Source organism: Schistocerca americana, chromosome 7 (assembly GCF_021461395.2).
Source record: "Schistocerca americana isolate TAMUIC-IGC-003095 chromosome 7, iqSchAmer2.1, whole genome shotgun sequence".
NCBI lineage: Eukaryota > Metazoa > Arthropoda > Insecta > Orthoptera > Acrididae > Schistocerca > Schistocerca americana.
In genome coordinates, this window is record NC_060125.1 from 455094322 (window position 1) to 455238500 (window position 144179).

General features: G+C 42.5%; 2 protein-coding genes across 2 annotated transcripts in view; both read right to left on the minus strand.

The window, feature by feature from the left end:
• Positions 1-23557: 23557 nt before the first annotated feature.
• Positions 23558-79283, minus strand: LOC124623002 (myrosinase 1-like). Its single transcript, XM_047148792.1, has 4 exons — positions 79130-79283; positions 55337-55497; positions 43851-43973; positions 23558-23770 (listed from the first exon to the last, which is right to left on the minus strand). Exons 1-4 carry the CDS (start codon positions 79281-79283, stop codon positions 23558-23560), a joined length of 651 nt encoding a protein of 216 aa, XP_047004748.1.
• Positions 79284-104225: 24942 nt separating this feature from the next.
• LOC124623003 (myrosinase 1-like) overlaps positions 104226-144179 on the minus strand; it is a 57949-nt gene continuing 17995 nt past the window's right edge. The window contains exons 5-11 of the mRNA XM_047148793.1: positions 134818-135001; positions 131717-131811; positions 128733-128877; positions 127034-127182; positions 117465-117599; positions 113578-113684; positions 104226-104352 (exon numbers count right to left, since the gene is read on the minus strand). Coding sequence (XP_047004749.1) covers positions 104226-104352; positions 113578-113684; positions 117465-117599; positions 127034-127182; positions 128733-128877; positions 131717-131811; positions 134818-135001 — 942 coding nt within the window. The remainder of the gene's footprint in view (positions 104353-113577; positions 113685-117464; positions 117600-127033; positions 127183-128732; positions 128878-131716; positions 131812-134817; positions 135002-144179) is intronic.

The following is a 144179-nucleotide window of genomic DNA, read 5'->3' on the forward strand; positions in this document are numbered from 1 at the left end:
TTTCACTCACACACTCGCTCAGAATCGACAACGATACTTCAGGTATACATGCCGACGTTGCAAGCTGAGGACGAAGAGATAGAGAAAACATATGACGATACAGAACGGGCAATATAGTACGAACAGGGAGATGAAAATCTAATAGTCATGGGGGACTGGAACGCAGTTGTAGGGGAAGGAGTAGAAGAAAGGTTACATGAGGATATGGTCATAGGACAAGGAATGACAGAGGAGAAAGACTAATTGAGTACTGTAACAAATTTCAGCTGGTAATAGCGAATACTCTGTTCAAGAATCTCAAGAGGAGGAGGTATACTTGGAAAAGGCCGGGTGATACGGGAAGATTTCAATTAGATTACATCGTAGTCAGACAGAGATTCCGAAACCAGATACTGGATTGTGAGGCATACCGGGGAGCAGATATAGACTCAGATCACAATGTAGCAGTGATGAAGAGTAGGTTACAGTTTAAGGATAAGAATCAGTACGCAAAGAAGTGGAATACGGAAGTACTAAAGAATGATGAGACACGCTTGAAGTTCTCTAAGGCTTTAGACGCACCAACAATAAATAGCTCAAAAGGCAGTAAAGTTGAAGAGTGATGGGTGTCTCTAAAAAAGGCAGCCATAGAAGTTGGAAAGAAAAACATAGGTACAAAGAAGATAACTGCGAAGAAACCATGAGTGTCAGAAGAAATACTTCATTTGATTTACGAAAGAAGAATTACAAAAATGTTCAGAGAAATTCATGAGTACAGAAATACAAGTCGCTGAGGAATGAAAAAAATAGGAAGTGCAGGGAAGCTAAGACGAAATGGCTGCATGAAAAATGTGAAGAAATAGAAAAAGAAATGATTGCCAGAAGAACTGACTCAGCATATAGCAAAGTGAAAACAGCCTTCGGTGTAATTAAAAGCAAGGGTGGTAACATTAACAGTCCAATGGGAATTCTCCTATTGAATGCAGAGGAGAAAGCAGATAGGTGGAAAGGATACATTGAAGGACTCTTTGAGGGGGTAGATTTGTCTGATGTGATAGAAGAAGAAACAGGAGTCAACATACAAGCGACGGGGGATCCAGCATTAGAAACAGAATTTAAGAGGGCTTTAGAGGACTTAAGATCAAATAAGGCAAAAGGGATGGATAACAATCCATTATAATTTCTAAAATCATTTAAGTAAGTGACAATAAAATGATTATTTACGTTGGTGTAGATAATGTATGAGTCTGGTGACATACCATCTGACATTCGGAAAAATATCATCTGCACAATTCCTAAGACTGCAAGAGCTGACAACTGCGAGAACTATTCCACAATAAGCTTAACAGCTCATGCATCCAAGTTGTTGACAAGAAAAATGCACAGAAGAATCAAAAAGAAATTTGAGGATGTGTTAGATGGCGATTAGTTCGGCTTTAGCAAACGTAAAGGGTCGAGAGAGGCAATTCTGATCTTGCGATTGATAATGGAAGCAAGAGTAAAGAAAATTCGAGACACGTTCATAGGATCTGTTGACCTGGAAAAAGGATTCGAAAATGTAAAATGGTGCAAGATGTTCTAAATTATGAGAAAAATTGGGGTAAGCTATAGGGAGTGATGGGTAACATACAATATGTGCAAGAGTCTAGAAGGAATGATAAGAACGAAGGGCTCGGATTAAAAAGACAGAAGCAATGATGGAAATAATAGAAACGTTAAGGATTGGCATTAGAATTCAAGGTGAAAGGATATCAATGATATGATTCACTGATGACATTGCTATCCTGAGTGCAAGTGAAATGGAATTACGTGATTTGCTTAATGGAATGAACAGTCTAATGAGTACAGAACATGGATTGAGAGTAAATCGAAGAGAGACGAAGGTAATGAGAAGTAGCAGAAATTTAAACAGCTAGAGACTTAACATCAGGATTGATGATCATGAAGTTAAGAAATTCCACTACCTTAGCAGCAAAATAGTCAGTGACGGACAGAACAAGGAGAACATCAAAAGCAGACTAGCACTGGCGAAAAGTTCATTCCTGGGCAAGAGACGTCCATCAGAATGAAATGTAGGCCTTAATTTGAGGAAGAATTTTCTAAGAATGTACGTTTGGAGCACAGCATTGTATGTTAGTGAAACTTGGACTGTGGGAAAACCGGAACAGAGGAGAGTAGAAGCATTTGAGATGTGGTGCTGCAGACTAATTTTGAAGATTAGGTGGACTAATAGGGTAAGGAATGAGGAGGTCCTGCACAGAATCAGAGAGGAAATGAATATGTGGAAAACACTGACAAGAAGAAGGGGCAAGAAGATAGAACATCTGTTAAGACATCAGGGACTAACTTTTAACTTACATGATACTAGAGGGAGCTGTAGAGGGCAGACACTGCAGAGGAAGAGAGAGATTTTAACACATCCAGCAAATAATTGAGGACATAGGTTGTAAGATGGAGAGATTGGCACAGGAGAGAAATTCGTGGTGGGCCGCCTCAACCTGTCAGAAGACCGATGGAAAACAAAAAAAAAAAAAGGATTTCGCAAACAGCTGGTAAACGCTAGTTCACCGACATATAGGCGCTCAACTGAGGTTTCCTGTCACACTGGTTCACACTGGTGTCTAGGAATGAGTGAATCTGCATCTTTGTATTTGCATCTTTGTACAGGGACAATTCTGAAGTTCCCAATAAAGGTACAGGTGGCACGGTGGCACCATGATTTTGCCGAACTGGGTGTCTTAGAGGGACCTTTGCCCTTATTCAGGTATGTCTCAATGCAAAGTTGCACCATCTCGCCCCTTATCGCTGAACTCCGTCCCCTCCTTCCCCCCACCGCGCCCTCCTCAGCGCATTACGACGTGTCCCAGCCCCGCACCCTCACACCACAGGACACAGAAGGGCGCGAGACAGTAGGGTTGAAAAAGCTTGAACACACTTTTCAGCTTCGGATTCCAATCGATCTTCGTCGAATGCTTTAGAGTGGTTCCATTCTGTTCACTAGAGAAAAATTTTCGTCTACAATTACTAGGTAGTGAACCGTGATTGTGTCATGCTGTCTCTAACAATTGATTCCACCGTTTGCTGTCCTCCCCAGAGGCAAATCAGATCGTTGTGAATCAATTGTTAAAGAGAGCAGAGATCAGTCACAGTTCAGTACTTTGTAATGGCTCCAGATCCGAATGGTATGAATAATTCAGCCAACATTGTCTTACCAAAAGCTTCTTAATTCCGTACAATAGCGGCTCTCATCTACTACAGTACAAACGCTGGTTCGTGCAATCCCATGTCGCACTTGCCAACTCAAAACGAAGCGGCATAATGGTCTGCAACGAAAGCTTAACTTTCACAAACCTGTACCCATCATTTGCAGTCCAGTACACACGCTGAGCCCCGCTATATTCACGCGCGCCCTACACATACGTGGCATGGTCGGAAAATAAGTGCACTAGATTCTTATATTTTTAGAAAGATCTTATTTGAAAAAAAATACGGAATATTGTTGACGCACTTGTTTGCTAGTCTTCCACCTAATCTCCATCCGTTCGGTGTGGTGTGATGAGTTGTGGCACACGTTTTTCTATACCCTACTCGAAGGACTGTCCCGTCAGCGATTTACCCCACATCAGAACATGTTTCCAAACCAGCTCGTGGATCGAAAATTTAAGTCGACTCATCTGTGCTTTGGCAACGGCCTTGCCGCAGTGGATAGACGGGTTCCCGTGAGATCACCGAAGTTAAGCATTTTTGGGCGTGGCCGGCACTTGGGTGGGTGACAATCCAACCGCCATGCGCTGTTGCCATTTTTCGGCGTGCACTCAGCCTCGTGATGCCAATTGAGGAGTTACTCGACCGAACAGTAGCGGCTTCGGTCAAGAATATCATCATAATGACCGGGAGAGCGGTGTGCTGACCCCATGCCCCTCCTATTGAGATATTCGCCATTTTTGACTTCATTAAAACAGCAAATACGAGTAGTTAATACTTTCAGCCAGAAGGCAGATACTTGTTTGTAAATAATGATTAATGTATAATGAGGCGTCGCATGGCGACTATAAAATAAATTAAATAAAATAAAATATTAATTATTTTATCTGTATGATTGTCTCTCCTATGAGTCGTCAGGTTTTAATTATTCGGTATCAGACGCTTGACAATGGCTTTTTCGTAAAGGCAATGCTACTCGTAGTTGACCGTGAAATAAAACTGAAATAATCGGACTTCGTAATTAAATCGTTTCCAAAGACTGCTGCGGTAGGTGCGGACTCATAATCTAAATCTCAATATTACAATAATTTGCCAGCCATGCCAAAACGTCGTACAGAGGTGATTGTCTACTAAACAAAAAAATTACACAGTTAGTTAAATCAGATATATTCAATGAATAAGCCTACAGTTCATAATCCTACTTACTTTTATAAATATAAATTCTTTTCAGAATCGAGTGCCTAGTATGGTTGCAACTCGCAGTAATTTTCTATAACATGAAATATGGCGGTGTGCCAGACAATAAACTAAAATACGTGCTTCTCGCACCACTTCAACCAGAGCTCTCTTTTCTTAGTCAAACATACGAGTAACGTAATTGTGCTTTTGTTTTATCAGCGACACAGCGCTGCAGTTGTGTGCCATAGGCTTTATTTATTTGTCACTGATTATTTATTTAATTAATATCTCGCGTTTCCGAGGAAACTCACGCTCGGCATGCAAATGTGCCTTTATATTGCCCCCTGAATTGCGAGGCGAAAGGACACACCTGCAGGCGAGCAATTCACCTAAAGGCACAAGAAAATCTAAGTTATCTACAACTATTTACATGACCTACATTATACACATTATATACAAACTTTGAATGACGCGGGTGCGCCGTAAAAGTTCTTATGTTGGCAGATAGAGTGCGCGCATGCGCAGAAGCGTCTGTGTGACTGCCGTTATGTCGTACAGTTAGATCACGCGGCACAGTATTGCAGTTCATATTGTTCGTGTGCGCGCGTTTCTCAGTCGTTGCACAAAGAAAATATTCAACCAAGACTACACATGAAGACTACATTCTACGACAGGTAACTTAGTTTTAAATTTACAATATTCGTTATAACACAATACAACTTAGATTGTTGAATGTTGTTAGTTACATAGTATTGTTTTGAAATACTTCAAAGAAAAATGTCCGTATTTTTCAGGTGCGTTGACCTATACACATCGTGTCGTTATTACAGTTCATATTCATCTGCTGCACAATAATTTTTTTTTTTTTTTTTTTTTTTACAGGTTGGTATCGTCGTGGTAAAGTTTTTTGATCACAGTAACATCGTTGTATAACAACGTGATTAATACATAAGCGTGTCCATTTCCCATTTCCATTATAGTCGTTGTGATGCAGTTCGTTGTAAGTAAAAGCATTGCTTATTACAGATCAGACGTGACCCGTCGAGTAATTGGTCCACGTGCAGTTCGTTTTTTACATTCCGTGGAAGCTTGGTTGCAGAACCTCGGACGGCACATAGCTGGCGTCGATCCTTGGACAGTCCAGGTAAGAGTGTCCGTCACATTTCGAGAACATTTCATTCCCTGAAGTTCCAACCAAAATTCTTCCACCCATCGTGTTGTTTTCTGGTCAGGCACTTTGTGTCCATTTAATCCAGTTAACATCTTGAAGTTAGGTACTGTAGTAATGTCACTAGACGATGCACGAATTATGGACTTCACATTTTCAGTTTTTTGCTGAATATAGCTCACCTAAATGTTCGTAGTTATTAATCGAGGAAATCGTTCATCGCGTTTACATAGGTACGATGCATAATGAATGGCATTAACCGTTTCCTTCACATAGGTTTCTGCGTAGTTGCAGAGTTAGTAATGTTCGTTAATGTCCGTGAACAGAGGTTCACTATGCAATGTCTTTTTGGCACTCGTTTTGTTCAAATTTTTACATGATACATCAGTTAAAAAAAAAAGTAATTATATATACACACGTCACATATTTTCTTAGTATAAACATAATACAGTTGCACATAAACATGTTTACATCGCTATAGGTTATTACATTGTGTCACATTTGATTACATGAATTGCAGATATTTACATCCTCTTTAGCGGTTTTGCTGGGATATTATCGATGTTTTTTGTGATGTCATCTGAAATTAAGATAGGTTAGACACAACATTCATTACATCAGTAGGCAAGACCAGGCGTTTTCGCTACTCAATAAATATTCAAAATAGTAAGAGAGAGAAAATGTTCGATTCCTCGCGTCTTGTGCGTGTGTGTAGAGTGTCTGTGTGGCCTTGACTACTGATAGATGCTTTTCGTGTTGAGAGATGTGCGTCTAATCTATTTCTCAAAGTAAAAGATCGCTTCACAGATGACGTCTGTCGGTTCGTCAGGTGTCATACCAAGTCAGTGGTACCTACAATAACAAATGTTCCGTGAAAAATTAATATATCATTCACTGCTACGTAATCATAAATTTTACTTTAATATTCAGTCTCCTCGGTGGAGCCGCGGCGTTGAAAGAAAAGTTCTTCTGTCTTCAACTGCGACTCTGGAACGCTGAAATGAAAATTTCTATACTACTTATTATCTGTGTTGTAGCAACAGAGTTTTTCGAGTTGCTTAGCAATATTTTGATGGGTATGTCTTTGACATTATTCAGCATGAAATGCTCTAAGATCTCGGTGTGCGTATAGCCCAATAATTTTGTTAGTTCTACGATGTTGTAACGGATACGCACCAGGGTGCGGTATGTTAACAACTATATAAGGTCCTTCATATAGCAGACGCCACTTAGCGTTGCGTCGTTTGAGTGCAACAGATTTATGATGAGTACGAAGTAGTACAAGCATTCCTACCTCGAATTTTTGTTTTCTTTTTATTATGTTTCTGTGATGTTTGTTTCGTATCTGTGCGTGATGTGTCAGCGTAGTCAATACTTCTTTTATTTTCTGTTCAGGTGTGATTTCCTTGTCTGACAACTTAGGTAATGGTTCTATCCACTGATCGTTCTGTTTGCAATTGAACATGATCTCGTTAGGTGTGTAATTTGTATCGTAAATATTTAAGTTATTGTGTACGTCTTCGAAAAGACTTAGGTAGGACACCCAATTAGTATGTTTTGATGAAATATAGGTCCTCATGAAACGGTTTAATTCTCGGAAAAGTCTCTCAGTCGCGTTACATTGTGGACTAAACCTCGAAATAAATATACTTTTAATGTTATTGTCCTTCAAGAAATTTCTCCATTTGTACCCAGAGTAGTACGCTGCATTATCTGATAGAATTGCTTTAGGTTTTCCCACGTGCGTCAGGTAATCACTTGAGAATCTTCGTATTATAGCACTTGCAGTGGCGGATTTTAAAGCATAAAGTTTAACATGTTTAGAAAATATATCGTAAAAAGCTAAGATATATTTGACGCCTCCAGAGCTTGCTGGATGCGGTCCACTGATGTCAGTACACAGAATTTCCAGGGGTTTACTAGGTAAAATAGAATGTAAATCTGTTTTTGTGGATAAATTCTGAGGTTTTGATTTTTGACATATGACACATGTTTTCAGTTCCCTGTAAATTTTTCTTCTCATATTGCTAAAATAACAGTATGTACTGAGCTTCGCTAAACACTTTTTTGTCCCATAATGACCCCATACTAAGTGTGTGTGCCAAATTAAATTACGTTCAGACTCTTTGGGAATGCATACACACCAGTTAGTAGCATTTGGATGTCGGCGGTAAAATAGCACATCATTGTGTAACTTGTAATACTTAGTCAAAGGATGATTGTGTTTTTCTACCAGTAATGTTATTATTTTATACCAGTGGGGATCAGATTTTTGTAATTCAGCCATGTTTCTGCACATATCAATATAATATTGGAGATACTGCTTGTCTTGCATTAAGAGAATCCTGTAGTCATTTATATTTTCTAAGTCACTGTTGGTATCATTCATACCTTGTGGAAGTCTAGACAAAGTGTCTGCAATGGTGTTGTCCTTACCTCTTATGTACTTGATTTCAAAAGAGTAGTTCTGAAGTGTAACTGCCCATCGTGATAGTCTAGGATGTACAAGTTTACAAGTTAACAAAAATGTCAGGGCCTGGTGATCGGTGTAAATTACTGTATGTTTTCCAAATAAATAATAATTGAATTTCTTGAATGCCCATACTATGGAAAGTGTTTCTAACTCAGTAGTGGAGTATGTACGCTCACATTCAGTTAGAGTGCGACTCGCAAACCCAATAATTCTTATCTGTTCCTCCTCTTTATTCTTTACAACTTGAAATAAGCAACAGCCCAAGCCAGTACGTGAAGCGTCACAAGTCATACAAAAATCTAAATTGAAATCTGGATGGCTCAATATGTTAGCATTCACTAAAGCATGTTTAATTGTATTAAAGTCATTCTGGCACTGTTCCGACCAGATCCAAACTTGATTCTTTCTGAGTAGATTTAGCAGATGTTTACTGTTCAAAAGTGGTTGTGGCAAAAAACGTCTGAAAAATGAACATAGCCCAAGGAATGATTTTAACTGCTTTTTAGTTCGAGGGCTAGGAAAGTTTCTGATAGCATCTAATTTACTGGGATCCGGACGTATGCCCTGTGAATTGATGATATGTCCTAAATACTTTATCTCACTGCAACCAAACTTTGATTTTCTAAGATTGGCTGTGACTCCAGCTTGTGCAAATTTTTCTAAAATTCTTTGAAGTGTGTCAACGTGTTCATTCCAGGATTGTGTAGCTATCAGTATATCATCTACATAGTGTGTGACTGTCTCAACTAAATCGTCGCCAAGCACGGTATCCAGGGCTGTAATGAATACCCCAGAGCTGACATTCAGTCCGAAGGGTAGAACACAAAACTGATAGGTTCGCCCCCCGAACATAAATGCAGTATATTTCCGAGAATCAGGAGTGATACCCACCTGCCAAAACGAATTAGCGAGATCTATTGTGGAAAAATATTTTGCATCTAGAAATTTCTGTAATTGCTCTTCTAAATTTTCAGGTTTTGTGTGAACCGGTAAAATTATTTCATTAATAGCTCGTGCGTCTAACACTAACCTAATGCTTCCATTTGATTTTTTGACAACAAGTAGAGGACTACAGTAAGGTGAGGTGGATGGTTCAATGACCTTCCAGTCTAACATTTGTTTTAATTCTTGCCACACAGCAGGTCGTTGAGATAACGGTACGTTATATGTCTTACGGTAGAAGATCTTGTGAGGCTTAACTTCAATCTTGTACACATACGTGTTGATAACACCTAATCGTTTCGTAAAAACTTGTAAATATTTGGATAACACTTCCTGTAGTTTTATACGTTCATGTACACTGAGAGTTGTAGCTTCACTTATCTTATGATCAAGCAATGTTTTCAAGTCCATTAGCTCTGCGTCAGATGAGTGTGTTTGCATGTCTTGAATGTCTTTGTCAAGTACTAACTGAACCTTGTACCCTGTACAGTGTTTGTCATGCTTTAGAGTTCTCCTGTCCAAATCAATAATAATTACCCTGCTTTTATCATTTAAAATACATTTACCTTTGGAGAAGTCTATAATGCAGTCCTTCTCGCTCATAATATCTATTCCTAATACGCAATTAGTCACAAGGTTTTGTACAACCAGGAATGGCCATTGTACGGTTCCATTACCTATTTTAACGTTTACAAAAACTTGCTTCGTAACCCTACATGACTTATTACCTAGTGCAGTAGTTATTTTACAGTTTTTGGCAGGAAACTCAGGCACAGGTTCGAATTCACACATCTTTTTATAAAAATTAAAAGATAAAACGCTCACAGCTGCACCTGTATCTAGGATAATAGTAGTTGGAATCCCACCTACTACACCAGTAGTGGATGCTAAAACAATTTCATTTGTGTTTAAACGACATTGTGTACTGTCTTGTAAAAGTTCATCTGATATATTGTTATTGTGGTTGTATCTTATAAATAAAACAGGTAGTTTTTGTTTAGAATTACTCGGCATATCATTATTCTGTTGTTCAAGTGTGGTGTCAAATAACTGATTAACATTGAAGCCGCCCCCCAAGGATTCTTCAGCCACGACCTGGGGCAAAGTAGTGACTGTTTCTAGTTTGTTGGATTAGCATTTGTACTAGGTACTGACACAGATTGAGGTTGTGCATCAGGTGTCATTTCTATTATATCCACATTCGGATATTGCCTATTATGATCTCCAAACTTTTGCGGTTGTTGTTGCTGTTGCGCAATATAACTTACCTGTCGGTCGTAAGGTATGCTCCAATTTTGACGTGGTAGCTGCTGTGGTAAAGCAGAGTTTGAATGAAAGTACTGATCGTTACGAGTCCAACCTTGATGCTGTCTTGGCTCGTAGTTATTATTATTTCTATTTCTGTTTGTGTTTTTGTTATTACCTTTGTATCCGTTGTTACCGTTGTAGTTATTACCACGGTGCCTTTTGTATGGATTGCCGCATGAAATGTTATTACTGTTGTAACTATTGTTTGTATTGGAATACGCGTGTTGATTTTGATTTCCGTACTGAGACGGCATGTGAGTTTGCTGTTTTTGTTGTACCGCGTATCCAACTGTGGGCGCGCCAGAATTGTGTTGGCAAGCCTGCATGTTTTGCATACCACTAGTGTAAACATTGTGGCTGCTGTTTTGCCGCGCGAAGCGCTGATCTTCAAGTAACATGTCAACCGAATCTAAAGCTGTTAAAAAATAATCTGAATCGTCATCCGGGATATGTAGGAGTTTTTCTTTAATGTTGAAAGGCAATTTGGCCTTCAACGCACGGAGTATATCTCGCGTTGCGACTGGTTCGTCTAAAAAGTGTCCCATGTTCAAGTATTTTTCAAAATATCTGCGTAAGTTACCATTTTTACTGTTAAAAGTTTCAGGTTCTAAAATTTGTCTTCTGAGTCGCTCCTGAACGGATTGCGACCAGAATTTGTTCAGAAAAGCACGCTCAAACTCATTGTACGTGGTACATACGTCAGCTTGACTGTATGCCCAGACAGCTGCATCGCCTTGGATGTAACCGACAATATATGAAATCTTTTTCCGGTCACTCCAAGTGCGTGGAAATGCGTTACTAAAAGATTTGAGAAAAATCACCGGATGAGTGGTTCGTTTTTCTGGGATAAAAATCTGAAATTGCCTGTGTTTCATTAAGCTTTCGTCTTCCTTTGCATTATGATATGGATTTGTCCCACTGTAATTAGTGCTATGTCCAGCTGGCGAGTAATTACGATAATGTTGCTGTGGTTTACCATGATAATAGCTTGTGTTTGTGTTTGCACATCGTGGTATGTGTTGTAGTCGTGGTGTGTTTTGTTCTTGTGTGTTTGTCGTGTGCTGTATGTGTGTGTCATACTCGAATGTATATTGGTTCCTGAACTGTGCATTTTGACTGATATTTTCGTTACATTCAGACTGTGGTCGATCGGTGAATTGTCCCATGGGTGCAGTGACGGATTGTACTGCGTCACTGATCAGCTGTTTGTTATTAGTAATGTATTGCGCTACGGAGTCGTGCACCATTGTTGGTAAATTTTCACGTAAGCATCTATCAAAATGTTTGTCTTTGTTGACTACCCAATCATGAAATTCTTTATTAATATTTTGAAAATGAGCTGTGGCATCAGATTGTAAGATGTCAGTCAGGTGTTGTTCAACATTGTCAAATTTATTCTGTACGTCAGTAATTCGTTTTTCAAGGTTGTCATGTACTGAAGGATATGTTTGAATTTGTTCAGTAAGAACTTCACACGTGACATTAAGGTTTTTTACTTGTGTCTGTAAAAGTGCTACGTCAGTTGTAGTCTTTTCTTGTCTCGTATTAAGCTGGGAAAATTTAGTACTGAGTTCAGTCATCTGTTTGGTCAGTGTGGCGTCTATAAGTTCCACACGCTTACATAAAGTGTCATTACCTGTCTTGAGTGCTATGAGATCAGATTTGATTCCGTCATTTTGTGTCTTTAACTGTTCATTTTGCGTCTGTAAGGTTGCCATGTTTTCGGCGTTTTGTTTCATTAGCATTTGTAACATGTCGGCAATGTTTACCGTTTGCAAGGTCTCTGCCCCCGCTGCGTCATTAGACGTGACGTCATGCATTAAACACTGGACTCGCATTCGGGAGGACGACGGTTCAATCCCGTCTCCGGCCATCCAGATTTAGGTTTTCCGTGATTTCCCTAAATCGTTTCAGGCAAATGCCGGGATGGTTCCTTTGAAAGAATGCCGGGATGGTTCCTTTGAAAGGGCACGGCCGATTTCCTTCCCAATCCTTCCCTAACCCGAGCTTGCGCTCCGTCTCTAATGACCTCGTTGTCGATGGGACGTTAAACACTAACCACCACCATCATGCATTAACATGGGCTCTGATTGAGACTTTGAAATTTTTGTGGTGGAAGGCCTATTGTCAAAATTTTCGTCAGCACTTGCCTCAATGTTTGATGAATCGTCACTACCGGTTGCTGTCGTAAAGTCATTTTCTAACATTTGTCTCTCGTCCGAGTCGGATTGCGTCTGAATAGTACGTCTTTGCTGTTCCATTTTTGCGTATTGTTTTCTAGTTATTACCATGCCACACGTGATATATGTTTCAAGAAAATATTTGACACTGATTTTAAAATAAAATGCAGTTGAGCATGAATCGCTCGTAGCAACAATGGCTGTCTGTTAATTTAAAAATATAAACTGAATTTGAGATTATTGGTAATGGCTGCTGGCCATGTTACATGATATCGTACAGAAGTCGGCCATATTGTACACTCGTGTATTGGTATTGTTGCATACGTTATTGTTTAGGGAAAAGTATTGAGAATGAAATTTATCACTGAAACTGTTATGCGGAAAAGAAACACTACAGAATTTTACTGAAAAGCTAATACACTGAATTATACGTCTGGTCAAGCCTGCTAATGCAAAGATGCTGCGTCTTACCTTATTTTGCTGGAAGCTTCTTTGCGTCTTCCCGCAAAAATTTTATAATTGGCAAATATCTTCTGATTTTTGTTATTTCTCATATAGTCAAGTCCAGGTCCAGAAAGTTGATTTTTCACATGAAACAAAGAGAACAATGTAACAAATGACAAAATAACAAGTCCGACACGCAGTCGCCAATATAAAATAAATAAAGTAAATAAAATAAAATAAAATATTAATTATTTTATCTGTATGATTGTCTCTCCTATGAGTCGTCAGGTTTTAATTATTCGGTATCAGACGCTTGACAATGGCTTTTTCGTAAAGGCAATGTTACTCGTAGTTGACCGTGAAATAAAACTGAAATAATCGGACTTCGTAATTAAATCGTTTCCAAAGACTGCTGCGGTAGGTGCGGACTCATAATCTAAATCTCAATATTACAATAATTTGCCAGCCATGCCAAAACGTCGTACAGAGGTGATTGTCTACTAAACAAAAAAATTACACAGTTAGTTAAATCAGATATATTCAATGAATAAGCCTACAGTTCATAATCCTACTTACTTTTATAAATATAAATTCTTTTCAGAATCGAGTGCCTAGTATGGTTGCAACTCGCAGTAATTTTCTATAACATGAAATATGGCGGTGTGCCAGACAATAAACTGAAATACGTGCTTCTCGCTCCACTTCAACCAGAGCTCTCTTTTCTTAATCAAACATACGAGTAACGTAATTGTGCTTTTGTTTTATCAGCGACACAGCGCTGCAGTTGTGTGCCATAGGCTTTATTTATTTGTCACTGATTATTTATTTAATTAATATCTCGCGTTTCCGAGGAAACTCACGCTCGGCATGCAAATGTGCCTTTATACGACGGTGGAATTTTCTAAATAATCTAATTCGTCGTCTTTAGGCGGCAAACAGAAAAATACCGATAGATATGCGATCCTTCACTATTTTGTTCGCTGGAGAACAAATGAAGCCTTGAGCACTAAAAAGACTTGTACTGTTTTTCTCAAGTAAGACGGACGCAGATCTGTGGCAGTCTGATATAATTTTTTACTAAATGTGTAGAAACGTGTTATGTCTAAGTTTGAGTGAAGTGTAAAGAACTGTTATAACTTATAGTGACGACGCACGGGTGACTCAAAAGGACAATGGCTATATAAAAGAGCGCTCAATGGACATGATACGGACATAAAAATCTACCGTCATTGTTGTATTAAGCTTAAGGTACGATATATGTTTTAGTTACAATGGATATTTGTTCTGGGAATACTGAATCATTTAGCAGTGCTCATTCCTATTATCTGCTCAGTATTATTTTCATTTTAATTATGCATTTTGCTAATATTACAGACACCAAGATCAGCAGTCCAATGTGCGTGTTACATTGATAAAAAGAAAACTGTTTTATCGTCTTCTTGCATCAGCTTTAATATCGAATTTCCCTTCTGTGTGATGTTACAGTTGTTTTTGCGCCCTTAAGAACTTTCTGGTCCCTTAGGAAATTGTTTTGTCATAACAATAACTTCACAACCGGGTATGATCGTATCTACGATCATGAAGTAATTAGAAAGACGATAACGCAATTTCTTAATCAATAGCACGCTAGTTGAGACTGCCTCAAGCCACGCGAAACTGCAAGTAGAAACTATTCACATCTCATAATGCAATATTTTATGACAATGGTCAATCCATGATTCTTACGCCAATTGCGATTGATAAAACAGTAAGCTAAATCTCAATTTCCAACTTTCCATTGAATAACAACATCACTTTTATTTTGTAACATCACACTTGGCGCCCGAACAGGGACTTGACCAAAAATTAGTTCAAATTCTTGGAAAATTTTCTATGTGCTTGTATTAATAAATGTTCTTTCGTTTCATGTACACATCATCTCTCTGTGAGTAAGACAGAAAATACGCGGGTCAATAACGCAGTTTAATTACCTAGAGAAAAGAAAAGAAAAGAGATGTGAATTTGCTGAGACAACATAGCGGTAATCAAGCCATCAAAAAGTAAGTCAGAATTTTGCATACGCAGTGTAGTGCTTCAGTAGCAACGTTGCTTTTCCAAGTCGATCCACATCCTTTCTATTTCCTTCCCGCTATAGAAAATCTGCTTTATTTTATCTTTCAAAGTATAATTCTTCGTAGTCTGATAATAGAAATTATTTCTCCCCATTGTTAGTATAGCTGTATTACATTTTCAACATGGTGGATATTGTGTGCAATTTGCAGTGAAGAGCATCTTCATTCATTTGTCTGAAACGTTTAGGTTCCATCTTGTCTTCTCGCCAGATAGAATTTAATTTGTTGCTCACGCGAGAGCGGTGCTCTTAGCGGACTCACCACGTCACTGACAAACGACGAAAGCCTTGCGTAGCACGTGGTTTACTGACGAAAATGGCAGATAGTTAACAGAGACAGGTGACAACAGGAGACGGGAGTGAAGACGTTAATAGTATTCCATACCCTTTACGATCGCGAACGGTAGGTTCCCGTGTGGAAACTGAACTAACCATGTCTGTAACAGGGGAAAGTGACCCTAAAGTCCGAATTCTTCCCGCTGCAGCTACAAATGACCTCGGTGCGTTAATGGAAATGCTGAAACAACAGTTTGACGCAGTAAATGAGACTATAAAAACACAAAATGAGACTGTTAACGCCCGATTAGATGCAGTAAAAACACAAAATGAGACTATAAAAACACAAAATGAGACTGTTAACGCCCGATTAGATGCTGTAAGCGAATCAGTAAAAACACAAATTGAGGCTGTTAACGTCCGATTAGATGCTGTAAGCGAATCATTAAAAACACAGCTAGGCACAATCAAAACAGATCTGCATAAAGAAATTACGGCTGAATTAAATACCCATTTGGGTGAGGTGCAAACTAAGATCAGTGATCAAATTCAGAAAATGCAGAAACATGTAAAAAGTGAAATAGCTGAAGTATCTGGAACATTAAACACAAAAATTCAGGCAGCTACCAAAGTCAGTATCTGACTTGAAGGTGTAGTGCAGGATCTGTCGATGCAGATAGACTCAATCAATATTGAAGAACAGGTTAAGAGCACCGTGAAAGCACACGCGGAGGCATTGTCGGAACACTACGGTGAATCGATAAAGGGTAAAGATATTTTTATCGAAAAGAAGGTCAGGGGGGAGCTTAGGGAGACTGTCAAGGATGTAACTTATGAAATCTTAGCTGCTCCTGGTAAGTCGGGATACACAGTGGTTTCTCGATTGGGACAGATTCGGAGGACACTTACACGGGATCTTCCCGAGTGGAAGCAGCAAGTAGTGGACGAAGTCAGAATGCTGAGAAACTGGGTAGAAAATCCGCACACGCATACGGAAACTATAGGGAACAACTCTTTAGACGGTGACGAATGTCAGTCAACTCCTTATCGTTCACCGCCTGATTACATGCAAAACAACAGTCCTGTTGAGCCCCGAGTAGGGAAAATAAATGATCTGCCCACAATCGTGAGTTTAATGCAAGAGGAAAGTGTGATTAAGCATCGCACTTTTCCTGTTTTTCATCCGCAGAAGCGAGAAATACACCCCATCGTGTTCCTAAAGAATTTTTCCGGCATATTTCCCAGGAGCTGAACAGACAGACAGCGTATTCAGTTCGTCACTGGCTTTATTTCTGGTGATGTAGCATTATGGGGAACGGAAATGGTAGACACGTGTAGGAATTATGAAGAGTTTGAGAAAATGTTCTTGGCAAAATTTTGGAGTAATGGGGTACAGCAAAGATTAAGGAAGGAGGTGTATGGTGCGGAAATTTTCAATGAGAAGCATGGAAGTCTCCGGCGATACTTCGAGAAGTATCTAGCAAAAATTAAATTCTGGGATTCTCCGATTTCTTCCAAGGACGTAATTATGATTCTCAAAAGCAAACTCCCTGCGTCTATTAGAGAGAAACTAGTAAATGTGTCCGAAGAAGACACAGTTGCATTCCTTTCTGTGCTGGATTCCTTAGATTTAATTAGCGAGGATGTGCGCTCCAAGGTTGGCAGCGGCAAATTCTTCCCTGGCAGCCAGCAGAATGCATCGCACGCGGACAACAATGCGCCGAAGGAGAGAGCGAGCTACTGCGACCGCTGTTGCCAACCTGCCAGCCGTTATGAAAACGCAAACGGCAATAACTTTAAATGGAAGCAGAAAACCAATTACAGTAATCAGCAGAGATACCACCCAATTTACAACCACCAGGTACAACATCAGTACGGAAACCCACCCTTTAATTCTGCGCCTGAGCAGCATGGAAATTCTCCACAAACTGGTGGTAATTTTTCAAATGGGCCAGTGTACAATGAAAGTTATAGGTCGAAAAATAGCAAGTGGCATGGGCAAGGCCGAGGCCACCCAGCACATCAGAACAACTTTTCACAGAATAGAGGACTGCGGAACAATTTTCAAACGGTACCAAATGCGAACTTTCCTTCACAAGGAAATGGTCCTGCAGGCAACCAAAAGATCGGGCGACAGCAGCCGTCTCAAGTATTTTATTCACAAGTGAATGCACCCAGTGGATTTTACCCCTCTACACCGGCATTTGTACCACATAACCAGCACCAATATGAAACGGAACAAACACTTAAGGCCATGAATGACAAACAGGTTAAACATCCTGCGGAAAATTAGAGGCAGCGCCTTTCAGCCTCCAAGAGGTCGCTGCGGATTTTGAATGGGGGCACTAACGAATACACTGATTCTGAGTATGTTAATGCGATACGGTACGACCATGAGACCGACTTACGAGATGACCTTGCACCTGACAAAGAAGCTCAAGACATTAACGACATTTATGATGAACAGGTCCAGGCTTCGATTAAGATTTCTATTGCCAACATTCCTTTCACAGCCGTTGTTGATACAGGAGCAAACATCAATGTCATGTCACCATGTTTCTTCAGACAGGTGTCTTCTGTTTCACAAGTTTTATCATTGCCGATTCAGGGCTGCTCCATATCGGGAGCGATTGGTCCATTGAAACAGAGAGTTAGTTTACAGACGCAGCCTCAACTGCAGATAGAATCTGTTTCGGTTTCTTGCTTCTTACGTACTGGAAATTTCCTTGTGTGAACTGTTAATGACAGATATTGTGTTGAACAGCGCACTGACTACATGGTAACGGCTACTACATGTAAACTTTAAAGTATTAAATGTTAAGTATGGAAAAATTGTTTATAGTAATGGACATTGAACTGATATTTCTTCAACAAGCTGAAGCAGGAAATAGGGGTTGCGCCAAGAATTTCAATTTAATTTTAAGTTAGTATTAAAAAAAAATGTGCTTGCGAGGCGATTGCCCGGAGCTATATAAATATGTAAAGGTGAGAAATGGAGAAGGATGCGTAAATAAGCACTTCTCTCAAGGTACAAGAAGATTTATAGATTTATATTTAGTAATATAAGTACTTGAAGTTCTGTTGTAAAAGCCCAAATTACCTGCCTAAAAAAAGGTACATGTTCAAACACTCCAGACAGTGGACAGGAGTAGAAGAAATAGCTTAAAGTTCAGTTAAAGCGTGCTGTTAAATGAAAAACGAGTGGTAACCCGCATGTGTTCACGCAAGGAGACAATAAGCTGTAGTAAACTAAGTTAGGTGAAATACAGTACAAATAGAGGCAAACCATGAAGCATCAATAATGTAGCGTAAGTACTCCACGAGGCCATTAATTGCTATGAAAGTAAACTATTTCCCTGTGATCTGAGCCCAATGTAAAGAGTATATGAGGAATGTTAGCTGACGAATTGATTTCAGTAGAATCAAGGTACTAAATAACCACACAGCAAGCCACCTGTATCATAAATAAGTCCAAGTAAAGATCTTCAGAAGATTTGTAGTGTAATCTAGCGACCATTCAATACCCTAATTGAAGGCTAATCTAAAGAACAAGCAATTCAGTGATATTTAAACTTAATACTGACTATAACCAGAGTAAGACGTAGAAGTAGCAAAGCATGCTGTAATGAAAGAGGTTGAAATTTATATATGTGCCTATGTTTATTATGATAATTTGATTTACATGCAGATTTTATTGCAAAAATGTCTCCTAAGACACTCCTCTTATGAAATCCATTTTCCTTGTGCCCGTTCCTTTTGATCCTGGTTCATTAACTCAGACCAAGGGTCGACTTGTAAAAGGCACGTGTGCTTCGAGGCAAAGCAGTGCTTATGAGAAATGAGACACGTAGCGTGATGAACTTCGCTAGCTTTGGTAATGTTTGTTATGGACCGGTTGCGTAAACCCAGTGAACTGTCGGTAATTCCATTCATGCGAAAAATAGTAGACACGCGTTACCCTATTTTTTTTTAACAGAGAACGATTGCTGAGTACATGAAGCGAAGAGGGAGACCTATTGTTATCCAGTCTGCCCTCAAATATATAAAAAAAAAAGATTCAGCGTTAAATGCATACTCGTTAAGTAGTAGATATGCAGCGTGGCAGTAGAAAATGATCTTGGGTGCACTAAAGAATAAATGCAACGAGTGTTGCGAAACCTGTAGTTTTCATAATGAGGAGATGAGCCCTTAAAAGAAAGTTTGAAAGAATATTTTTAGGTTCACTAGTGAAAGTAAACCTTGAGATATAAAGAGTCCATTCATAAAGCAGTTGTTCACTGGACTTAACAAAAGGAGTGACCATTAATTGTAAATATTAGCTCGTAAGTGATCTTTTGTAAATAGTAGAATATAAGTCTTTCTGAACCAATGGAGGAAACCTGCAAAATTGATTGTTTTGTAAATGAACTCTATCGGCGAAGGAACTAAGCATGAATGCTGTGTGAAGATGCACACTAAAGTGCGACGTGCATAATAAAAATAACTGTTCACTGTATATTAGTGGTAGTGTTGTACTGCAAGTGTAAAAAGAAGTCAAGGCTACGACAACAGGTGCAACGCAAAGTTCAGTGTTGTTCTAAGTGCAGCGACAGCTAAAACATTCGTCGTCACTTACCTGTGAGCCTCATGGGAGGCAGTTGACAAAGAAGTATGGAGGCAGCTTCAGTGTCTGGCTCCTCCGATGGAGAACGCGCGCGAGGTGTTTGTATCGATGCACTCGTGTGATGTGATACGAAGTTCCAAAAAAAAAAAAAAAAAAAAAAAAAAAAAAAAAAAAAAAAAAAAAAAAAAAGGGAGCAATCGACGACCAGCAGCTCTGTTATAGCCTGAGCGCGAACGGATACTGAGTATTGGAGTTCACGCAACACTGTGCAGCCGCTGTGAGTGGCTGACGTGTGGGTGACAAAACAATCCAAACTTTAAACTGCTAACCGCCATGACTTCCATCGCACATACTGGAGGAAAGACATTTGTACACTTGTGTGACTACATCTTCATATGTAAATTAAGCAATTTTCTTGAGTTGAAGTTAAGATGAGTGAGAAGTAGATTGTTAGATTACTCAGACCTTATAGCCATTAATACCGGCACTCCTGAACACTGCTAAAATGAATTATAATCCTGTCTCTTGATGGACAAAGAAAATGAATGTGCACTATAGGAAGACCCTAAACTCCAGACCAGTCCCGATCCTTAACAAATGTACCCAATAGGTTGTAAGTTATACTAATAATTTTCCACATCTTCTGTTTCATATTGTAAATAAAAACCCGGGAAGCCGCATGAATTCCTGGCACCACAGCGGAAAGGACAGATGTACTGCATGATGAACGCCGTAGACAGCTAACACAGAAAGTGAAAGCATCACGAAGTGTAGTGCTACGTTATTAAACTGTAATTGAACCACAATGAGTCAACAGATGCTCGAACATTGTCCACTCTAGTTTAGTGAAAATAAGCACTCACTGTACTCATGTATTAGTTGTTAAGCTCAAGAGAAAGTTATTTCTGAATTCTATCCCCTGAAGAGCGAAATGAACGTTCACTTATTGTTATAAGCAAATATGGACCAAACTTGAAAATGCACATAAATGTTAATCTTGGTATTATGGAATGAAGTGACTAATGAACAAAGAATGAAAAACTTTATTTTGAAAAATGATAAATATCTGATATATGTTTATAAATGTAATTTCAATTTAAGTACATAGTACGCCAGTAACATTATGTAAATGTCACACCAAAAATCACGAATATCTCATGAGGACATGAGGATCGAGGTAATCCTTCGGCATTCCCTCTCTCCTCATGGGAGGCAATGAGATTTTCGCTATTTTTGACTTCATTAAAACAGCAAATACGAGTAGTTAATACTTTCAGCCAGAAGGCAGATACTTGTTTGTAAATAATGATTAATGTATAATGAGGCGTCGCATGGCGACGGTGGAATTTTCTAAATAATGTAATTCGTCGTCTTTAGGCGGCAAACAGAAAAATACGGATAGATATGCGATCCTTCACTATTTTGTTCGCTGGAGAACAAATGAAGCCTTGAGCGCTAAAAACACTTGTACTGTTTTTCTCAAGTAAGACGGACGCAGATCTGTGGCAGTCTGATCTAATTTTTTACTAAATGTATAGAAACGTGCTATGTCAAAGTTTGAGTGAAGTGTAAAGAACTGTTACAACTTATAGTGACGACGCACGCGTGACTCAAAAGGACAATGGCTATATAAAAGAGCGCTCAATGGACATGATACGGACATAAAAATCTACCGTCATTGTTGTATTAAGCTTAAGGTACGATATATGTTTTAGTTACAATAAATATTTGTTCTGGGAATACTGAATCATTTAGCAGTGCTCATTCCTATTATCTGCTCAGTATTATTTTCATTTTAATTATGCATTTTGCTAATATTACAGACACCAAGATCAGCAGTCCAATGTGCGTGTTACAGTGATAAAAAGAAAACTGTTTTATCGTCTTCTTGCATCAGCTTTAATATCGAATTTCCCTTCTGTGTGATGTTACAGTTGTTTTTGCGCCCTTAAGAACTTTCTGGTCCCTTAGGAAATTGTTTTGTCATAACAATAACTTCACAACCGGGTATGATCGTATCTACGATCATGAAGTAATTAGAAAGACGATAACGCAATTTCTTAATCAATAGCACGCTAGTTGAGACTGCCTCAAGCCACGCGAAACTGCAAGTAGAAACTATTCACATCTCATAATGCAATATTTTATGACAATGGTCAATCCATGATTCTTACGCCAATTGCGATTGATAAAACAGTAAGCTAAATCTCAATTTCCAACTTTCCATTGAATAACAACATCACTTTTATTTTGTAACGTCACACTATCCGCATCCTCCTCTTAGGATGACACGGCGGTCGGATGGCCCCGGTAGGCCACTCGTGGCCTGAAGACGGAGTGCTTTTCATCTTTGCTTTCAGGGAGGTGACAATGTGATAACCTGAAGGCGCCAAATCAGGCTAATACAGAGCCGAGGGGGGGGGGGGGGGGGGGGGGATGTTCAAACATCCCAACCAAAACAGTCCAAGATCGCCTTGGTGGCTAAGGCTGTCTGAGGGCTGGCGTGGTCGTGCAACGGGCACTCTCCTCTCTCCACTCGTCCGCATTCCTCTCCTTTCGTTTTGAATGTTTCTTAAGGGTCTCATGATATCGTTATGCTTTGGTGGTGTCCTCCTGAGGTATAAATTCGAACAAAATTATGCCTTTTCGGTCCCAAAACACTGAGACCGTGATCTTTTGTCCGAAATCGTGGTTTTCACAGGCGACTTGGACGTCTGTCTTTTTGTCTCAGGCGTGTAATACGCCACCCATGTTTGATCACCGGTCCTCACTTTTCAATTCAAGACGCTCAAGACGCTTGTGTGCACAGTTTCCGGTAACCCAGCGTTTCTGCGAGTGTCTCACATTAGAGTGTTCTAGAGAGGTGTGGAAACGTCGCAGAAATATACTATCAAGAGGCAGTTTTCAAGAACAGTTCCGCCGATTGTTTCTTGCACCTATCGTCCAAAGGAAGGTTCAAATGGTTCATATGAATCTGAGCACTGTGGGACTTAACGTCTGAGATCATCAGTCCCCTAGAACTTAGAACTACTTAAACCTAATTAACCTAAGGACATCACACACATCCACGCTCGAAGCAGGATTCGAACGTGCGACCGTAGCGGTCGTGCGGTTCCAGACTGAAGCACCCAGAACCGCTCGGCCACACCGGCCGGCTCCATAGGAAGGTCTTCCACTTCTCTGTTCGTCCATTTGCTCTGCCTCCACTATACTTCCCACACCACTTAAACACAATCATTCTGTTCATAACACCTTCGCTGTAAACCGCTATGATTCGCGATAAAAATTCGGTAGGTGTTATTTCTTCCGCGAGTAGGAAGCTCGTCACGGCACGTGACTGGCACTTGACACGATATCTTACTGACATCTTTCACGCAACTGGACACTACAACTGAGCTTACGTACCATCCTGTTCGTACCATGTTCGCTTTGGTCTGCGGATTCCCATTTAACACCTATCGTTGCCAACCCTTAAAAAAAACTTTAGGAACATGCATCGTACATGCGACAAGTCCGAATCGTCAATTCTGGGTACACTGTGTGGTACGCCCTTCCCTAATGACTGCAGTACCAACGGCAGATTTTAAATTTGCGGGTAACCGGCACAGGAGGTAGTAATGCGGATGTAGAAGTGATACTTAAATTATTGGGTGAAACATTCAATCAAGAATTAATAGACTGCTTTGTAGCTTTAGGGGACAGCAGGAGTGATAAACAGAAAAGATGAGAATTCAGGCCCCCTTCTGTTGTTGTACTGACCGTTGATCATCCGCTTCTCCTCCTCTGTGAAGCTGGGCAGGCGTGACCTGGGTCGACCCTCGGCTCTGCTGTTGTTGTCCACACGTTCCCGCACCACGGCCGGGTAGTCAGCGTCCACGAAGATAGGGTTCGCGTACAGGCCCAGCTGTAGCAGATTAACAGTGTACCAGTTGCTCAGGACACGGCTATCGTATGACAGCATAGAGCGCAAAAGTGAACGCAAGGGTATGTAGTTTACATGGCTGTACATGGGTAGAATAGGGTTGTAAAAAGTCTTTTGATTTTCAATTTACTTTCGTAGAGGTGTAGGAGTTTTACAAAGAATATATTCATTTCTAACTATCTGCTAACAAATAAATTACTTATTTGTAGCTAATGTTCATATTTGCTAATCGTTGTCCTTGTTTAATGAATTTGGTGTTTTACGAGGTATTTCCCTTTCCAATGGTCTCGTGTACAGCACATTACTTTTCACGTTCACCAGGCATTCGCCAAAACCAAACCCTTCCGTCGCATCGCTGCAGCGTACAGCGTGACTCATCGCTCCATATCATTCGTTTCCAGTCCTCCACTGTCCAGTGGCGTCGCTTGCTTATCATTGACTGCTAAAATGTCTGACGGACTTCTTAAGTAATGGAAGCCAGTACGTTGTCCTCGATGGTGAGTGTTCATCGGAGGTGAGGGTATCATGTGGAGTGCTTCAGAGAAGTGTGGTAGGTCCGCTGTTGTTTTGTATCTACATAAATGATCTTTTGGATAGGGTGGACAGCAATGTGCGGCTGTTTGCTGATGATGCTGTGGTGTACGGGAAGGCGTCGTCGTTGAGTGACTTTAGGAGGATACAAGATGAGTTGGACAGGATTTGTGATTGGTGTAAAGAATGGCAGCTAACTCTAAATATAGATAAATGTAAATTAATGGAGATGAATAGGAAAAAGAATTGGGACAAGCATGCAATGGGAATTGTGGGGAAAGGTGGATAGTCGTCTTCGGTTCATCGGTAGAATTTTGGGAAGATGTGGTTCATCTGTAAAGGAGACCGCTTATAAAACACTAATACGACCTATTCTTGAGTCCTGCTCGAGCGCTGGGGATCCCTATCTGGTCAGATTGAAGGAGGACATAGAAGCAATTCAGAGGCGGGCTGCTAGATTTGTTACTGGGAGGTTTGGTCATCACGCGAGTGTTACGGAAATGCTTCAGGAACTCGGGTGGGAGTCTCTAGAGGAAAGGAGGCAGTCTTTTCGTGACTCGCTACTGTGGAAATTTAGAGAACCAGCATTTGAGGCTGACTGCAGTACAATTTTACTGCCGCCAACTTATATTTCGCGGAAAGACCACAAAGATAAGAGGGATTAGGGCTCGTACAGAGGCACATAGGCAGTCGTTTTTCCCTCGTTCTGTTTGGGAGTGGAACAAGGAGAGAAGATACTAGTTGTGGTACGAGGTACCCTCCGCCACGCACCTTATGGTGGATTGCGTAGTATGTACGTACATGTAGATGTAGATGTAGATTTGACTAACTATGCGCAGCCATTATGCAGGTTGGACTGCTGGTAGCAATTAAGAACACACAAATAGTTCCTTCCACTGTTTACACGCGATTTTGAACAATGCTTGACGATCCCTGACTGTCCATCAATACATGAGGTCTGCCTGGTTTTGATTTGTCTGTGGTTGCTCCTTCGCGTTAGCACTTCACAATCACATCGTCAACAGTCCCGTTGGGCAGATTTCGAAGGGCTAAAATGCCTGACGGTTTTCTTACTCGTGTGGCATTAAGTGATTAGTCCACATTCTAAATCACTGGCAACACCTGACCGACGCATTCGGTTGTTACTGCTTCTTTACCGACAATACAGTAAAGGGGTCGAGTCCCCCCACGCCCACACCGACGTCGTGACCATCACAAAAGATCTACTGTCACCTCTGTATTTGTTAGTTAATAATCGAGGACTTCACGGGATGTGGGGCCGTGATGTTATCCGTACGTCTGAGTAGGATTAACCACTAACATGACCGCATTGAGAAGATAGTGGATGAAAAGCGAACGAAAGGCAGCGGTTTCAAGGGCGGAGGAAAAAAAGTTCCAAGACAAGAACCAAGGGAAAAAAAGGAACCTCTGCGATAATCTGGTCGGGTAGTAAGAGCAGTAGTGGTGTCTTGCTATGTGCAATAGGTCATGCGAGAGTAATGGTTGTTAGTTTTAGGTATTGTGCAGTGTTCGGTACTGTTGTCATAGCTTAGGTCGTCAGAAAGATCGTCAGTTCTTTCGAGGAGGATACTGCGCGCATGCGACGTCTGCTGGGCCAGCTTCAGCGTCTGTACCTATAACATGACAAGATTGTTATATAAGTGGTCGATTCGTCATAAACTGATCACTGTGTAAGGGTTTTTGTTGGGTTTGTTTGTGTTTAGTGTACAATTCGGCTACCCTGCGTCGCCTGTTAGTCGGCTAGTTTACACTTGGCGTTTTCAGTTAATTTAGCTGTGCTGCAGCGGTAACTGAGTGGCCGACCAGTCTGCTTTTGGCAGGGCAACAGAGTGGACGCGTCCGTGTTTATCGCGTGCGTAGCTCGAGATCGCCTTGTTTACATTCTGACGGCCGTTGCTTAAGTGCCGCTTACCGTGTACGAACCATGCCGAACCGTTACCCTAACTCTACACTCCGATTTACTTTCTGCAACGATTATGCCCGACCCAAAGCACTCGACGTGGAGCGTTTTCTGTGAGAGGAAGTGAAGATCACGGCGACCGACATTATCGGCACACATTTGTCGACCGTGAGCAGTACGGTCTATGTTAAAATCATTAACGACACGGTGTGCGAACGCATCCTACGTGAGACCAAACAGGGGCTCCGCTTCTATCATACTGATGGCAATGTGTGGGCAGTAACCGTCGACCAAGCGGGCATAGGTATGCGCACGATAAGCATTTTCGAATTGCCATTCGAACTTCCTACTGAGGAAGTCCTCGCGGCATTCCTACCATACGACACAGTCCATGGCCACACAGCGGAGACGTGGACACAGTTTCGGACATATCCTGTCCTAAACAGGGTCCGAAAGGTCACCATTGATCTGGGAAGCCACGTCCCGTCCTACTTAAAGATCGGCGGATGCCGTGCAATAAGCATAAACGACGGCAAGCCTCGGACCTCTTCCGGGTGCGGCAAAGAAGGCCACCTTAGATTCGAATGCCTACAACGGCGTATTACGCAATTTTCAGCTGCCGAAGGACCACCCACGTCGCAACCTACCGTCCTTCCGGTGACCTACGCCGCTGCTCTAGCTTCTCCTACCGCTTCGCAGCGCCGCCCGGGCACCACCAACGACGCCACCAACGATCCCGACCAGATACTGACGGAGAGCGCCTCGGACGGCACGCCGCCTCGGCCGGCCATCGACGCCGCTCCGACGATGCCGACGCAACCGGACGCTGACCCTACCCTCGGCAAAACGATGAAGATCGACTCGCTCATCGTCCCTACGGCCGGTGTGGCCGTGCGGTTCTAGGCGCTTCAGACTGGAACCGCGTGACCGCTACGGTCTCAGGTTCGAATCCTGCCTCGGGCATGGCTGTGTGTGATGTCCTTAGGTTAGTTAGGTTTAAGTAGTTCTAAGTTCTAGGGGACTGATGACCACAGATGTTAAGTCCCATAGTACTCAGAGCCATTTGAGCCGTCCCTTCCATCGTCGGATACGGAGAGTCTCACAAGGAAACAACGTTCTCCGAAACGTCGCAAGCGAAGGCGCCGCACCGTTTCCGGCCAAGAGGAGACATTGCAAGTCGAGGATGACGCAACCGTCGACCAGCACGACGCCCCAGAACACGCTACTGCTGATGAAGACGTTATGAACGCAGAGACATCCACCGGTGTGCCTGCGCTCATCTCTCCGACGCCCCATGCGGACGCTGAACTAATTCATGAACATTTCACAGGCGACACTACACCACGCACCATTACATCATCTTCTGCAGGCAAAATTGACGATACACCGGTGCCCGCTTCCACGGCGTGGTACGCGGAGGAGGTCGAGGAGCATGATACGTTACAGGACCCTGCACCGTCGGGGCCGAACCGTTAACCATACTCTCCCCAGAATCCCCTACGGGCGAACTGTATAACGTTCCACTGCGACGCCCACGCCCTTGCGCTGATGGCAGAGTGAGCATCCTCCAGCCGTCCGCCACCAGGCCTACCGGATAGCAACCATCAACACCAACAACATGCGTTCCAGGGTGAAAATCCGCCTTATGCAGGAGATGGTCTGGGCTTCTGATATTGATTCCGCCCTTCTGCAGGAAGTTTACTTGGCCAGTCTCCCGGATAGCAATGACCATACTGCCCACGCCTCCGTGAGTGATCCATTGGGCCGCGGAGTGGCCATCTACGTCCGCCATGGGATTTCTGTGACCGACGCAGCCTTCCTTCCATCAGCTCGGGGCATGGCACTCACTGCCATGAGGACACCCATTATTAATGTCTACGCTCCCTCAGGCACCGGCCGACGACATGAAATGGCCCAGATTTATTCCGAGGAAATCGCCCCCATGTTTTTAGGACGATATGACCACTGCCTACTAGGAGGTGATTTTAACTGCGTTTTGCAACCCAAAGATCAGATTCCACACTATACTATGTTGTGTCTAGGCAAGACAGCCTAGACACAATGAGAGGAAGCCGAAAGGCACGCGCTTAAACTCACGCAGGCTGGCGTGAGGTCTGAAACAGGATACGTAATGAATGCTATAAAGAAAAGTACGTAGCTGCTGGAATACTTAACTTTAATCCACATTTGCAGAACATCGTTCTTGATGATACATTAATAGAATCTCAATATCTATTGAATACGGCGCCTTGCTAGGTCGTAGCAAATGTAGCTGAAGGCTATGCTAACTATCGTCTCGGCAAATGAGAGCGTATTTGTCAGTGTAGCGTCGCTAGCAAAGTCGGCTGTACAACTGGGGCGAGTGCCAGTACGTCTCTCTAGACCTGCCGAGTGGCGCTCGGTCTGCTATCACTGACAGTGGCGACACGCAGGTCCGACGTATACTAATGGACCGCGTCCGATTTAAAAGCTACCACCTAGCAAGTGTGGTGTCTGGCGGTGACACCACATACTACATGCCAGGAACTACGTATAGTGGTGCGGGACCTCCTGCTTCACGATACCTGGGAAGTTCAACACGGCGACCGTTCGGGTGATTCTTATCAGTCATTCCGCAAGCCGACTACACAGGCTATATGCCTCACAAACTCTTAGATCTGCGATACGGGGCGCCAGACGCTGGCCACTGGCCTTTTACGGCCATTGCGCTTACATCTGTACGGTCCTCCTTCCGCCGCAATTTGTATGGCGCAGGCGTGCGCCATGGAAACTAAACCAGGTGCATGACCTTCACATGTCGCTAACAAGTCACTGAGACGTGGACAGCCTGCGAACCACGCCTTCCACGCTACCGCTCCACATTGTGGATGGACTGCGCCAAACCAGCGATCCAGAGGACACTGATGAGATAAGGGAAGGATATGGACGACTGGCATCGCAACACTGTTGACTTCTATTATGCGATTCTCCGAAATCTGGACACTCGGCCGCCAACCTCAGACAACCAGTTGGAACGGGAAAGCACTAAGGCGAGGATAAAGGCGCTGGCACGCCGGAAATTGCAAGGGGTGGTGATACGGACGCGGCGCCACGATGACGCGGGTTTAGAAATTTCATCCATGCATCATCTAGTGTCCGACGAACTTCGACGTCGTCGGCACATCATCAGCACTCTGACCACGCCTCATGCCACGCAGGTGACCAATCAGAATGACATCGTCCACGCATTCGTCGAACACTACCGTCGTACTTATAGTAAAGAAGGTGCTGATACTGCAGCAGATGACTCCATTTTGCATTACGTCACGCGCACCCTCCCCCACACGGAAGCGGGTGCTTTGACAGTGGTGGTCACGCGAGACGAAGTCGACAACGCAATCGACAAGGGTGCAGTCAACAGATCGCTCGGCATTGACGGCTTACCAATTGAGTTTTACACTTCCTTCCGGGACCTCATGGCACCGCGGTGGACGACTACGTATCAAGAACTGATGACACCTTACCAAGCAATCCCACTCGCCTTTGCTGAGAGCATCGTCATTCCGGTCCACAAACCTGCCTGTGGTTCGATGGTCATCAGTCACAGACCACTCACCCTACTCAGTGCCGACTATAAGATTTTCGCTCCGAACAATACTCCCTCATATCCTCTTCCCGGAGCAAACGACGCCTGGGGGACAGTTTAACATACAGACTGCCACGGGGGAATGCCGCGACTTAATTGCGATGGCGGCAGCCTGAAGACTCAGCGCAACGGTTGTCGCTATAGACTTCGATAGCGCCTTCGATAAAGTGCGCAATCGTTTCCTGTTTTCGGTGGCGGCCCGAATGGGCATCCCCCCTGTGTTCCTCGACATCCTCCGGCGTCTTTATAACAGTGCCAGTTCACGTGCTCAAGTCAATGGACGTGTAGCAGGGCCAGTACCCATCTGCCGTTCCATACGGCAAGGGTGTCCCCTCTCTACCCTCCAACATGCCATTGCCCTTGAGCCCCTCATTGGAAGCTTGACAACCAAGCACTCTGGCCTCACCCTACGCCAACACACTTTTCGCTGTCGGGCACATGCTGATGACCTCTTCCTCCTCATTCGCTCCAGCTCTGAGATTCGAGCAGTCCTCGAATTGATTACCCGTTATGGGGCTGTCGCTGGAAGTGCCATGAATGTCGCCAAATCTTCTGCAATGCACATTGGACGAAGCCTCCATGAAGGTGAAGTGGCATCGCTGCTGCTTGTGAGGACTTCCCGGTACCTGGACATTACCTTCACCCCCACGGTCTCACACACAGCGGCAACGACTTTCCGTCGCCTGTTACACGTCATCCGCAACGACGTCCTCTAGAACCTCTTGCGCCGCCAGGACACACTTCAACGCGTTGAGTTTCTTAATCTTTATGTGGCATCAAAATTGGTCCTCATCGCGCACGTTCTCCCTCTGCCTACTGCAGTTGGGCGCAACCTTCAGGCGGCTGTTGGCTATTATCTCATGACTGGTTCCATGTTCAAAGTCCGTTACGAGAGACTTACCCTGCCCCCACGGGATGGTGGCCTCGGGCTCGTCAATGTCCGTATGCGAGCTGCAGAGTTGTGTATGAGCTACATGAGAAAACAGTGAACCGGCTGGGGCACATCTCTAACATGCAGCTTGCTTGAGATCCTCCTGCCTGCTTCCACCTCACCACCGGTATCTGTCGGCAATATCATGCCTCATTTGTCTCATATTTCGACCTTTCTGGTCGACTACAGTTACATACATACCAGTCTCCCAGATACGCGCCCATCCAGGACTAAGGATTTGTACAGCCTGCTACTGAGCTGTGTTCCCCGGAATGTGATGGAGACCAAACATCCGTCCACCAGTGGTCCATAGTGTGGACTACCGTCCAACAGCCCTTCCTCCCTACGAACGTCCGGGCACTGTGGCATCACATAGTCAACTGGAAATTAGCCAGGATACAGGGACTGCACAACATTGGCTTTTCAGAGTCCCCTCTTTGTCTACTTTTTCAAGCAAGTGGACACTGGTGACCATCGTCTGACATGCGCTTCTTCGCAAGATGTCTGGCGCTTCGTGCAGAAAATCATTGCCTGCTATCTCCGAGTGCCACCAGACACAATCACTACTGTTTCTACACCCGGAAAACAACATTTTCCCGCAGCCAAATCTAATGCTGTTACGTGGCTCAAAAGGTGGGCGGTCGCTTACCTCTTTCATGAAGGACATAAATCCCGCCTCGATTTCTGGACTTATTTACGAACAGCCCATGCAGCTAAGTTGGAGGGGGGGGGGGGGGGGGGAGGGTGCCTGGCCCAGAGGCCAAACGGTGTCTGAGTTTACGCCGACTATGAGACTATGATCGATTCTACCTCTGACCTCCACGGATGGGAGAGCGTGTTGCAGATTGCGAGGATTTTTTTCTTTTTTCTTTTCCTTTTTCTTCTCTTTTTCTTTACCCAGTATTTATATATTTTTTTCTCTGTCATTGCTGTGTCCCTCATATGATAATGGTGAATATTACAAAAACACAATGCAAATAAACAAACAACAACAACGCCTTCCATTTCTGTTGATTCCTGTGTCTCCCACTTACCTATGCCTTACAGGCTCGGTGGTGGTGAGGGGGCACTGGGGTTAGGCCTCGGGTTTCGACCCCTGCCCACTTTGCCCCCGAGCCCCCACCGGTCCACTATCCCTTTTAAAAAAAAGAAAAGAAAAAAGAGGTCAGCGCAAAAGAATGTCAGATCTAAGGGCTCTGGTTCGATTCCTGGCTGGGTCGGAGACTTGCTCCGCTCAGGGACTGGGTGTTTTATTGTTCTAATCATCATCATTTCATCCCCAGCGACGCTTAAGTCACCGAAATGGCGTCAAATCGAAAGACTTGCATCCAGCGAACGGTCTACCAGACGGGAGGCCCTAGTCACACGACATTCACATTTTACCAGTATTTGTCATGTTTGTGTGTTCCATAGATGGTTAACTGTTCCTTAGTAGTATTGTTTTTGGTCGTATGTGTTTCCACCTATGTCTGTGAGCGTAGCTACCCAGGTTACGGATGAAAAAGTTGTTTTAATGTTTCGTTTTCTTGTACAGTCGTATAGCAAGTTTATGGAATATCTCCGTGAGAGTTTCAAAGCGGTATTCTCTGTGAAGGTCTGCATTGCTTGGGTATCGTGGAACGTTGCTTATGATACGTAACACCTTGTTCTGTGTGATCTGCAGGCGCCGCAGGCGTGTTGGAGCTGCACATCCCCAAACTGGAGCTGCGTACATCATAAGTTGTCTAATTTTAAAAAATTGGTTCAAATGGCTCTGAGCATTATGGGACTTAACATCTAAGGTCATCAGTCCCTTAGAACGCAGAACTACTTAAACCTAACTAACCTGAGGACATGACACACATCCATGCCCAAGGCAGGTTTCGAACCTGCGACCGTAGCAATCGCGCGGTTCCGGACTAAAGCTCCTAGAGCCGCTCGGTCACCGCGGCCGGTTAAGTTGTCTAATTATGGCTGTGTACCTCGCAGTACAACAAAGTACACAATACAGTACTCCCCGTCTCCTTTTAAACTGGTGAGTCCGCCTACCATAGTACCTAGTAGTGAATTCAGCATTAGATAATGTATGTCATAGTGATAATAGTGGAAGTCCAATAAAGGACACAGCTTGTTTCAGAAATAAAACACACAGATCCAATTTATTACAGCATGCTTGTTATAATGATGGTCTACATAGACGTCTATACAACCCCGACAACTTTAAAATGTACGAGAAACGATATCTTTAAACTACGCAGGGTGGGCGAGAGGTTCTAAGCGCTTCAGTCCGGAACCACGCGGCTGCTACGTTCGAATCCTGCCTCGGGCATGCGTGTGTGATGCCTTTAGGTTAGTTAGGTTTAATTAGTTCTAATTATAGGGGACTGTTGACCTCGGATGTTAAGTCCCATAGTGCTTAGAGCCATTTGAACCATTTGTTGGGCTAGAAGTCCCTGTACCATCTAGTATCCAATGATAATTGATTTGATTTGTTTCAGCACAAGTACTTAGTTACATATTAAGTGTCCATTGCATCGGTATGCTCCCCGTCATGCTGCAAACCCTTTTCCATAGCCTCCACATTCTTCTTGACATATTTTTGAGCATGTTCGGCACTATAGTCCGAAATGACTTCTCAACAGAATTGCACAGTTCTTCGTATATAACTGAACGAAGTGCACACACATGAGCCTTAGCGATTCCCTATAACCAGTTGTCAGGTATGGTGCGGTCATGACTTATGGTGGCCATATCAAGGGAGTTGCTGTTGCAGACTAACTTCGACCTACCCATCGTACATTTACGAACTTGCGCACTGCGTGGGTGTAGTGAGAAGGCACCCCGTTTTTCCTCAACCATATGCGTTTTGTGAGGCCCGTTACCTTCCGTTGAGGCACTAACCATGCTTGTAGCACGTGTAAATAACTAGCGTTATTGACATTCCCTTCAAAAAAGTACCGTCCAGTCAGATGTTGCTATAACATCGCTACCCATACCATTATGTGAGGCGAGTACGTTCTAATTCGACTGTGCTTGAACGCACTCTTTGGCCCAGACGACAATTTATCTAGAACGTGAGCTGGGAAAAATGGCACATTCATCTGAAAACTTAAACTTGGCACGAATCACTGCGTTTGAAAATTCACTTAAAAAAGCACGGCATGCTAGAAGGCGTTCATTACGCTCTGAAGGCGATAACTCCTTTACGAACTTTGGTCGAAAATGTCTGACTTAAGGTCCTTTACATGTCGCCCCATACTGCTGTCCTCGGTATACCAAGTTCCGAAACACTTTTACGCGTCGACTTCGTAGGCGATTGTTCAATCGAAGCAGAGATTCCGGCACATATTTCTTCTCGTGTCTTCTTCGTTCCCCTTCGAGGCCTGTCTTTAACACAGTCAGAAGCAAAAGCATGTCTTTCCAAATCCGTTGCCTCATTATATTTTTCCTAAAATGCTCCTATAACCTGTCTCATTGTCTGCCCTGTGTGTTGTTCTTGCACCCACGCGCTTGTCACTTAGCGCTCCTCAGTAGTGTAACCATGGCAGCTCACATCGACCATGGCTACAAATTAAAACTCGACTGCGACTGTGAAAACATATAAACATGAATCCCAGTAACCGATTCCAACAACTGATGAAAAGTAATACAGCTACCAACCTGTTCAGTAACAGCTGATACTTAATAGGGGTTACAAGGATACGGGGACTTCTCGCCTGCCCTGAAATGGGTTAGCCAGAACTCCACGTACAAAATTTCAGACGTTGCTCTGGAATACACTCTAAGCTGCCATGAGGTTCTCACGGTCTCCGACGGCTCGTTACAGAGTTACTGCATTTCGATTGGTTTCTTGCCCCAGTGAGCTTGGTATCGGCATTGCACTGAAAACAGTGCACGCCAGTTCCATTTACGGAGGAGGCGTCAACTTCGTGATGCCTAAAGTGAGTGATACGTAGGCAGCTGGAGAATATTCATCTGTTTCGTTTCGAAAACCGCTTGCTGTAACTTTGTATTTGTGACTCCCAACAACGGTTTCTTTACACTCTCTGCTTTTAAACAATCCCAGGTTTATCCGCATTCTTGTTTTCTCTATACGTTTAAGATCTATTACTCCGGTTTCATAAAAATTGCATATGTTTGAGCATCATCTTAATGCAGGTCGCAGAAGTGTTTTATGATCAGTCTCTACTGCCAGTAAAAACTGTCAGCACAGATATTCTCCATGGTACTGGTTGTATGATTTCAGATTAGTGAGGAACAGGCCCTATAATTTCTACATGCCATTTTTTCTTTTTGTAGAGAAAATTTTTAAGATCAAAGATATAGTCACAGTCGCATCGCATATGTGGCCAATATTCTTGACAGGTCATTAGTAGTCTGTAGACGAGGACGAGCAACGCAAGGAAAACTGAAACTACCTCAAACTGGAACATGCGCTCCTGTGCTGCCAGCGTCTCCTCCCGGTCGTCCAGAGGTTCGTACCAGTTAGTGCTCAGTGTGATGCCGACCCTGCCTGCAAAAAACAAGAAACAGGACAGGTACAGTATACGACACCGAAATCAAACAGTAGCAGGAAGGAGGCTAGTCTGTGACTTTACTGGTATAAGCCTTAGTTCTCTATTTAAAAAGTTTTGCTTGGTACATACCTCGTGACTATGTAACCTCAAGTTCTCATTCGTGCATCCACTATCCACAATACGAAACTCTTGTAGAATTTCATACTTGTTACTGCCTACTTTTTCCGCTTCTATCAATAACTGAATTGACTTAAGTGTGGCATTGAACGATTTTTAACTGAATTTCCTTATGAATCTTCACGCATTGCTAAATTTGCACACTTTCATGGTAGATCAGAAACGGTAATCCAGTATGACTGGTCTGAACGTTGACACAGACCGTTCCGCGACCGAATGCGCATAATATTTTGATAATTCGTAACGATCTGGGGTACTTTGTCTTACTAAAACAGTTATGTTATCTCGATTAGCTGAAATTCATTTTTGTTAGTACAGTTATTACGAATTAGCGTTCCTTCTTCCATTTATATCTTATATTTACGTGTTGTGTTCAACACACTAATGAGTATTAATATAGTCTTCCACATGATTGAAAACAGTCTGACAAAGTTGGGATGGATTGTCAATTTCACACTTTTGCATAGTATGTTGGTAGCACTTCGTCGCCTAGCCGGTTATGCTGTGTAGCAGACTTTAAAGCTGTGCGGATCAGCATAACGAAAAGGCGAGGGGTCCTGCTCGTTTTCTCCACGACTGTACATACTTTGTAGCGTCACGTGTCCACAATGTCACCAGTGGCATGCAATCACACTAGCGTAATCATTGTCAGTTTATGTCTCATTTAGCAGTTGCTATGCTATGTATTTATTATTGAAGTTAAAATCTCCTGGGTTGCTGGGAAGCGCATGTTTCTTCTAAACGATCGATGATTGGACCTGTCTGCTGGCGTCTTCTTTAGGATCTTGTGGTGTCCACATTTGACTGCGTGTTAAGTCAACAGTGAAAACTACAACCTTAAGAAGATCAGAGTAGAGTTGTTTGAAAGTCGATCGTTTGGAAGAAATACGATGCGACCGAACAACCGAGAAGACTTTAACTTAAGGGAGAACGGCTTCAAAAGCTTGCACACCTTCATGTTTACTATTGTTAGCAAGTTTATTTTACGTATATTGAAGATTAAGAAACTTCAACTTTAAAATCTGTAAAACATTGTTTGCTACCCTTACGGCGAAGATTTTTATCCTTAATATACTAAAAATTATGACATCTTGCTCGTCTCAAAGGTTGAAAAATTCAACAAACAGATTATTAACTGCTGTATGACGTTTTCTTTTCAGTTAAATCTTCACAGCACAACAAATACAGTATGTACCTAAAACTAACATGAGAAGGAGAGATAGTCGCTAGTCGGACAGTAAATAGTGTGACAGAGTGTGGGTGACAAAGGCATCATCGTTACTAAAGTAGCTGTGTGACAAAGTCGATACCAAATTGATGACTTCTGTACATTATTATCCAGGTTAATGTGAACGTATATGCACAAAATGTGTAAGAGAGACCAAAGTAACAGTTTTATGCGATGGAAATGCATTCCGCGTAAATGGGGCGACGTTAGTGATTGCTCCCAGGGTACAAGTATCCTAGAAAGCAGACGTAGAAGCCCTGCAGTCGTCTAACTAATTTGACTCACATCTCGAGGACAACGACGTTTGCACATTGATCGAGCCTTTGTAAGGCATCGTTCAACGCCCATAACTTTGAAAAGTCAGAATGCTCTCGCTCAACAAAATTTACGAATAGCTTCATTTTCATTTTTGAATCTAATTATATATTAATAGATTGAATGAATCTTAATTTTGTAATAAATGCGCTTTAACATTAACTAAGTTCAATGGTCGAGCAATAACCCTTTGGCCAAGTATTCACGTTTTACGTCTTGAAATATGTGTTACAGTCATTTTACATGAGCTTATTTCAAAATATATCAATTAAAAATTCTTCCTAGGTTTGTATATACAGTGATATATTTTGCCGTTTGAAATTTTTCTCTGATTTGGATGATTGAATGTCACACGTTTCCGTGCTGTGAACGGGTACACACAATTCATGACTCGTGTTGTTTCTATGTATTTTTGTAATGATATATGTTTTAATACCTCTGTTGTGGTATGTTCTCTTACAGTGTGTATTTTAATAATTTTATTAGTGAAAATTAGACGCGCGGAGTGGCCGCGCGGTTTAAGGCGTCATGTCACGGACTGCGCGGCCCCTCCCGCCGGAGTTTCGAGTCCTCCCTCGGGCATGGGTGTGTGTGTGAGTGTGTGTGTTGTACTTAGCAAAGGTTAGTTTAAGTTAGTTTAAGTAGTGTATAAGTCTAGGGATTTACACACGTTTGAACATCAGTGAAATTGGCGAATATTTGTGTTGCGTTTAATAAGTCAGATGGGCTGTAGCATCCACCATTAGAAGTCTGTGCTCTTGCCAATTAGAAAACAACCAGTAAATTTTAATTGGAGGAAGTTTCAAACATTGCGGATAGTTTTGATATGACAGACTGTATCAGAAACTTCAGTTCTGACTTCAGTTCTGTAGCATTGTAGCCTCCGAAAGTCTTAGTTGAACCCATTTGATTTGCTCCTTCAGACATGTTACTGCGGTTCCTGTGGGTTTATGTGGCGAAAGTGCTTAGGTCGTCTAAGCACATTATATTTTTTAAGCTCGCTTCTTGGTAGAGGACGTGACTTTCAATAGTAAAAGCGACGTAATGAAAGTGACACAGGGGCAGGCTTTTTCCACTTCTAAAATGATTCATATTAGTTTATTAGCTATTTAGTGTGAATATTAAGGCTTGTTTTTGTAAACAATGCCGAAATTTACATTTACTACATATGGTCTTACAGTGACTCGATCTTCTAGGAGGTATCCATTGTCACAAAAACTGGTGTATCCTCATTTCGTTACAAACTGACAAGGTATTAGAATTAGATATGAGTAATAGATTTCTCGATAAAATCATCAACACTACTGAAGAAAGCCGGCCCGAGTGGACGAGCGGTTCTAGGCGCTACAGTCTGGAACAGCGCGACCGCTACGGTCGCAGGTTCGAATCCTGCCTCGCGAATGGATGTGTGTGATGTCCTTACGTTAGTTAGGTTTAAGTAGTTCTAAGTTCTAGGGGACTGATGACCTTAGAAGTTAAGTGCCATAGTGCTCAGAGCCATACTGATGAAAACAGAAACACATTTCTTTATTACATACACTAAATAAATGGTAGGTTGGATAATATACACTCCTGGAAATGGAAAAAAGAACACATTGACACCGGTGTGTCAGACCCACCATACTTGCTCCGGACACTGCGAGAGGGCTGTACAAGCAATGATCACACGCACGGCACAGCGGACACACCAGGAACCGCGGTGTTGGCCGTCGAATGGCGCTAGCTGCGCAGCATTTGTGCACCGCCGCCGTCAGTGTCGGCCAGTTTGCCGTGGCATACGGAGCTCCATCGCAGTCTTTAACACTGGTAGCATGCCGCGACAGCGTGGACGTGAACCGTATGTGCAGTTGACGGACTTTGAGCGAGGGCGTATAGTGGGCATGCGGGAGGCCGGGTGGACGTACCGCCGAATTGCTCAACACGTGGGGCGTGAGGTCTCCACAGTACATCGATGTTGTCGCCAGTGGTCGGCGGAAGGTGCACGTGCCCGTCGACCTGGGACCGGACCGCAGTGACGCACGGATGCACGCCAAGACCGTAGGATCCTACGCAGTGCCGTAGGGGACCGCACCGCCACTTCCCAGCAAATTAGGGACACTGTTGCTCCTGGGGTATCGGCGAGGACCATTCGCAACCGTCTCCATGAAGCTGGGCTACGGTCCCGCACGCCGTTAGGCCGTCTTCCGCTCACGCCCCAACATCGTGCAGCCCGCCTCCAGTGGTGTCGCGACAGGCGTGAATGGAGGGACGAATGGAGACGTGTCGTCTTCAGCGATGAGAGTCGCTTCTGCCTTGGTGTCAATGATGGTCGTATGCGTGTTTGGCGCCGTGCAGGTGAGCGCCACAATCAGGACTGCATACGACCGAGGCGCACAGGGCCAACACCCGGCATCATGGTGTGGGGAGCGATCTCCTACACTGGCCGTACACCACTGGTGATCGTCGAGGGGACACTGAATAGTGCACGGTACATCCAAACCGTCATCGAACCCATCGTTCTACCATTCCTAGACCGGCAAGGGAACTTGCTGTTCCAACAGGACAATGCACGTCCGCATGTATCCCGTGCCACCCAACGTGCTCTAGAAGGTGTAAGTCAACTACCCTGGCCAGCAAGATCTCCGGATCTGTCCCCCATTGAGCATGTTTGGGACTGGATGAAGCGTTGTCTCACGCGGTCTGCACGTCCAGCACGAACGCTGGTCCAACTGAGGCGCCAGGTGGAAATGGCATGGCAAGCCGTTCCACAGGACTACATCCAGCATCTCTACGATCGTCTCCATGGGAGAATATCAGCCTGCATTGCTGCGAAAGGTGGATATACACTGTACTAGTGCCGACATTGTGCATGCTCTGTTGCCTGTGTCTATGTGCCTGTGGTTCTGTCAGTGTGATCATGTGATGTATCTGACCCCAGGAATGTGTCAATAAAGTTTCCCCTTCCTGGGACAATGAATTCACGGTGTTCTTATTTCAATTTCCAGGAGTGTATTAGGGGCTTATCGTCGTTATGATATGCCTATCGATAACCTGTTCAGATTAAAGCTGTCTCCAGACTTGGGTCCGTAAAGTACGTTTTTAGGTGTGCTTTGATCCTGCATGTTCCATTACTTCTTTGCTACATCCTTTGTTGTGACTAGAAACCCATCAACGAATTTCCTTAGTTCTAATACAACCCATTCACCTCACTGAATATCGAGGCCAACCTCTATTTAGTTTTCATTGCAGTGGACCATCCTTTACACAAGACTGTTCCGTGATATTCAATTTTTGAAAGATTTTCGTGATAAAAATCCACATGTTACTGTCTTAATCGAAACTATTCACGTACTGTGTAAAGTAACCTCCACCACAGACTTCAGATTTGGACATAAAGTAGATCTAATGATGTTTTCTTTTTTCCACTCATATGATAATAACTTTCTCCAGACTTTTTAAAACTTACCTTGTACTTCTTGCTAGCTGGCTATATTTAAGTGGGTTTCAGTGCAAAGTCTGAACTCACCGTCGCACTTCGTATTAACTTTCTGAAATCTACTCTTCGTGACAATACTTTCGACTGTGAGCATTAGTACTGTGTTCAGTAGCCGTTCTATTTTAAATTTAAACCTTGCATACGTCTGTGCTCGCTTTGAGAACTGTCATGTCCGCTGCAAGGTTGGCCCCTATTTCACTTGAGAATGATTTGTAAGGCCGAAACTGGCCAATCGTGCGAAACGAATTACGTTTTAATTGAATAGAAGTCTAAACCGTTACAGTGTCCTTAAGTGAATTTTGTTAACGAGACATCTGGCGATTGACAATGTCAGGAGAAAGACACGCATTGCCAACAAAAAAGATTTGAACTTTTCAAACATCACGTCCTCGAGAGATACCGTGAGAAGGAGTAATCAGGTAATCAGGGCACGATTAAAGCCTAGTTCAAAATGTGTACTTGATGATTCACGATGTTTAAAGATTCTAATAAACAGTCAAGCAAGGAGACGCAATTGCGTCTGAAAAAAAATGGCCTCGAGCACTATTGGACTTTACATCTGAGGTCAGCAGTCCCCTAGACTTAGAACTACTTAAACCTAACTAACCTAAGGACATCACACACACCGATGTCCGAGGCAGGATTCGAACCGGCGACCGTAGTAGGCGCGCGATTCCGGACTAAAGCGCCTAGAACCGCTCGGTCACAACGACTAGCAGACTGCATCGCTCTAGGTTTCATCTCGTCTAGTCTAAAATTTCGGGAATACAACGCTCAAATTGTTATTAACATCATATACCGTCGTAACTATAATTCATCAGTAAACTGGTTTTATTGCCTTAACGTTTCCTATTGTTTCTGGTGTTGCTACTTTGTATCGTCGTCTTGATATTCCCTCGTTGAATCCAGCAGTGAACTTTGTAGGTCGATCTAACATAGATTTGTTACCTTAACTGTTCCGACCATGTCATTTTCACTGCGGTATAATTATGACTGCCACCCCAGTTGCTCCATGTTCCATGTTCCATATGTTTGTGGTCCTGTTGGTCCCAGTAATTCACGACAAGCATCTCTCCATTTGTCACTTAGTGACATTCAGTTCTTCAATGGTTTCCTTAGGTCATTTCTCACTGTCATAATTCAGAACTCGTAATAAGCACTGAAAGTCAGTTATCCTTTTCAGAAACGTCAGAAGCTTAACAATGAAACGGAGAAGAAAAGAGAAACCGAGACTATTCCATTTTGCTCTTCGTCGAGTACGTGTCACCCAGTGTCCTATACAGAAATAAACGTCACCTGGCTCTGCATTATTTCGTTTTAATCTATTGATTGCAGACTACTTGCAACATTACGCAGCTGATTTTCAAGCCTAGTAAGTTGTGCTCTTCATTACTGAAGTCTGTTTGCACTAGCGGAAAGTACTAGAATATTATTTATGCTAAAGATTGTGAGCAGTCACCAGATACATGAAGTACTGCGAATCTGCGACTCCCACCCCCATTCCGCTAAAAAGCTATGATCTTTTTTAACAACAGCTAGTAGACAGTTTGGTGAATAAGGTTGTCTGATTTTCATTCGTGTGTAGGAGAATTGATAGTAGTAATAATAATAATAATAATAATAATAATAATAATAATAATCGTTCAGTGTAGCTCAATGCCCTCATGTATAGCTCTCAGTTGGAAGCCATTTCTGCAACCTGCATATCCTTAAACTATGACCGTTATCCAGCTGCGGAAAGGGGACCTACAGAAAGTGGAATCAGCGCCAAGTATGGTTTCTCCATCATGGAGAGGTGAATACTGTTGTGTACGACTTTGTACACTACGGTAAGGTGAGGTTGGCTGCAGAGTGGTATGGCAACTCTTGTCGTAGGAAAGCTGGAAGGAGCAGAAATAATCAGAGATTAAGCTAACACAGTAAGCAAGCTTGCAAAGACTCATAACAAATATTCTGCGAGAAATAAGTGCAGGTATTACAACAGCAACACCTACAAGGCTCTCTGAAGTAAGTGCGAACAGTGCTGTCGTAGGAAACAGGCTCCAAGTGCAGGTGGGCTGAGAGACTGCCGCCGGCCGTCCTATATTACGCCGGATGAGGATGCTTCTAGTCCACAGCCACTGGAGGCGTGGCGCAGTGGTGCGCACCACTGGTCCTCCAGACGCGCGTCACCGCCATTGGCGTCTGATGGAAACTTACAACGCCGTTGCCTACATTAGGACGCCTGGTTTGTGGTATCAATACCTAATTCCAAAAATACTAGTTTAGAGTCAGAGTGAGAGAAAATCGTTGTCCGTCCACCAGGCCTGAAGAAGAAAGCGATAGAAAAAGCAACGCGGAGAACTTATCTCAAGATATTGTTTCTTCAAATTATGCTTATATTGCATCACCAACATTAACATCGCCTTAACACTTTCTTCTCGGTGATCAAAGTGATCGACACTGCACTGATGCGTAGTTTCTGCAGTAAATTCCTGCTCCTATTACACTAATTATCCTGCTGTTTCCTAAATTTCACTTTATTAACTTACGGTACATTTTCTTTACCATTATTTGCAATAAATTTCTTACCTGTTAGGTAATCTACTTACTGAAAACTGGTGTTCGGGGTCTGCTTCGGTTTGCCAATTGTCGTACACAAGGGTTATACGCAATCACAGTACTCGACACAGTTGCCCTCCGGGAACTCTGTTAAATCTAACCTTCTTCCTATGAACTATTCATGTTGGAAATACAAGTGCCATTGTAGCTCGCTTGAATTTTATCGGCATCACAAGAGAATGTGTAATATTGAGACACTCTTTCTTTACCTCAAAAATAAGGACATCTGTGTCCCTTCCCATCACACGCTGGCAGCATAATATCCCAGGAGGAATCTTTAGCTGTCAACTAGTTTGGAAATTTCTCTCTCCTGACATACAGATTTACGTTTTCCATGTGGTCCCTAAGCTGATTAAGGGATAGGTTGTTAGTTATAAAAGACGAAAACGATTTCTTTTCCCATCCTTGTCCAATCTGAGTTTGGGTTCTTCCTCAAAAAATTCCTATTGGATGTGAGGCGAAGCTCTAACATTCTTCAGAATCTAAACACAAACGTTTCTCCTTTCCGACCTCTTAAACAAAAAATTCATTTGATCTTCACTTGACAGTGTCTTTCTGTTAGTTCTCACTGATGAAAGACAGGGGACAGTACGCAAATTACAACGATAGTCGAAAATATTGTGATAGTGAGAAGACGTTATTGTCATTCACTTCATAAATGCATTACGGCGAATAAAATCGTACAAACCTTAATTACAGTGAAATTGTCCGTGCAAAGTGTCATTAAGAATAACGGAAATATCAGTATACAAAGTAACTCACCCTGTCACCGAAGTTGTCAAAGAGCACCGTGGCGTACTCGAGGAAGTAGTCCGCGAGGATGGGATTCGGCCAGCCACCTATGTACTGCAGAGCTTGCGGCAAGTCCCAGTGGAACATCGTCACCTGTAAGGTGGGAGACATTGGCTATGAACATCACATGTGATACATTTGCATGATGAAAATACCGAGGTCATCATTTACTTTATTTTATTCTATTCCGTAGAAAATTACGGAACATCAAGTGAATATCACTGTGCCACAGTGACTGGAAAGGATAACATGACTGTAAGAAAAGAATTTCAAATGATGTAATTTGTCAGGGAAACTGGAAAGAAAGGATGATTTAACGTTCGGAAGTTGTTTTAAGGACTACTTTCACTTCTATGAGTGGTTTACAAAGGCTTCAGAGGAAGTCGGGAAACGAGTGAACAGGAAAATAAATGTAGAAGCGGGAAATTGTAAGAGATGGAGAGTGAACACAGATTTCCAATAGAACTGTGGCTGAATGACTATTCAAGCAGTCGTACAATACAATGCAATATTCCAATCACTCATTAAAACAATTATTTTTAATTTTTTATTTTGGTAGTAGTGCTAAAAGTGTATTCCAGTGTGGTTATGTCTGCTCTTGGACTGTAAATAGTGAAACTGAAGCCGGCCGGAGTGGCCGTCCGGTTCTAGGTGCTACAGTCTGGAACCGAGCGACCGCTACGGTCGCAGGTTCGAATCCTGCCTCGGGCCTGGATCTGTGTGATGTCCTTAGGTTAGTTAGGTTTAATTAGTTCTAAGTTCTAGGCGATTGATGTCCTCAGAAGTTAAGTCACATAGTGCTCAAGCCATTTGAGCCATTTTAGTGAAACTGAAAATTACTTTTGAAACCTTTGTGCCTAGTTCATTCAATTACAGTTACAAGTATTTTCAATCATCTTATTATCAGTCGCACTATACCAATTGCCTTGACAATAATGATGTTGTAATTGGAGCGCAGTTAGGAGAGTATTTCTGTGTAAGCCGATATTAATACGTTTTATTGTTTTCGTGGGGCGTCAATAATGTTACGAGTCTTTGTTTCTAAGAAACTGGACAGCATGATGATAAGCTGTTTATGGGATACAAAATGCCCTCATAACACATGGAATTTTTGTTTCCCATCCCTCATAACACATGGAATTTTTGTTTCCCATCCCATAAAGGATACAAAACAGTTGGGTTTGATGAAAGAAAAAAGTTTTCAATGTTGCGTAAGAAGCAATGTCAATACAGATATTCGGAACAGTAACAGCAGGCATATGAAACAATTCTGTAAACGACATCAAGAAACAACGTAATTGTATCAGTGACCTGTAGACACCTAGATTAGGTTTTAATTAATTAGAGCAGATTTTATAACAATATTTGACACTATCATGTACATGTAAAGAAAAAGCAAAAATCTCAAGCAGAAACGTTTCTTTACATATAATATAACATTATCATCGTTTATTTGTATGTTGATGGTGATGGAGATGTTTTTACATGTATTTCATTTTTTAGGGAATAAGGTTTCCCGTCATTATTTCCATTATAACTGCGATGCATCATCAATGGTGACACCTTTATCAGAGTACCTTCAAATCATAGGGTCATTCCCCGTCAAATCAAAAAATGAAACCATCGTTTTGAACTTTACCCTCTTGGATTTAAACCAAGAAAAATTTGTTATTTCTCTGACGGAGCAGCAGCTCATTATAAAAATAGAAAGAACTTTATCAACCTGTGCCATCACAAAGATGATTTCCAAACTGAAGCTGAATGGCATTTTTCAGCCACCTCGCATGGGAAGGGAGCTAGTGATGGTATTGGTGGAACAGTTAAACGACTTGCAGCTCGAGCAAGTTTGCAACGGCCATACAGTGATCAAATAATGACACCAAAACAACTTTATATGTTTCCCAAGGATAACATAAAAGGAATGAACTTCAAATATGCTATTAAAGAAGATCACAAAAATGGAGAAATGGAACTTATGGAGAGATTTGAGAAATGCTGCAAAATTGTAGGGACACAAAAACTTCACACTTTTATTCCTGTTAGCAAGGACAAAATAGTAACAAAAGTGTATTCAAACTCTGATGATAGTAAAATTGAACTGGTGACAGTTTCAGACGGTGATACAATACCGTTCAAAGACATAAAAGGATATCTTGCTAGTGATTATAATGGACACTGGTGGTTAACCTGTGTACTTGAAAAAATCAGGAGAAGGATGAAATCACAGTTAGTTTCTTACATCCACATGGACCGTCACCATCTTTTACATTTCTGAGTCATCCAGACATTCTTTCCATAAATAGTAGGGAAGTAGTGGCAATCGTGAACCATCAAACTGCTACAGGGCGAACATATAAGTTATCCAGTGCATAAATGTTGATGTGCAACAGACTGATTAGTTTGAAGTATGAAGAAGTGCACTAATTGGATGCCTGTTTGTAAATAATAGTAATTACTAACAGAATTTAGGTCTGATCTCAGGTAAGCATCTTCCTGTATTTATTTTTTTTAAGTTTTCATTTTATATTTATTAATTACAGAAGCATAAATCATATGTTCTTTTGTCAATTACAAGTTATTTTTAATTTCCACATTTTACAACAACATACAGCTGGTGAGAAGTAGGCCTAATATCTAAAATAAATTAGTTTTTACAAATTTTAAAGCACCACCCTTAACGTAAAATTGCTTTTGATAGTGATCCCACGCTCATCCCAATTTGAAACTTTATGAATATGTAGATGTAAAGTGTATCTTTCACATATATTTTTTTGACAATTTAAAAAATACAGTTTTTCAAAATTCGATAAATTCAATAATATTGTTTTTATAAACAACGTGCATATATGTATTAAACTAATGATGTTTGGTTTCATATAAAAGCTCTTTAAAAGAGCTTTCCAATGAAGTAAATTTTATTTCTCTAGCTTAATTAGAACACGAGTTATAAAGAAAACAACATTGTTCCACGAGTCAAAAATCTGTCATTTTTTCAATTTTTGAAAGTCCATTACTCGGTAACTTTTTATCGAAAAAATGTGAAAAAATTAATTTGTGGTACTATTTATGATTACTACATGCATACTTAATTTCATTTAAATCCAAGAGGGTAAGGTTGTAGCACTTGTTGATTTGACATGGAATTGCCCCACAGTTTTATTCGCGATGTGAAGATAGTGTAAAAAATTTGTGAGAAGAACGAATCGGTCAAGAGCCGATATCCTAGGGAACTGACATAGATGTACGGAACTGAGTTCTAGACTGGAGGGAGTCAGGGGCGTAGCCAGTGACGACCCAAGGAAAACAAAATACATTTTTTTCCGCAGCGAGTGGTTCTACAGGCGTACTCTGTCCAACATAGATCCGACGATTCTTGCCATTTGTATTTACTGACAGAACAAACATCCCTTCATTGTTGTTGGTATATGTAGTGTAACTGTTCCTTCACATGCTAATATATGGGTCCGAGAAGAATTTATGACCAACTTCCTCGTCAGACTGAGCAGTAAATTCATAAGAGTGAAGAAATGTTTACACTAACGTCGATAAGTTCTATGAACGCTAGGATGGAGATTTACCTTGCACAATAATGCCAAGTGGAGCAGTGAATGGTCGATGCGTCATAATCGATCCCTTTACAGAACAGAGATAAAAGCGTTCTTACCAGCGGATATCGTTATCCAGTAACAAGTTGATGAGATTGTTGTAGTAGTCGATTCCCGGCTGTTTGATCACGTCCAGGTCTCCATTAGGCAGCATGCGAGGCCAAGAGATAGAGAAGCGGTATACTTTAGCTTGAAACAAACAGTGCAGTGTTACACTAGCATCTCTACTGCTAGAGAGGGTCAGCAGCACAATAGTTAGGATTCTGTGGAAGAACATTCAGCAGACATCTGTGAAAATTAACAGTAAAATGTTTTTGAAACGTAGGAAGTATACGTGTATCATTAATTAGACTTCGCAGTTCTCAAGCAGTGTCGATCGCTATGGATCTGACAAATGTCGAAATCTCAAGGGTTTATCCAACTTGAGGCGACTGACTAACAGACAGTATTTTATTCAGGTATGTCACGTTCTAACACCTGGAGGACGCATTACTTTCAATGGATGATCTATTTAGAAGAAGCTGAAAAATGGTATTATTTTTTGTAAATGTGTATTTTGTGACAGAGCTCCAGTGAAGCTTAAATTTCGGAACTGCAGGACCAATAAACAACTATCTTCCTGCACGCCTCTCGAGGAAAAAGATATACAATTCGAGTGCAACATCTGCAGTTTCTGGAGATATCATTTATCTGTGTTGACTGTTCTGCCAGCTGATTTTGGGAATCTGTTATGAGAGAATAAGGGCTCAATGAGGTTGGGCAGACCTGACGATAGTTTTGGTGATACATATCAGGAATCACATTTATGTCAGTATGAGTATAAGAAATTGAAAACGTATAGAAAAACCATTATTATTCGTATCGGGTATTTTTGATTATCAACAGTTCAGTTAAGTTATTCCCAGTCCATACTGGGAAACTGTCCTCACCTGTCGTGTGAAAACTATTTGTGAAAATGATGGTTGTAACATTACAGATGATGGTGAGGAAATTAACATGCGATTTTTACATGAAAATAATATCGTAGCCTCTACGAAGCATAAAAAATATACATTATCGTTGGAAACTTGACACGCACTGCTAAACGAAGGCCTCTGACATACTCCTGCGTGTATTACAGTGTTTTATACGCTTCCATGGTTCTGCATGTTTCATAACGTCATCCAACATACTTCCATTTCTTCGTCGTCCCAGCTTTTACGTATCCCTTGTAAGACAATACCTATCGACTTGCTCTACTGAACATCCGTTCGCCGGCTTATATGTCCAAAGTATCATTTTTACTATTGGCTTAACTTCACTTATGTTTATCCTACGAATTCCTATTGCTCGCTAAGCGGATTTCCTGTGTTTAGGACGCCTCTTTTGCAAACTACAGGTTTTTATTGCTCTGTATATTTCTCTTTTCTGTCGACTGAATATTTGTCTTCAGCTACAACAACAACAAATTCGCCTCATCTGGTTGTGATGTGCATTTGCGTTTAAACAGTTTTGTTTTCGACATGTTAATAATACAAGCACCCCCCACCACCACCCCCATGAAACATGGACCTTCCCGTTGGTGGGGGGGCTTGCGTGCCTCAGCGATACAGATAGCCGTACCTTAGGTGCAACCACAATGGAGGGGTATCTGTTGAGAGGCCACACCAACGTGTGGTTCCTGAAGAGGGGCAGCAGCCTTTTCAGTAGTTGCAGGGGCAACAGTCTGGATGATTGACTGATCTGGCCTTGTAACACTAACCAAAACGGTCTTGCTGCGCTGGTACTGCGAACGGCTGAAACCAAGGGGAAACTACAGCCGTAATTTTTCCCGAAGGTATGCCGCTTTACTGTATGGTTAAATGATGATGGCGTCCTCTCGGGTAAAATGTTGCGGAGGTAAAATAGTCCCCCATTTGGATATCCGGGCGGGGACTACTCAATAGGCCGTCGTTATCAGGAGAAAGAAAACTGGCGTTCTACGGATCGGAGCGTGGAATGTCAGGTCCCTTAATCGGGCAGGTAGGTTAGAAAATTTAAAAAGGGGAATGCATAAGTTAAAGTTAGATATAGTGGGAATTAGTGAAGTTCGGGGGCAGGAGGAACATGACTTTTGGTCAGGTGAATGCAGGGTTATAAATACAAAATCAAATAGGGGTAATGCAGGAGTAGGTTTAATTATGAATAAAACAATAGGGATGCGGGTAAGCTACTACAAACAGCATAGCGAACGCGTCGTTGGAACACGTGAGGCAATACTGACCCTACGACTTATCTTAGAAAATAGATTAAGGAAATGCAAACCTACGTTTCTAGCATTTGTAGATTTAGAGAAAACTTTTGACAACGATGACTGGAATACTCTCTTTCAAATTCTGAAGGTGGCAGGGGTAAAATACAGGGTCGAAAGGCTATTAACAATTTGTACAGAAATCAGATGGCAGTTATAAGAGTCGAGTGGCATGAAAGGGGAAGAGTGGTTGGGAAGGGAGTGAGACAGGGTTGTAGCCTCTCCTAGATGTTATTCAATCTGTAAAATTCGGAGTAGGTATTAAAATCCATGGAGAAGAAATGAAAAGTTTGAGGTTTGCCGATGACATTGTAATTCTGTCAGAGACAGCAAAGGACTTGGAAGAGCAGTTGAACGGAACAGACACTATCTTGGAAGGAGTATATAACATGAAAATCGCAAAAGCCAAACAAAGATAATGGAATGTAGTCGAATTGAATCGGTTGGTGCTGAGGGAATTAGATTAGGAAATGAGACACTTAAAGTAGTAAAGGAGTTTTGCTATTTGGGTAGCAAAATAACTGATGATGGTCGAAGTAGAGAGGATATAAAATATAGACTGGCAATGGCAAGGAAAGCGTTTCTGAAGAAGAGAAATTTGTTAACAACGAGTATAGATTTAAGTGTCAGTAAATCGTTTCTGAAAGTATTTGTATGGAGTGTAGCCATGTATGGAAGTGAAACATGGACGATGAATGCTTTGGACAAGAAGAGAATAGAAGCTTTCGAAATGTGGTGCTACAGAAGAGTGCTGAAGATTAGATGGGTAGATCACATAACTAATGAGGAGGTATTGAACAGAATTGGGAAGAAGAGGAGTTTGTGGCACAACTTGACTAGAAGAAGGGATCGGTTGGTAGGAGTTGTTCTGAGGCATCAAGGGATCACCAATTTAGTGTTGGAGGGCAGCGTGGAGGGTAAAAATCGTAGACGGAGACCAAGAGATGAATACACTAAATAGGTTCAGAAGGATGTAGGATGCAGTAGGTACTGGAAGATGAAGAACCTTGCACAGGATAGAGTATCATGGAGAGCTGCGTCAAACCAGTCTCAGGACTGAAGACCACACAGTAATACACTCCTTCCGTCTTACTACAGGTGATTTCGATGGTGCTTTCAAACTTTCACTACTGAGCTGTTCTATTTGTTGAACTACTTATAAATTAGGAGAAAAAATACTACGTTATTTGCAAAACGTGAACTCACAGTAGGGGCAGCGTGCTGGGATATAGCTATTCAAACAAAGCAGTTAGAGCCAATGTAACAGATGTCTCAACACGATGTGTGACATCACGCGAGTATGTTATGGTTGCATTACACCCTGCTGATAGTCCCAGTACTGAAACCATGACGTAGACAAACACATACGATGGTGTTCCATTGTCGTTGCTGCACTTTGGTTAGATGTTGATTACTCCTGCCGGCCGTAGTGGCCGTGCGGTTAAAGGCGCTGCAGTCTGGAACCGCAAGACCGCTACGGTCGCAGGTTCGAATCCTGCCTCGGGCATGGATGTTTGTGATGTCCTTAGGTTAGTTAGGTTTAACTAGTTCTAAGGTCTAGGGGACTAATGACCTCAGCAGTTGAGTCCCATTGTGCTCAGAGACATTTGATTACTCCTGATGAAGATACGCAACCCCTGTTCTTGGAACGTGAAAATGTAATGAAACTGCGACAAAAGTTGTCCGTAACAAATAAAGTTTAGCCGTAGCGCCTTTTCTTTATCTTTGGCGCTGGTCGTTAGTTAGCTCTTCCATTTGGCTTGACTTTGCAGTCGCAGTCGGTCGGTCAAGTGGTCGGTTTGCAGCGAGCACGGAGAATTACTTGAACGACCGGGAGAGTGCAGTACACCCGTGTGCGGAATGGCCGGCGGGCTGCAACGAAGCCTGGGACGGGGTCGCTGTCGGCTTGGTGTGGCACAGATTGGCGGTCCAGGTGTCCGCAGTGGACCCGTTGCTGTCCGATGGAAGCTTACACCTGGGTGCGGTCGTGTCCTGTCCTGTTGCATCGTACGATGTATTCGGCACTCTCGATGCTGCTGCCGACTGCACCCTACCCTGTGGGTTAGCTGTTTGCTGCTGTAAGTAGTGTCCGCAGCTCGTGGTCGTGCAGTAGCGTTCTCGCTTACCGCGCCCGGGTTCCCGGGTTCGATTCCCGGCGGGGTCAGGGATTTTCTCTGCCTCGTGATGACTGGGTGTTGCGTGATGTCCTTAGGTTAGTTAGGTTTAAGTAGTTCAAAGTTCTAGGGGACTGATGACCATAGATGTTAAGTCCCATAGTGCTCAGAGCCATTTTTTTTAGCTGTAAGTAGTGTGCCCCGAACTATTAAGCTGTCGTTGCTCCATTTGTTTTTAGATACCGTGCCGTGTTGTGAATACACTTACTTCTCAGCAGTGTACGAATTGCGCTCCTCCTATACCGACACATATACATCAACCAGTCGGTTGTGCCTGTTGATGAGGTTAGTGTTTACGGAAGTGCCTTTTAAGTGGTTTGGCTGTTAAGTGGAGGGGACGTACTCTTTAAACCGTTCTTCTGTGAAGCCAATACAAGTTGTAACCACCAGTAATTGTGCTGTTTCCTCCTAAAGTATCGAACGAGGTGGCGCAGCGCTTAGCACACTGGACTCGCATTCGGGAGGATGCCGGAACAAACAAGCGTCCGCCCATCCTCATTTAGGTTTTCCGTCATTTCCCCAAATCGGTTCAGGAAAATGCCAGGATGGTTCTTCTGAAATGGCACGGCCGACTTCCTTCCCCATCCTTCCCTAATCCGAAGTGACTCACGACCTCACTGTTGGTCCCCTCACCCAAAACCAACCAACCAACCAGCTCGTAAACTGAATTCGGAAATGCCATTATAACCACTGTAAGAGTCCGAAGCTGTCCGCTTCACCGTACAGTAAAGTTGGTGTTCCTTAGGCTAGTTTGGTTTTTAATTACCTAACGCTTCCGTGAACACCGGCCGGTGTGACCGAGCGGTTCTAGGAGGTTCAGTCTGGAACCGTGCGACCGTTACGGTCGCAGGTTCGAATCCTGCCTCGAGCATGGATGTGTGTGACGTCCTTAGGTTAGTTAGGTTTAAGTAGTTCTACGTTCTAGGGGACTAATGACCTCAGGTGTTAAGTCCCACGGTGCTCAGAGCCATTTGAACCGTTTCAGCTTCCGTGAATTATCTCGCGTAACTAAGTACTGATACGCTGCCTGCTTTTGATGTGCTTACGTGTGGAAAACAGAGTAGTTATTTCAGTAATCTTCACTTTTCGGTGTGACAGTTTAAAGACGGAATTATGGTGCCGATATGAACTCCAACAACTGCCACTGTTGAGCTTTATTTTTTTTAAAAATCCTTGCTTTCACTAGCTGGTTGCCTGTAAGTTTTACTGTCTTATATCAATCAAGGTTGGTGTCTCGAAAAATGACGTCACCCTTGGCCGTGAATTTATTTCTTTATTTATTTTGTATATATTGTAGAGTGAAGTCTATTTTTTCTGTGCCGTTTCGAGCGCTGCCTCAGTCGTTGTCGTCGTCCAGTGCAGTCAGGCGGGTCTATGCCCTCTGAAGGGTGCCACAGTGGAATAGCAGCACATGATTGATTTACTCGTACGTTGTTAAGTAAGTGCTTTGCCTTTAAATTATTGGCCTTAATTCATTCTAGTTTAAGTTAAAAGCTCCGGCCGGAGCTGTGATAAACTAACCTGTTGCCTAAGAGATTATCTCCTTAGTTATTCTGATTAAACAGATTTTTTTAAAATGGCATTTTGCCCCTTTTATAGAGGGGATGAGTGAATCTTTGATGGCTATTCTCATTATGATTCATGAAGTTATTGATATTGAACTTAAATTCTATGTTCAGTTTTGAAATATCACTCTACTTGCGATATCTCCCAATCCGTGTTCAAAAGGATTGCTACAAAAATACATACACACACACATATATATGCAACACTTGAACACTTGAGAACTCGCTTTTCATGCACTGTACTTTTTTAAAAAATTTTTGAGTTAAACGCCAGCTGTTGTAATCTGGATGTTGATGTTTTTACCAGTGTGCAGTACTGTCGTGTTATGGGGAATAAAGAATATTGTTATATTGGCTCCTCAATTGGGCTCGGACATTGCACTCCAGTATCCCTGTGCCCTGCTTTTAGCAATCTACAGTCTCAGCTACTTGAATTATAGTGTGACAGAGAAATGTTTGCTTAAACATAAACGAAGCCTCTAGGCAAGCTTGCAGGTTGCACTGTGGTATTCGACCTTGAGCGGCACCTGTCCATTGTCCTGAATACGTTGCTCGTATCAGTCGTGGCAAAAACAATGTCCTCTAAAGATGTGAGTGGATTATGTCAGAGGTAAGTCACTTTGGACGTGGGTAGTTTGTTGGTTTTCATGCGATAAATGCTTTCGTAAGCATGGTGAACGTATTTCGTGCTTCAAGAGGCACCATATCGAAGATTTACGCTGCGTACAGTGAAAGCAGAAAAACATCATCCATCAAGGCACAAAGCGGACGAAGTTATGTGTTGAGTGATTGTGAGAGACGATCATTGAAGGGGATTGTGACGAAAAAAATGAGGACGGCAGCTGCGAAAGACGCTATACCCCTAAATGTCGCACTTGAAAACTGCATTAAAAAAAAATACGCTAAGGAAACTCCATCAGTTCGGAATTGCAGGGCGAGCTGCGGAATGCTGGAATGCTGGAATGCTGTAGCTGCATACTTCGCACATACCAAAACCGTAAGTCTGATCTATGGAGAAATGGAAACGTTTTTTTGGAAGAGTGTTGTTGCACACACTTTTTAACGTACGGCCGAGTTTGCGGCCAATGAATGAAACGTGTCGGGGTTTGGTGATGATCTAGGTAGCCATATCGTGGTGTTCTATGGGTCTATTGGTCTTCTGCACTGCCGGCCGCTGTGGTCGAGCGGCTCTAGGCTCTTCAGTCCGGAACCGGGCAGCTGCTACGGTCGCAGGTTCGAATCCTGCCTCGGGCATGGATGTGTGTGATGCTCTTAGGTTAGTTAGGTTTACGTAGTTCTAAGTCTAATTGACTGAGGACCTCACATGTTAAGTCCCATAGTGCTTTAGAGCCATTTGAACCATCTTCTGCAATTATTGTCGCATTATTGTCAAGGATTGTCTGACCATTTTGGCTGATCAGGTCCAACCATGTTTGTTTGTTCTCCTACAATGTTTGTTCCCCAACAATGGTTGTTCTCCAATAGTGATAACTTCGTTCACATAGTTCGCATCATCCAGGTTTGGTTTTGCAAGCAGGACGATAAATTCTCGTACTTCTCCTAGCCACCACAGTCGCCACATCTTAATATTATTGATCCTTTGTATTTTACTTTGGAGAGAAGGCTGCGTAATGGCTACCCACGCATATGATTGTTACATGAACATGCCACTATTTTGCAGGAATAATGGTATAAGATTTTCTTGAAAACCAGACAGGACCAGAGCAGAGGGGACCTGTATTTATCCCTTCCGAGAGACCTGGAAGCAAATTTCAATGGTTTTTTCTGCATCGTATTATGCACAGTAATACCTTGTGCTTGTGTTTCCATATTGTTGTCCAACCACTGTACGTCTGTTGTGTGTACTCAACCCCAGGTCCTTGAGCGCCTGCACGTCCTCGGCATACTTGTGGTACGAGTCACAGGCCACGTCTCCATTGTCCCCATTGTTACCGAATTCTGGATGCTCGTGAAGCATGTGGTCCCAGATGCTTTCTCCTTTGCCTGTAAGGTAATAAGAAGTCTCACTACAGAGAGCAAGGATGTTTTTCTTCGTATAGCTAGCAAACCAGGCACTGCTTCACAATTGCTGAAAATAGATGGGAATTGGGTATACATCCTAATCTGGTTCTCCCTTCTCTCCCTATCACCTCCTCATTCGCTCTTTATCCATGTCTTCCTTCTCTCCCATCTCCTCATTGTCCACCCCCCCCCCCCCCTGCCCGCTCTGTAAGTTTCTTCCTGCCATCTTTATCTGACGTTGAGTTTCGTTTACTTTTATTGTAAATTCATATTCTGTAGTATTCTATGCATAGGCTGGTAAGTCACAAACAGTGCTTTTCTGTTTTCTGTGTAATCCGTCTTTGAGGAAGAAAACAAAACAACTTCTAGCCATGACTAATATGCATACAATTTCACTTTAAATTGATATAATGAGAAATAATTTTTATGGGACAATCAATTCGCCTGACTGCGAGAAATAAAACGCCGAATTTTCACAGCAGAGTACAGCACTGTACTTTCATTGTCACTGTCTGTTTTAACAGGAAACCTGTACGCCTTTATTTAAAGAATGTGTATATAGCTTACGCCGGTCTGAGTGTCTACCATGGAAAAATATGAAGTACACTGGTCAAGAACTTTTTAAGAATTGTGTTAACAATGTTTCCTCTTTATCTACTGCATATATACATTTTAATATTTAAAAAAATATATGGCCTATGACTGTCCGAATTTCATTAGACTATCGTCTAAAGGTATGAAGTAAATCGGACGAGGATTTTTCAGATTTTTGGTAACAACTTCTCCCCTTTGTTTGTTACATGTATATGCTATATATATTAAAAAATATAAACCCTATGACCGTCCGATTGTCCATTAGACTATCGTGTACAAATTTGGAGTAAACAGACGAAGTAATTTTTGAAATTTTTGGTAGCAAATTTTTACCTGTGACAGACTCCAATGTAAATGCGTACACGTATCGAATTTCCTCTTTTTAAATCACTAAACCATTGTGGCAGACGTATGGCATCGACAGACAATAAGTATGTGGATATGCTTCTGGCCTTTGGTGCAACTGATAATCGAGCTGGTGTTGCTGCCCTTGTGTATGCTGCTATATATCCTCGTCGACGCCATGCAGATAAAAATGTGTTTCGTCGTCTGGAGCTGCGCCTTCGGGAGTCTCCTTCCACCATCGCGAGACAGAGGACGTCCACAGACTCGCTGTACAACAACTAATGAGGAAGCTATTCTGGAGGTCATACACCAAGAACCTCGGCGAAGAACACGTAGCGTAGCAAGTCAGCTACGTGTCTCGCAATACACGATTATTAACGTGATGCATGAGCATGGACTGCACCCACATCATTATGCTTTCACGCAATGCCTGCATCCTGCAGATCGCCATCAGCGGATGCAATTCTGTGAATGGTTCCAATAATAACAGGAAGCCAACGATGACTCCCTGAACACCGTAATATGGTTGGTTGAAGCAGCATTCACTTATGAGGGTGTCTTCAATATGCACAATGCCCACCATTGGAGTGAGGTTAACCCGCACGTCACCCGCGACCGTGGATATCAAGCTCGGGTTTGGTATCAACGTCTGTGGTAGAACATTGAGCGACAGGTGTTTGGGCCCCTACATATTGCCTGACCGGTTGACTGTACGAAGGTATCATGCATTCCTCTCCAACTAAATGCCTGATGCACTGGAAGAAGTTACATGTCCGGCAGAGGATATTGTTCCAACATGTTGGTGCACCTCCACACTGTGGAGTTAATGTGCGACAGTATTTGGACAGAACATTTCCAGGGAAATGGCTCAGACATGGAGGTCCAGTTGTATGGTCACCGCGTTCACCTGACCAAAATCCCCTAGATTTCTTCCTGTGGAGACACCTGAAGGAGCACGTGTACTCTACTCCGGCCGACGAATGTGGAAGAATTGGTAGTGCGTGTTCATGCTGCTCTTGTTACTGTAAATACCGCTTTGCTGCGAAGGGTCCAGAGCTGTGTCATTCGGTGGGTTGCGCAATGTTTGAACGTTCACGGAGGTCGCTTTGAGCATCTGTTGTTCTGAGGACAACATATTCTGTTGTGAAGGTCGTGTGGTCATTAATATGGACACTGTTATTATCACTGGTTGCTAATGTGCGACATCTGAGCCCTCATATTACTTGTAATATAAATGACAGGTACACTACTAGCCATTAAAATTGCTACACCAGAAAGAAATCCAGATGATAGACGGGTATTTATTGGACAAATATATTATACTAGAACTGACATGTGATTACATTTTCACGCAATTTGGGTGCATAGATCCTTAGAAATCAGTACCCAGAACAACCACCTTTGGCCATAATAAAGGCCTTGATACGCCTGGGCATCAAACAGAGCTTGGATGGCGTGTACAGGTACAGATGCACATGCAGCTTCAACACGATACCACAGTTCATCAAGAGTAGTGTCTGGCGTACTGTGACGAGCCAGTTGCTCGGCCACTATTGACCAGAAGTTTTCAGTTGGTGAGAGATCTGGAGAATGTGCTGGCTAGGGCAGCAGTCGAACATTTTCTGTTTCCAGATAGGTCCGTACAGGACCTGCAACATGCGGTCGTGCACTATCCTTCTGAAATGTAGGGTTTCGCAGGATCGAATGAAGGGCGGAGCCACGGGTCGAAACACATCTGAAATGTAACGTCCACTGTTCAAAGTGCTGTCAAGGGAACAAGAGGTGACCGAGACGTGTAACCAATGGCACCGCATACCATCACGCTGGGTGATACGCCAGAATGGAGATGACGAATACACGCTTCCAATGTGCGTTCACCGCGATGTCGCCAAACACGGATGCGACCATGATGATGCTGTAAACAGAACCCGGATTCATCAGAAAAAATTACGTTTTGCCATTCGTGCACCCAGGTTCGTCGTTGAGTACACCATCGCAGGCGCTCCTGTCTGTGATGCAGCGTCAAGGGTAACCGCAGCCATGGTCTCCGAGCTGATAGTCCATGCTGCTGCAAACGTCGTCGAACTGTTCGTGCAGATAGTTGTTGTCTTGCAAACGTCCCCATCTGTTGACTCAGGGACCGAGATGTGGCTGCACGATTCGTTACAGCCATGCGGATGAGATGCCTGTCAACTCGACTGCTAGTCATACGAGTCCGTTGGGATCCAGAACGGCGTTCCGTATTACCCTCCTGAACCCACCGATTCCATATTCTGCCAACAGTCATTGGATCTCGACCAGCGCGAGCAGCAATGTCGCGATACGATAAACCGCTATCGCGATAGGCTACAATCCGACCTTTATCAAAGTCGGAAACATGATGGTACGCATTTCTCCTCCTTACACGAGGCATCACAACAACGTTTCACCAGGCAACGCCGGTCAACTGCTGTTTGTGTATGAGAAATCGGATGGAAACTTTCCTCATGTCAGGGCGTTGTAAGTGTCGCCACCGGCGCCAACCTTGTGTGAATGCTCTGAATAGCTAATCATTTGCATATCACAGCATCGTCTTCCTGTCGGTTAACTTTCGCGTCTGTAGCACATCATCTTCGTGGTGTATTAATTTTAATGGCCAGTAATGTAGATGTTGTGTTATTGTACTGCGCTATCGTCTTTAGCATCTCGAAACTGACATTGTTTATGTAGTTATTTTATCCTATGACAGATCATTTCTTTGAACTGTGTGTTTCTTATTTGTCTAGCGACGTATTTGTTATGTTCAGCTTTACAAAATTTTCAAAATTTATGATACATATGACCTAAAAAACTGAGTATATAACAGGATGAAATGTCAGAATGAAATTAGCAACTAAAAGGAAAAAAATGCGCCCTAACCCGCAGATCGAAACTTCGACCTCCTGCACGTTAACCGTCAACTCTGTCGACTGCACCAACAGTACAGCGCGATGAAGATGTGTTGACAGAGATAGTTACCATGTATATGGTTACAGTGTTGCCCGATTGCGACTCTTTCAACGCCCTTTTTCTGCTGGATGTACTCGCTGGGCGAAATTTTGTGAGAAACATTTTTTTATCGCTGGCATGTGAGGAGTCGCGCTGCGAAGCCCGCGTGTGCGAATTTCTCTTCACCCTGTATAATACACTCACATTCAGAAAACAACAGCCACCTTAAAAGACTGGACATAGGACGTTCACATTCACAGGACATGTACATTAATATGTTCTCCAGAATTTATTAGCATTCGAACTATGTCGGCCCGCGGGTTGAAGGTCAAGATCGAGACCACGGTGCGGCTCGACTAACCGGTAAACTGTATCTGAGGCTCTCTTGTAGTTATAACAGTGACTTGAGCAGACGTGCAGGATGCCTCGCAAACGTCTGCGCTAACCGTACCGTCAAACCAATGAATTTGAAAGAGGGCGCATTATTGGCATGAGAGAATGTGATGCATCCATACAGGAAATTGCTGCTCTTGTGCAACGAAGTGCTTAGAAAGTGCAACGGGTGTGTGCAGAGATGGGTCACGTCGCACTAGACAGACCCCCCACCCCCGAGAGCCGACCGGAGTGGCCGAGCGGTTCTAGGCGCTACAGTCTGGAACCGCGCGACCGCTACGGTCGCAGGTTCGAATCCTGCCTCGGGCATGTATGTGTGGGATGTCCTTAGGTTAGTTAGGTTTAAGTAGTTCTAAGTTATAGGAGACTGATGACCTCAGAAGTTAAGTCCCGTAGTGCTCAGAGCCATTTGAACCATTGTTTGAACCCCCGAAAAGGTCGACACCTCATGTGAATGGCATTGCAGGACAGACGTGCGACCTCCTCGGCTGTGGTGCAGCAGTGGAACGGTGTACAACATCGTACACTATCAGGGGTGACAGTCTGTCCTCATTTATTACGGCTTGGGTTACGTCTGCGTTGTCCACTTCTGTGGCTATCTTTGATGAATGTGCAAAAACATGCTACACGGCAGTGGTGGGTGGGACGACGTCACTAGGGACAGGAATGGCATCAGATAGTGTTTTCGGATGAATCCAGGTACTATTTGTTTGAAAATTATAGCCACTTTTTGTTTCGCCGCAGGCATCACAGTGACTGCATTTGCACAACACATACAGTCCATATCCGACCCGTCGTCATACCCTTTCTGCACAACACGCCAGACACCATTTTTCAGCAAGATAGTGCACGACCACATGTTGTTGTGTGGACGCGTGCCTTCTTGGGGTCTCAGGATGCCAGCCTTTTACCCTGGCCTGCCAGATCACCGTACTTGTCCCCAGTTGAAAATGTATGGGATATGGTGAAACGGCGGGTGAAGCGCTGTGGCCCAGTGCCAACCACCACAGACGAACTTTGGTACGGTACCAGGTGAATGCAGCATAGCTGGCTAAGCCACAGGACACCATTCGCACCTTACATGAGTCAATGTCACATGGAATAAGTTATCCGGGCCCGTGGCGGAATCTATGCCTAATAGGCACACGACACATGATGCGCCTGGATGACTGAAACACTAATCATTTCTGCAGAACATAGTAATGTACATTTCCTGTAAACGTGAACGTCCTTCCTCAATTCGTTCAAGGTTTTTTTCCCCTTAATGTGAGCGTATATATTTACTTATATAATACATACGTAAAAGCAATATATAGCCTATGTCCGTTCGACCGTTTATTAGGGCTTCGTGCAAAAATTTTAAGGAAATCGGTCATGTACTTTTCGAGATTTTTGGTAATAAGGTTAAACGATGACTTGCGTTAATATAATAATGTAGATAGGCCCCAAAGTAAGCAGTTAAAGTAATAGAAATTTTATTTACTACCAGTTCGATGCCACATATTATCAGGAATCAAAAAATGCAGCTACTGTAATGTGCCAAGTCAATACACATGAGAGAAAATACTGCCTTGTTAATAACTGAACTTTATTTGTTTGCTTTGCTGGTAGTATACGTAGACATGGATTCAGTTTGGGAATTGGTACCATGTGACTTCAATAGCTGCGATGTCGTATGATGAGTTATCTCATATCGACTAACAGAAACCGATATCTTAAACATTTTTTATAGAAGATTCGATATTTTCTAAATTGAAAATTCCGATTTGACACTTTATGGCATACAAAATTGAAACTGGTAGTTTGTGAAATACTTTGTTGGTTGAAACTGAACTTCTTCTAACATTTAGAAGCTGGCGTTAGAGCCTATGCAAAATTTATGTAGTACTTGTCAATCTTTTCTTTAGGCATCGATCTACATCGTGATCTTCATAAAATGATTCAAGTTTTCTTGCAAGTCTATTTTTCGTCACCAAAATTTCGTAACCATAATCCCAAAACCAATGAACATAAACGCACAGACAAACTGAATAAAATGCAGTATTTTTAGATTGTGACAATAGACCAAATGTATTGCTATTTGCAAACGATCTAAAACTGATTACAGAGAATGAAGACGATCTTCAAACTGCAGTCAATGTGTGGCAGCAAATAACCCCAGAAAAAACCCCAAAACGTCTCCAGATAAAATGAAATTTGTTGCCTATCACAAGTACAATCACTAAGATTAAAAATAGTCGTGGATAATAATACTAAAGGTAATTAAACTTTTTAAATATCTATGATGGAACTTCACATATGAATACAACCGTGATGGGGACCAAAAATTAAATAAATTTACTTTCATGTCTGGAACGATAGTAAATTATTTACAGATTGAAGTCAAGGAAGTTCGAAGTTCACGTTTTACAAACCCTTAATCATGGAAGTGAAATGTGGGTAGCAGCATGACACCAAAAGAGAAATGAGGTTTTTAAGATGAGTCGAAAGATGTACGAGATAGTAAAATAAATTAGTGTATAAGGAAAGGTGTAGGAATATATAACCTAAACTAAAAGCTCAAAGAAAGTAGTAGAAAAAAATGTTCAAATGTGTGTGAAATCTTATGGGACTTAACTGCTAAGGTTATCAATCCCTAAGCTTACACACTACTTAACCTAAATTATCCTAAGAACAAACACGCACCCATCCCAGAGGGAGGACTCGTACCTCCGCCAGGACCAGCCGCACTGTCCATGACTGCAGAGCCCTAGACCGCTCGGGTAATCCCGCGCGGGTGAAGGTAGTAGAAAATGGAAGGAATGTAGATTGTGTGGCTCTCAGTTATATTACATATGCATTGGAAGACGAAATTTAGGAAGAATATACAACAGAAGGAATATATAATAAACGGACTGTCTTGTACAACAAGTGATAAATGCGACTAGTAGTTAGTAGGCAAATAAGCAAAATCCACCACTTTCTTTTGGTGCCAAGAACTTGTAGTAACCTTTCGAACCCAGCTGATTCCAAGTATCACCAATAATTTTGACTAAAGTGTTTGTCTCTGAAACTGTCTAGTTGTTTACTTGCCATACCATCATGATGGTAATATGCACTAATGAAGTGGAAATGTTTCCATTCACTTCCAGTCTTGTACATCCATTTTAATAGATAATATGACTCAAAAGACAAATTTTTCCTGCTCTGCAATCCACAAACCATAGCACGCACTACAATTTTATAAAACTCATCTCTTCGAAGTAATTGAAGATAACAAATTTCTAAGAGAAAGAAAACTTAATACCGTGTCATTACTAAATTTTAATGAAGATAAGACTCTACTGTGTTGTGACCAGAGGAAGATACTTTTAAATATGTTTTTCAGGTGGGGATATTCAGCAGCGAATAATTGTTTAAATTTATTGTGAATCCATCAGCTGTCATTTGCTTTGTACCGAAACTAGTAGCGAACTGTGCAAAAGAAATGACAGGTGAAGGTTTCACCATGAATTTTAGCAATAAGAAACTACTCTAGTGTGGGTGTAACGGTGGGTTCTTTGATGGCTCTGGGACAACGCTCATGATACTAGATCACACGAAATACTGTGTGATTTTAGTGAGATGATGATGAGGTCCCATACTCCGAGGCGCAAAGGGGTCGATGCGGGAGACCCGCACCGCCGACTGGGCAAGGTCCAAGCGGAGGTGGTTTGCCATTGCCTTCCTCCGACCGATGACTTTATTACATAATTGAATTGAAGATTTACTGAACTTTGACACACTTCTTTGCCATAGGAGTACTGCGTAATGTACAAGTATCATTTACTAGCAAAGCATCACTTGATCCACATATCAACAACTGTTCTCTTGCTGTACAAAATGCAACCTTAACGACAATATATTTCGTCAGTAACTTCAACAGATCATTAGTACTACACTACGATATTGACTCCTTCAGATGGGGTCACGAACTGGCCAGAGCGCCGGCATGCTCGACACTACACTGCGGTGAAAAACTCATAGACAGTGATATGCACATATACAGAAGGGTATAGTATCGCCTACACAAGATATAAGTGTGCAGCTCATTGGTGGAGCTGTCGTTTGTACTCAGCTGATTGATGTGAAAAGGTGCTCTACTGGACTGTGAGTGCACGACGGGTATTAACAGACACTGAACGCGGAGTGGTAGTTGGCGCTAGACAGGTGGGGCACTCTGTTTCTTAAATAGTTACTGAATTCTGCATTCCGAGATCCACAGTATCAAGAGTGTGCCGAGCTTGCCAGGTTTCAGCCATTACATCTCACCACGTACAGTGTAGTGGCCGACGGCCTACACTTGACGAACAAGAGAAGCGACGTTTGCATATAGTTGTTAGTGCTAGCAGACAAGCAACATTGGGTGAAGTAACCGCAGAAATCAGTGTGGCACGCACGAAGAACGTATCCGTTAGGAAAGTACGGCGAAATTTGCCGTTAATGGTCTATGGTAGCAGTAGACAGGATCGAGTCCCTTTGGTAACAGCATCTCATCGCCTGCAGTGTCTCTCCCAGGGTTTCTTGACAATATGGTTAGGCCTTAGATGACTGGAAAACCGTAGCAAGGTCAGATGAGCCAAGATTTCAATTAGTAACACCAGGTAATATGATACGTCGGGTCTAGGGGTTTGCCGGCACTGTAGCTCAGGGTGTTCGGTCAGAAGGTTAGCTGCCCTTTGTAATAAAAAACTGAGTTAATGGATCAACGATGAACTTGAATGAGCGTCATGGAACGCCCGCCCCGAACAAGCAGAATGAACAATAACGAGCAAAATGATATTTTAAAAAAAGGGGGTAGCTTCTTCGGTTAGTAAGCACAACGTCCACAGTCGTGGGTTCGGAACCTACCACCACTTAAGATTTGATTAATTAATCAGCATTGGCGGCCGAATACTTCCGGTATAAGAACCATCATTCTGCCAATGGCCTCGTCAAATAGACGGAGGAGTGGACAGAGGATCAGGGAACTCTCCTATCCTTCGGTTGGGAAACTACCTCTAAAGGCGGAAGAATCAATAATAATCAACGGCAGAAGGATATAGAAGGCAACGGAAACCACTGCATTAAAGACACATAACGCATATCCACAGGTAATGTATCCTGAACTGAAAAAGTGTCATTATGCTCTCTCCATTGGCTAAAGATTCCAGAATATTCCAACGTTCGGATCTTCGAGAGGGGACTCCCAAGGGGGAAGTGACCATGAGAAAAAGATTAACTAGCCAACGAAAGGATAACGTTCTACGAGTTGGCGCGTGGAATGTCAGAAGGTTGAACGTGGTAGGGAAACTAGAAAATCTGAAACTGGAAATGCTAAGGCTCAGTATAAATGTAGTAGGAGGTCAGTGAAGTGACATGGGAAGAAGACAAGGATTTCTGGTCAGATGAATACAGGGTAATATTGCAGCAGCAGAAAATGGTATAATTGGAGCTATGAATAGGAAGGCAGGGCAAAAAGTGAGTTATTATGAGCAATTCAGTGATAGCGTTGTTCTCATCAGAATCTACAGAAAAACAACAGCGACAACAATAGCTCAGATATACGTGCCGACGTCACAAGCTGCAGAAGAAGAAGAGACAAAGTACATGAGGATATTGAAAGGGTAATGCAGTACGTAAAGGGAGATGAAAATCTAATAGTCAGGAAGGACTAGAATGTAGTTGTAGGGGAAGGATTACAAGAAATGGTTACGGGAGAATATGGGTCTGGGACAAGGAAGGAGAGAGGAGAAAGAATAACTGGGTTCTTAATAAATTTCAGCTAGTAAAACCGAACTCTCTGTTTAAGAAACAAAAGAGGAGGAGTTGTATTTCGAAAACGCCGGGTGGTACGGGAAGATTTAAGTTAGATTGCATCGCGGTCAGACACAGATTCCGAAATCCGAAATTGGATATTAAGGTGCACCCAGGACCACATATAATGATGAAGAGTAGGCTGAGGTTTAAGAGATTAGTCAGTAAGAATCAATATGCGAAGAAGTGGGATACAGGAGCATTAAGGAAAGACGAGATACGCTTGAAGTTCTCTAAGGCTATAGGTACAGCAATAAAGAATAGCTCAGTAGGTGGTACAGTTGAAGAGGAGTGGAAATCTCGATGACGGACAATCACAGAATTTGGAAAAAAAAACATAGGTACAAAGAAGGTAACTGCGTAGAAACCATGGGTAACAGAAGAAATACTCCATCTGATCGATGAAAGATGGAAGTACTAACATGTTCAGGGAAATTCAGGAATACAGAAACAAAAGTCACTCAGAAATGAGGCAAATAGGAAGTGCATGGAAGATAAGATGAAGTGGTTGCATGAAAAATGTGAAGAAATCGAAGAGGAAATGATAGTCGGAAGGATTGACTCAGCTTACAGGAAAGTCAAAATAACTTTTGATGAGATTAAAAACAAGGGTGGTAAGATTAAGAGTGCAACGGGAATTCCACTGTCAAATGCAGAGGAGAGAGTGGAAAGGTTGAAAGAGTACATTGAAGGCCTCTATGAGGGGGGAAGATTTGTCTGATGTGATAAAAGAACAAACCGGACTCGATTTAGATGAAACAGGAGATCGAGTATTAGAATTTAAAAGTGCTTTGGAGGACTTATGATCAAATAACGCTGAAAGGATTGATAAAGTTCAATCAGAATTTCTAATATCATTGGGAGAAGTGACAACAAAACGATTATTCACCTTGGTGTGTAGAATGTGTGAGTCTAGCTACATACCATCTAACTTTCGAAAAAATATCACCCACACAATTGCGAAGACTGCAAGAACTGACAAGTGTGATAAGTATCGCACAATCAGATTAACAGCTTATGCATCAAGGTTTCTGACAGGAATAATATGCAGAAGAATGGAAAAGAAAAATGAGGATGTGTTAGATGACGATAAGTTTGGCTTTAAAAAAGGTAAAGGCAGCAGACAGACAATTCTGACGTTGAGGTTGATAATGGAAGCAAGACTAAAGAAAAATAAAGACCGGTTCATAGGGTTTGTCCTGCCGGAAAATGCGTTCGACAATGGAAAATGGTGAAATATTTTCGAAGTTATGAGAAAACTAGTGGAAAGCTATAGGGAGAGACCGTGAATACACAATATGTACCGTAGCCAAGAGGGAATAATAAGAGTGGATGACCAAGAACGAAGTGGTCCGATTAAAAAGGGTGTAAGACAGTAATGTAGTCTTTTGCTTCTACTGTTCAATCTATACATCGAAGAAGCAATGACGGAAGTAAAAGAAAGGTTCAGGAGTAGGAATAATACTCAAAGTGAAAGGATATCAATGATACAATTCGCTGATGACATTGCTATCCTGAATGAAAGTGAAGTAGAATTACGTGATCTGCTGAATGAAATGAATCAGTCAAATGAGTACAGAATATGGACTGAGAGTAAATCTAAGAAAGATTAAAGTAGCAAAAATGACAACAACGAGAAACTTAACATGAGGATTAATTGTCAGGCAGTAGATGAAGTGAAGGAGTTCTACAATCTAGGCAGAAAAGTAACCAGTGACGGACGGAGCAAGGATGGCATCAAAAGCAGACTAGCACTGTCAAATAGAGCATTTCTGGAAAAGAGACGTCTATTAGTATCAAAAACAGGCCGTAATTTGAGGAAGAAAATTCTAGGATTTACGTTTGGAGCACAGCATTGTATGGTAGTGAGGCACTGACTGTGGGTAAACTGGAACAGAAGAGAATCGAATCGTTTGAGATGCGCTCCAACAGACGACTGTTGAAAATTAGGTGGATTGATAAGGTAAGAAATGAAGACGTTCTGCGTAGAATCGGAGAGGAAAGGAGTATGTGGAAAACACTGACAAGGAGAAAGTACAAGATGATAGGATATCTGTTAACACATTTGGGCTAGCAGAGATTGGAACAGATCCAGCAAATAATTGAGGGCGCTGGTTTGAAGTGCTGCTTTGAGATGAAAACGTTGCCACAGGAGAGGTATTCGACTTGGGCCACATAAAACCAGTTAGGAGACTGATGACTCAAAAAATATATATATAAAAAGAAGAGCGAATGGTAGTTTGACGCAGTCCTCATAAAGCAGTAGACCCAAGTCGTCAAGCCGGCCGGAGTGGCCGAGCGGTTCAAGGCGCTACAGTCTGGAACCGCACGACCGCTACGGTCGCAGGTTCGAATCCTGCCTCGGGCATGGATGTGTGTGATGTCCTTAGGTTAGTTAGGTTTAAGTAGTTCTAAGTTCTAGGGGACTTATGACCACAGCAGTCGAGTCCCATGGTGCTCAGAGCCATTTGAACCATTTTTTGAACCCAAGTTGTCAACAAGGATTTGTGCAACTAGTGGTGGTTCCATAATGATGTGGCTACGTTTACATGGAATGGACTGGTTCCTCTGTTCCAGCTGAACCGATCATTGACTGGAAATGGTTATGTTCGGTTACTTGGAGACCATTTTCCGCCGTTCATGGACTTAATGTTTCCAAACAACCTTGGAATTATTGTGGATGACGATGTGCTATGTCACAAGGGCGCAGATGTTCGCGACCAGTTTCAAGAACATTTTGGACATTTAGAACAAATTTTTTGACCACTCATCAAACATTCGTGGAACATAAAATCAAGGGGTCAGTTGGTTCACAAAATTCTGCACTGGCAACTATTTCGTAATTATGGACGACTGTAGAGGCAGCATGGCTGAATATTTCTGCAGGCCACTTTCAATGACTTGTTGAGTCCACACTACTTCCAGTTGCTGCACTATATCGGGTGAAAGGAGGTCCGCCTCTATTTTAGGAGGGATCCCTTTACTTCTGTCATCTCACTGCATATTCTGTTGCTATGTTGAGACGGACGAGTGGGCTTCTGGAGTGCCTCGCACTGGTCGCTGCGGATTGCAGCGAGCCCTCGCTGTACCACACAGTACCACAATACCACGTAGTTCCTATGGAGTATCGTAGGAGTTGTGCGACTAAGTCTATGATTTCTTGTGAAAGGTCACAGTTCATTGTAAATGACAGAAAAGCGTCGACCGAAACATAAGTGATATGTGTCGTTCCCCAAGAATGTGATCTCTGCTGTTCCTAATCTTTACAAACGAATTAGGAGAAAATCCAGGGATCCCTTCCAGATTGTTTGCAGATATGCTGCAGTTCAGCAAAGTCATCAGAACATCGTCAACGCTCTTGTTGAGTAGTTCAAGCCTCGCCCGATCACAGAAGTGAAGCAACCCCAGGCCCGCCAGATATTTGGATGGATGAACGTCTGAAGAACAGGGTGTTGTTAGCTTACGGACAGGTAAGTCGCCAAAATGACTGCCAGATGAAAGAATTGCACTATGCCGTTGAGCCACAAAGTAATAAGACGCCAGAAAAAAATCGCAATAAATAATTAGTGCAGAGTAATTAAATTTCGCTAATACATCTGTCCAGGTAACATATTTAAGGTCACAAGTTCAATTAAGGGCTACATCAGCCACTGCAAATGTGAAACTCTGGTGCATTAATAACCTGTGTAAGAGCCAGATTCTCGAATCCTTGGATGCAAACGAGCATGCATGTTTTGTAGTCAGTTTGTGGGTTTGAGTTTCATACCTGTTGCACTTGGTTGATCAATGTAGGTACGGTTAAAACCGGTTGTGGATGACGCTATAGGTGTCCTCCAATGATGTTCGAAGTGTGCTCGAACGGAAGGGTTTGGTGATCAAGCAGTTCAGTTTAACAGGTCGACTGTAGAGCATGTTGGGTGTTCATAGCGGTATGTGGGCGACCGTTATCCTGTTGGAAAAAGACGTCTTGGAATGCTGATCATGAATGGCAGCATAACAGGTCGAATCGCTAGAATGAAGTACAAATTTGCAGCCAGAGTGCGTGGGATAACCACGAGAGCGCTCCTGCTGTCATACGAAATCCCACCCCAGGCCATAACTCCACGCGTAGGTTCAGTGCGTCAAGCACGCAGGCAGGTTGGCTGTATACCCTCAATTGGCCTCCTTCTAACCAACACACTGCCATCACTGGCAGCATTGTAGAACCAGCTTTCATCAGAAAACACGAACTGTACCTTGTCCTCCAGTCAGCTCTCGCCTGACACCACTGAAGTCGCAAATCGCAGTGGTTTGGGGTCAGTGGAATGCATGATATAGCACGGCAAGTCGCAATTGGCCTTGAAGTAACCGATCTGTATAGAGGTTCCAACTACTCAAATTGCAGTTGCCGATGCAGTACGATGCACCAGAGCGATACGCCAAATACAGTGGTCTCCCCTCTCTGTATTGTCACGTGGTGTTCAGAGCCCAGTCTTCTTGCTACAGTACATTCTCGTGACCACCGCTGCTAGCAATCATACATATACTGTGGCTACATTACTGCCCAGTCTTTCTGCAATATCGCGGAAGGAACATCCAGCTTTTCGTTGCCCTAATACCCAACACCACTCAAACTCAAAGAGGTGTTGATAATGAGATCTTTGTAGCCTTAAAAACATTGTCGACTAATATCAATTCACCACCTCCAGTTTCGAAGGTAGCTAGCGCTCACGACCGTTACATCGTGTATTTCAAGCAAACCTGATTTCCATCCTCGTAGTAGTGCTGCTAGCTTCACTCTTGTGTGCCTGGCGCTAAATATGAAGAGTTGCCTTTCAGTTGTAGAAACACGCCTACCAACTTTCGTTCATGTCGCCAAACTCCTTCTTGGTGTTCCGAAATATCTCCGTCAATGAATTCTTACTACCAGAATCTCGAAACAAGTTGCAACATGACTCAGACAACTTCATGGTGTGAAAGGTAGCAATTGACTGTAAACAATGGCAAGTGTGATTACTAGAAGAAATCCACTAAATTTTGGTTACAAATTATATCACACTAATTAAAAGATTTCCTATTTAACTGAATAGATTAGTGGTGGTGGTGGTGGTGGTTAGTGTTTAACGTCCCGTCGACAACGAGGTCATTAGAGACGGAGCGCAAGCTCGGGTTAGGGAAGGATTGGGAAGGAAATCGGCCGTGCCCTTTCAAAGGAACCATCCCGGCATTTGCCTGAAACGATTTAGGGAAATCACGGAAAACCTAAATAAGGATGGCCGGAGACGGGATTGAACCGTCGTCCTCCCGAATGCGAGTCCAGTGTGCTAACCACTGCGCCACCTCGCTCGGTTAATAGATTAGTGTTATAATTAAGAACAGAAGTGGTTCGGGCGGTTAAATAGGAAATATTGTGGAGAAGGCGTACGAAAGACTGAATACTATTGACCGAAAACATACAAGATGTAACAATTGTACTAATGAGACTGCTTGCATTACACTTGTCCGTCCTCTTGTGGGGTATTGCTGCGCGTTGTGGGATCCTTACCGGATAGGGTTGACGAAGCAAACGAGAAAGATCAAGTGAAGCCAGCTTGTTTTGTATTCTCGCGAGAAAGGGAAAAGGGTGTTACGAATACGATATAAGATTTAGTGCAACAGTAATTAAAACAAAGACGTTTATGTTCGGACGAGATCTACTCACGAAACTGGACTCACCAACTTCCTCTTTCACAGGAAAATAGAAGATATGTAGAGTTCACAGGGAAGGATTTAAGTGTTCGCTTTTCCCACGTGCTGTTCGAGAGGCAACGGCAGAGAAATCGAAAGTGGTTCGGTGACTCCTCTGCTATGTTGTTGTTGTTGTTGTTGTTGTGGTCTTCAGTCCTGAGACTGGTTTGATGCAGCTCTCCATGCTACTCTATCCTGTGCAAGCTTCTTCACCTCCCAGTACTTACTGCAACCAACAACCTTCTGAATCTGCTTAGTGTATTCATCTCTTGGTCTCCCTCTCCAATTTTTACCCTCCACACTGCCCTCCAATGCTAAATTTGTGATCCCCTGATGCCTCAGCACATGTCCTATCAACCGGTCCCTTCTTCTTGTCAAGTTGTGCCACAAACTCCTCTTCTCCCCAATTCTATTCAATACCTCCTCGTTAGTTATGTGATCTACCCATCTAAATTTCAGCATTCTTCTGTAGCACCACATTTCGAAAGCTGCTATTCTCTTCTTGTCTAAACTATTTATCGTCCACGTTTCACCTCCATACATGGCTACACTCCAAACAAATACTTTAAGAAATGACTTCCTGACATTTAAATCTATACTCGATGTTAACAAATTTCTCTTCTTCAGAAACGCTTTCCTTGCCATTGCCAGTCTACATTTTATATCCTCTCTACTTCGACCATCATCAGTTACTTTGCTCCCCAAATAGTAAAACTCATTTACTACTTTAAGTGCCTCACTTCTTAATCACATCACTCAGGATCACCAGACTTAATTCGACTACATTCCATTATCCTCGTTTAGCTTTTGTTGATGTTCATCTTATATCCTCCTTTCAAGACACTGTCCATTCCGTTCAACTGCTCTTCCAAGTCCTTTGCTGTCTCTGACAGAATTACAATGTCATCGGCAAACCTCAAAGTTTTATTTCTTCTCCATGGATTTTAATACCTAGACCAAATTTTTCTTTTATTTCATTTACTGCTTGCTCAATATACAGATTGAATAAAATGTGGGAGAGGCTACAACCCTGTCTCACTCCCTTCCCACCCACTGCTTCCCTTTCGTGCCCCTCGACTCTTATAACTGCCATCTGGTTTCTGTAAATATTGTAAATAGTCTTTCGCGCCCTGCCACCTTTAGAATTTTAAAGAGAGTATTCCAATCAACATTTTCAAAAGCTTTCTCTAAGTCTACAAATGCTAGAAACATAGGTTTGCCTTTCCTTAATCTTTCTTCTATGATAAGTCGTAGGGCCAGAATTGCCTCACGTGTTCCAACACTTCTACGGAATCCAAACTGATCTACCACGAGGTCGGCTTCTACCAATTTTTCCATTCTTCTGTAGAGAATTCGCGTTAGTATTTTGCAGCTGTGACTTATTAAACTGATAGTTCGGTAATTTTCACATCTGTGAACACCTGCTTTCTTTGGGATTGGAATTATTATATTCTTCTTGAAGTCTGAGGGTATTTCGCCTGTGTCATACATCTTGCTCACCAGATGGTAGAGTTTTGTCAGGACTGGCTCTCCCAAGGCCGTCAGTAGTTCTAATGGAATGTTGTCCACTCCCGCGGCCTTGTTTCGACTCAGGTCTTTCAGTGCTCTGTCAAACGCTTCACGCAGTATCATATCTCCCATTTCATCTTCATCTACCTCCTCTTCCATTTCTATAATATTGTCCTGAAGTACATCGCCCTTGTATAGACCCTCTATATACTCCTTCCACATTTCTGCTTTCCCTTCTTTGCTTAGAACGGGGTTTCCATCTGAGCTCTTGATATTCATGCAAGTGGTTCTCTTTTCTCCAAAGGTCTCCTTAATTTTCCTGTAGGCAATATCTGTCTTACCCCTAGAGATATACACCTTTACATCCTTACATTTGTCCTCTAGCCATCCCTGCTTCGCCATTTTGCACTTCCTGTCGATCTCATTTTTGAGGCGTTTGTATTCCTTTTTGCCTGTTTCATTTACTGCATTTTTATATTTTCTCCTTTCATCAATGAACTTCAATATGTCTTCTGTTACCCAAGGATTTCTACTAGCCCTCGTCTTTTTACCTACTTGTTCCTCTGCTGCCTTCACTACTTCATCCCTCAGAGCTACCCATTCTTCTTCTACTGTATTTCTTTCCCCCATTCCTGTCAATTGTTCCCTTATGCTCTCCCTCAAACTCTGTAAAACCTCTGGTTTAGTCAGTTTATCCAGGTCCCATCTCCTTAAATTCCAACCTTTTTGCAGTTTCTTCAGTTTTAATCTACAGTTCATAACCAATAGATTGTGGTCAGAGTCCACATCTGCCCCTGGAAATGTCTTACAATTTAAAACCTGGTTCCTAAATCTCTGTCTTACCATTATATAATCTATCTGATACCTACTAGTATCTCCAGGATTTTTCCATGTATACAACCTTCTATTATGATTCTTGAACCAAGTGTTAGCTATGATTAAGTTATGCTCTGCGCAAAATTCTACCAGGCGGCTTCCTCTTTCATTTCTTAACCCCAATTCATATTCACCTACTATATTTCCTTCTCTCCCTTTTCCTACTCTCGAATTCCAGTCACCCATGACTATTAAACTTTCGTCTCCCTTCACTACCTGAATAATTTCTTTTATCTCATCATACATTTCATCAATTTCTTCATCCTTTGCAGAGCTAGTTGGCATATAAACTTGTACAACTGTAGTAGGCATGGGCTTCGTGTCTATCTTAGCCACAATAATGCGCTCACTTTGCTGTTTGTGGTAGCTAACTCGCATTCCTATTTTTTTATTCATTATTAAACCTACTCCAGCATTACTTCTATTTGATTTTGTATTTATAACCCTGTATTCACCTGACCAAAAGTCTTGTTCCTCCTGCCACCGAACTTCACTAATTGCCGTATCTAACTTTAACCTATCCATTTCCCTTTTTAAATTTTCTAACCTACCTGCCCGATTAAGGGATCTGACATTCCACGCTCCGATCCGTAGAACACCAGTTTACTTCATCCTGATAACGACGTCCTCTTGAGTAGTCCCCGCCCGGAGATCCGAATGGGGGACTATTTTACATCAGGAATATTTTACCCAAGAGGACGCCATCATCATTTAACCATACAGTAAAGCTGCATGCCCTCGGGAAAAATGTCGGCTGTAGTTTCCCCTTGCTTTCAGCCGTTCGCAGTACCAGCACAGCAAGGCCTTTTTGGTTAGTGTTATAAGGCCAGATGAGTCAATCATCCAGACTGGTGCCCCTTCAATTACTGGAAAGGTTGCTGTCCCTCTTCAGGAACCACACGTTTGTCTGGCCTCTCAACAGATACCCCTCTGTTGTGGTTGCACCTACGGTACGGCCATCTGTATCGCTGAGGCACGCAAGCCTCCCCACCAACGGCAAGGTCCATGGTTCATATGTATCTGCCAATCAGATAAATATGAATGGCACAGTAGTCATGTTCATGTTGATGTAGGTATAATAACGTCATTACGTCACTCTCTTCCCCTCCCTTCCCCTATTCCCGAAACAACCACCCTGTATATGCGCGTGCCATTACGTAAAACATTTTTTTTCATGTTTCTGGGGTATGAGTATTGGGTAGACCCCACTCATACTGACTCGAAAAATGTTGGGTAATTAGTAGTTATGAAAGACTAAGAAAACAGTAACGAAGTATGTGAAACTGATTTCAGTCAAAAGCAGGTGTTTTTAGGTGTAAGCAGGTGTTTATCGCTAGCCTAAATAGTATTAACGGAAGTTCATAATAAAATGAAAAGACGGGTGAAGACACAAATGTATCAGGTAACAGACAGGTGTGGAAGACAAAAATGCACTTTAATGAACATGAAATGGTGGGTGGAACGTGTGTTTAGGCCAACGGATGGTAAATGACCCAGTGAAGTTCTTCGTTCTTTTAATAATGCAGAATACGCTTTTGTCCACAAAACAGCATGGATATAAGAACAATCGCTCGTCCGGAAATCAGCTTGCTCTTTTCTCGCACGATATCCTGAAAACCACGGACGAGGGGCAAAAGTAGGAATCGGGTATTCTTAGATTTCAGAAAACAGTGCCACTCTTCAGACTCTTCAGAATACCGGATACGTGAATGGTTCGAAAGCTTTTTCAGCAACATAACCCAGTACTATAATCGACATAATCGTCTTGAGAGATACAGAAAGGGATTTAAGATAGTTCTCATTCATTGCCCCGTCTCAGTTGCACGTTTTTAATTAGATTACATGCTTCGATGTCTTTGGATCCTATTCAGATCTAAGTGTGTATCTACTCTGGTATGTGCTTCTGTGCAGACAGGACGGTCTGCTGACGCAACTAGTTAGATCTGAAGGTGATCCATAGTCTTCAAAACATGTAAACTAATTAAAAATATCCAACTGAGACGGGACAATAAATTAGAATCATCTCAAAAGACTCAGTATGTTGTGCCTGTATTTATCAGAGACGCGCGTGTTTATCAGACACCAAAGTACCGTCTTGAGTGCACAGGGAAACGTGATAACGTCGCTCTTTTTCTGTATATAAATAAACGATCTGTTGGATAGTGTGAGCATCAGTCTGTTTGCTGATAGCGCCGTTGTGTACGAGAAGGTGACACAACGAGGATAGAGGATCACTTTGGACAGAATTTCTATTTGATGTGATGAATGGCAGCTTGATCCAAATGTGGAAAAATTTAATTTACACAGATGAGTAGGAAAAGCAGTCCAGTAATGTTCGAATACAAAGCAGTATGTGCTTGTAGCTTGACACAGCCACATTGATCAAATATCTGTGTGCACTGAAGCCCCAAAAACACTGGTAGAGGCATGTGTATTCAAATACAGAAATACGTAAACAGGCAGAATACGGCTCTGGAGTCGACAACGCCTATATAAGAAAATAAGTGTTTGACGCAGTTGTTAGATAGGTTACTGCTGCTATAATGGCAGGTTATCAAGAATTATGTGAGTCTGAACGTGGTGTTATAATCGGCGCACAGCGTTGGGACACAGCATCCCCTAGGTAATGATGAAGTGGGGATTTTCCCGTACGACCATTTCACGAGTGTACCATGAATATCAGGAATCCGGTAAAACATCAAATTTCCGACATCACTGCGGCCTGAAAAAGATTCAGCAAGAACGGGACCAACGAGCCGAAAGCCCACTCGTGTGCCCTTGATGACTGCACGACACAAAGCTTTACGCCTCGCCTGTACCCGTCAACAACAACAGTGGCCTGTTGATGACTGGATATGTGTTGCCTGGTAGGACGAGTCTCATAATTCCATTGACCCTGCATGTCAGCAGGAGACTGTTCAAACCGGTGGAGGTTCTGGCGTACGTAGTTTGAGTGATATGGGACCCCTGATACGTCTAGATACTACTGTGACAGGCAACGCGTACGTAAGCATCCTGTCTGATCACCTGCTTCCATTCATGTCCATTGTGATTTCGACGGACTTGGGCGATTTCAGCAGAACAATGTGACACCCCACATGCTCAGAATTGCTACAGAGTGGCTCCAGGAACACTCTTCTTATGAGTTTAACCCCTTTCGCTGGCCATTAAACTCCCTAGAGACGAACATTATAGAGGATATCTGGGATGCCTTGTAACGTGCTGTTCTCGTACTCTTACTGATTTATGGACAGCGCTGTAGGATTCATGGCGTAAATTCCCTCCAGCACTACTTCAGACATTAGTAGATTCCACGGCACGTCGTGTTGCCGCATTTATGCGTGCTCCAGGGCGCCCTACTCGTTATTAGACAGGTGTACCAGATTCTTTGGCTCTTCAGTGTGTAATGATGAAGAGCGACATGAAATCCAACGACTACGTGACATCATTTTCAGGGTAAACGAATGGTCTTCAGTTTAGTTGCTGAACTCTAGGAAAGTATGGCTCATCTACAACCGTACCCGCGTGCAGTACACGTATGAGTCCCATTCTTCAACATTTTTCGAGTGTCTGGAATAGCTACTAACCCTCATTAGAAGAAGACATTGAAACAATTCAGAGGCGGGCTGCTACATTTTTTACCCTAGGTTCGATCAGCACACAAGCATTATGGAAATGCTCAATGAACTTTGAAGGGAATCCTATTGCCACCTAAAACCATCTTGAGCAAAACCGTCGAAGACGAGAGAAATGACGGCCTGATCTGGAGCAGACAGTCTTTTCTCCATCTCGATTCATTTGCGAGTGGAACAGGAAAGGGAATGACGACCAGTGGCACAATACACCTGCCGTTGAGCGGCCTGCAGAGTGTGTAAGAGTTAATGATGTAGCTGTAGAGCGAATTAAATTAAGACGGATTATGTTGACAAATATATATTCGTGTAGCTACAAGCACCAATACAATACGCCGGCCGCGGTGGCCGAGCTGTTCTAGGCGCTTCAGTCCGGAACCGCGCTGCTGCTACTGTCGCAGGTTCGAATCCTGCCTCGGGCATGGATGTGTGTGATGTCCTTACGTTAGTTAGGTTTAACTAGTTCTAAGTTCTAGGGGACTGATGACCTCAGATGTTAAGTCGCACAGTGCTCAGTGCCATTTGAACCATTTTGAACTAATATAAGGAAGTCTACAGGACACTTTTACCGGCATTAGATGTCAAATGCCGTGGCGTCCTAGACATCAAGCTCTGATGGCACCCCATGCGTAACGTATTCATCGTTCTGGTTGTAGCGAGCTCAGCATCAAAAATGGTTCAAATGGCTCTGAGCACTATGGGACTTAACATCTGTGGTCATCAGTCCCCTAGAACTTAGAACTACTTAAACCTAACTAACCTAAAGACATCACACACATCCATGCCCGAGGCAGGATTCGAACCTGCGACCGTAGCAGTCGCGCGGTTCCGGACTGAGCGCCTAGAACCGCTAGACCACCGCGGCCGGCGGCTCAGCATCGTAACAGTGGATACGACATGGAACCTCAACAGTTTCGGAACACCACGGCCAGACCAACAGATTGCGTCAACAGCAGTCCTGCGAAGCCAACAGGCGGCGTACACGCCGACAGTAGAGGTCACTGGCAAACAACACCTATTCATGCATCCGCCGTATTACGTGCCAAAAACCGACCAGCAGGTATCCGTCAGCGAGTCGGATAGAACGGCGCATACACCCGGGAGAGTTGTTCCCTGGCGCCTAGCAACCTGAAGCTCTCCACTATGCCACGGCCGACTTGGCTATCGTCTTCTGGAGAGAAAGCTGTCTCCTCAGCTAGGACTCAAAGTGATCAGCTATGTGCTCGTTGAGACTTCGTGTAATTGTATCGTTATTCTTCTAGCTGCAACATTGTGTGAGACTGGAAGTTTCTATGCTTGTCGCACTCAGATATTTCATTACTGTTGGCTCTTAGTACTTCTTCAGTAAAGCACACCGTAAGAAGTTGGAAGTGTTTTTCTTCTTGAGTGAAGCTTGGATTTGGATTTTGGGTTTTACACCTAAACTGAGAAACTTATCTTTCCGTTTTAATATAAGGTTATTATAACTTCAAGACTTTGTTCATTAAAGAGAGTGGGACTACAGAAGCTTAATTCACTATTTTTAACTAAAAGCTCCTAAGATTTTAAGATAGTGTTCAACGAATCGTTTGTAACTTTCTGAAGTACCACGAAAATGTTTTAGTCACTTGTGTACGCCAACGGCGTACAGATAACGATGTACGTGATGGTGGTGTTGATGGTGATGATGGAAGTGATCACGAAGGTCTCTGTTGTACTGTCTTTCCATGATCCTCATCTTCCCAATCGTCCTGAAATTCATAAAAGTCGCCAATAAAATAGAAAATTGTGTCGCTTACCATCCTCGTTCCAGGCACCTTCTATCTGGTATGAGGTAGTGGCGGTTCCCAGCAGGAAGCCTTCTGGGAACTGGTTGATCTCTCTACCAACTGCTGTCGCCAGTAGGCACGCAATTGCCAGCAGCTCCAAGCATAATGTCATAGGTGCCACCATGTTGGTATCTGTTGCTCTAACGGTACTCGTTGTCGGCTTATAAACTCTCGCACATGTCGGATAACACTCGAGTGCCACCAAATGATCGTATCTATGGGTCTATCACGTGTATGACTTCTTGATAAACGTGCTGCAATCTGATGATTACTTCCTGTATACTCACTCTCATGTGTGTTGTGACATTTTATGTCGAACTGGGAATACCATCAAACTGACTAATATATCCACAATAGAGAGGACCTAAAGGGTTCATCAACGTCAGTCAAGTATATCCACTAAGGTGATCTTGGTACGAAATGGCAAGCTGTGATTTATCGATTGGAAGGGACACATGGTCAAGTGATAAAACATCGACATAATTTAGGATGAAAGGGTGTCGCTGCACAAGTCTGAAAGCTTAAGTACTTTAACAACTGCGTATAGTTGTGAACACAAAAATTCATCGATAATTGTATCGCGTCATTCTTTCAGAATCATTTACCTTTTTGCAGACCCGTTCCTGACGGCAAGAACTCAGATAGAAGGCTGAAATGTTGGAACGGTAGTTTTTTTAATAGCGACGGAACCCAAGAGCGTTTATTACGCGCGACAGCACCGAAAGCATACGTGGCCCAGAAAATTTCGCAACAGAAACCACTGAGCTTATTGCAAATTCCCATGCAATTAACACTCTGTAATCGAGGAAAGATTTTGATGCAATCTATGGAGTCTTTTGTTGTTCTTGCCTGAATACATCCACTTCAGTGAAACAGGGTTTGACTCGCAAAGCATTTGCTGAAAGGTTTTTGTTTACATAAAATCCTGTTCTAATTTAACCAACAAAGAGTTATTAGTTAACTAAATGCTGCTACTTCCTGCAAATTCTCTTTCTCTACAGCTCCCTGTAGTGTTGTGGCAGTTATTACCCAATGTCTTAACAGACGTCCTGTCATCCTGACCCTTTCGTCACCAACTCTGCGGAGAACCTCCTCAGTCCTTACCTTGTCAGCGCACCTCATTTTCAACAATCTTCTGAGCATCACATCTCACATGTATCGTTTTTGTTTTCGTTTGGTCACAGTCTATGTCTCGCTACCGTAAAATGTTGTGCTCCAAACGAACATTCTCAGAAATTTCTTGCTCAAGTTAGGCCGTATGTTTGATACTAGGAGGCTTCTCTTGGCCTGGGACGCTTTTCTGCCAGTGCTAGTCTTCCTTTTATGTCGTCCTTGCTCCTTCCGTCATAGTTTATTTGCTACCTAGGTACTAGAATTCAGAAAGGTGAACATATCTTTTATATACAATTAAACCTGTTTTTACTAAATATGATGTGCTCCCACTATTATGCACTGATCTTTCTACAAGATGATGATTTTACACCTGGCATTTCATGGGGAGCCACTATTTTTCTTAACTTATGGCCAATTTTGAGTCGTCGTGCAATATATGCTAATGACATTAACTCAGTCACTTGACAAATGATATAAAATATCAAACCTAGGTCGTAATGAAATAAACAACGCAGTCAAATGGTGGTGTATTTATTTAAAAATTATTGCATGAATGTTGCTCAACAACATCAGTAACTATTAACAGATTATATTCATAGCAGGTAGACCGTTTCTTGACAACTTCAAGGGTTGACGCCAAGGCGAAGCGTTGCGGAAAACTGTCCAAGGCTAAACAATACCGTACCAGCTCATTCTGTGCCAGAAATAGTCACAACTGATGCTCTTCTGGAGCATCAAATTTCAGCTTTCGCTGCCTTTCGTGACATGGCAATCAGTGACTGTATCCTCCTTCCTCGGATGAAGAAACCATTACGTATCAGATAATTCCAGAAAGGCGATCGTTTCCTGAACAGCCAACATGAAGACTTGTACAGTCCTCTGCCAGGCCATTACAAAACACGTCGCACTGGAAAGCGGAGGATTAACATCATCACCAAATTCTTTAATCACGCCTTGATTATTTTCGAGCTGATAACTGAAACTTTACTACTGCTCCTGGTACTCTAATCACCAAATTAATCTGAGGCAATTGTGGTGTTGGCTTGGGACCACATCTGACGCCACAGAGATTGGAACAGTTGGGCGTCTCCCTTCGTGCCTTGTGAACTTTTTGTTGTAAGCCGGCATGACTGAAGTGGTCGAGGCACGCAACATCAGCTCATACAGCGCGACCAGATCGTTGCTGCCCGTCATATGGGACAAACCTCCTTCACCGCTTCACAGGCACTGAGCGTCTCACTTGTCACCTTGTAAAGGGCGTACCATGTGTTTCAAGATTCGGAAAAAGCCACAGCAGCTAATCATCTACAACTGGCAATGACGTGTGGAAGACAATGGCAACTGGCTGCTAAAGGGGATAGTAGCAGTACGTAGACTGTGCAACTTTCCGCACATCACTTACCACATCAGTGCCAGATAACAACAGCCGTACCAAGCAGAACAATCCACCTCTTTCGGCATACAGGACTTAATACCTGCACGTGGAATGATTATTACCATCTGCCACTGGTCAGTGAAATCAGTACAGGGGCAGGAACTCGCCATTATGCCCTCTAAAGAAGGAATAAGGTATTCTGCACTGGTGATTCGAAGTACATCTGGTACACGCTGATGGCAGGGTAAGGGCACCAAGAACACTTCAATCGTTGTCTGTCTGAGCAAGTACTGTTCTTTGATCGGAACTTATTTTTAAGGTTACACGTCTCTTTCTAAAGTGAGATGACAAAAGTCATGGGATAGCGAGATGCACATGTACAGATGGTGGTAGTAGTGCGTACACAAATTATAGAGGGACATTGTGTTGTTGGAGCTGTCATTCTACTCAACTGATTGATGTGAAAGGGTCTGAGACTTGATTATGGCCGTACGACGGGAATTAACAGATTTCGAACGCGGAATTTAAGTTGGAGCTAAACACATGGGGCATTCCATTTCCGAAATTGTTATTGAATTCAACATTCCGTGATCCACAGTGACAAGAGTGTGCTTAGAATATCAAATCTGAATCTCACTCCTCGCCAAGGACAACACAGTGGGGGGTGGCCCTGACAAACGATTGGAAGCAGCTGCATTTGCGAAGTGTTGTCGGTACTAACAAACAAGCAACGCTACGTAAAATAACGACAGAATTCAGTGTCGAACGTTAGACGAATGTATCCGTTAGGACAGTGCTGCTCAATTTGGTGTTAACAGGTTATGACAGGAGACGCCTTTGCTAACAACACGTCATCGTCTGCAGCGCCTCTCCTGACCATATCGGTTGGACCCTCGACGACTGCAAAACCATGTCTTGGTCAGATGAGTACCTATTTCAGTTGGTGAGAGCTGATGGTAGCGTTCGAGTGTGGGGCAGACTGCACAAAGCCGTGGACCTAAGTTTTCAACAAGGTGCTGCTCAAGCTGATGGTAGCTCCATAATGGTGTGGGCAGTGTTTAAACGGAATGACCTGAGTCCTCTAGTCCAGTTGTGCCGATAGTTGACTGGAAATGGTTGCATACGACTACCTGGAGATCATTTTTAGATGATAAACTTCACGTCCCCAAACGATGGAACTCCTAAGGCTGACGATGCGCCAAATCACGATGTCACAGTTAGCGATTGGTCTGAAAAACATGCTGGACAATTTGAGCGAATGATTTGACCACCGAGACCGCCCACCATGAATCCCATCGGACATTTGTGCCACATATTCTAGAGGCGATTTCGTGTACAAAGTCCTGCAGCAGCAACACTTTTGCAATTACGGACGGCTACTAGATAGCATGGCTCAGTATTCCTGCAAGTGTCTTCCAGCGACTTGTTGTGACTATGCCACGTCGCCTTGTTGCACTATGTCGAGCAGTAGGAGGTCTGACACGACATTAGGGGCATCCCATGACTTCTGCCACCGCAGTGTATGTAAAACATTAGTTATCAAATATGTCACATGGTTTTTTTGTCACCTCGATATCAATAACAGGTATAATTCCGAACATCTTGTACCTCGATACCGCAAATGTACTTGGGTACTGCGCACCATTTGCCAAGCGCATTGCATACTTAGTTTTTATGGTATTCAAGACAGTTAATTCTGATCTGCATGGAATCGACCTGTAAAATAAGTCTAGATAAAAACGTTATGTAATTCAGTTGTCAGCTAATTTATAGTTCTATGAACATATTTGACATCATGGAACTTCATAGTTCTCATTCCGATTTAACAAATGGTTACTGCTGACATGAGGAAACTGAAAATTGGCTATCTAGACATATTACAGTACTGAAAAATGGATTTGTTAAATATTTCATGTGCAGGAAAAGCTGTCTTCAATTTAGTTGGTTCGGTTTCTCAACTTCGTGTTTCGCGTCATTTCCCTGCTAGTTACCAACTGTTATAAAGAGTTTTATAACGTATGATCCTTATTTTAGTTCCTGTACAAGCACTCATGATTTTATTTTATTGCAACTTTGGATTCTTATCGTTTCCTTTTCCACAGTTTTTACTAATAAGCTCATGCACTGTGACATAATATGTCAAATCTTTCTCCGAAGCTTCTATACTATATTCTAATGTTACCCCTAATTTTAAACTTCAATAATTTTACTCTTGTTTTCTTATCACAAATACATCATTAGCTTTAGCTGAAATTTACTAGAAGATCATCTGACAATAGTAGACGAAAACTGATGGATATTTCGATGAATGATGCACAGATCTCTTCCAGTAGTTAATATCGGCGGTAAGACAATGCTATTGTGCTAAACCATAACATTCAAATTTACTAATGACTTATTCTGTAATAATTTACCATTCCACAAGAAATGTTAAGTAACTACGTGTTACTTTCTGCCATTTTAGAGGTAGAGCACTCCTTGAAATGCCAATACTTATTGAAGTTACGAGACGGAAATAATTTGAACGCGGTTTGACGGTAAAGAACCCCTCTTATTGTGCGAACACATAAACTACCAACATTTCCATAATTTTTATACTGATTAATCTCATGAGATGAGCCTACTAATTGCGAAATTAAATACGTAAACAAGATATATACAAATTTTACAACAACTTATTGTGCGTACACATATAAACACATAAACTACCAACATTTCCATAATTTTTATACCGATTAATCTCACGAGAGGAGCCTACTAATTGCGAAATTAAACACGAATCAAGTAAATTTAACTGTTACATTAAATCGACTGCAAGAGAAAGAACACTAAGTGGCTGGGAAGGCCATTTAATAAGGCCTGCTCGACATTGATAAAACACTTCTCAACAGATTAAACATTATGGTACCATGTGAATACAGTTATCGCATGACCGAAGAAGGGCGATGAAATACACGTGGACTATGCCCGTGAACTCAATCAAGGTCAGCTTGTGTGAGTTTACTTAAGTACAGCAAAACCTTAACTTTGTTGCGATCTAGCCTGCCGAAGCTGCTGTATGATTTTGACATAATTGTGAAACTGGAGACGTGTAGATGGAGGCCACCAGAACTGTAGATATTGCCTTTGCCTCTCTCAAAGACCATCCTACGGTGGCACGAAGACAATTGAATTGACACTGCCTGACGCGTAACAGGAAGGTGAAGTGAAGTGATCACCACCCTCCCAGCATCTGCTCTGCACGGTTTTTCTCGCTAATTCACGTCCGCCAATGATAAGAGCTTCCGCTAATAGTGTTGTTGTTAGTTCGCAGTGTTACTCCCACCGAGGAATGCACAAGACCTACCTTTCGACCAGGTGTCTGCCAGTCTGCTATGTTCTGAGAATTACGGACTTTAGATCTTCGGCATGAATGAACGGTTTTGGTCGGCCAATGATCGGTCATTTCACATAGAAAAATACAGCAAAATGGCTCTTTGTTTCTAAAGAGTTTTCAGAACATTTCTTTCTGTCTTTGGGTGCGAAATTCCTCCCGAACTCCCACGCCCGGGTTCCCGGGTTCGATTCCCGGCGGGGTCAGGGATTTTCTCTGCCTCGTGATGGCTGGGTGTTGTGTGATGTCCTTAGGTTAGTTAGGTTTAAGTAGTTCTAAGTTCTAGGGGACTGATGACCATAGCTGTTAAGTCCCATAGTGCTCAGAGCCATTTGAACCATTTTTTCCTCCCGAACAGTGGCCTCCGCAATTGTTGATTAACACGACATGTGGGAAATCTGTTAAAATGTTTTACTCCCTTTCAGACTGAGAGTCAAGACAGACATATGCAGAAATAGGTCCCTCTACTCCCACTTTCCACGAATTCGCTGAATATAAAACAAAGCTCAGTAGACAAACCGTGTTTTCTTAGGAGAAGAGCCGAACGGCAAAGACGGTCTCTCCTCTGCTGGGATGGATCGCTATGGTATGTTTGTAATGCAGGGCGAGCCTAGGCATATTGTTAATTAGCTGGCGAATGTTGGACCAAGCCGGAATACGTTCGCTGGGAGCTTACCTGCCCCCACCCCATTGTGCGTCCACATGCCTGGGAGGTTTAACTGCTCGCTATTCGAATACCGCTCTCGTCAATTCACCAAGACTGCGTTTCACAAGCAAAACACCACCTCTGTGTAAGCCAATATTGCTGATTCGAGAAGATAGAGGTGTCTGGCCTTACAGTCACTGATATTACTCTTATCAAATCGGAGAAACATTCGATCGATCTGATTACGAATTACCGAATTACTTACTGGATTTGAATATCAAAAAATAATTTAGAAGAGGCAGGCTAGGAAAGGCCTGAAGCTTCCCAATCTGTCATTGCTCTTTCAGTAGTAGGAACAGCGTTTTGCCATTATAGCAGAGAAACACCGTCAAATAAGCTCACAACCAGCTGAGGCGACGTGGTGTCCACCTCACTCGTTTTCGGGTAGGCCACTGACCGCTGACTCATTGCTTCCTTCTCTGGTGTTATGGCGTTGTACTTGTGGCGTACGGATTACAGTTCATGACATTTTTAGTTAATGCCTTTGATATTCATAAAAGAGGACAGAGGTTAGTTTGCCAGCTGATTTGCCCGCTCTATTTTAGCTGACATTGAGATGAACATGGTGCGTTTGTGAGATGTATGAATCTTTTATGGAGATGGCTTCAATGTGGTACTAGATAGACAGCCTCATCAAGGTTTTGCGGAATCAAGTATTACATCTGAAAGTCGGTTCTCCGCCATCATATCACAGTACTGATGTGTTGCTGGTATTGACAGCGGTTTAAAGTAAATGATTCAAATAATAACTGTGATAACTATTACTGCAAAACAGAACTGTTAAGACTATCTCATAGTTAATAAACTGTGACTAGTGGTCGTGCTGAGTTGTCGGAATGCGCACTGTAAGATAAAATCGTTTAAGAATGACTTGGTCCCTGCTGCTGTGGAGCTTCAGGAATCCTCAGCCACTTGATTCTTTACCCTTCACTAACAATGCCTATTCAGTTAAAAAGAAAAAAAAATTAAAAACATATTGTCTCTCTGATGGGTTTAGTTACCTCTGACTACCACAGCCCATAATATTTCAGGCATTTTTCATTTCTGGGTTAGAGAGTGCTGTGTTGACCCTTGCACAAGAAGATAACGTACTTCCTGTGTTCATTACGAATCTGATAAAACTGCATTTCTTGTACAGCAAATATCTCAGTTTTAAGATACGGACACTTGCACTTGCGCTTGCGCTAAGTGGCACCACCACTTAATATAGCCTTATGACTCTCCAGAGATAGGCGATTCCCCAGAGATCTCAAGTGCCCCACTGTTATTGACCACCCACAACATCAAAGAAAGCTTCCTGTTTTTAATACCACCCTCAAATCCGTCAGGTCAGTACCATACCCAAACTGTCACTGAAGAAGAATATGAAATAATCTGCAACTTGTTCTCAGTCACCTGTTATCAGTTTACTCTACCTTTTTGTTTTACTTTCAAGAACTTTTTCTATTTCAGTGCAATTATGTTGTCTGCAAGCATACCAACATTCAAATTTCGGCTAAAATTTCTGGTATTTTTCTATGCCGTTATCAGTTATCTTCAAACCTTACCGTAGCTTACGAAACTACGCATTTCAGAAAAGTGGTCCCATAGCTATATAACAACAATGCAGTATGCATTTTCCGTGTTGAAGGCGGGACAATGTCGTCCAAACGCATTACACTCTGGTGACAAAAATCACGTGATAGCGATATGCACATGTACAGATGGCGGTAGTGTCGCGTTCAAGTCGTATAAAAGGGCAGTGCATTGGCTCAGCTGTCACTTGTAATCAGATAATTCATGTGAAAATGTTACCCACATGATTATAGTCGAACTATGGAAACTAACAGACTTTGAACGGAGAACGGTAGTTGTGGCTAGACGAATGGTGCGTTTGATTTCGGAAACTGTTACGGAATTCAATATTCAGAAATCCACAGTGTCAAGAGTGTGCCAAGAAAACCCAATTTCAGATCTACCTGTCACCACGGACAACGCAGTAACCATCGGCTTCACTTAACGACCGAGAGCAGCGGCGTTTGCATTGAGGTGACAGTGTTAACTGACAAGCAACACTGAATGAAATCAATGTTGGTCATAGGACAAACCCATCTTTTAGGACAGTGCAGCGAAATCTGGAGTTGTTGGGGTATGGCAGCAGATGACTGACGCGAGTGCCTTTGCTAACAGTACGATATCTCTTGAAGCGCCTCTCTTGGACTCGCCACCATATTGGTTGGAACGTGGCCTGGTCACATGATCCCCGATTTCCGTTGGTAAGAACCGATGGTAAGGTATGAGTGTGGCGCAGACCCAATGAAACCATTGACCCAAATTGTCAAGAAGGCACTGTGCAAGCTACTGGTGGCTCCATACTGGTGTGGACTCTGTTTACATGTAATAGACTCGGTCCTCTGCTCCAACTCGATATATCATTGACTGGGAATGGCTATATTCGGTTAACTTGCGACGAAGGTTTGTGCATGCAGGGTGGAACAAAAAGATATGGTCAAAGTTTTACGCAACTTTCCTTCAACGTAGGGGAAGAAAAAATATGCACATGGCTCTGGAAACACTTTGTTTCCATATCGGAGCTCTGTTTCTACAACTCTACGACATATTAATCACAAGAAACAGGCAGGAAAAGAAACTATATCAGCACACTATGAAACATTTTTCTAAATGAAGTGTTCAATACACACTCCGTTTGCCACGAACAACGCATCAACTCGCCGTCACATTTAATCTTCGGTGCGCTGGTATGTCATTTGTGAATTGCGTATTATTACACCGCCTTCCACATCACGGGCACGAAGACTCTTTACAGCTTGTACCGGGATTCAGTAGACAGCGATTCTCAACTGGCCCCGCAAGGAAAAGTTTAGAGGGTATAGCTCCGGCGAGGTTGGAGGCCAAGGGATTGATTCACTTCTATTTTTTCATCTGTCAAAGAGTCTGTTAATTTAGAAGCCTCGGAACACTAACATTGAAATGAGGAAGAGTTCCATCGTGTACATCGTCTATGAAGGCCATGTTATCTCGCAATCGTGAAGGGCCATCTAGCAGAACAGATAGACTTTTATCTAAAAAAACATGATACGTTTCTACGTTGACACCGTGTGGAAGAACGCGAGGCCCCAGCAAAGAGTTTCCAGTGATTCTAGCCTAGACGTTAACAGAAAATCTTGGTTGATAACGTGATTGCACAATTTCTTGCGGATTCTCGACAGCCCATACACGCTGAAAATGTACGTTGAAACGAAGACTCATATGTGAACAGCACATTTTCACTAAAGTTAGAGCTGATACATTTTTGAACGTACCATTCGCATCTGCAGATAGTTCACGCTGTACATGAAACGGATACAGCAGGTTCGCATGTTACATGACTCCAAACAGTCATCTGGCCAACATTACTTGCTGTAGCTAATGGTTTATAATGACAGTAGATCTGTCGTCAGTTGCACGAAGAGGTTCCTTCTCCAGTTGAGATTCCCTTGTCCTTCTAGGCCTTCCTTACTCTAGAGTGGTAGGCTTAAACGTCGCCTACTTCTGAAAATGACGATCAGTTGCTTCAACCTTTCTCTTGCTTCAAACTTTCTCCTGTCGTGGTACTGTCTTCCTGGAAACCACTCCCGAAACCAATGTTAAGTACCACGGCTATTACCATCTGCTAGTTCCTACAGCGAATGGAAATCTGCCCACTCCACATTTGTGTACACTTCCATTCTGCTATCCTGCAAACCAACCCTTGATGTACTCTACAAACAATTAATGCTACGTACTTGCTCAGTCCACCATGAACTCTTCACAGCTAATGCTATGTGCTTGATGCTAGTAGAGCAATGAGGCTGGTCGCACGTCAATACAAGCAGTGTAACGAGGCGCATGTCAACATTATTTTCCTTGCATTGGAACAGCAAACACTGTTGGTGAACTTTTTGACTTCTCTGAATAAAAACAAATAGTAAGGTGAAAATCGCAAACTATGGCTGTGCTACAATGAAATGGTCTCATACTTAAAGAGGCTACAATACTGAAATTTTCAATTTTTTGTTTTCTAATCGATCATAATCTACGGAATTTCCTCTATCGAATGATATATAATACATACACACACACACACACACACACACACACACACACACACACACACACATATACAGGGTGAGACACCTAACATTACCGCTGGATATATTTGTAAACCACATCAAATACTGACGAATCGATTCCATAGACCGAACGTGAGGAGAGGTGCTAGTGTAATTGGTTAGTAGAACCCATAAAACATGCACGGAAGTATGTCTTTTAACACAAACTTGCGTTTTTTTAAATGGAACCCCGTTAGTTTTGTTAGCACATCTGAACATATAAACAAATACGTAATCAGTACCGTTTGTTGCATTGTAAAATGTTAATTACATCCGTAGATATTGTAACCTAAAGTTGACGCTTGAGTACCACTCCTCCGCTGTTCGATCGTGTGTATCGGAGAGCACCGAATTACATTGGGATCCAAAGGGAACGGTGATGGACCTTAGGTACAGAAGAGACTGGAACAGCACATTACGTCCGCATGCTAACACCTGTTTATTGGTCTTTTTCACTGACGCACATGACATTACCATGAGGGGTGAGGTACACGTACACACGTGGTTTACGTTTTCAATTACGGAGTGGAATAGAGTGTGTCCCGACATGTCAGGCCAATAGATGTTCAATGTGGTGGCCATCATTTGCTGCACACAATTGCAATCTCTGGCGTAATGAATGTCGTACACGCCGCAGTACATCTGATGTAATGTCGCCGCAGGCTGCCACAATACGTTGTTTCATATCCTCTGGGGTTGTAGGCACATCACGGTACACATTCTCCTTTAACGTACCCCACAGAAAGAAGTCGAGAAGTGTAAGATCAGGAGAACGGGCTGGGCAATTTATGCGTCCTCCACGTCCTATGAAACGCCCGTCGAACATCCTGTCAAGGGTCAGCCTAGTGTTAATTGCGGAATGTGCAGGTGCACCATCATGCTGACACCACATACGTAGACGCGTTTCCAGTGGGACATTTTCGAGCAACGTTGGCAGATCATTCAGTAGAAACGTGATGTATGTTGCAGCTGTTTGGGCCCCTGCAATGAAGTGTTTGTTACAACACGCAACTGAACGTCGGAGGTTTCAAGCGTCAACTTAAGGTTACAATATCTCTGAATGTAATTAACATTTTACAATGGAACAAACGGCACTGATTACGTATTTGTTCATATGTTCAGATGTGCTAACAAAACTAACGTGGTTCCATTTAAAAAAAACGTAGTTTTGTGTTAAAAAACATACTTCCTTGCACTTTTGTATAGTTTGTATTAAACAATTACACTAGCCCCTCTCCTCACGTTCGGTCTGTCGAATCTGTTCGTCAGTATTTGATGTGGTTTGCGAAATATATACAGGGTAACGTTAGGTGACTAACCCTATATATATATATATATATATATATATATATATATATATATATATAATTGCCTTATTTAAACGAGAAATTGTGTGGGTATGGCCATGTAGGTTCGAAAGTTGTCAGACTGAAAGCTGAGTTTTGGAATCCTCTTCCTGCGTGGGCAGTTAGTTAGGAAATAGGAATTCAAAAGCTTTCAAGGTAGTTCAGGAAGAGATATCACATGGAGGAAATGTAGCCATCACTAAGCAGGAGTGTAGGGGAAAGTCGGGAAAGACTACGCACTTCATATTTAACCGCTCATATGTAGTAGCCGGCCAGAGTGGCCGAGCGGTTCTAGGCGCTACAGTTGGAACAGCGCGACCTCTACGGTTGCAGGTTCGAATCTGGCTCGGGTATGGATGTGTGTGATGTCCTTAGGCTAGTTAGGTTTAACTAATTCTAAGTTCTAGGGGGCTGATGACCTCAGAAGTTAAGTCCCATAGTGCTCAGAGACATTTGAACCATATGTATTAAATGAGCAGGATAGAACACATTTTTCTTGTAACAAATTATTGTTGGTTTATTTAGGAACTACATATATAAGTTACGGCTGTTTAACATTTAATACAAACATCTGTCACAAGTACGTCCATTGAAGAAATGTTTTCACAGACCCATCCATAATCCTAATGAGTCAATCAACAGCATACTCTGGCCAGAATTTCTAGTACAGTGTCTGTGCCAATTAGTTTACTGCATTTAGGTATCTTTGATGCAGTGATAAAGTTCAGTGAGAAAAAGTTCTAAGTTATGATGTTCTGAAAAGAGTGCTACCGACTGTTGGTCGTTTCACAGTTAAATAAATTCTCATTAGAGAAAACTGTTAGTGATTTTAAAACAAGGGCAAGACAGCGCAGGCAAAGAGAAAAAAGGACTCTGAAAGATGTGATGAAAGAGAATACAGAAAACGCATCATATGCATATGGGATGCAATAACAACTTTAATGGATGTTTCCCGTAAGTTGTATTTTTTAAAACTAAACGGTACTTTTTCTTAGCTTCTACCTGCCAGAATCCGTTCAGCATTATAGGGTATACAAATTGGAGTATTGTGCAATTTTTAACAGAAGGTTTTTTTTATTTCGTTAATCTCAAAGATGTTATAGCCATACATACACAGAACATTGTAGTCAGTTTCTTATTTTCATGTCCACTTTTTAGAAAAATAATTATTACCTTTGAACTAGTCAATACCTTTGTAAATCACTGAATTAAAGTGTTCAGAAATGTATAATCTACTACTCATATGTTACTCAAACTTTTATTCCCAATAGTTTTCGAGAAAATGTCCCTTTTATAAGAATGAATTTTACGTTATTTAATACAAGGATTTCCCAACCTCTCCAGAGCCCCTTAAACTGCATGTGTGTGTCTGTGTTTTAATCCTAAATAATGCAAGTTGTGTACTTAAACGCTATCTGATAAAATGAGTCACCAAACTATCTGGAAGTGAGTAGCTGTTGCCATTAAGCTCAACCAAATTAATTAGAAAATAAAAATTGTAAATTAAAGAAATCGTCCTGAGACATTCTATATTCCGCAGTAGAGTAAACATTGCGATAGTGCGTGAAGTCAAAATGTGACTTCTAATTCCAGAATACAAAACTAACAGAAGAAAATGTTACATAAAACTGCAAAACGAATTTTCAAAGAATAACAACCGCAAATGTTTTCCAAAAATGCCCTGTGTTTCTGCGTAAGCAACTAACAAAATAAATTTTTTATGCGGGATAGCTCAAACCCAAATGTAACACTGCACTGTAAGAATGAAACTGTCTAACAGGAAATACAATTTAAAATCTGCTTTACCTAATCTCAACCCTCATATTAAATTTGAAACGTAACACTTAACTAAGAATGATCTTACTGCCACAAATTTTACCTTTGGTAATGAAAACTTGGTACTGCTCGAAAGGGACATACATGAAAAATGCAGCGCATCAGAAAGCCAACTAAAAGGAAAGAAAGCCTTGGGGAGTGGAAAAAAAGCGGGCCATGCTTTAGCTACAGACAGTGTTCCGCAAACTGCAACGCGGCAGCACACATTTTCAAAGCCACATTTTCGGGAGGGACGGTGGAGGATATGGCGTTTAGTGAATACTGTAAAGAGACTGGCGTTCAAAAACTATATTTAAACTTGCCAATTATTGAAAATACCAATTGTGACCATCTTTGCAAAAACTTACTTCTCATTACAAATATGACTCTATTGTGAAATTAGTTATTGAAATGGTGAAGCCGACCGCTGTAGAAGAGCGGTTCTAGGTGCTTCAGTCCGGACCCACGCTGCTGCTACGGTTCGAATCCTGTCCCAGGCATGGGTGTGTGTTTGTGGTGTCCTTAGGTTTGTTAGGTTTAAGTAAATCTAAGTCTAGGGGAGTGATGACCTCAGATGTTTAAGTCACATAGTGCTTAGAGCCATTTGAAATGGTAAAGAAGTGGTAAACGTATGGCTTCTGAGTGCAAGCCATGTGTATAGGTAACTATATTTGCTCATACAAAGTAACTGACTATAACTGACTAATCTCAACAAATAAAGAAAAATCCCACTACCCATGGTGCTTCGAGCCATTTTTCCAAACACGTCCAGACCTACGCGCAGAGCTGGAATGCAGCAACAACATTACTTATAAACCTTCACACTTCTCTAGTTTATCTTTACAAAATCGTATTTACGAAATGAAATATCCCGTATATCTTTCTTTGTGTTCTGCAATCTGTTTCGAGACCGCTCAGTAGTGTGAGCAACTCCCGACTCATTCACTTTCTTCCATTCATTATGTAGCTTAACGGCTGTGGCTGACCGCGTTACAAAGTTCTGTGATCCCACAATACGCTACTGGCAACATCAGTGTTACAGACAACCGAAGATCACAGTGCTTGTACTCAGAACCTCTGTGGCATAATGTATCGACTAATGAAAACTGCTGTTTGAAAAATGTGCAGAATGCATATATGAAGTACGACACATCAAACAAATTTATAGAACTCACATTAGATTGACTGCATACCAAAAATAAACTAGACAGCATATTGCCTAAGAATTAAAACTTACTGTACCTTCTTACCAAGAGATTATGGAGAGCACTATTAAATGAGCTCTAACACGAAAATGAAGCGTGTCTGGACTATGTGCCCATTTAACACATTTTTGTTTATGTGTGAAGAATATTTCCTGAAAAGAAACTTTGGTCATAACTTTTTATTACATCTTGTGTAATTTATTGCTACTATGATATACAAGTGACCGGCTGTCTACATCGAGCGCTAAAAGTGTGAACCCGGGCAAGTCGCTAGTTTGGAGCAATTATCTCTATATCTACTATGGTAGTGTGAGACTGTGATTATGGAGGCGAATACATTTTGCTGTTTCCCCAAACAGATACGTGGAAAATAACGTGTTGAAAGCATAATAATTTTTATTCTGATGTAGCGTGATAATGCCTATGGGGGCTAGACGAAATAATGGTTAAATAATGAAATAATGTATAAAATGCATTGTAATGATATTCTACCAAAGCTGCTTGTTTACATATCTTTGTTATTTAATACCACCTGTTTTGAGCATAGATCATTTTCAAGCGCTGCATAAACACAATCAATCTATTGTCATAACTTATTTATATGGATACATATAAATGTGTAGTAGTTAGTTATAATTTTTATTCACGCAGTAAGCCTGTAAATGCTATTATTCAATTAGGATATACCTCTGTTTTACTACAATTGACATGGCTGTTGCATTACCGAGCTATACATCAGAGATGTAGATTATTTTGTAATTATTATCTTCGATGGAAATAGATTTACAAACTACGTAAAATTTAGGATAGTCTTTCGTTCAGGATTATCTGTCATCAATAAAAGTTCTGTCGATTTCCTCAACACGTTTTTTTTTCTTTTTAACTGCCGAGTCCTATTTCTTCATTTAAGATGTTAATTCGATATTTTGCCAGATGTATATGCATTTCTGGAACTTCCAAAACGATCATGTAGCTTCCTATCACCAATAAAAATTCTGTTAAATTTCTCATTTTTTTTTAAATTTTTGAGTCCTGTTTCTGAATTTAAGATGTTATTTTGATATTTTTCCAGATGTATGTGGATTTCTGTACCTTCAAAAACGATCTGTAGCTTCCTTTCTCGTTTCTATGAAGAATACAGTATTTATACCAACTGCAGAGCATTCCACACACGACCAGTTTAGCAGGATTAGTCGCACGGGGGTTTGTTCCCAATCTCCTTTGTTGGCTGATAGCGTTTTCGTAGCATCCTACCAGTGTAACAAAGTAACACTGTGACAACTGATTTATATACTATTTAGGCTATGTGATCCATTTAATGCGTCTGCACATTTTAACATCGGCCAATGCATCGGAAACGTCTCTCTTCACTTCGAGTTATGGTGTGGAGAGAATTGAAAACTCTGGAGCCCCATACGTATAGACTGTTGCTGATCTACACGCTCATCTTCAGGCAAAAAGAAGTGGTAGGAAATTTATGGTAAGGTCTTATGATATCAAACTGCTGAGGTCATCGGTCCATCAGGTGACACACTAGTTAATCTAACTTACGCTAAGGACTACACACAGACCCATGCCCGAGAGAGGACTCGAACCTCCGACTGGGGCATCTACGTGGACTGTCACAAAGCGCTTCATACCGCTCGGCTACCCCTCACGGCACAAAAATAGTTTTTCATATGGTGACCTCCCTACAGTACCAGCCACCGTCAATCTGCTCATCCCTGAGGAAGTGCGGCGGCGGAAGGTGGCTGCAACCAACCCCTAAGAGTCCAGCACCAGGAGCATCCTTGAATGTTCACGCCAAGTGTTATGTTGGCACCAAGACTTACGTGGAGCATGTATCTTTGTACTACAAATACTCTACTCACGCACCAACAGTCACAACACCCACTTATTCCATAACTGAGAGCAAAATAATAGGGATGGAAAAACGATGTGCAACATCGGCCTGTCTTTACCTTTGCTAGAGACTCAGTACCTGAACAAGACAATAATAATGTGAACATAGGGTAACTTGAGGCAGAATGATGAGGAGGAAAAACTAGTTCCGTCTCAACCACAACGTCGAAACAGTCTCCCTGGAGCCCCTACCTTTTCTAAAGCCAAGCTACTCGTCCTCTAACGGATCATTGATTTTCTTATCCATTCTCCTGATTATTATTCTCGTCAGCAACTTGGTTGCATGAGCTGTTAAGCTGACTGTGCGATAATTCTCGCAGTTATTGGCTTTTGCTGTCTTATTAGTTGTTTTGTCTATATTTCAGTGGTGCCTGCTCTAGTGATGAAGCGGCTGGTGGGTAAGGGGAAGGAAAGGAAGGTATGGATGGGAATTTGTGACTTCCTGCCACACAAGTGTTGTATGCACTTGACCGTAGTGGTTAACGCAACTACTCATGAGACGCGGCAGATCCGGGTTCGAGTCCCAGTCCGGCACAAATTTTCAACTTTCTCCATTACAGTACCATAATGCCCTGTGCAGCTGGAAGTCATGAATTCGCATCCCTTCCCTTTCTTTTCCTCTTCCCTGTTTGCATATAAATCTTCGGAGTTTTGTAGATGATTTTCTGAAAGTGGTGATATGTTGCCAGTCTCATACGTTCTACACACCAACGTGAATTGTCACGTCCTCCAGCGATTTTAATTGTTCCGATTGAATGTTACCTATCCCTTCTGCCTTATTTGTTCGGAAGTCCTCCAGAGCTGTATCTAGTTCTGACTGTAATACTGGATCCACTATGCCAGCTCTATCGACTCGAATTTCTTCTTCTGTAACGACAAGTCTTTCCCTGATAGAGGCTTTAAATATGCACTTTCCACCCATATTCTATCTCCTGCGTTTCACAGTTAAATTTCCACGGCACTCTTAATATTACCTCCTTGCTTTTAACTTCAAGGAAGTTTGTTTTCACTTTTCTGTATGTCGAATCATTCCTCCCGACGATCATTTCTTCTTCGAATCCTTCGCCTCTTTCCTGCTGACACTTCGCCTTGGGTGCCCTGTGTTTACTACTAATTTCATTCCAAAGCGATTTAGACTGCTGTACTGTTGTTTTTCCCTGAACATTTTCGTACTTCCTCCTTCCACTGATCATTTGAAGTACTTCATCTGATACACAATGTTTCTTCAAATGGTTCAAATGGCTCCAAGCACTATGGGATTTAACATCTGAAGTCATCAGTCCCCTAGACTTAGAACTAGTTAAACCTAACTAACCTAAGGACATCACACACCTCCATGCCCGAGGCAGGATTCGAACCTGCGACCGCAGCAGTAGGGCAGTTCCGGACTGAAGCGCCTAGAACTGCTCGGCCACAGTGACCGGCTAACGTTTCCTCGCAGTTACCTTCCATGTACCTATATTTGTCTGTACAAGAATCTGTCATTGCTCGTTTTAATGATGTACACTCCTGTTCTACTGAGTTGCGTACTGTTGTGTACATAGTTCCGCGTAGTCAGCGCGTACACAACTTTCCTACTAGAGCGCACCCCGCTAAGCACAACAGCGCAGGCGCAGCGCTCGTACGTCTCCGCTCTACGAGATGGCGCTGTCTTAGAGACGGACCAAATTCTGCTTCCGCCAATCCGCGTATTAATATGTAACACAGCCAATGAGATTGCTGCTAACGTAGAAACTTTTCTCCTCACGGTTCACACTCGCACAGTGATACCTGAACGCTAGAGGTATTATAACGAGTGTACAGACCTCCGATTAGTCAGTCTGCATTTCTCTGCACCAGTCTGTACCAGTCTACATTAGTCTGTACCAGTCTATAGTCAAGTTTCACAGTCTACATTAGTCTGTACCAGTCTATAGTCAAGTTTCAGTCTGCGCCTAATAACATTATCATATTCCTGTACATAGCCATGAAGATAAATGTATAGACACTTTTGTCAAGTATCAGAGATATGTGAGAATAATATTAACGTACCAAGACCAAAGGAACTTCAGATTGTCAATTGTAAATAGCATCCAGAACCAAGTTAAGTTATTTTTATGCTTGTCATTATTTTAATAAATGTGTGTGAAAATTAATCAAGTTCTGTTTAAAGTTGGTCACCGTCAATCTGCTACTATAAGCGTGCAAGTGGCATTTCTATCGTCTGACCTAACGGCAGAAGATAAACACGCCATGATAAGACCACGAGACATATTGCTGACTTTCGCCCACTTCGTTAGAGCGACAAGTCAAATAATCTGATGGTGTGTATACCGGAGGTCTTACAGTACGCACACCACACATACCATGGTGATCCTCATCGAAGTATGCAAATACTTAGTGAACTTAAAACGCTTCTCGTCATTCCTAAGTACTTCAGCATCCCACTTTCTTCCTCATTGATTCTTTCTTACGATTCTCTTAAACTTCAGTCTACTCTTCATCAACACGACATGGTGATCTGAGTCTATATCTGCTCATTGGTACGCCTAACAATCCATTACCTGATCTCGGAATCTCTACCTGACAGTGATGTAACACAGATGGAACCTTACCGTGTTCCTCGGTAGTTTGCAAATGTACAACACCTTGCGATTCTTGAACAGAGTGTTCACTATTACCACTAAACTTTATTGCAGAGCCCTACCTTTCTTCTCTCTCATTCTTACTAGCAAGTCCACAATTTTCCGTAACCGTTTTTTCTATTACTTCCCCTACAGCTATATTCCAATTTCGCGCGACTATTAGATTTTCATGTCTATTTGCGTACTGAATGATCCGTTCAATATCCTCATTTACATTACCTACGTATTCATCTTCTGCTTGCGACGTTGGCATGTATAACTATCGTTGTATGTGTTGTTTTGCCGTTGAATTTCTCGGGTAGCTCGCTCTTTACCCTACCTTCTTGTAAATAGCTAATTCTATCCCCGTTATACCATTTTCTGCTGGTGTGGATATTACACAATACTCGTCGGACACGAAATCCTTATGTTTTTGCCATTTGACTTCACTGACGCAAACTACATCTACATTGAGCGTTCGCATTTCACTTTTCAGTTTTTATAGCTTCCATAGTACATTCAGACTCCTGACATTCCAAGCTCCTACTCGTAGAATGTTAGCCCATAGTTGGTTATTGAGAAAATAATCCTGAATCTTTTGCCGATGGAGAGAACATCACGGCACTTTTTTTCAACGGCAGGTCACATCATGTGTCTTTAATGCCTTCCGCATCTTCACACCAATGATCGTTGCTGATTGTTCCCCCTATTAGGAGCCTTCCCACTGCAAGGGCAAGAGAGTGTGGTGAACCTCTGCCCGCTCCTCCACCATCTTCTACCAGGCCTTTAGCAGAGTGAGTGTGACTTCTTATTCCGGAAGTCTTCCACTGCCATTGTCGATTAATTTGATTCAGATTTTTTAAGTATTTCCTGGATTAGAGCCCGGGACCCAGGGCGTTTTGATTAGTAATCAAAGACGCTACCCTTAGACCCCGATGACGCAACAGCAATGAAACAAAGTGCTAAAGCTGTCTTACTTACACAATTGTTTCCTACGATAGTCCTCACATACCTGTGTTGCTAAAGAAGATGGAAGTGGGCGGATTCCCGACACAGCTGATTTGCGGAATTAAAACATTTTTAGCCAGTTGAAACATGTGCGTTTAAAACCGAAACAACGTAATTGGACCATACGTTTTTAAAACATGACTCCCACAAGAATCTATCCTTAGCCCTATACACTTTGCACTCAAGACGTACGAGCTTGAGTTATTCACCCTGCCTCCCCTTCCCCGCAAACCCTGTGAAAATCCACCAGTATGCAGAAAATATTTGTATTTGTTGAGCACGCTCTGTATCTGGCCGTGTGTGAGCTGTCAAAAGCAATAGGTATAGTGCGTAAGCCGTTACACAGTTACGTCTTAAACATTTCCCGAAGAAATGTTGGTAATTGCTCTATGAAAAAACGAATTAAGCCTGGCTATTTGGACAATGTAAAGCCCTCCACGTATGAAATGCAAATAAAATCTCACGCTAAATTATTTCGTGCCGTGTTTGATTTAAGAATGTATTAGGCGCACCGTATAAAATAACTTCACCAGTACGTACGACAAAGCAAGGAACCTTTTGATATCAGTGGCAAAAGTCCGTTTGTAGCTCTCCGCAACATTCTGCTTACTTTAGACCGCGTGTTGATACGTTCCCATACGGATTACGGATGCATGCTCTACCGCAACGCTGATAAAAAGTACCTAGCGCTTCCGGGCAACAGCAGTACAGAAGCCAACGCATCTACCGCGTATCTACGCTTTCATCCTGCTGTAACGCTCTCTGCCTGGATGCAACAGAAATGCCTCTACTATCCAACAGTGCCGTGTGAGCCTTGTATTTGACAAGGACTAGCAGATACCAACTATCCTTTCACAAAAAAAAGTACGAAACGCTCTTAAACGAGCAATTAGAGAAATAAGGAAAGAAGGGAGCTTCATTTCTACAAAAGTTAAGACCGATGCAAAAAGGAGCAAAACAATATGTACAGAAATGATGTTTCCAATGTTTCTATGTGAGTATCACAGCACGTATCAAAATATTCCTGTAACATAAGTCGATTGTTCCAGCAAAGGCAAAGGATACGGGCAGTTGTTACCTAGGCCTTATTTAGAATAAAAGCGACCAGTTTATACTCAAATGCACACTATGTGATCAAAAGTATCCGGACGCTTGACTGAAAAATGATTTACAAATTCGTGGCGCCATCCATCGCTAATGCTAGAATTCAGTATGGTGTTGGGTCACCCTTAGCCGCGAAGACGTTCAATCAGGTGCTGGAAGGTTTCTTGGGGAGTGGCAGCTCATTCTTCTCGAGGTGCTGCACTGAGGAGAGGTATCGATCTCGGTCGGTGAGGCCTTGCTCGAAGTCAGCGTTCCAAAGCATCCCAAAGGTGTTCTGTAGGGCTGTTATCGTCATGTAACCACTCCGCCACAGGCCAGGCATTATGAACAGGTGCTCGATCGTATTGAAAAATGCAACCGCCATTGCGAATTGCTCTTCAACCGTGGGAAGTAAGAAGGTGCTTAAAACATCAATGTAGACCTGTGCTGTGACAGAGCCACAACAGGGGATGCAAGCCCACTCCATGAAAAACACGATCACACCGTAACACCACCGCCTCCGAATTTTACTGTTGGCACTACACACGTTGGCAGATGGCGTTCACCGGGCATTCGCTATACTCACACCCTGCCATCGGATCGCCACAATGTATACCGTGATTCGTCACTGCACACAAGGTTTTTCCACCGTTCAATCGTCCAATGTTTACGCTCCTTACACTAAGCGAGGCGTCGTTTGGCATTTACTGCGGTATTGTGTGGACTATGAGAAGCCGCTCGACCATGAAATCGCCGCCCAGAGAGGACGAGCGGTTCTAGGCGCTACAGTCCGGAGCTGCCCGACAACTACGGTCGCAGGTTCGAATCCTGCCTCGGGCATGGATGTGTGTGAGGTCCTTAGGTTAGTTAGGTTTAAGTAGTTCTAAGTTCTAGGAGACTGATGACCTCAGAAGTTAAGTCCCATAGTGCGCAGAGCCATTTGGGATTTTTTCGACCATGAAATCCAAGTTTTCTCATCTCTCCCCTAACTGTCATAGTACTTGCAGTGGATCCTGATGCAGTTTGGAATTCTTCTGTAATGGTCTGGATAGATGTCTGCATATAACATATTACGACCCTTTTCAACAGTCGGCGGTCTCTGTCAGTCAACACATGAGGTTGGCCTATACGCTTTCGTGCTGTACGTGTCCGTTCACGTTTCCACTTGACTATCACATCGGTAACTGTTGACATAGGGATTCTTAGGAGTGTGGAAATCTTGCATATAGACGTGTGACAAAACTGACACCCAATCACCCGACCACGTTCGAAGTCCGTAAGTTCCGCGAAACGCCCCATTCTGCACTCTGACGATGTGTAATGACTACTGACGTGGAGTACATGGCAGTAGGATATAATACAATGCAGCTAGTATGAAAAACATATGTTTTTCGGGGTGTACAGATACTTTTGATCACATAGTGTATACAGATTAATAAAGAAAATGGATAAGAAAATTCACACTTGGCGGCTTCCTTATGTACATAAACTAAGGAAGTTTCAGCCAAAAGGTATTGCATCCATATTTCAAGCTGAAACATTCGCTGTTATGGGGCAATGAGACAGTAAAATACAAAATATTCTTCAGATCCCCACCGTCTCGCAAAGCGTTCAAATTCAATTTTATCACTGACGGTAGACGAGAAGAGGGAGAATGTGAGTAAGGAAGCAAAATAAAAACAATGTCGGTGCAGTAATGCAACGTCTGTCTCCTCTCGTATATGTATAAGAAATGTATGCCTGTCATTAGAGTGTAGCATATCATTCTTCAGCTGATTAAAAGACTTAAAACTGCTTGAAGTTGAGGGAGTTATTCTGGCCTCCGCAAAATCCTACATTATGAAGACGATATTTACACTACTGGCCATTAAAATTGCTACACAAAGAAGCAACGCAGATGATAAACAGGTATTCATTGGACAAATATATTATACTAGAACTGACATGTGATTGCATTTTCACGCAATTTGGGTGCATAGAACCTGAGACATAAGTACCCAGAAAAACCACCTATGGCCTTAATTACGGCCTTGTTACGCCTGGGCATTGAGTCGAACAGAGCATGGATGGCGTGTACATGCAGCTTCAACACGATACCACAGTTCAACAAGAGTAGCGACTAGCGTATTGTGACGAGCCAGTTGCTCGGCCACCATTGACCAGACGTTTTCAATTGGTGAGAGATCTGGAGAATATGCTGGCCAGGGCAGCAGTCGAACACTTTCTGTATCCAGAAAGTCCCGTACAGGACCTGCAACATGCGGTCGTGCATTATCCTGCAGAAATGTAGGGTTTCGCAGGGATCGAATGAAGGGTAGAGCCACGGGTCGTAACACATCTGAAATGTAACGTCCACTGTTCAAAGTGCCATCAATGCGAACAAGAGGTGACCGAGACGTGTAACCAATGGCACCCCATACCATCACGCCGGGTGATACGCCAGCATGGCGATGACGAATACACGGTTCCAATGTGCGTTCACCTCGATGTTGAAAAACACGGATGCGACCATCATGATGTTGTAAGCAGAACCTGGATTCATCCGAAACAATGTTTTGCCATTCGTGCACCCAGGTTCGTCGTTGAGTACACCATCGCAGGCGCTCCTGTCTGTGATGCAGCGTCAAGGGTAACCGCAGCCAAGGTCTCTGAGCCGATTGTCCATGCTGCTGCAAACGTCGTCGAACTGTTCGTGCAGATGGTTATTGTCTTGCAAACGTCCCCATCTGTTGACTCAGGGATCGAGACGTGGCTGCTCGATCCGTTGCAGCTATGAGGATAAGATGCCTGTCATCTCGACTGCTAGTGATACGAGGCCCTTGGGATCCAGCACGGCGTTCCGTATTACCGCCCTGAACCCACCGATTCCATATTCTGCTAACAGTCATTGGATCTCGATCAACGCGGGCAGCTGTGTCGCGATACGATAAACCGCAATCGCGATAGGCTACAATCCGAACTTTATCAAAGTCGGAAACGTGATGGTACACATTTCTCCTCCTTACACGAGGCATCACAATAAGGTTTCACCAGGCCAGCCGGTCAACTGCTGTTTGTGTATGAGAAATCGGTTGGAAACTTTCCTCATGTCAGCACGTTGTAGGTGTCGCCACCGGCGCCAACCTTGTTGCTCTGAAAAGCTAATCATTTGCATATCACAGCATCTTCTTCCTGTCGGTTAAATTTCGCGTCGGTAGCACGTAATATTCGTGGTGTAGCAATTTTAATGGACAGTAGTCTATACTTATGAGTCCACCAATAGTCTGGATCAGGCAGCGTGTGAGCAGTCAGAAAGAACGGGCTTAATGCATAAGATATTAAATAAATTTATTTACAAATGATTTCTACAGAAAAATATTTACAATGTTTATTTTTAAGTTTGCCTTGACACATTTACAGCCAAAAAATTATGTGAAATATTCTTCTGGTACACTCATGTTTCTGTAGATGCCAGCAAGGAAGCTCGCAGATGCCTTGGGTGTTCTTGTCCTTTCAGTACTGTTGAAATCCACGTGGTAGATTCCGAATTTCACTCTGAAAGAAAGAACATAAGAATGAATTTCAAATTTTTTCAGAAGCGGCAAATTATTGCAGTACGAAATTTCAAATTGCATTTAAACTATTGAATAAAAGACCTGGGCATTACTAAAAAACAATGGTTCAAATGGCTCTAAGCACTATGGGACTCAACATCTGAGGTCATCAGTCCCCCTAGACTTTAGACTATTTAAACCTAACTAACCTAAGAACATCACAGACATCCATGCCCGAGGCAGGATTCGAACCTAAGACTGTGAGAGCACCGTGGCTCCAGACTGAAGCGTCTAGAAACGCTCGGCCACAGAGGCAGGATATTACTCAATACTGCTACATATAGACACATCTGTCATGAATGTCAAAGTAAACCAAGCTTCCTCGACGTAGTTCGCTAGAGAGCGCGTGTCTCCAATTCTGAATCGGACAACTTTTCTGGCCGTTACTACACGTCTATGAAATGTAGCGGAAGATGTTTTCAAGCTTAGACCGTTGGTTTTCAGCACTCGAAATTACAGGTGAACCGGTGACGTCATTCGTACATTCAAGCGCTGCTGTGACAGACAAATCATTGAAGAACTTCCCCGTTCTGGTTGCCTGCTGTCAATAACACAATCTAATAAGCATGAAAGGATATCTATATATCTCTATATCCATTCATCCTCAATTTTAATCTCACTCCAGAACCTTCTTTTTATTTCCGTCATAGCTTCTTCAATACAGAGACTGAGCAGGAGGGGGGGATAAACTACATCATTATCTGACAGTCACTTTTAATGCAGGCACTTCTTGGTCTTACATTGTCACTGCACCTTCTTTGTTTTGTGTGTATTGTATATTGCCCGTCTTTCCCTAAAGCCAACACGAATTTATCTGACAATTTCGAACATCTTGCTCCATTGTACATTGACTGTTCTTTCCGACATGTGCGAAAGAGCAGACACCACCCCTATTAAACTTGGGCGAGAGGATTCAATGGTTCTTTCTATGCGGGCACACACACACACCCCCGAACTGCTAAGGTAATTGGCGATCGCTACGAGTAGTAAGGATAACGGCCAGGTGCACTGCGTAAGTAGTATGTGGAGATGGCAAAAACGTAGAACGTTCAGGAACTGTGTCCAGAAGGCACAGGCGGTCGAAGTAACGGTTCGCGATAAACGTAGAAACTCGAGTTTGAATCCGCGTCCGGCAGAAGTTTTCAACTTTCCCCAATAATTTACTTCATTTTCCTATAGCAGCTACTGACATTATTACTCTGATTATCTGAAAGGAGATCAGTGGAAAGATTCGCTGATGACACTGCTATCCTAAATGAAAGCGAGGAGCAGGACATACTGAATGTAATGAACGCTCCACAGCAGATATATTAAGAGCAAAGCCAAAAAAGACGAAAATAATGAGCAATAGCTGAGATGATGTTAGTGAGAAATTATCAAAATTTTGGGCTAAGAAGTGAGTTAATTGAAGGAATTCTGCTTCCTTGGAAGCAAAATAACGCATGGCGGACGAAGTAAGGGGGGACATGTAAAGAGCAGTCAACTGAAAACGAAAAAGATGTAGAAAAGTAGTTGAACTGTTAATTATTTCAAAAGTAATCGCCATAACTGTTAATACATTTATCCCACTGGAGCATACGGCAGTCAATGTAACGAATGACTTTCTTCAGGAGTCTAAAAATAAAAAATCGCTTGGTATGAAATCGGGATTGCATGGAGGATGTGAAAGGGCTCTCCTGCGATAATTGTGCCACGTAGTCGAAATAAGAGAAACACCATCTCCGGGAAACTCGTGATGACATTTTTCTTTGACTGCAAGGGATTGCTTCTCATTTCACTTCCGGAACACGGCGCCATAACTAACTGAAAGCGATACGTGAACACTTTGCAAAAATTAAAAGTGCGCCACCAAGTCCAAATGTCGAGGAGTATCAACGGACGGCGTCAGTCTTTTGCAAGATAACGCGCCCCCACAAGCTGTTGAGGTTGTTTTGACTACGTTGCAGACATTTCGGTGGGAGGTCCATACACATCCTCCATAGAGTTCCGATTACTCTCCATGCGATTTCCAAATTTTTGGAGCGCTGGAGAAAGGCATTCGTGTCTGTCGATTTGCTTCGGACTGAGAGGTACTTGCCTAGGTACAGTCATGGTTTCGTAGACAACCCTAAACGTTTTTCCATGAAGACTCTGATCGTTTTGCCTCACAGTAGGTTAAAATCCTTGACAAATAGCAAAGAGTTTCTTACTTTTTTCCAGAGGTGTTTTTTTCATTCGACTGCCACTTACAATAAGTTAGTTCGTTACATGTTCAATAGATCACTTGAACGATTTTTTTTATCGAAATGATATGGATCGAGTCAATTTACGGGATGCGTATAAATGATGAGTGCTAAATTAAATAAAGTTTATTTTTTATTTACTGTTTTTATTTCATTTCTTTTCTTTAGTGGGTACCAGTTTTTACGTGGGAATACTGCAATGGAATAGAAGAAGTCCAGTGGAACTGCTTTTAAATTAGATTTAACAGTTACATCACTACGAATCAGTCATTCTATTTTATTGAGCAAATGATCAAAAACTTTTATTACTCCATACTGAATTTCTCTCTGAGACGTTAACAGATGGTTCAAATGGCTCTGAGCAATGTGGGACTTAACATCTACGGCCATCAGTCCCCTAGACCTTAGAAATACTTAAACCTAACTAACCTAAGGACATCACACAACACCCAGTCATCACGAGGCAGAGAAAATCTCTGACACCGCGGGGAATCGAAGCCGGGAACCCGGGCGCGGGAAGCGAGAACGCTACCGCACGACCACGAGCTGCGGGCAGACATTAAAAGCTTGGACCATGGGTAATAAAGTTTATTTTTGTCTTTAACGTTGTAGGTATGTGCATCACTGCCCTTATCGGATTGTGAGGGATTATTTATGACGAATTTCGTTAGCGAAAATATTAACAGCGACGGCGTAGTTAAAATGCCTAGTTCCTTGGAGACGTACCCAAATGACACCCGTGGGTAGCACGACATATTATTTCCTACTCCTTGTTTTTGAGAAATCAACTCTTCTTTTCTAAGTGATGAGTTACCCTAGAAAATTATTCCATACGACATTATTGAATCGAAATGTGCAAAATACGTCAAGAAGGTGATACGTTTGTTGTTCCCAAGATCAGCAATTGTACGAAGAGCAAATAATCAAACAGGCACCGACAAAGAAGGTGTTCCTGACCAAAATAAGTTCTGTCTCCTGAAGCTATACAAATTAATGGATGTCCTCTTACCAAAAAATGGACACGCACATATAACTAAGTTCTCGAATACAGAGTGACAGCTGCGGGAATGAAGACGTGTGATCAAGAATCAAAGCGATCTGGATGCGATTCAGAGACGTCATTGGTATTCTTTGTGATAAGAAAATGCCTATCAACCTAATGTGAACAATAGTGGAGGCAGTAAAATTGTATAGTGGCGAGTGTCGTCACACATCTAGAAGTGTTGAGTAATCACAGCGTATCATAGTAATGCTACTACTGAGAAGGTCATTAGGTTTTTGCTTGCTCGATCGCATCAGTAATACAACGATCAGACAACGAGCTGGCAGGGGAGGGGGGACTTTCCGATTAATAAAAAGATGTGAGAATGTAGACTTCAGAAGCATGGACGCATCATATGGAGACCAACTGCTTCAGTCATCAGCTCGGCCTCTCATCTCACTGTCGAAGGCCAGATACATTGTTTAAGACCTGGGCAGTATGACGACAGATCAAATATCAAGGACCCTAATTCTACAGAAAGCGTTAGAGCATAACAATGGTGTACATTGACCCTGCTCCAACGGGACGGCGCTAAGAATAACAGGAAAAAAAAAAAGCCAGAGAGATTTTCATTTCCCACGTGTGCACAGACGTAACTTATGATTCGCATATGATTTTGTAGTTTATTTGACAGTACTGCTATTTTCGTAGTTTTGGAAAAATCATTCTGTCTATCTCCGTTCCTGATTAATCTAAGCCAAGTTGAGATGCAGGTGGTTAATAAATCCTTTGACTTTTTTCCATTTCAGCAATTTGTCGAGGAACCGTTTTACCTATTGCTGAATGACTATTTGTCCTCGGCCTATCATCCGAGTTCAAAGCAATCAGTGTCTTAGTAAGCACTATAATCATATACGAGAAAAAGTTCTTTGGCCTCAGTCTCTCAAACCGACAACATGGCGTTCCTTCAGGTAAGTTGTAGACGAAATGGTGATTGCTGTCGACAGTTCAAGGAGTGACAACGAATTTAAAAGCTAGGCAAGATTGATGCAATGCAGCAAAGAACACAGAAGAATCAACTTTAACGATTCCCTAACAATCAGAACCATGGCGGAACAAAATGTGGCCGTTTCGCAAGAACTACTCCCTCATCACCTGAAGTTATTTGAGGAAACCGCGATACTTGCAAATAAAAGATTTTCGTCGTTGCAGGTGCTCAAACTCGTTTATTTCACTGAACAGCTGAGGAGTGTTACTCCCACATCACTTGCGAAGTTCCAACACACGCGATAAGTTATAGCTGTTACGTCTCATGTGTTCATCTACATCTACACCAACATCTGCATCTACATAAGTACCCTCCAGTTCACAATTAAGTGCCTGGCAGAGGGTTCATCGAACCACCTTCAAGCTATTTTCCTACCGTTCCTCTATCAAACAGGGCGCGCGAACAGATAGATCTTTCTTTGCGAGCTCTGATCTCTCTTATTTTATTATAATGATCAGTTGTCCCTACAAAGGTGGGCGCTATCAAGGTTTCTCTCTTGCAGAGGAGAAAGTTGGTAATTCAAATTTCTTAAAAAGACCCCTCTACAACGAAAAGTGAGACACCAACGCTGGAATCATATCCGTGACGCTCTCTCGTCTATTTAGCTCTCCGTACAGAACGAGCCGTCCTTCTTTTAACAATTTGATGTACTCCGTCAATCTTACCTGGTAAGGATCCCTTACCGCAAAGGAGTACACTAGCGGAGGATGGAGAAAAGTGGTGTACACAGCCTTCACTGGAATTGTTGCTTACTGTAAATCGGGGATAGCCAACATACCGGCTTAGGTGGTACACCCTGGCACATTTTACCTACCGCCACGCCACTATGGCTTAGTGCTTGGAGGGGGCCGAGGGAGATACTGCAAATGTACGGCATTTATACGGCAGTGTAGTCGCGCTACATACGACTTGGTTTCAAATTTCGCGTTCCTCAGCAACACAGATCACAAACAAATGTACAGTATTATTAGGACACATACGGACAATTTCATAGATTTTCGTATCGAAGATGCCATGTAATCATAACTTATTTTGTTTCATATTCGAAGAAAGGTCTTCCCTACAAATATGCCGACCGAGATATTGCAGCACCTTCGCAACCTCATTATGGAGATGCGGAAAGTCTGCCTGAGGAAAGAAATGTACACATCCTGGACAGTCTTAATGTAAAAGGATTTATCATTAAAACAGGAATTACCTTACAGGTCTATCAGTTACATTTGCAGATGCAGAGGGGCGCTTTCAACTGAAGCGACAAACGGTCTCAAAAACAGCTCAAAAACAAATGTAAGATTGACAGCGTCCCCAAAACGTTTAGGACACTATCTTCGTAATTCTTTCAACGCCACAACGAATTCTCTAAACATCTCCTTTTCTTTAACAGCAGTGAGCGTAGGGAACTGGACTGTCATTGTTAGAATGCGTCCCTTTCATAACGCGATTTTCTTTATAAGCACATCGCCATCAGATCAGAAAGAAATTGTTCCTCACCTTACAGCGTCTTACTATGGGCCGTGTACAGTCAAGACCACTTTAAAAGCGACATCTACACTGCATTATGCATATAGAAGTCTTGAGTTCGAGTCTCAGTCCTGCACACAATTTTAATCTGCCGGGAAGTTTCATTCTGCATATTCTAATTTTCGTTTCTGCACTAATTTTTCCTTCATAAATACAAAAATGTCCGGGTTTATATCGAAAGTGTGTCTGGGTATTCTCCTTGACTTAACCAACGTACTATCCCGTAGTACATAAAGTATCCATATTCTCGGCCAGCCTATGTGGTCGAGCGGTTCTTGGCGCTACAGTCTGGAACCGCGCGACCACTACGGTCGCAGGTTCGAATCCTGCCTCGGGCATGGATGTGTGTGATGTGCTTAGGTTAGTTCGGTTTAAGTAGTTTTAAGTTCTAGGGGACTGATGACCTCAGCAGTTAAGTCCCATAGTGCTCAGAGCTATGTATCCATATTCTCCATTCAGTTCCATCGAAAACTGTTGTAGATGACATTGGAAAATGAATGCGAGTTTAAAAATTTTGCTAGTCATACCACCAGTTTTTTAACGCGCTGAATGCCTAAAAATTTATCAGAAAATGCTACTTGAGCTAACGAATAATGAAGGCCGTCTTTCGGTAGTTGTAATTTTTTGCTCTTTCGGTGTCGATTAAATCTTTAAATTCTTTCTGCATTGTTTGCAATATAGTTTCATAGTAAAGACGCGTCAAATGTTGCTTATGCTACCACATAACTGATATTGAGAATTCTCAACCCACTCTTCTGTCATTCCTATTCGTTTTTCAAGGCTTGTTGCAATAAATCGCTAGACTGCCGTTTTTCGTGCAAGCGACTGCTGGACCTGTGAACCTACTCCACACCGCGAACAAAGAGCGAAGGATTAACAGCGCTGAATCGCGGTTCTGTCGAACTGAAGAGTGTTGTATCGAGCAAAATATGCCATTCTCTAATACTAACTGAAATGTCGCACTTAGCAAGTCCTTCCAGAAAGGTACGAGCAAAGTGGAAACAGGCCGGGTATACTACTCGCACGCGGGTTGTACTATCGCCCCGCGTGAAGTTTCACACGCTGTGACCGACCCTGCTCTATTTGTTCTGGCAATGAAACTTGCGCTTTGGTTAGATTTTCCCACAGAATTATCAATGTGATCGTTTCAAATTAAGTTTTTCGCAACTGTCATCCTTAACTCTTTAGCTGTATTTACATCCTTTAGATTTGTGTGACTTATTGTGTAACCGAAATTCAGCGGGTTCCTTTTAGTAGTCATGTGGGTGAGTTCACACTTCTCATTATTTAGAGTCTGGTATCACTTTTCGCACCTTACAGACATCTCGTCTAAATATTTTTGCAATTCGTTTTGATCATATGGTTGTTAGACGTTAATGACACCATAATCTGAAAACAATCTAAGAGGCTGTTCAGATTGTCTCCTTATCGCTTACGTATCAGGAACATCAGAAAGCCTATACCAATGTTCAAATGTGTGTGAAATCTTATGGGACTTAACTGCTAAGGTCACCAGTCCCTAAGCTTACACACTACTTAACCTAAATTATCCCAAGGACAAACACACACACAAGTGCCCGAGGGAGGACTCGAACCTCCGCCCGGACCAGCTGCACAGTCCATGACTGTAGCGCCTAAGACCGCTCGGCTAATCCCGCGCAAGCCCATACCATTCGCTGGGAAACGTCCAATATTTCTGTTTCGCTCGATGAATTTTCATGAGTTATTATAGACTCGATTATTTCTGACAAAAAATTGCTTACATAATTAAAACGATACAAACGATGCTTCACAGGGAAGCAGTTAAAATGAAGTTCCACTACAGCACTGCGTTAGCATTTCGTCAGGTATCTTCATACAGATAACAGTGGGAATACCAGTTCCAATGCTGGTAGCTAATGCTTTTATAATAGGATAGTGTTTTAAAAATCTCTGTCAGATTCATGAATCCCTACTACTTGTAAGTTCCAGCGATATTGTTTAAATGTTTCGAGTAGACTCAAATATACGATATTCCACAGACTGAATCTTTGTTCAAATGGTTCAAATGGTTCTGAGCACTATGCGACTAAACTTCCGAGGTCATCAGTCGCCTAGAACTTAGAACTAATTAAACCTAACTAACCTAAGGACATCACACACATCCATGCGCGAGGCAGAATTCGAACCTGCGACCGTAGCGGTCGCTCGGCTACAGACTGTAGCGTCTAGAACCGCACGGCCACTACGGCCGGCGAATCTTTGTTAGCCTCACAGAATCTCCTAAGTTTGTGAGAAAACACGAACACGAGATTGCAAGATCTACCAATTAAATTCATCGGACGAAATCGTCATTACTTCGTTTTATAAAGTTTAATATACTGTCAATACACCAGTCTTCGTTCTCCTACGAATTTTCACAGCAATGCCAGTTGAGAAGTTTAAAAACAACTGCTCATCATAAGGGCAATAAGCACCGATCTTCTTATTCCATGTTTTATAACACCAGTGATAGACTTCAGTAGACTTCATTGTGACTATTAGCAGCTATTCACCGAGAAGCTCAATATTTGCCTTGAGAAAATAATAAGCGGTCAGGATCGAGCAAGGGAATAAGTTTAGCAGAAACAAACCGACACGAAAACTCTCCGGCACTCAAGTTCAGGATTTCGTCGCCTGTATTAACCGTAGTCATTATGAGGAGACAATAGAGGCAGAAGTCTGAAGTTAAATCCATTGCTTCCGTTTGTCGCGGCTAGAGAAATGAGACTGTCTTATCGAATTAGGTGTCGCGAAAGTAGCCTTTTCCTTGTTAGTCGAGCAGTTCTAGGCGCTTTAGCCCCGAACCGCGCTGCTGCTATGGTCGCAGGTTCGAATTCTGCCTCGGGCATGGATGTGTGCGAAGTCCTTAGGTTAGTTAGATTTACGTAGTTCTAAGTCTAGTCCCACAGTGCTCTGAGCCATTTGAACCTTGTTAGTCCTGTGGGATGACAATGACGCTTGATGAGATGACAAGGAAACTACGAAAGTGATCATTTGCGGCACAATGTGGCCTTTTTGAAGTCAGAGGGTCATAAATGGTAGATAGCTGCAGAAAGTTCTAACGTAATATCCTATCCAAAGTCGAGAACATCCAGTTTTGTTCCGGAAAGTAGGATCAGGGCCTTCATCACGTCGTTACTTAATACGACATTTGAAAGAAATTCATATGTAATGGTTTCAAAAACCGAACAAAATGAATGATCTAGTTCATCGAAGTAAGAAAGCTTGAAGAAGTTTACAAATATGATTCTTGTGTTACGTATTGTATCCCTTTTTACCCTTATCGAAACATTTCACTTACGCTGCTGACAAGTGAAAGAACGTAGAATGTCTGTACACAAGACCACGCCGTATCATCTAATATCAACTTACTCGTAACCAGAGTTCCACTCTAAATTGTCCAGGAGGCTCCACGCTGTGTATCCAATTACGTTGGCTCCATCTTCGTTAATAGCTTTCAGCATTTCAGCCATGTATTGCTGAAAAAGGTAAGAAAGATGATGGTAAGTTCACTTAATGAGAACAATCCAAACACGCCTTTCAGAAAAATAATTGCTTCCACTTAAAGAACCGATCAAAATCCAAGTGTATCCCTTGGGTACTGAGAGAAAATATGGAGCTATAATAGTGCATCTCATTCTTGTCTTGTAATGTTTCATTCAAATATGATATCTCGGTTGAGTATCTCGTGACGTATTCAGTTCGTTAATATATAACTGTGAGAAAGAAATACCATGAATATAAACTATATAATGTTATGTGCAAACACACTGCTCCTAGATTATTTACTAGATCCAAACGTACTGTTCTACAAAGTAATTAGTGAAATAACCTTTGGCAAGAAAGTGTGAAACATCTAATCATTGAATATGGTAATGTAAGAGGTGGTAAGGGGTGAACTATTTCTGAAACATAGTACCCAAAGAAATAACAAAAAAAGAACTATATATAATCAAGGAGATAAGTGACTCCAGTTCACTCCGTATTGGCAAGTTCTTCCGGTCTGGTCCTGAGACAGTGATGTCATAATAATTAATAGTCGGTGGTACTACAACGTGAAGGTCGAGTTTGCCGTATACACCCACTGTCAAGATTACTCCAGATTCTCGTTCCAGAGTATTCGTGGCAGGCAGATTACTCTTGTCACGAGTCACCTCTGGCAATGCATGCGCGTTACGTCTACCTCATAACCCTGTTAGCTGACACATCTGCATGCACTTCTACATTTGCACCTACATCAGTACTCCGCAAGTAACCCGACGGTGTGTGGCGGAGTGTACCTATGGTACAACTAACTGATCCCCCATTACCTGTCCCACTCGCTAAAAGCACGTGGGAAGTGTGATTCTCGGTGAGGTTCTGTATTAGCTCTGATTACTTGAATCCTCTCGTCGTGGTAATTTCGCGAGAAGTATGTGGGAGGAAGTAAATTGAGTCCGACTCTTCCCGGAAAGTATTCTCTCTAAATTTAAATAGCAAACTTCTCCGTGATGCACAACACCTCTCTTGAAACGTTTGCCACTTGCAGTAAAACTGATTACGATGATATAAATTTACGAACCGATCTTGGATCATATGAAATGACCGACGTCCAAGTTGAAGACTTAAAACCCAGAAATCCATTTCTTTATAGCTATACGAAAAATTATAAACTTCAACATATATAATATAAAAAGTTAATGTAATTACAATACTGATTATGGACTTCTTAAAAATATAAGCAGTAATAAACAATAATTTGTACTTTATTTTTGAAATGTATGTTTCAAAGGTGATTTTGCAGAAGTGGGTATATGGTAGTACTTTCTTTGCTACGTGTTGTTAGAGGTAAATCTTTGTCCTTGGGCAGTTCGAAGGACGAGTCTGGAGTGCGAAGGTGAAGTACAGTTTCATGTTTATTGTGTTAGCATGGTGGTTGATGTTAATATGTATTGTGAAGTGACACGACTGAAAATATGTCTATTCGACTACAGAAAGACCACCAGTGTTCATATTACTTAACAAAATGAAACCGAGCATCTTCTAGACAAGGATAAAAAATTGCATTTCAGAATGGACAACGAGCCTTGAAACTTACAATAAAGAAGAATAAAAGAAGAGTATTATGAAAAATGTTCATTCAGATTCTACCGTTGCTAGCTCTCCCCGCAGGCTGTCACTAACTCACCGTGCCAAGTGCTGTGAAAATGAGACCAGCTGCCCAAATTATTAACTTAATTCAACCTTAATAAATCGACTTTGGGGTAAAAGAGGGTGGTGACGGTCAGCATATGGTGACGTCGTCCGGTGTTTTTCAGAAAGTGAAATGCGAATATTGTGTTTGGCTATTTTTCTTGTTGCAGTTCAAAAGTATATATATATATATATATACATATATTGCGAACATTTTATGTGAACGAGCGGCGAAATATGAACCATAGTTACGAAACAGCAACAATAGCAGCAAAAGGACTTCGCTGTCAAGAAGAAGAGAGGGATGAAAAATAAACAGTGAGGTGAACAATTAACAACATCGGCGTCAACAACAAAGTTAAGTTTTGGAAGTATTTTATTTACTTTTTTCTTTTACTGATGGTGTGTTTTGTTGAATAATCATTAACAATGACACTCATTGAACACGAATCTGAAATAAGGTGAGTGATACAGACATGGGAAAATTAAGATAAGGAAATCTTTATTGATGAAGCAGCAGGACAGAAAAATGACGCCGATAAACCCTGAAAATTAGTAAAAGAGACGCTAATAATGACATAAGTTTCGTGTTGGCATTGTTAATAAAAACGAGTAATGTGTAGTTTGCAAAAATTAATGAGCAAACTTGGAGATCATAAACAAGAAAGTGAGGACCAGTTCACAGAATTCGGTCATTCAGTAGGAGCGTAATTTGATTGCAACGGTAAAAATACAGTTCAACTAAACGACCCCAGATTTACGAGATATACGCACTAATCCCCTAGTGAATCAGCCTATCTTTTAGCGAAAACAGTATCAAAATACCTACAGTGTTCCAGAGATCAGACCGCACATACAGACAGGAAAATACGGTGGTGAACTCCAGTCTGTAATATGGTAGATACACATTTTGCGTTAACGAGGGTCATCTATTTCAAGGAAAAAAGCAGTGCCAGTGGACGCAATCTATTTCCCATCTTTGTCTGAACTGCTACCTGCTGTCAAAGGAAACATACGGAAGAATACACAGCAAGCAGTCAGATACATTTAAAGTTCAAGGGCCATGATTTGTAGTTGAAGGTACACATAAACTCAATGTTACCTCTCTTCAACTATCGTACATGTACATGGAACACGAGAATCATCCTTCCCTGATTGTACCACTCCCTAAAGCATCTTGGGAAGACCAAATGGGAGCTCATTTTTGAATCATTAATTATAGCTTATATTAATGCCAGATTTGCGAGGAATACTGAAATACTGGTAGGTACTGAGTATTCTATACTAGTTCCTTCTCGGTAAGATCCACATAATACCAGCTACGAATCACGCATGACGTTCGAAAGAATTATACTATATTCCGCAGCGGCAGCAATCTGTGCTGATTATCAAACAGCAAATCCTGAAGAATGTACTTAGTGCATTTCTTTTATTATTATATTGCTTTAGGAAGAAGCGACGGAGGGCTCAGTTAATATGACAACATGTGCCACCATAGCACAATGATCCGTCTTTTACTATAGACTACCGAGACAAAAAGCAAAGTCAACACAACACACCGGTTTCAACAAACAGTGTTTACAACGCAAAATAATGTCAGCATATAGTCAGAAGAAACTCGTATTCTTCGCAAAGTGCGTACTCATCTAAAAGTGATAAATATGACAGTCACACCCAAGCGGCACCCATGTGATTTTCTGTTTTTGATAGTGAAGTACGTCAATGAGTGAGTGCTCTTTCTCATGCTATATTCGTGGAACAAAACAAGAAATAGCTACGATTAATAATGTGAATTTACCTCTAACTCAAAATTGCAAACTAAATTTTTGCAAAGTGAAGTTAACCTCCCAACCTCGATCCTTCCGACAACTAAACAAAAGGTGTAAGAGGAAAGATTTAAATAAAATCCTTCCCACCCTCCAAATAAAAACAACTGCATGTGATGCAGAATACGTTAAATCCTGTAGAATGTACGCAATATAGTGCTTTTAACTTATTATTATGCGACGGTAGAATTAGTTTATGTGACAGAAGAGTAGCAATTATTTACTAAGAATTCCATCTTACAATTAATACGTTGTACTTACGCCATAATAGCTGATGCGTCCTTGATCGTCCAGTTCTCCCGAATCAATGTAGCCATTCTCCGTGATAAAGATTGGATAGTTCGGGTACCTCGTTGACACCCAGTTTATAACTTTTCGGAAACCCCACGGCACAACCTAGAGGAAGAGACAAACAAAATCTGATTCTATTTTTGTCATACTATGTTGTACTGCACACAAATCAATGCAAATCAAAATTAGGTGAAACTTATCGCACGGAAATAAGCAGGAGTGGACTACGCGCATAGTTGTTTTTTTAATATGAATATCGGCATCCTGTTTCAGAAAGAAGCAAGAAATATTTTTATGGTAAATTACACTCCTGGAAATGGAAAAAAGAACACATTGACACCGGTGTGTCAGACCCACCATACTTGCTCCGGACACTGCGAGAGGGCTGTACAAGTAATGATCACACGCACGGCACAGCGGACACACCAGGAACCGCGGTTTTGGCCGTCGAATGGCGCTAGCTGCGCAGCATTTGTGCACCGCCGCCGTCAGTGTCAGCCAGTTTGCCGTGGCATACGGAGCTCCATCGCAGTCTTTAACACTGGTAGCATGCCGCGACAGCGTGGACGTGAACCGTATGTGCAGTTGACGGACGTTGAGCGAGGGCGTATAGTGGGCATGCGGGAGGCCGGGTGGACGTACCGCCGAATTGCTCAACACGTGGGGCGTGAGGTCTCCACAGTACATCGATGCTGTCGCCAGTGGTCGGCGGAAGGTGCACGTGCCCGTCGACCTGGGACCGGACCGCAGCGACGCACGGATGCACGCCAAGACCGTAGGATCCTACGCAGTGCCGTAGGGGACCGCATCGCCACTTCCCAGCAAATTAGGGACACTGTTGCTCCTGGGGTATCGGCGAGGACCATTCGCAACCGTCTCCATGAAGCTGAGCTACGGTCCCGCACACCGTTAGGCCGTCTTCCGCTCACGCCCCAACATCGTGCAGCCCGCCTCCAGTGGTGTCGCGACAGGCGTGAATGGAGGGACGAATGGAGACGTGTCGTCTTCAGCGATGAGAGTCGCTTCTGCCTTGGTGCCAATGATGGTCGTATGCGTGTTTGGCGCCGTGCAGGTGAGCGCCACAATCAGGACTGCATACGACCGAGGCACACAGGGCCAACACCCGGCATCTTGGTGTGGGGAGCGATCTCCTACACAGGCCGTACGCCACTGGTGATCGTCGAGGGCACACTGAATAGTGCACGGTACATCCAAACCGTCATCGAACCCATCGTTCTACCATTCCTAGACCGGCAAGGGAACTTGCTGTTCCAACAGGACAATGCACGTCCGCATGTATCCCGTGCCACCCAACGCGCTCTAGAAGGTGTAAGTCAACTACCCTGGCCAGCAAGATCTCCGGATCTGTCCCCCATTGAGCATGTTTGGGACTGGATGAAGCGTCGTCTCACGCGGTCTGCACGTCCAGCACGAACGCTGGTCCAACTGAGGCGCCAGGTGGAAATGGCATGGCAAGCCGTTCCACAGGACTACATCCAGCATCTCTACGATCGTCTCCATGGGAGAATAGCAGCCTGCATTGCTGCGAAAGGTGGATATACACTGTACTAGTGCCGACATTATGCATGCTCTGTTGCCTGTGTCTATGTGCCTGTGGTTCTGTCAGTGTGATCATGTGATGTATCTGACCCCAGGAATGTGTCAATAAAGTTTCCCCTTCCTGGGACAATGAATTCACGGTGTTCTTATTTCAATTTCCAGGAGTGTATTTGGAACAGACAACTATTAAAGTATTGCATCGCATACATTGACTTGCCAGAACACAATAGACGAGTTCAGCTGGTTAATGGCTCATACAGGATTTAACAGGTATAACTGCACGTTTTTTATGTGTAGTACCTAAATATATACGCACATAGGTATGTTGGTTGTTGTTTATTTGCACCGAACAGTCTTCCCACAAACACGTCACGAAATTTACATTCTGATATTTTGCTACATGGTGGTAATTGCACACCTAAGTGAGCTACGCCCGTCAGTATAAACTTTGCGTCCACACTGCAACACCCCAGGGAAAAAAAGCATTACTGGCTTGCTCTTGCCACATGTACTTGGAGAAACTAACCAATCGAAAAACAAACTACTAGTAAGTGGTACTCGTATAATTATTAGTCTGCAAATGTAAATATTGATGTAATGTTGTTCATTACGTCGTCTTTAGTAACCAACAGAGACATCTGCATTTATACCCTTATACCCCGTATCGAGTGTAAGCTGAATAAGCTCATCGACACGTTTGTGAAACGTATCTGCCGCAAAACTGAGGGTTCTCTACGAATGTCGTTGCTGGAGAGGTTCGTAGTCGCACGTGTTTATTCTCTATATGTGTCTGAGAAAATTCTTCCGCATTAATCATTTTACTAAATGTTTTGCTTATTGAAACTAACTGGAACTGTCAGTGATGAATGCAGCTAATGAAACAATAAACATCATATTTTAAAAGACAGAGATTGGTTGTTATGTATTATGAAGAAACACAAGAAAATCAGAGAAACATTGTACATGGAACACAGGTGCAAAAATTTTGACTTTTCTTCGGAAAGTATGATGCGTTAAATAAATAAGAAAAGTTAAAAGCAAACGATCAAACCAAAAGGAAATTCGAAAATAATCTTTGTAATGGATATGCGAGATAAGCGGTATAAATGTACAATTGCATCTATTTCGAGACGGCAAAATCCTGAAAGAAAACTGGAATGTTTCAAAAATCACCAGGACCGAAAAGCGTTCCACGATGATTGGAAATATGGACTACGAGCTGATTATGTAACTGGACCAGTATCTCTCATCGTTCAGAAATAAAGAGCCTTGGCTTACGATGCATGTTTTCACAGAGTGTCGTCTTGTGCAATTATGTCCTGCGGCAGTGAACACTATATGAAAAAGGTGTATATTTTACAAGAACAAGCAGTAAGAATACAGTGTGAAGTACATAATCACGTAATATAGTGTAAAGTAGATGGCTGTAAAGCGTGAAATGATCGTGATGAGGAGCTCAGAGTTATTACACTCATATCCAAGTACATTTACTCCTTAATGGTCTTTGTTGCTGATATTAAAATTGTGTTTCAGCTACACTGTGATTTTCAAAATCGGAATACAAGACGTAAAAAAGTCGGATAGATTTTTCCTCCTTGGCTATTGTTCACAGTGGAGTTACATAATCCAGTGCAGTGGTTTTCAATCAGCTCTCTTCCAAAATAAATTAAGAAACGGGAAGACCCTACCAATTCAAGACATATTAGAAACGTACCTCGATAGTCCAAATATGAATTATCTGATTATCTAGATTCAAGAACTGAACATTCCTGTACGGTGCATGGCAAGTTGACGTTTCCATTGTATACTAGCACGACAAGTTGTAATTGATTCTAAGCGTGTCTCTGTTGTTACAAATGTAAGCAGCTAATATCTTTACCAAATACAGATCTTGACTCAAGGCGAACTGAAACTGAGGAAGAGTGTTGGTGGTAGTTGGTTGCATAAACCGCCTTTTAGTGTTGTGTTATGTCCTTCCTTGTAATCCTGGCTGAGTAGACTATATAATTCGCTCTATCTCAATGACAAAAGATACCTGAGGGAATGGTTACAATTATTACTATAAGGACGGTACCTACGTGTTTTAGCGAGTCTTGAGAATTTGTATATACTGCACATATATGATTTTAGTGAGTCTTGAGGATCTATATACAATAAAAAACAAAATTAAATGACCGCTCCTTCGAAACCCGATAACTATCTCCCAGTCTGAAGCATAAGTTCGAAATTTGGATCGAAGATGTCTATAACATTGCTCTGTAACGGTGTAAAAGCGTGGCGTCCTGCAACACTTCATACTGCAAGTTCTCGACGTATGCAAGAAAAGACTACAGTTCTGAAATCCATGTGAGCTATAAAGTAAGTTAATGATGCCACATTGGCGCCAAATGTCACCACAATTCTGCCTAACGCCACCGAGGACTTGTCCCAACACGAGAAGGTCGTCACACCCGTCTTACACACAATGCACCACTTCTATTGACCACTTTGCTATGGCGGTCAGAATCGCGACTCCCACGATTGAAATCACGCAGCTTTCTCATGGGAGGCCGAGGAAAACATTTCAGACACACCGCCGCTAACAAGTGACACGAAGCGGCCAAGAGGGTGGCATAATGGGCGTCCATGGAACCATCCTTACCCTTAGAACGTTGATACCCACACACCGTTGGGTGGCTTGCGGAGTATAAATGTAGATGTAGATTTAGCGGTCGAAAACGACAGTCTGCAAGGCGATGAGCAGAAAGACGACGTTCTTGACAATGTACGTTATTTGCTGCATGTATCCCAGTGTCTGTCTACTTCTACAGTTTTTACCCTCTATAACTGCCTATAGTACCACGGAAGTTATTCTATGGTTTCTTAACACATGTCCTATCTTCCTGTCACTGTCAGTATATTCAATATGTTGTTTGTATCACCGATTCTGCAAAGAACCTCCTCCTCATTCCTTGAGTTATCATACCACCTAATCTTTAATATTCTTCTATAGCACACATCTCAAATCCTTCTGTTCTGTACATTCCGGTTTTCCCTTAGTACAAGTCCTACTGTCATCAAATGCTGTGCTAAAAATGTATCTTCCTCAGAAATTTCTTCCTCGTATTAAGACCTGTGTTTGATATTAGCAGGTTTCTCATGGCCAGAGATGCCCGTTTAGCCAGGGGTAGGGCCTAGGTAGTAAAATTCCTTAACTTCGTCTGCATCGAGGAGCCAAAAAATGTAGTACACCAGAATTGAAATCTGCAGCAGTTTGCGGAAGAGTTGCCCTTCTGTCACGATGAGCGTTTGTCTTCAGTTCAGTAGCAGCAGCCAGTAGACTGTAGGCTCAATAGCATGATGTGTCGTAGTGTGATGATAATAACACAGTTTGGTAATTACAGTATAAAGCGAGCGAGTTACTGGACCTGTTGGTAATGTATTGCCCTAAAGAAATGCAATGGACATGAAAGTAGTAGCCATGGTAGTTTGTACTGCTCCATTGAAGTAGCTGCAGGTAGGTACAGTAGCGCTCAAACGTATTTTGTATAAAGCACTAGTTACAGTTAGATAAAGATAAGTGTATAATCGAAAAAAGCGCCAGTGGATAGTTGAAAAGTGCGAAATTATAATCCATTTAGTACAAAACTAAATTTAGTTTAAACGAAGTTATCTCACATCAAAACATAAATAACCACTCTTGTGGCTCGTAAGTAATTTGTAGTTCAAAGTATGTAAAATTAAAATAAATCTATTTTGTAATCTGACGAACAAATCAGTATTTCATCGCATGCCAATGGGCTTTGATCACAGCTGCACATCTGATTGGTACTGAACTTATAAGCTTTTGTAATACGACAAGTATGGGATTTGACCAATTGTCAATAAAGAAGCAGCAGATGACCCTTCTGTGACGAACTCGTCGATCCGATGCATGCCAGAGCTGTTCATTTGGATTTGGCAACTCCAAAAACTTGATATTTTTATCTGGTTAGAATTTTTCATGTGGCCAGATGTGTGTTATGAACTGTTACCCAGTTACGCGACATATTCTTCCACCCATGTGGAATAATATTCTTTCTTAAAATGACACTGTACTGGAAACGATCCATTTTGCCTTCTATTTGGACTAGAGAACCAACTTCACGTCTCGGAACAAATCGCCACGCCATGCAGCGGCCACCACCACGCTTAATGGTCGGCTCCTGATACTTTATTTGGTTCTTTAATCCTCATATATACTGCACACCGTCAGGAGAAAATATATTAAAATTACTTTAACCATTCCATGAAACCTGTCCAGTCTCTAGCACTTTTAGTTAGATGCTCATTTTCTAATTCTATTCTGGTCTTCCTACTTTTTATAAATTTGTGCGTGATTTACGCGATGGTCGTCTACCATTCCAATCACCTGCTATTAGGCGACATTTTCGATAGACATATAGGTTCATTTCATGACGCTGTTCCAGATCATCCCTAACATGTCGAACCAGTTTTCCTGGATCATCAGCCGACTGCTTTCATATCAATCTGTCTTTTTTCCTCGTTGTTTTCGAGGACGACTTGACTTTGGCTTATTGGCTACTGTTCCTTTCAGTTCGCAGTCGACTTCACGTACTTGTTCAAAATTGGCTCTGAGCACTATGGGACTTAACTTCAGAGGTCATCAGTCCCCCCGAACTTAGAACTACTTAAACCTAACTAACCTAAGGACATCACACACATCCATGCCCGAGGCAGAACTCGAACCTGCGACCGTAGCGGCCGCACGGTTCCAGACTGTAGCGCCTAGAACTGCTCCGCCACTCCGCCGGCCGTACACTTGTTGTGATATCATATATCTCTACCAACGCTACACTACTCCTTTCCCTTCTTCATCGCAAGCGAATCATCTTATCATACACCAAACTTCTATTCTTTGTGGGTTGACATGCTTCTAGTTATCTCGACAAATAAACAGACACTGACTGAATGCCTCAGTAACAATAGTCAATATACACCGTACAACCAAAGCAAATTACAAAGTACTTTTCAACTAACAGAATACATGCTTACATTGCTATTATGACCTTGCTTGTTTACTAGCTATGTAATCACTGTGTGTGAATCTCTTGATGAAGCGACACATTTACATGCGTTACTGCATGCAAACGGTACTGACCACATAACACTGCAACTATAAAATATTTTTGAGCACTATTGTACGGCGGTAAGTGGGTGCGATGGAGTTGATGGTAAAATGCGGAAGAGCAACCTTAGACGATGTGATTTGTATGGCTGCGAGGGGAGTAGGTAAGATGAAAGACACACAAAGAGACCAAGAGGAAGAGTGGTAGAGTCGGATTTTTTTACTGTGGGGATAGGGAGATAACTATACAACTGAATAACGGGGGATAAATAGAGGGAAAAAATGTTCAAATGTGTATGAATTCTTAAGGGCCCAAACTGTTGAGGGCATAATTCCCTAGACATACACACTACTTAAACTGACATGCTCCAAGAACAACACACACAGCCATGGAGGACTCGAACCTCCGGCGGGAGGAGCTGCGCCATCCGTGACGAGGCGCCTCATACCGCGCGGCCACTCCACTCGGCGCAATAGAGAGAATGAGGTAGAAAAGACAGAGTGGAGTAATGCATGGAATAGATAACACTTATAAGCAAAATGCGTCATTAAAAGTTAAGTAGAAAAAAAACGATTGTAGTCTAATTTCTGTGTTAGTATTGAGTAATTGTATGAGTCTGTATACAGTATTCCGTAACTGCTGTATAACAATTAAGAAGGCAGATGTCACATTATTTATTCTAGAAAATAGAGAAAAATTACAGCTAGAAGCGGAATAGTGCCCTCGACGTCAAGTACTCATAAGACTCCACGAATTGTATTAAGTGAGCAGCAAAGCTGCACAGTAGTTAATTAAAATACTTGTCGCACTTGTTTTTATTGTCAATCTGCCCTACTTCGGCGTCTATTTGTACCGAAATTATGAACCGCACTAAATTTACACTCCTGGAAATGGAAAAAAGAACACATTGACACCGGTGTGTCAGACCCACCATACTTGCTCCGGACACTGCGAGAGGGCTGTACAAGCAATGATCACACGCACGGCACAGCGGACACACCAGGAATCGCGGTGTTGGCCGTCGAATGGCGCTAGCTGCGCAGCATTTCTGCACCGCCGCCGTCAGTGTCAGCCAGTTTGCCGTGGCATACGGAGCTCCATCGCAGTCTTTAACACTGGTAGCATGCCGCGACAGCGTGGACGTGAACCGTATGTGCAGTTGACGGACTTTGAGCGAGGGCGTATAGTGGGCATGCGGGAGGCCGGGTGGACGTACCGCCGAATTGCTCAACACGTGGGGCGTGAGGTCTCCACAGTACATCGATGTTGTCGCCAGTGGTCGGCGGAAGGTGCACGTGCCCGTCGACCTGGGACCGGACCGCAGCGACGCACGGATGCACGCCAAGACCGTAGGATCCTACGCAGTGCCGTAGGGAACCGCAACGCTACTTCCCAGCAAATTAGGGACACTGTTGCTCCTGGGGTATCGGCGAGGACTATTCGCAACCGTCTCCATGAAGCTGGGCTACGGTCCCGCACACCGTTAGGCCGTCTTCCGCTCACGCCCCAACATCGTGCAGCCCGCCTCCAGTGGTGTCGCGACAGGCGTGAATGGAGGGACGAATGGAGACGTGTCGTCTTCAGCGATGAGAGTCGCTTCTGCCTTGGTGCCAATGATGGTCGTATGCGTGTTTGGCGCCGTGCAGGTGAGCGCCACAATCAGGACTGCATACGACCGAGGCACACAGGGCCAACACCCGGCATCATGGTGTGGGGAGCGATCTCCTACACTGGCCGTACACCACTGGTGATCGTCGAGGGGACACTGAATAGTGCACGGTACATCCAAACCGTCATCGAACCCATCGTTCTACCATTCCTAGACCGGCAAGGGAACTTGCTGTTCCAACAGGACAATGCACGTCCGCATGTATCCCGTGCCACCCAACGTGCTCTAGAAGGTGTAAGTCAACTACCCTGGCCAGCAAGTTCTCCGGATCTGTCCCCCATTGAGCATGTTTGGGACTGGATGAAGCGTCGTCTCACGCGGTCTGCACGTCCAGCACGAACGCTGGTCCAACTGAGGCGCCAGGTGGAAATGGCATGGCAAGCCGTTCCACAGGACTGCATCCAGCATCTCTACGATCGTCTCCATGGGAGAATAGCAGCCTGCATTGCTGCGAAAGGTGGATATACACTGTACTAGTGCCGACATTGTGCATGCTCTGTTGCCTGTGTCTATGTGGCTGTGGTTCTGTCAGTGTGATCATGTGATGTATCTGACCCCAGGAATGTGTCAATAAAGTTTCCCCTTCCTGGGACAATGAATTCACGGTGTTCTTATTTGAATTTCCAGGAGTGTAGTTACAGGTATTTCTATACTGTCAGTGTGCATTGAAGTGCGCTATGGCGTCCAAGTATGTGTCTCATAGTTTTTGCAAGAAATATGACGAGTTTTGGGGTGATGTGGGGTCATGTTCGCTGATGCTTCCTAATAATGCTAGGCGTCCTTTAGTATTCACTGATCCCTTGACGCAGAGAGTTGAGCGACCATTAGGCTCTTGTAACAATGACTGCAGCTTACTACCTACGTCAGTAAATTTATACCCTGTTTCTCAACAAGTAACAATGAATGTCTCATAGCACTTTTAGAAGCGAATCAATTTTGGTAGGCCTATCGTGCTGAATGATGGCCTGCCGCTTCTCGGGTGAAGAGCCAGCATTAATGATGCCTACAATCACTGGTCTCTAATAACTGTCACTCCCCTTTACGTAATCTGGCGTTTGTCGCAAGCTCGTGATAAATAACATTCTATTTTGCAGTATGAGTTGAGAGCAGAAAGATTATGACGCACGTGTTGCAGGGATTTTCGGATTAGAAGCAATGATTGCATGCACAGCTAATGTGGCAAACACCTGCAGTTCACTCACCCGTAGCCACGTAGCTCCGCTGGCGGGCCACGAGAGGTTGTACGACCTGTAGGTACCCGTGTCCCGACCCCACGAGGGCGAGAAACCAAATTCCGCAGACCTCACAACCATAGTTGTGTATGAGTTCAAAGCAAAGAATTCCGCAGATCCTGCGAAAGATACGCCAGCGGTTAGTACAGTAGCCACGAAAGCAGAAACTGCAGGATACAGAAAGAACTACAATGTGTAGAAACGTTGGAGGAAGCACTGGCAAATGCATTCGCTAATTTGGAAGAACCCCTGAGTATCGAAGTCACCTGTGCAGTACGAGCGATATATACCGAATGCCTCACTGTTGAATCGTTGCCAACACAAACGACAAGAGACGAAGGCGCTGTGAACTGAAGAAAATAATAAGTGGAAGCATAATATTACTCATTCAAGTTAAAGCGATGTAATAAAAAGAGGGGTAATTGTACCTACTTCACTCGTCAGCGACATCCTCACCGTGGACAATGTCGCGTGTGGTATACCTATCCGGCAGCATTCCTTGCTTTCCGTAGCCAAGGAATATCTCTGATAAATATTGGAAGAATTTGCAATAGAAGTTATTTCCCTGACAGGTGTAAGTTATGGAAATGTAAGTACTGGAATATATGGAGTCATCTGTTTCCCTCGGACGACCTCTCTTAATAGATGACTTTAAGATTTCCATAAACTCTCCTATGTTTTGCGTGGTGACCGATCAATCGTCAGATGAAACTAACTTTACAGAGTTGTTGACGAAATCGTGACCGATCCTTTTTTTCGCAAATTTCTATACAATTTCCATCTGTCTGTTATGTACCAGGTAAAATAAAATGTTTTATTAGAAGCTCTATAGTGGCCATACCCTGAGAGTTCACACGAAGGATAAAGTATTTCTTCGATTCTACAGGCCCGAAGGATCCAAATATCCTTTGGTGTATGTACGACTTGTGAGATACAACTCGTCAATATCTACGGCTTTGTTGTGACCACCGATGGGGACATTTTCGTTTGTGGCAATGACATAACACACTTTGCGACAGAATCTATAATAGTTACACATGATCACGATAGACTGTTCACTTTCAGAAGCAATGGTATCTACTCCATAGATCCTCACCCAGTAGCAAAGACAATGACACTCTTTTCAGTGCTCAACTTTTACTTGTAAAATCGGGTATTGTTCCTTATTGATGTCTTCTCTTACATTTTGTGCAATGCACTCGAATTATAACTCGAAATCACAGGTTTTCTTGTAAAATTTAGCGCTTGTCTGACAGTGACATTGGACGTATTTTTTTTCCGCAGTTGGCAACAAGATGTACTCCCAACCAAACTCTAAGCACTTTCCCACAGTATATATTCGAGGAATTAATTTCTGTCACGAAACTATACTTTCCCTTGGTATTATAACAGCGTCACTACTATTTATAGCATTGTATGAAATTCCCTTGGAAATGCAGAAAACAAATTCGCTGCTTCGACTGTAAGGGACTCGATATACATCGCTGGTGTTGTACACGTAACTTCGATGCCCAAGACTTCCAATTTTGCCAGCATTCAACCAAGGCAGCATACAGTAATGTAGAATAGAAAATAATGCACGGCGCAACGAGGGGCTGCAGGAATGAGTAGCAGAACTGAAGGCAGCAAGTATGACTGCACCTGCTGCCCCTTTAGCAGGTCTACTGACCATTGATCATCCTTTTCTCCTCGTCTGTGAAGCTGGGCAGCCGAGACCTGGGTCGACCCTCGGCTCTGCTGTTGTTGTCCACACGTTCTCGCACCACGGCCGGGTAGTCGCCGTCCACGAAGATAGGGTTCGCGAACAGACCCAACTGTAAAAGATGCACCGTATGATACCCACTTCACACAGGGCTAGTGAAATCTTTCTTTGCATTCAACTTACGTTCTCTTTCCTAGCGTTTGGCCCATTCCATTAAGGTCCCTGTTTTCATGATATTACGAAATTATTTTATTTGAGACTGTAGACTGGACACTCTTCCACAGTCGTCATTTGACCTAAGGGAGTTAAGTTACGCGCCACAGTTGTCTGCGAAACGTGTATTATTGTTCTCTTTGTTATCATATCTTAACTGTTCGTGCATCGTATTTTATGAGGAGTAGATTGAGGACCAGCCCAGAATTTGCCAGAACGAGCGTGGTAAACCAGATAAGAACTAGGATCAGGTAGGCTGGTGCATCAGAACAATGGTAATTAATCTGAATATGCAGTTACTGTCTGGATCTGACTAACCTGCTTATCTCGTAATATAGCGAGCTGTATAGTAAACTATATAAGCTCGTCTCTACGTCTTAACCCAGAACAGAGAGCAAAATCGAGGAACAAGGTAAGAATTAATGAGAAACTCTATCTCACATTCATAGCTACATTCTGAAACTGTCGTTTGCTGAATCTTTCTTGCTTTTACTTTGCCCAGTACTTATTTCTCTTTCTTCATTCTACGTAGAACCTCGACATTTTTGATATGCACTGTCGACGGAATTCTTGACATTTTCCTGTATAGCCACATCTCAAAAGCCTCCATCCGCTTACTCAACGATTCTGTCAATGTTTCAACACCATAGCAGTGGGTGGTAAATATGTAGCAGCGTTGAAGTCTGATCTTCGTCGTAATTGCTAAGCCACGATTCTTCAAAAGGTTACTCATCTTATTGAAGACAGCCCTGGCTTTACACTGCGGATGGTAAACCCGCGTTCTAAACTGTCATCCACCAAGGCAACAGAGCACTTCATTCGTAAGAGACTTGGCCTTTTTACAGAGCACCTACATCCATCATCTCCACTGACGATCGCGCCAATCAGTCACGATCGATGATTAACAAACAACTTTGCGAGACCTTCCACCTACCGTCACACTTTCTGTCGAACGGGTGCCCTAATGGCAGGCACCAGCACCTGTTATTTCGACGCTCTGCAGAGTCATTAGATGACGTGTTAAGACAATGGTTTCTATTCTCTGTTTGGTCCTCGAGTTACTCTGTACAATTCCTCGAAGTTTGTCGCAACATTTCCAGGGCAGCCTGTATAAGGTGAAACGTTGTTAGCAAAATGATCCAAAAATTCTTGACTGATTTACTTCAGTTTCTTACACAACTAATAAATATTCGGACAGACATACGATATACATTTTGTAAACCTTGATGTCTATGTTTTCAGTTAGAAGTGAGCGAGAGAAAGAAAATGCTGTGATCTGCTATAAAAATCTCTGATTTCATTACTAGCACAACCTCTGTGACTTTTATCCGTTTGGTAGCTTTTTATGCCAAATTCAGTGACTTACGTGTTAATTATGTCATCGTGATAACGAATGGGACAGTAATATTATATACATAATCATGCAAAAACCATGTTTAAGAAATTATGCTTATGGAACTAATGAGGTGCAGCATGGTTTTCATGGTTATAACTGCATCTGTAACGTCTCAAACAGTCTAATGGTTGCTCATTTCCTTGATCATCGCCTCTTATCATACTAAATTTAACTTTGTAGTGTCTGTCTGAGATGTATGGTGCTGGATGAAATTCTCCCATTCTACTACGAAAGCAGGTTCACGTAATTCTGTGCGAAAATTTTCATGGAATACTAATAAGTGAAACATATTTTCTTATCCTCATCGCACATTCGTGAGATGAAGATTGGTTTCGATTGCTCGAGCAATCATCTTCAATTAATTAAAATTTCTTTACTGTGAATAATGTGCAGCAGAAACATGTAGCGGGTGAGTTTTATTAACACAGCACATGTTGGTATTACATGTGACGACTTGCTTATTGTAACAACATTTTTATCTATTGAATATGATTGTTAGAACAGTAGAAACGAGCCATCATTTTATAAATGAGCAATGAACTCAAATAAATTTTACACGTAAGTTGCATAACCTTGACTGTGACAAGTCTTATAACACTAATGACTGCATTATTATGTGTGTCCCCAAGTTGGCATTCTTCATTGATTTACCTACACCTTCTAGTTACTGAAGCAATATTATCATTTTGCCCGTTGTTGTTCTTTCGAAACAGTTAGCGTCAGATATAGGGATAGATCCCTATATTACACAAACGACAGTGTCTCAGGATTCGGGCTGGAATACAAACCCTACCTAGCACCTACACCTTCAACTAAACATCTCTCATCCTTAGATTTCTAGTTGCTGCTAATTACTGCTTCAAATATAACTCCTGTTGTGTACCCTTAATACAACGATCAGTTAATAGGTATCCATTTGCGATATTCAATAGGAATAAGTAATATATTCTACATTGTATTCCAGTCGAAAACCCTGATTCTAAAGTGTTCTTTCATTGATGTGTCAGGGCTATGATAAGAGCTAGTAGGGATTAATTGGTATGTTTTTGATCGCTATCGGACATTAATCAACAAATGATTCAACGAAGGGAATAATCGTACTGAAAACCTCCGCCAACATGAATCCTCCAGTGATATAAATCATTTTCGATTTACAGTGGCTCTTGACACATGCCTTATGCGAAAACATTTCTAAGGACACACTTAGAGCTAGTCACTTATTCTGCTATAAATGTAATAGTATTAAAAGAGACCTAATTATATCAATAAATCACGGACTATAAACTACTTAAACTTCAGTCGAGGTCAAGCAGAGCACGTTAGGAAGGCGAAGTTCCCCTACCTCAAACTGCAAAATACGCTCCTGGGCAGCCAGGTTTTCCTCCTCATCGTTGTAAGGTTCGTACCAGTTGGTGCTCACCGTGATGCCGATTCTGCCTGCAAAAGATACGGTAAAAAATCACAGTAGATTACATCGCCAACAAATGATGTGGCATCAGAGACCGTCCTACGCTTTTATGATGTAAAACAGACACTTTAGTTCTCCATTACATGATGAATTCTTTTGAAAGCCTTCTTTCCTATGTAGCAGGTCCCATTCGTCTACCTACCACTTTCCAAGCCCATATGAATCGTTAATAAATACAATATAAGCTTTTCCATGCCATGCCGCGCGGGATTAGCCGAGCGATCTAGGGCGATGCAGTGATGGACTGTGCGGCTGTTTCCGGCGGAGGTTCGAATCTTACCTCGGGCATGGGTGTGGGTGTTTGTCCTTAGGATAATTTAGGTTAAGTCGTATGTAAGCTGTTAAGTCCCATCGCTAAAGTGGGCCCAGAAATGACCTATGGACATTTCTGTCTTCTCAATGAACACGCGTTCCTCTCTCAAAACACCGTCAATAAGCCATTCGCTTTATTATTGGGTTCTTTAAACACTTCCTTAAAGTTTCTTCCCAATTGTCCCTCGTACCTCATTTCATAATCCTTACTTTTTATTTGAATTAAAAATATTCTTGGTTGCAACTTGCTCTTTTATTAACAACGCGTTTCACTTTCGTGGAACATCTTCATATTATCTTAAAAGTTTCCTTTAACAACGTATTAGAGATGAGAAAACTGCTCTGTGCTAGACTAAAACACGTGTGGAATCAGATGGACCTACCAACAGTGAATGACATTTCATCCTGACACTTTCTTACGTAACCTACCGCTTTCTCCATCCAGTTCTCCACTATGCCAATCTTATGCTTTAACCTCTATTCCAATTTGTTGTCCGACCTGAATGCAATTTTCGCCAACAACGTATTCGAATTACCGGCGTTAGGTTTAATGTTTGCGGTTGGTCATTCTGTATGGATGCACACGATGCAACATAGGTGTAGTTTTGGTTCGTAGAATTTACTACGACTTGACATATGATGTTCGTAGATTTTATAACAGACTGTGGTATCGTTAGGGACTGTGAGACAAGCGCTGCAGGAACGTGCTATCTTTTGTAGGTGAAACAGACTGCCTTCAATTTACACCTGAGCCTTGAGAGTACAATACGTCAACATGAGCTGTCCAATGAAGAGTTTCATGTTTGACAATGAATGTTGGCTGCTAGATTTTTACTTCCGATGTTATTAATGGCACAAAAGTTTTGACGTAAGTTACATTACAGGACGATAGAAGTATTTTTATATGCGTGTCAGTACGTATAGAATTACGGTTTATTGAGTTGTTTCCTTGTTTTATAGCACTTGATACTGGGATTATGTAGTCCCGAAATATGTTGAGGTAAAAATATCACACGTTTGATAAATTCTGCGTAACACTGTCAATACGGTGTTGTTTTTACCTTTCATTTTATTTGATGAATAAATAATGATTGCACTTAATACACACATATTTGTTTCTTGTACTGGAGAAGTAGATTGTCTGACATCAATTTCGGGTAGAATGCGACAGCACTTTAGACAAAGGCACTTGAACAATTCTCGCACGCTTTGGCGCCGAAGTCGATAGCTTCTCCTTTTCGCATGGAGAAATTGCTTTCTTTATTGGCGATACCACTAAGTAAACCGCAGATATACATATACAGCTTCGTCGTCAGCACATATAATGTAACAAACTCGTTCTTCTGATGACATGCTCGCTATAAAACAACTGCAGGTGTGACAATAATGACCACTTGAGAATGTCACTTGAATTTGTTTGAAATGGAAAACATTGAAAATTAAGCACGCTACGGAAAAAACAACGTATTCCACAAAACTCGTCTCAAACATTTTGTTAATGGCCTAATATTTAGAGAAGAACTGCAACAGACAAAAAAATGGCGAAACCATTCCAGAAACGTTGCATAACGTGGAGCAGGTGTGTCTCCTGCCTACATTTCAACATAATGAATGTGGAAATCAATATTACAGCATAACGGAGCAGCGCACAGATTTTTAATTATAGAAACTGCGGAATCGGGAACGGAGATACATGTGACACCTACAGACTGAATTCCGTGTGGACAGATCTTTAGGGCACAGCCTGGCGAAAAGATCATCTGATAAGAAGCATCCTTATCTATCAAGGAATCGTCAATTTGTTTATGGTTGGATGGATGAAGTTCTCAGCACTTGCCCAGAGATGACGAGTCTCGCACAGGTTAGACTAGGGTGGAAAGCTGCATCGAACCAGTCTTCGCATTGAAGTCTGCTACAGCAAATATAACAAGAGAAAATATGAAACTGAAATTTCTAGCGCATTTCGTGGGACATCAGACTGAGTGTCATCTTCACGGGAAACAGTTTCAATCCCGAGACCAAATGATTATAAATGAAATGAAGTATAGTGCCTCAACGAAAAGGTAGAGCTCCTTCTGGTGGTTCTGTCGAACCATTCAGTACTGCCTCCCTTGCCGCCATAGAAAGATAAACTCTGCCGCCCTCCAAATTACAATAGCACAAGACGCTGATGTTTCTGTTTTTCGACAGATATTAGCTGATCTGACAAGAATTTGTACCTAAGCGTTGGGTTGATTTGGGGGGAAGAGACCAAACAGCAAGGTCGTCGGTCTACTCGGATTAGGGAAGATTGGGGAAGAAAGTCGGCCGTGCCCTGTCAAAAGAACCATTCCGGTAATTGCCTGAAGTGATTTAGGGAAATCATGGAAAATCTAAAGCAAGACGCGGGATTGAACCGTCGTCCTCACGAATGCGCGTCCAGTGTGCTAACCACTACGCCACCTCGCTCGGTACCTGAGAGTCAAACTGTTCTGAAACACTAGCTGTCACGCATCATTATTCGATTGATTTCAAAATAAGTCCTGTCTTGCAATTTACAACACCTTTCTAAAAGTGTTGTGTGATCTACACCAATAATCATATACTCTGTCAATGTCTTCTGTTCTCTGTCAGTTATTTAGACGGATAATTTTCAAAAGTTGTCATGAAGAAGGTCAACTCACCATTCTGCGTGGAGCGGTACTGCTCGTCGTAGAGGCGGTAGACTTTGGCGTGGGCTCTGATGACGGTGTGTGTAGCCAAATAGTTGCCGATGCCGCGAGCTTTCTGCGACGGAGCCTGGCCTCCGCTTGTTGAGTAGCCGCGTACGAACGTGATTGGTTCGTTGAATGTTGTCCACCATTTTACCTACAACAGAAACGTGGTACCGTTATACCGTTAGTCGCCACCGATTTTTCATGGGTACATGCCAAATTGTGGGTGGATACTGGATTGTAGCGTTTTAGAATAACTTTCTTGAAAGTAATCTACCTTGCTCGAACAGGTTTAGCCCAACTGATGTTGGTACCGATCAGAGAACATGAAATCGCACATCCACGGTGACAATTATTGAAATACATGAAAGAAACGTAAATTAGTTACAAACTACGGCGTGCACACACTTTATTCAACATGTAAACGTCACTACAGATGTTCGAATTTATCTTACGACATGCTCGATATGTCTGCCATCAGTGGCGATGATGTGGCGCAGATAAATAGCGAAATTTTTCATGACCCGCTGAAGCGCCCTAACATCGATGCCGCCGATGGCCTCCAGAATGGCTGTTTTCATCTCAACAATAGGGTTTCTGCTGTAAACCTTGTCTTTAATATAGCTCCACAAAAAGACTCGCATGTATACAGATCAGGAGAATATGGCGGCCAATCGAGCCCCATGCCAGTGGCCCCTGAGTGCCCCAGAGCCAAAATGCGGTCCCCCAAACTACTCTTCCAGGACATCAAACACTCTCCTGCTTCGATGGGGTCGAGCTCCGTCTTGCATGAACCACACCTTGTCGAAATCAGGGTCACGTTGGATAATGGGGAAGAAAGTATCTTCCAAAACCTACACATACCTTTCGGTAGTCACTGTACCATAAAGGAATATCTCACAGATTATTCCGTGAGTGGACATTGCACAAAAACCTGTTGAGGGTGAGGAAACTTCTCGATCGCGGAATGCGGATTCTCAGTCCCACAAATGCGCCAATTTCGATTTTTGACGAACCCATGCAGATGAAAGTGGGCTTCGTCGCTCAAACAAGCCATATTCATATCAAAATCCTGTTCGTCAATTCTGTGGACAATAGTGTTGGCGAAACACAACCGCTGTTCCATGGCCCTGGGGCTTAAGGCTGATGGGTTTGAATTTAGTATGGGAAAAAATGAAGGTCGTCAACAACAATTTGTCGCACTGCCTCCCGGTTGATTCCCACCTGTTATGCAGCTCGTCTGATCGATTTCTTAGGGCTATTTTGGAACACAGCGAGTGTCTTCTCAATGTTTTCAGGCCTTTTGACTCTTTTTTTGATGACCAACACTGTAATCACGGACACTACCCGTTCTCTCAAATTTAAGAATCAAATTCTTGATTGTTAGCACACTTGGACCAGTTGTCTTCAGTTTGAACTCGGTCGCAGACTTCCTTTGAGCCGCAGCTGGGCTGTTATTGCTCGCATAGTAGGTCTTCACAATTGCTATATGCTCAGGCACGCTGTACCGTGACATTTTCAGCTGAAAATGGCCGGGAACGTCAAGGCGTGTGGGCATGCGCATACTAATTTCCATCATGCCCCGTGCCAACTGTGCAGGTTGAACGTCCTAACGCAACCCGTTCACAAGTTGTGGCGATTTTACTTCATATTATTCAATAATTGTCACCCTGTATGTTAAATTTAGAGAAACGAGTCATATTTGGCTTTCTTGCTTATGCAACAGTCAGCTACTGAAAAACTCAAGATTTGAAAAACAGGCGACTCCATGCATGTTTGGCAGTTAATGCGAAATTTAACTACGTCATATGTGACATGTGCGACAACAAAAGGTATTTTATGTTTTGGATTCACATGGACTTGCTAGTAACTGAACTGGTTGTGGCGATACAAACGTTGAGGAGAGACAAACTCCTATAATTTACAATTTATGTTTGGCTAACAAAGACCTACAATGTTTATTTATATGTTACAAAACCGTAATTTTAGAAGAGATATAACTCGCTAAAATCTGTAGCACCTGACTTTCTGTCATGCAGTCACAATGCAGCCCCAAACCCTCTTTGCTGGATTACTAAAATACTGTTACTAAAATATCTGATGGACGCCATAATACGAAGAACCACATTCTGTCTGACAAGAATATTAACTGTCGATACATCATACAGTGGAGAAATGTCTAACTCTATTATACCGTCGTGAACAAGAGCAGTCAGAACATGATTGTAGTCTAGATTCGGCTAAGTACTTGATGCTCCTTGATGTCCGTAATTCTTAAGTGAGAGCTACGTAAGGAAAAACAGAACCGCTCCAATGCAAGGTTTCAAGCGGCCTTGTCTGGCGTCTGGAAATAACACGTTACACACGGAAGGTAGTGTTATTCAGTGTAATTGCTGTCGTCGTTGCAGTGTGAATATCTAGCTCGTTAATAGTTTTATCACTACACCTTCGCTCACGAACAAACTTTATCCGTAAATCTTGGTAATTAAGATTACTCTCAATAATTCAGGTGCATGCTTCGCAAAGATTGCTTGCATCAGTCAGCTACAACGGAATCTTCGAAGCAGAGAATACAAGTGGAAATACATCGTTCTCTACTAAAGACAAATAAAATGAGTGATTCGTCGATAAGTGTTGAAAGTGCCGAATATTTACGTTAGAAATAACCCAAAATTTAGCAATAGAAAACATCTTACGTTGTATCATAATGTACTAATATATCCATCGTTTCCTTTCACGGGTGTGAACAAATTTTTCTACTTTTACGTTTCACTCTGTCGTGAACTGGGATCACATTATAGCCAATCTGTCTTTATATCATTTTCAGTTTTGCTGCCTACTCTTCCTTGTCCTGTTCTATAACTACACCGCGCAACAGAATTAAGGATTCAATTTTTCGGTACACCGTAATTGTCTCCCATTGCAACTCATAAGTTTGAAATTTCACTCAAAGGTGCCTGCTGCGTTCCTCTGTAACGGTGCAAAAGCGTGGAGCTCTTGTGATGTCATACTCGGGGTCGACGACGCATCAAAGATCATGGTGTCGACCTACGCGAAAAAAGACCAAAGGTCAGAATTTCATGTTACATGTAAAATGGATTAATGATGTCACAGTAGCGTCAAATTTCACCACAGTTCTGCCCTAAATTATCATGGACGTGTCACATGATGGGTGTCACAGTAGCATCAAATTTCACCACAGTTCTGCCCTAAGTTACCATGGACGTGTCACATGATGGGGAGGCCGTCTTAAACACATTTCACTCCTTTTGATGCCTCTGCGACGGAGGTCAGATCTGCGACACTCAGCGTTGAAATCAAGTGAGTTTTTATGTGTGACCGAGGAAAGCATTTCAGTCACACTGCCGCTCAGAATCAACACGAGAAGGCCTAAGGGGATGGCATAGCAGGCGTCAATGAAATCACGTCTTTCCCTTCGGCGTTGACTCCCTCACATTTCACCATCGAAAACAACAGTTTGCAGTGTGATGATCAACAGGAATACGATCCTGACAATCTTTCATCCTGCTGACATCTCCCTGAAGCATCAACCCGTCTCTATGGACATCGTAGGCTAACAACCCTATTTAACGTGATCCCATCAATCTTGACTTCGGTGTGAGCGCAATTTTTGCTCTGGTGTACGGGTTGAAACCGCTATGTATCGTTCAAAATCCTCCGATGAAATGTGAACGTGGCCCAAAGCAGGAAACGGTGATTACGGTTTTCCAGTGCTCTTGTGGACAGATCGTGGAACGGTGTGACAAACGCGTGAATAGATGGACAAAGCCTCCCCTCTTCCCGTTGGGCATTATCCTCGGTGGCACCCTCCCTGATTTACCGAGGATTCTTAAAATGTGGCTTTCCAGAGAAAACCTGCGAAGTAGTCCTAGGCACCTGCAGGCAGGAAAATAGTATCAGAGGCGTGTCAAGTGGTTGGCTGCCTGAAGATGCCTAGGGTTACTTTGTGGAGTTTCTCTATAAAGGCACATTTTTAAAATTCTCAATAAACTTGGGAGTTGCGGGAGGGTTTCTTAGAGGGATCCTTCACCGTTTTATTCACGCGTGTCTCAACGTCGCAGCCCTCCGTGATCACGCCAAAGGGGAGTGTGAAACAGGAGCACTGAAAGAACATAAACACCATTTCTGCTTCGGATTACGTTCAGACTTCGTCGAATGGTTTCGAACGATCCGTAGTGGCTCTATCCTGTACACCAAAGCACAGACTGCGAACGCAATGCGCTAAAAATGAGTGAGATCACATTCAGTGTGGTTACCAGGTAACGATGTCGTTGGAGATGGGTTGAAGCGTCTGGGAGATGTCATCAGTATCAAAGATTATCAACAACGTTGCTCATCCATCGCACAGCAGATAGTCGTTTTCGACCGCGAAATGTGTAGGAATCTAGGAATCAATGTCCGAAGGAGAGGTGTGATTTTCTCGACGCTCTAAATATGCCAGACCCTGAGACCTTTTCGTGCAGATTGTAACTGACAGTTTGCCTAAAATGTTTTCCTTGGCACTCGTAAGAAAGCCGAGTGATTTCAGCGCCGGGCATCGCGTTCCATCACAGCCGTCATAAGAGGGGATGAACAGTGGGTAACAGAGGGTGTGGTGGCCGTCCCATCATGTAAAACGTCCGCGGTGGCATTGAGCCGAATTCTGGTTTAATTTGGTGCCAATTTGATATGACTAACCCATTTTATACGTACGAATAACTTCCAAGCTATAGTGTCTCTTCACTTGCGTCGACATCTTGCAGTTAGAAGCGTCTTCGAACCCGAGGGTGATGCTCCAGATCGCCACGCTTTTGCTCCGTTACAAAGGAAGGTTGTAGACAACTTTGACGGAAATTTCAAACTTACGAGTGGCGATGGGAGACAGATATGTGGTTTCAAAACGGTGATCCTTTGCGCAGTGTAATATGCTGCGGATGCTGTGCGTACATTCAGTACCCTTATTTGTACAGCCCGATCCTGCAAAAGTGGAATTCCATTACCAGATAACATTAATAAACTTTACCCTCATCTGAGCCTACAAGGTACTACCAATTCATATTCCCAACCACTGATGTTCACAAGTTATTGGTACGGTATGAATTATACGAGTCGACGTTTTTTATGAGCTCAGTTATAGGGGACTGACTGCATGTTAACATTAAGTGAAGCCCACGTTTCATTTTTCTAGACTTATATCTGGTTTCTAGTCTTTACAAGGAAGTGAATCTTTGTATCTCTACGACACTAGGCTTTTAACCACTTGAAAACTGTCTTAGTCACTGAAACAGGTCATGGTGGTAGAAAATAAAATTGCAACTTGTGCTGTTATTTGTTTATGAGCAATCACTGAAGTTGCGGACCTATCAATGCTAAACATGGTGCACATAGAAATCGAGTTTTTCTGAAGCCCTGGCTGTTCGTTACCGCAGTCATAATCACATCGGAGAGAACGAGTCATATTGAAAGGCCTGAAATCGCAGCTGTTATTTAGCTCTCTTTCAATTTTTGATCAGAGCCTGAAGCATTCTTCACTACGAATGTACATCTTTAACATTACTCTCAACTGCTTCAAGAAATAGAGAAATAAATCACTTTAGCTCGTACAGTCTACATCTGTATCCAAATCTACGAGGGGCGTTCAGAAAGTAAGCTCCGATCGGTCGCGAAATGGAAACGACTATGAAAATCCGATAAAGCTTTGCACAGATGTGTTGGGTAGTGTCTCTAGTATAACCCCAGTTAGCATCACGTCGCTCTTCTCATTTCTGAGCTCGCAGTGAGTGCGTAAAGACGTCTAGAAAATAGTGTCTGCCGCCAAGTACGAGGGCCTGGTGAGAAATTTCGCCTGAAGCTATGCAGCTAACATTATATAACTGTCGTGCTGTTTCGTCTTCACGACAATTCTCAGCCGCATTCTGCAGGGGCAATGAAGATGCTCCTGCATCGTTTTCAAATGGAAATGTTAGATTACCCACAATACAGTCCGCAATTGTCTCCCCCTGAGTTTCATCTCTGGTCATATGAACCGCTGTCTTTGAAGACAACATTTTGACACAGACAACGAGGTGTAGGCCAGCGTGGAGAATTGGCGGAAAGCACTGGCGGCTGCCTTCTATGATGAGGCTATTGAAAAGTTGGTACAACGCTATGACAAAAGTCTAAGTCAGAACGGCGACTACGTAGAGAAGTAGCTGAAAGGTGTAGCTAATTGTTACAAGTAAAACATTTCTGATGTTCACTGTGGTTTCAATTTGGCAATCAATCGGAGCTTACTTTCTGAACAGGCCTCGTACATACAGACTCCGCAGTTGACCGCGTGGCGTAGGGTACCATGTACCGCTACTAGTCATTTCCATTCCTGCTCCACTCGCAAACAGAGCGAGGGTAAAACGACTATCTATATGTATCCGTACGAGCCATAGTGTCTCTAACCTTATCTTGAAGGTCCTAACGCGAAATGTACGTTGGCGGCAGTAGAATCTTTCTGCAGTCAGCCTCAAATGCCAGTTCTGTAAATTTCCTCAACAGAGTTCCTCGAAAAGAACTTCACCTACTCTCCCGTGATTCCCATTTGAGTTCCGGAAGCGTCTTCGTAATACTTGCGTGTTGTTCGAACCTATCTGTAACAAATCTTGCAACCCGCCTCTGAATTGCTTTGAAGTCTTCCTTCACTCCGACCTGGTGCGGATGCCAAACACTCCACCCCTACTCAACAATGGGTCGTACTAGTATCTTACATGTGGTCTCCTTTAAAGGTGAAACACACTTACTTGAAATCTCTTTATCTTTTTAGAGATGGTTGCGGGACTCTGTTTTTCGATATAGGATGTCAAATTAAACATATTTCAACCGTCTAGTTTCCAACCTTATTTTATTTGACTACCAATTTCAGCGGCGTTTCACTGCGCCACCTTTCCTAAAATTAAAATTGTCCCAATAAACCGAGGTAGACCATCCGCCTCTCTTACTACAGTCCTTATAGTCTCATTCCATTTATTACTGCTTAGCAACGTTACGCCTAGACATTTAATAGACAGTGACTATGCCGAGCAGCACGCTACTGATTCTGTACTCGAACATTAATGCTTTGTGTTCCCTACTCATCTCCTTCAACTTACATTTTTCTGCATTTAGAGCCAGGAGTCATTCAGAGCCAGGAGTCATTCATCACAGCAACTGTAAGTTTTGTCTAAGTTATCTAGCACATCCTACAGCCACCAAATGACGACACCTTCCCATACATCCCAACATCATCAACAAATAGTAGCAGTTACCCTGTCCGAAAGGTCATTATGTATATAGAACATAACAACGATCCTGTCACTCTTCCGTATCGCACGCCTGACGACGCCCTAGTTTCTGATGACGCTCGCCGGTCGAGGATAACACACACTTTACTTGCTTGCTCAGCAGCGAGATTGTCGCCCCAGGCAAGGACAAAAAACTGTCAAAGCAGATAACATAACGAACAGATTGAGTTGACAACTGCCTTCGAGCCGTTGTAAAACGTTGTGAAATGGATGCTCACTGAACATCATTTGTGTCAGGCTTATTTTATATATCATTCATCATGCATTGTGAAAAGTTATAGATGCTACTTCTCCGTTTGAAAGCTGATCATCTTCAACTCTTTTGAGGCTCAAACTGACCTTCAGGTCTCCAAGCCGTTCATGTCATACGACCATAGTTTTACTTCTTAGCTGATAGCATTGGAAGTAGTAGAACGGGCGGACCATTTAAGTTTCTGAAGCTGGCGGCGACATACCGAAGAAACTACTGTGGTCAATGATACCCTTTTTTTCATGAAACGAGTCGTAGATTATCTATGTTACAGGTAAACCTGAAGCGAACATTTAATCTTGTCCTGACTCGTGTGTGTTGCTAAACAATTCATCATCATCATTATCATCAAACCATCCACTGCTAGATAACCCGCTTCCGCTCATTGACCTTCAGCATTTTTATTGCTCCTGCAGTTACCATCCATATCATCGTCTTATTAATTCAAGTACGAACATTTCTTAGTCTTCCTACCATACACTTGCTTGTCCACAAGTTCCGCCAAACTCACTACCATTACGACTTTAATTAAGGCTCCACTCTGGCCTGTTTCCTGTTCCACTTTTTTATCTTTCTACTTGTCCTAGACATTAGTAAAATACATTTTTCCGTTAGTTTTATGAACGACACTTAGTCAACGGTCTTCGCAAGTGAAGTCCATGTCTCACTACCTTAGCCCAAAGAATGGTAGCGTCCGCCGATAGCAAACTTTTCTTTTCCGGTACTTGAGAAGCATTTAATTTTACCAGTAGGATCCAAGGCTCTTTCTAATCCTTGAAATGTACCTTTTGAAATGTAACTTTTGGAGCAGGTGGAATTGTTGGCTTCAGCTGAGTGAGTACTATTAGTGATCAACTGCTTACATGACTTCTTTGATAATTTGTACTTTTTTCGATGTATTACTAATACCTCATTTTAGTTTTACTTTTATCGATTTTCAAGCGTACTTTCAAATTTACCAATGAAGTTATTCCTCATTAGTACGTCTGTCTACTCTAATAAAGCAATGTCACTGCTGTTAATGAGGGGGAGTGACAGTTATCCACATGAAATACTACGAAGCTGGAAGTATGCGATGTCAAAATAAAGGTGATTGGTGTTAACCCTGCCTTTTCACTAAACTCGTGCTGTCATTGCACTAAACCTTCTACTGTTTCAGGGACTGCTCTGTTGTTGCTTATGTCACAGGTTCATATTGCTTGTAACAAGTCTCATTGCACAGCTAACTCACCGAAAATTGCTATGTGAACACCAGCTCATTTCGTCATTATAGCATTGGACACAGCTGCTCTTAGTCTTCCGGGCATGTCGTGAACCCAAAGTTGTTTTACAAACGACTCGTCTTGAAATTACAAGAGATATTAGATATTATCAGCATCGCAGATGACTACGCAACATCAGAATAAAAAGATTTCACTCCAATTCTCATCTTATTACTCTCCCACAAACAATAGATTTTCATCTGGCATGCAATGTGTCGTTAGCTTCCTTCACTTCACCCATAATACCCCAGTTCTCTTCGTCAGCTGTCAAAAAATTGGAGTTCAAATCTCAGTCCCGCCTTTCCGAGTTAAGTTTTCCTTGATTCACTACACCAATTCAGGCGGATGCCGAGACAGTTACATTGAGAAGCCCGATGTATTTTCCCGTAGTTGTCGAGTCCGAGCTTGCAGCACGTCTGAGAAAATTTGGAATCGAGAGTGCTTTAAATTCTAATCTTGGTTCAACTATGAAGGATTAACATTGCAACAGAAAATTCATTCATTCTTCAC

Coding starts and splice junctions, on each gene's coding strand:
- LOC124623002 (XM_047148792.1), bottom strand. CDS start 79,283: ATGGTGGCACCTATGACATTATGCTTGGAGCTGCTGGCAATTGCGTGC. Junction 55,498..79,129: donor AGGTGCCTGGAACGAGGATG/GTAAGCGACACA, acceptor ATTACCTTACAG/GCAAAGGAGAAAGCATCTGG. Junction 23,771..43,850: donor TTGACAACTTCGGTGACAGG/GTGAGTTACTTT, acceptor AATCTGCTACAG/CTGGGCCTGTACGCGAACCC.